We start from the raw sequence: 144,179 nt of genomic DNA, 5'->3' as shown, positions 1-144,179 counted from the left end.
AGGGGTAGGGGGAAGAAAGCCCACTTTTCTACTGATGTACAAATCAAGTGTAATTCTGGTTTAGACAACTGGTAGCTACTCGCACATGTGCAGGGGCTGCAGTGGAAGTGCCATGTGTGGTCTGCAGAAATGGATTTAGAAACATTGTTTCAAACATCCTCTACAAAATACAGTAGTATTTATTCAAAGTAGAACTTAACACTAAAAAAAACCCCAAGATTAGCGTGAAGCCTGTCATATACGTAACAACAGTTCAAGAAAAACAGAGACTCTTAAAGTAGTGTTAAAGAAGTCATTGAGATTCCAGGCTGTTTTCTAAGACAAGTTTTCCTTCTCTAAGTTTGCTTATAAAGGAATATGCATTTGCTGACCTCTGTCAAACAGAGAGAACTAGCAGAAAGGGGAACGGCAAACACTGCTGTGGCACTGTGAAACAGCAAGTTTCCTAGTTGCCTAGTATGCCCCTCTTCCATAGTCTCCATACAACAATGATGTGACAAAGGTGCTTTAGATTCAGCATAAAAACTGTGTTGTAGCATAAACTGCTGACAGAGTCGACTTAAAACCCAGACACCAGACTTTGTACTGTAATAGTTATTGATCCCCTTCTACAGTAGTAGACAGCAGCACTTGGCAGAGATTGTTCATCAGTACCAAGAGATTCAGATCAGAGTTACGCTGTAACTTGGCCAGCACATCACCAGTGTCAATAAATTTTGCATCTATACAAAATATAGTTTACAGCTCTGCAGACATTCTTTATGAACTGGGAATTCCTGAAACCACTGAGCAGAAATAACAAATTGTTGAGAAACTATTTGAAAAATCTGCTGAATTTACAAATAGTTAGTTAGGAGGTGGAGTTTCCCACCCTTGTGAGGAAACTATGGCACTAATGGAAAATTTTATAACCTGAACGTCTGAAACTCTGGGAGGGTTGAGGATCAGCACCTGCAGATATTACATCAGTCTACAGTGATCTTATCTTTCTCTGTCTATTCAGAATTCAAATTATCTATGGACAACAGGATTGACTGGAGCTTCATCTGCAACTGCAGTATGTCTCTCAACTGGATTCTCTGATCTGCAGTAAGAAGCAAAAAGCATGCCCTGGGGACAAGCTATCTAAAGACTCTCCCCTTACCAGTAACTTCCTTGGAACAAGGAATGAGCCTATACCATTTTGTCTTTTTCAGTGGGGGCACCAACAGAGCCTTTCCATAAGACTGTATTTTTCATGAAAGTTGTAGACCTTTCCCATTTTTGAAGTCTCTAACCCCAACCAGCTTTATGTGAAGTTCATTATGGCTACACAAGTTGTTAAAATGACATGGAGAGGCTGCATTTGTTATGTTTCACTTAGTAAATGAGTAATAATGAGGTTACTGTGCAAATACGTGAAATGTCTTCCAGACCTGCGGTAATTGCAAGTCTTGCCCCAGCAGCATTTGAAAAAGGCATATCTGACTTTTAAATGACATGAAGGAGAGCAGCCAATATTTTATTGCTTACTTTAAAAACAATAAGCACAAAGAGTAGGAAGTGCTTACTGCACAAACACAAGTCAAGCAGCTTCATTGTTCTTTATTGTTGTTTAAAAAGCAATTTGCCTTAAGTAGAAAGTGTGTAGTCATGTAATTTATAACAATGAATATAATTACAAGTAAAGCTATCTAACTTTTTTACTGCCTGTATTTGCTGGGGTTAGACAATAATAACAGAAGGCTGAATATTACACTGATGAAGTAACCCTTCCTTGGGTGGAAATGCAGATTAACTGGAACATCCATTACTCTTCCTCTGAAAGCCTCTTACTGGTATACACCTTGTCCGGAGAGCAAGCTCCACAAAACAGATGTGCTTAAGATCATTAACATCAGGTTTTTCTGAACTGTAAATCGTTTATAATAAAAATCTAGCAGACATGTAGATCTGCGAGTCTGAAACAAATGGCTGCTGAATTATTGCTCCCCTGTCTTTCCATCTGAAAATATTAGACCAAGTTAACAGAACAGAAGATTCGAGAAGATTCCAGATGCGTTTCAGTCACCCTCCTCTTCAGGAGATTGCCATAATCAGAGACACAGACATTTACCAGCCCCACCTCCCCACCCGCCAAAGTTTAAGGCAGCTAACCATGATGTTCAAGGTCTTACCTTGATTGGTAGTCTTGGGTTCTACATCTAGCGTTAATTCTGATTTTAGGGGCATGTTTTCTAAGGCTGTAGTTATAACTGAACAAGATTCTTAAACTGCAGTTAAAAAAATAGGTCTGTGCTGCAAATTGCAGGGCAGTTAAAGGAAGTTGCTCTTCTGCTGTATTTCTCCTTGTGGGTGAGGTGAACCACCTCAGCTGGATCATGATGCATTGTGCAAATTTAAGAATGTATTGCTTCAATAACCAACTCAAATTTCTCTCTTTCTGGCACTTTTAAGCATTTGTTAGCAGCCCCTCTTGCTTCAGATATACATTTCCCAAGTAGGTTAGAGTATTTTTGCACAGCATACTGCAGAAACTCAAAATCTTACTTTACTCTTTATAGTTTGCCTGTTATGGGAAACCGAACAGCACAGACAACCCTTCACACGCATCAGCTCTCTTGTTAAGCCCTGACCCCGTCACGATCCTCCTCTCCTATAATTATCTTCGTGCTTCTTCCGCCTTCATTCCTTTCTGTGCTGCCATAACAAGCCTTACTCAAACTCTGCCTTAAAACAAAATTCTCCCATAATCTCGGTGGACCCCAGAAATCACTAGATAGCAGGGATTTAAGCCAGAATTTAATAGCGGGCATTTCAACAGGAATTACCCACTTGTGTCACTGAAGAGACACGGAGCCAAGGGCAGGTATTGACAGGTGAATTAAGTAACCGGGCTGCAGGCCTGCTCCCCGCCGGCAGCGCTGAGGACAGAGCCCCGGCTCCCCTCAGGACGCAGGGCCCCGTTCCAGCTAACGCTCTCTGACACCGCCGCGCCCTCAGGATCGAGGGCATCTAACGGCGCGTGGCGGCCGTTACCCTGACAGGGGGCCCGAGCAGCAGCGGCGGCGGCGGGTGAGGCACCGGCCGCCGCGGGAGGATCGGGGCCCCGCGGCTCCATGGCAACGCGACGCCGCCTCAGACAGGGCGCGTCGCGGCGCTGCGCCGCCGGGGAAGCACCGCGGCCCGGCCCTCCCCCCCGGGATTCGCGGCCCCGCAGCGAGGCGGGAGCCCTGCTGGGCACGGCAGCTGCCCCCGGTGCCGCCTCTCGCCCCTCTCACCCGCGTCAGGCTGGGGCTCCTTCAGCAGCGGGGTGCGGTCCTCTCTCTCCTCGGTCTCCATCTCGCTGCCAGCCAGGCCGCGCAGTGCGCCCAGAGCCAAACCGCCGGCCGCCACCGCTGAGAGGACGGGGAGCCCGGCTGGCCGCCGCCCCACCGCCCGCCCCGCTCTGCCCCGCCGGCGCCGGGCAGCGGCAGCTGCGGCCCCCGGCGGTCATGTGACGAGCGCTAGCAGGCGGAAACAGCCTCAGCCGCAGCGCAGCGGCCCTGCCCTTCGCAGCCATCTTTAGTGAGGGCAGAGGCCCGCCCATCTACAGCGGCGAGGCGGCCGCTCCCGCTTTCCCTCCCACGGGGCGGGGCTAACTGACTGACTGGCTGACTGACGGACGGAGGCAGTGACAGGAGGCCGGGCTGCGGGTGTCGCTGTGCGGCCTGTGCGTTTCGAGCTTTGCTGTGGTACAGACGCTTGGCTTGCATGCCGCAGAGCAGGCCGAGCAAGGTTGCTCGTCGAGGGCTCCGTGGCAGGGCGGCGGGCAGCTGTGGTACCGCAGCCATGCATGGCTGCGCGGGAGTGGAGGGCGGCTTCTCGGTGCAGGTGAACTGTGGCAGCCATGTCCGAACTGGCAGTGCAGGTGTGGGGTTTCTCTAACCGCCAAAATGCCTAGCCAACTGAGCAGCATTATGACAATAAATTACAGTATCTGTGACACAGGACCTTTTTATTCTGCGTGCAGGTACAGTGCCCAATTCCTGGAGTGAGGCCTTAAAATGCACCAATAAAAATGAATAAGCATCATCGCATATGTAATAGAGCTTTTTCTCTCGTTATCGGTGGTTCTCAACCTCAGTCAAAGCTAACAAAGGCGTAGAGGTCTTTAAGTTTTGCAGGCTTTCATATAGGAGCCTACCTCTGCTCATCTGTGCCCTTGCCAGGGCTGAGTGCTGAGTCATTGCGATGATCCCGTGGTCATCTGCCAAAAACCTTGGCTTTGCTAGGTGCCTGTGCCATCACACCGATGTGTAACTGCCTGGAAAATTTTGCATATTGGAAAATAGAAGAATGTAAAAGATTCGTGGCAGCATATTCAGCTATGTCGTTTCACACATGGGAGATATACTGAGTTTACAAGTATCAACAGAATGACTGTGGCTACGTGCCCGCCATATTGCATTACATCTATGCAAACATGTGAAGCAAACCAGGTCTTCTGGCTCTGAAATTTAGCCTAAGACTGTCTTCTGTGAGTCAAACTTACCTGAAAGTCACTCTTACAGCCAAAATTACAGAAGGAAAACCAACCGCTTTATTCTGACAAAGCACACGCCAAACATTGCAACATTTAATGAGAAGCGGAGATTTGGTCTGCCAGCTCGACCAGGGAGCAATGGTATCCACCTGGCAGAAAGCCGTGGCCTCTGCTCTGGACCCATCACAACTGACACAGCTTCCCAGACAGAGCTCTGGTGGGAACACACTGCCGCCCAGGTGTCTGGATGCTCTTACACCAGTACCGGACGGCAGCAGTGAGCACACCTGTGGAAGGTGTGCCCAGGTAGGGGAACGCCTCTGCTTAGTGACAGAGCTCCAGGAGGAGGTGAGTAGGTTGAGGAATATCAGGGTGTGTGAGAGAGAGAGCGACTACTGGTATGGCACCCTACCTTCCCTGAGACAGGCCCAGCAGGCAGACAGGACGTGTGATATGAAGGCCTCCCTATCCTCTCTCCACCTGGCTGAACACAGTGACTTAATGGATAGGGGGCAGTGGTGACAAGTTCCTGCCCGGCACAGCAAGCGCATCCCTCTGTGACTACCCCATCCTCCCAGGTGCCCTTGCGTAATGGGTATGAGGCTCTGCAAGTGGAACCGAGCAATAACAAGGATGATGGTTCATTGAGCTCGGAGGTGTCCCTGAGGTTAAGTCAGCTTATGCCCTGCTTCCATGAATTAAAAAAATGGGTCATTGTCATAGGAGACTCCCTTCTGAAGGGAACAGAAGGCCCAATATGCAGACCGGATCCACTTCTTAAGGAAGTCTGCTGTCTCCCTGGGGACCAGGTTAAAGATGTGAAGAGAAAGCTTCCTACCCTATGTGGCCCTCATGTTATCCAAAACGTGGATTAGTCCCCTGGTGTGCAATGAGCCAATAATCACGCACTCAGGAGACACACTGCAAATTTCTTTCAGGGTTGCGCAAGCCGGGGTGCTCAGTGGTTTTCCATGAATCAAGCACACCGAAGCTGACTACCTGACCATATTTATACAATATGTCCATGCATGATCTACCTATTGAATACATATTCATTCTAATCTACATAAGTTATATAATTGGCACAGAGTCATTCTTGTCTCTGCTTTGGTATCTTCCATGCATGCTTTCCTTTCTTCAGGGGTCTTTAGTGATCTTGACGGATGGAGCATCCTAACTCCTGTTACATAGAAACAACTTAAAACTATTTTCTCTTAGCAAATCTCACTAATTTTTCTTCTGAAAAGAAACACTTGTCATTAATTAAATCAGTGAACTGATGGCCAAGACATCTCGGCCTTAGTCTTAGATTAACTCTTAACAGTGCTTAATCAAAAAGGAAAGAGTCTATATTCATGCTGACATAATCATATACAATATCCCTTAGATTCATGCTAACTAAATGTATACAAAAATCCTTAGATTCACGCTAACACTCCTTGTATCTAAGGAGGGGGTTGTCCACTACCACTCGTAATACTATCCATTATTGATTTTTCAGGTAGGAAGTGATGAAGTTGCAACAAGAAGTCCGAGGGCTTCTTATTAAAGAACCTTGTTAAAGAATCAGGAGCACAAGTAGTGCTCTCCTCTATCCTTCCAGTTGCAGGGAATGATGAGGGAAGAAACAGGCTACAAGCCTGGTGTCACTGGCAGAATTTTAGGTTTTTTGATCATGAGTCGGTCTCTATGATACCAGACCTCCTGGTGACAGATGGGGTACATCTGTCACAAAGGGGAAAACGAATCTTTGCACAGGAGTTAGTAGGGCTTATTGAAAGAGCTTTAAACTAGATTTGAAGGGGGAAAGGGATAAACCCAGGCTCAGTAGAGATAAGCCTGGGGGCGGCATGCCAACGTTTGAGTGACAGTGTACTTGTGAGGTACTTTGGCCTGCTGTCTCAGTGGAGGTAGGGGATGGAGATCCACGTGGCAACAGAGACGCAATGGTTATTGGTGTGTTAGAAACCATGCAAGTGCCTGAGAATGCTCATGCAGGAATTAGAGCTTCTCCCCGCAAAAAGGTGGCAGGATCAATAGCCCAACTGAAGTGCAGCCACACCAATGCATGCATCATGGGCAACAAACAGGAGGAGCTGGAAGACATCGTGCAGCAGGAAAACTATGATATAGTTGGCATCACAGAAACATGGTGGGATGACTCACACAACTGGAGTGCTTCAATGGATGGCTATAAACTGTTCAGAAGGGATAGGCAAGGAAGGAGAGGTGGTGGGGTAGTCCTGTGTGTTAGGGAGTGTTCTGATTGTCTGGAGCTTAATGATGGTGATGATAGTGTTGAGTGTTTATGGGTAGGAATCAGGGGGAAGGCCAACAAGGCAGCTATCATGGTGGGAGTCTGTTATAGACCACCCAACCAGGATGAAGAGGCAGACAAAATATTCTATAAGCAGCTGGGAGAAGTCTCACCGTCACTAGCCCTTGTTCTCATGGCGGACTTCAACTTACCAGATGTCTGCTGGAAATACAACACAGCAGAGAGGAAACAGTCTAGGAGGTTCCTGGAGAGTGTGGAAGATAACTTCCTGACACAGCTGGTGAGGGAGCCAACTAGGGAAGGCACCCCGCTGGACCTTTTGTTTGCAAACAGAGAAGACCTGTGGGTGATGTAATGGTTGGAGGCTGTCTTGGGCATTGCATTCACAAAATGATAGAGTTTTTGGTTCTTGGAGAAGTAAGGAAGGGGGTTGAGGAAAAGGCTGAGGTACTTAATGCTTTCTTTGCCTCAGTCTTTAATAGTAAGACCAGTTGTTCTCAGGGTACCCAGCCCCCTGAGCTGGAAGACAGGGACAGGGAGCACAATGAAGCCCCCGTAATCCAAGGGGAAATGGTTAGTGACCTGCTACACCTCTTAAACACACACAAGTCCATGGGGCTGTATGGGATGCACCCAAGCGTACTGAGGGAGCTGGCAGAAGTGCTCAGCAAGCCACTTTCAATCCTTTATCAGCAGTCCTGGCTAACAGGGGAGGTCCCAGTTGACTAGAAGTTAGCAAATGTGATGCCCATCCATAAGAAAGGCTGTAAGGAGGATCCGGGAAACTACGCCTGTCAGTCTGACCTTGGTGCTGAGAAAGGTTATTGAGCAGATCATCCTGAGTGCTACCATCCAGCACATACAGGATAACAAGGTGATCAGGCCTAGTCAGCACAGGTTTATGAAAGGCAGGTCCTGCTTGACTAACCTGATCTCCTTCTGTGACAAGGTGAACCAATTAGCGGATGAGGGAAAGGCTGTGTATGTTATCTACCTGGGCTTTAGTTAAGCCTTTGACACCATTACCCACAGCATTCTCCTGGAGAAACTGGCTGCTCATGGCTTGCGGGGGCGTATTCTTTGCTGGGTAAAAAACTGGCTGGATGGCCAAGCCCAGAAAGTTGTGATGAATGGAGCTAGATCTAGTTGGCAGTCACAAGTGATTTCACCCAGGGCTCAGTATAGGGGTCAGTTCTGTTTAATATCTTTATCAATGCTCTGGACAAGGGGTTTGAGTGCGTCCTCAGTAAGGTTGCAGGTGACACCAAGTAGGGCAGGAGTGTTGATCTGCCTGAGGGTAGGAAGGCTCTGCAGAGGGATCTGGACAGGCTGGATCGATGGGTCGAGGCCAGTTGTATGAGGTCCAACAAGGCCAAGTGCCAGGTCCTGCACTTGGGTCACAACAACCCCATGCAACGCTTCAGGTTTGGGGAAGAGTGGCTGGAAAGCTGCAGAGAAGCAAGAAGCTTCTAGGGGTGCTGGTCAACAGCTGGCTGAACATGAGCCAGCAGTGTGCCCAGGTGGCCAAGAAGGCCAAAAGCAGCATTCTGGCTTGTATCAGGAATAGTGTGGCCAGCAGGAGTAGGGCAGTGATTGTCCCCCCACACTCGGCACTGGTAAATCCACACCTTGAATACTGTGTTCAGTTTTGGGCCCCTCAGTACAAGAAAGACATTGAGTTGCTGAAGTGTGTCCAGAGAAGGGCAATGAAGCTGGTGAAGGTTCTGTAGAACAAGTCTTACGAGGAGTGGCTGAGGGAACTGGGGTTGTTTAATGAAGAGAAAAGGAGGCTGATCTTATCACTTGCTCTCTACAACTACCTGAAAGGAGGTTGTAGCAAGGTGGGTGTCAGTCTCTTCTCACAAGTAACAAATGACAGGGCAAGAGGAGATGGCCTCAGGTTGCACCAGGGGAGGTTTAGACTGGGTATTAGGAAAACTTTTTTCATCAAAAGGATTGTCAGGCATTGGAGCAGGCTTCCCAGGTAAGTGGTGGAGTCACCACCTCTGGAGGTATTTAAAATACGTGCTTAGGGACATGGTTTAGTGGTAGACTTGGAAGTGCTCGGTGAATGGTTGTTGGGGTTGGTGATCTTAAAGGTCTTTTCCACCCAAAACGATTCTATGATTCTATGACTTTAGCTTTGCATTTCACACATGCTGTACTATTCTTGGCCTTTCTGTACATACCACCAGAGGGAGACTGCAGCGCACTAGCACCTAGCCCATGAAGGATTTCTGGGGGAGTACAGGCCAAGGACTGATGTGCTGTGCAGGGTTATGAGTATGATCACTTCCACCCACAGGCTGAATCCCAAGTTCTCCCTAGACTCCTCTCATCATAACACAGGGAGGATGAAGGACTTCAGGGACTGGAGCAAGAGACAAAGCTTTTCCTAGGCTTCCCCCTTTTTTATCTCTCTTTTTTTACCTCTCTCACTAAGTCAAGTTGTATCTTAAATCTACCTGCAGTGTCATTATGGGATAATGCCAACAAACCTTGCAATAGCAAGGAATGTGGATTTCTCTGCCTGGCTGCCTCCTTCTTGGATCTTGCAGACCCTCACTGGTGAGTGAATCTTCCTCACTCAGCGACGAACTGCACCAAAAGCAGCTTGATTCCGAGGCTGCAGCCCCAGAGTCAAAAGGTGACATCCATAAATACAGACTTAGGAGCATGTGAGGAGGGTTGACCTATGTCACAGCACATAAGAACATCCTTCCTGGAGGCTGACTTTGTGTATAGCTGTATGTAAACCGGCGTGGTTTGCCTCTGGCCAGCCTACCAGGCAATACTGGTTGTTGCCTGCACTCTGCTCTGCCAGGCTCTGTGTCATAATTGTGATGCAGTCTTAATGTGAAGTATTTTAAGTATTTTCTGACTTTATGTATTTTTATTCCTAGAAAGGACTGTTGTTTGTATTCAACCACTTTTGCCCCGGTTACTTTCATTGCCAGATGCAGCTGTGCTCTGTGCTAGGATGGGGAGGTGGTGGACAGCACTGCTCAGCACACTGCTTCCCTTGTCATCTGGCTCCACAGCATGAGAGAGAACAGCAAAGGTGTGCACTTCCTTTGCTAAATCCCACACTGACATTTCACATAATCAAGCTAAAAAGACACGCTGTAGCATGTCTCATGTAGAGCAGCAGATAGTTCTCTTTCCTCTGAAGTCTGGTTGGGAAAAACCTCAGATGGTGCCTGGGTCTTTAGAGAATCTCCAGCCTTGTTCCCTCCAGTGCCATGGCTCCTTAGGCCAAGTTCTCATACTCATTCAGTGGTGCAGATGGGATACAGCTGTGATGATGTAGGAACACATTTTAAATTGTTTAACACTACCTATACTAATAGAAATGCTAGACCCTAAATGTTGAGGGTTGCTTAGAAGGTGAAGAAGGTGGCCTGGGACAATATATCAGTGATGTTAACGTAAGCCACAGCATTTCCTTGTGGAGCAAGATAATGTCTCTTCTGTCAGGTTATGAAGTTTTATAGGATATAATAAGAGAGTTGTCTGTTTCTGGGTTCCCACATCTTTTTTTCAGTCTTTTAAAATTAATATTACAATATTACAATATAACCTTATTTATTTATGCCCTTTTAAATAATCTGACTTTTGAAGTCTTCTTTCAAGATAAACAGAAGAAAGGAGCAGAGAAATACAGCTCATATTCACAATAGAAGAATCATCTGGTTATTCTTAAATAACTGGAAGTAACATAAGCAGAGTTCAATGAGTGAAGATTGAAATATCTACTTTTAAATTTGTCTAACTCTCCTTATACACAGCACAGTATACAGCATTTTTATGTTGTAAATGCTTAACGAGGATATTTATGTTTTAGACCGATAACTTACAAAATGGAAGTATATAAAGTTAAGGTATCAGATAATTTGGACAAGAAAAGATATGCACTTGCATCCAAGCAAAAAATTTCTCAGGTTTCCCACAAGAGAGCAAGTTATCAAAAGGGAAAAGAATTAGGATGCCTCGAGCTGTGCAGTCCTTCTACTGTAAAGCTGTATACAAAATCTTTCCTAAATCATGCATAAGATCATGCTGACCAAATCAGAAATGGCTTATGTGACTCTGGCAGTAAAATATGTTTTCATCTGTCTGGAAATATTCTGTCTGCTGCAAATGCCTCAAGGCTCCCTGTCGCCGCAGATATTCTTCCCTGGGCGTTTATGTTGGGAGGGGAGTTCATCATGCCCACTTTTCTTATAATTTGTCAGCAGAAGCACTCCATGCAGTTCAATTTTTGGCATTGGCCATGACAGCAGAAAGTCATGGGACTTTCCTCAGTTATCAGCATTGCTTTTACATGAGAAAAAGGAAGCACATGTTGCATCCTCTACAAAGTATTCCTCTGGGTTATATGGCAATGGTCAACTAGATTCAGAGAAGTGACTTAGGCTTTGTATTGCTTAAATTTTAGTGTTCTGGTAAGCAGTGGAAGTGTAGATTGGAAGTGCAGGCAATCTTAATGTCTAGACCCCCTTACTTAAAGGTATTCTTCCTAAAGAAAATGGGAGTAGCAATGATGCTGGACATTTCCTACTAAACAGATGGACTCTGTTCATGACACTCATCTGTATGTGGAAACATGGACTCATATTTCTTCTCCGTCAGTGGCATTTAGTTTTACCTCTGCAGTGAATGCTGAACCTCAGGCAAGACAATAACTGAAGCTTTGTGAAATCTTCTTTCTTTTTAACTATAATTGCTTCTTTGTGTACAGAAGCCATGAATGTCCTCAGGGAAAAAAAAAGTAGATTCCTCATCAGCGCTGCTGCCCCTCAGCGCTGTGGATGAGTTCTGTATTTGCTGGGTTAATGGCTTTAAATGCTTTGCTGTGGATACATGGACTACTAAGGGATGTTGGAGAGCTTGCTAAGAAATGCAGTTCTCTTTTCAGTGGGTTTATAAAAACATATGAATAGCTATAATGCGTCAGACCAATGGTCCGTTTCCCTCAGTTCCCTGTCTCCCACAGCAGTCAATAGCAAATGCTGAGGCAAGGACTTGTACAGACCAACCATCAGGTGATACATCCTCTGAATAGTCAACATGTTTGAATACACTGAATGGTGAGTCAGGCCCTTCCTAAGCTGGATGTGGTACCTCTGTACTTAGTAGTCCCTGACAGATATGTCTGTCAGGAATTTATGCCATCTGTTTTTGAACCCATGGAAAATTCAGTGTCCATGTTCCCTGTGGCAAGCAGTTCCACAGCTGAATTACATCCTACAGACACTGGTATGCCTTTATGGTCTTAGACTAAGCATGCTCTGAGAAGAAATACTTATTTTTTGAATCTCTGGTGAAGACTTACCTCGCCCTGTGCACGTGCCTAGCCATAGAAACATTGGCTTTTAAGGCATTTTACTAGTGGAGAGTCAGGTGCTGAAATATTAGGGATTTACAGGTTTGGGGGTATATTTTATGAATTTCAGTGGTGTGCATATATGCTGGATTTAGGCTTTCAGCTGTGTGGCTCAGTCTTATGAAACCATGTCTTTGTACCTGCCTGGTGGCAGGCCAGAATGATTCTTTCAAGAGTTTCCACCCCATGATGTGGTTCATTATAATACTGCAATATTGAGGCTGTTCAGATCTGTTGCAAAATAAAATTACTCTGAGTTATCCTGTCATGAAAGATGGTATGATGAGGATAAAAGATGCTGGTATCTCAAAGGTAATCTCAACAGAGTTTTGCCCTGGTCCTTCTGGGAAAGCCTGCTGGGAACTTGATTGGAAGCTGCATTTACCAAAGCCTGGAACTGCCCAAGAACATGCTGCAGCTGTCACTTAGGTGTTTTGTAACTTCCATTGGATGTGAAGTGTGTAGTGAAAGTAAATGATAAAACTTTTAAAAAAATATTTCAAGTGGCAAAGAAGCTTTACTTAATCTTAGAAGTGTTCATATGTGCAAATTTGCATTATGGGTGAGAGATCTGAAAAATATGTTTCTCTTGTCAATAACTAAGAAAATTATTTTTGCACAGATCTCAGTGTCCTGGTTTCAGCTGGGGTAGAGTTAAATGTCTTTGTAGTAGCTAGTATGAGACTATGTTTTGGATTTTTGCTGGAAACAGTAGTGATAATGTGGAGATGTTTTAGTTGTTGCTAAGTAGCACTTACACTGGTCAAGGACTTTTTCAGCTCCCCGTGCTCTGCAGGATGCACAAGAAACTGGGAGGGGGCACAGCCGGGACAGCTGACCCCAACTGATCAACGGGATATTCCATACCATGTGACGTCATGCTCAGTATATAAAGGTGGGGAAGAAGAAGGAAGGGGGGACGTTTGGAGTGATGGCGTTTGTCTTCCCAAGTAACCGTTACATGTGATGGAGCCCTGCTTTCCTGGAGATGGCTGAACCCCTGCCTGCCCATGGGAAGCAGTGAATGAATTCCTTGTTTTGCTTTGATTCCGTGTGCAGTTTCTACTTTACCTATTAAACTGTCTTTATCACAATCCATGAGTTTTCTCACTTTTACTCTTGCGATTCTCTCCCCCGTCCCACCAGGAGGGAGTGAGCGAGTGGCTGCATGGTGGCTGGTTGCTGACTGGGGCTAAACCACAACACCCAGAAAGCTGGATGGAACCTGTCATGCAGGACAGGATGATGTGCTTTTTTATGCTCAAGGAACACAATATGTCAGTTACGGTAAACCTGTGAATTAGGTACTCGATAACTAGTAGTCTCTTGCATAACAGTGAATCTAGGAGACTTGAAAATGTGCGTGATAGTGTGAGATCCCTTGGACTGGTTGGGGAAATGACTTTACTAGTTTTTACCAGCAGGTGTCTAAGGAAGACATAAGTCTGAAATTCTCAGATGTTTGGTATTTAGGTGTACCTAGCAAAAAGAAACAAAGCTTCTTGCAACAATAAAGACACTTCTCCTTTAGTGTTGATTGGAAAAATGTTGAATTTTGAAAGAGTAAATGTGGTGTCTTTTTATCAAAGCAATTTGTTACAATATTGCAAAAAATTATGCCTCTAATTTGTCACTCCGTACTCCAAATTTAAGCCTAAATTTATGGTAATTATAATACTTCCATAACAGAATCAATGTGCTTTTTCTTTTGCAATATTGGCAACTATCCCAAGCTACTTTACATAAAACTACAATAGGACTATTACAAAACAAATGAGAAATAAACAGGGAAAGGAAGAGAAAGAGAGAGAGGGAGGAGGGAGGGAGAGATGGAAAGCAAGATGGGTCCCATTCAGTTAACTTCTAAAAAGCTGAACCTAGTTGTACAGCAGTGCTCATACTGTCTCAGATGAGCCATTTGCAGCTGAGGAGCCTTTATGTAGCTTTTTCATGTGCTGCGTGGTGACTGGTGGGAGGGCGCAGAAGCTGCTGTGTAATCCAAGCCTCTGGCTGTGGAAGCCAGCTGTCCCTCAGAGGTGCCAACATCATGGGGGTCTCTGGCACCCTGCTGCAAGCCCAGCCTCACCCTGCTGTGGAGTGGGGGAGCCTCTGCAAAGCCCTTGACTTTTCCCTCCTACAAACTGGCTCCATGTCCGCGCCTGCTGCAGGACATCTTTCTGGGACCTCTCTCCAGGTTATCTTGCAGTTGTTAATCCCATGAAGATTTTGGTGGATGATTTACAGCTGCCACTCTCTCCACCTCAGGATTTGGAAAGTAATATAAATGTTTAAATTCAGACTTAAAAATTCTCAGCTAAGTAGGCCAATACACCCCTTATGAACTCTCAGTTTCTTCATTTGGTTTGTTTTTTTATCTTACCCTATACATCAGATAGCTGCAGCCAAACTGTTCTTTCTAGCTAGCATGGAACAGTTTCCTTCAGTCTTTCATAACTTTCATATATATTCTTTAAATACCCTACAAGTATTTTTCCTTCTATTTGCTGGGGAGCATCAAGCCTCAAGGGCTGGAATTTTTAAAGATAGACGTATACCTATACTTCCTTTGCAACCCACACTGGGGAGTAAACCCTGGCTTGACTCAGTTGGTACCAACAAATCCACATTGCTCAGGATCACTCTTGGGACAGCCTAGCCATGTACACATTGAATATCAGTTGGATCGAATCCTGGCCTGATGCCTATCACATAATCCTTTGTACCTGCTCACTCAGAGCTCTTTCCGGTGTGCAAGACATACCATACTGCCATACCTTGCTGAGAGAGCTGAAACAGCAGTATCACAGACTCTTTGCTTCCTTACCACCAATTCTCATTTTGATTGTGTTATGCAGTGTATAAAAGCTATTTGCCCTGTTGTCAAAATTTCTGTTTACTAGAGAAGGGGAAACAAGACAATAATAATTACTGCAGTCATTCAAATAGCAACCTGGTTGTGGTTTACATTATTTGAATTAAGATGAAAATGTACAAGCATTGCAGCTAAGCATAAGGAAAGTGCAGTTGGAAAATTTTAACAACTCTGTTTCAGACATAGAAAGGAACGTAGTTGCAAACTCCAGAGCTCTGTATCATCTAACCATCAGGTTTTGACATCTCAGTCCTTGGAGGTTTTCAAGATCTTTCTGGATAAAGCCTCGAGTAGCCTTATTTGACCTCATTGCTCACCCTGCTTTGAACAGAAAGCTGGGTTAGATCACCTTCTGCATCCTCTGCCCTGAATTCTCCTGTGGTCCTGTGATCCTGTGACCCCTCTCAGGAGTAAAAAACATCAGGTGTGATACGTGTTTTAAATATAGTTTATTTGGGTTTTTTTTAATATCTGAAGTAAATTACTGCTAAGGAGCAAAATGAGAGGAAAAAAAGACACTCCCAGAACTGCTGTTAGTGGTCAGAAAAATCACAGGGTGAATCTTTAGCCTGAAAACATGGCTAGGAGGCCTTAGAAAGTAGTCCAATATAGGACACATTTCAGATATATGACAGTAATTTCCAAACATTCGGTTGCTACAGTAAGGTTTGGAAAGATGTAGCTCTTGGGTCCACACCCTCTTCATTTAAATAAACATGACTGCTACTGTGGGTGGTTGGCGATGGAACACACAGTTGCTTTTTGAACAGTGTGAATGCATATCCTATTACTCAAGGGCTAAGTTTATTTAGACTTTGGCTTATTTGGTGACTTGAAACATGAAACCTTTACTCAGGTCCTTCTTAATCACTGAGATCGGACTCCTCATGCTCCCTCCTTTCCTGTAGGCAGTATGTGGTTAAAAGTTAGTCCTCAGGGAGAGAAAACTGGTATTTACCTGTGCCTAAACTAAACACAAAGCTTTGTGCAAGTTTTATAAATAGTTTGAATGTGTTTTTAAAAATAATTCTTAATCCCTTATGTCTATAGAAGCCATTTTAGCTGCTACAGAAGCTGATTCTGTAAGAGACAACTTCTGTAACATGAGGTTGACTCTCATGGGATTGTCAGATGGATGTCATCTAAAATAGAATGGAGGTTCTGAGAGGTTTTACCTACATAATTAATGTCTACCTACCTCTTTACTCTAAATAATTATTGCTTCTTGATACCACGGTGGAAAGTGAAGGATTTTTTTTCTCCTTTTTTTTTTTAGATAAAAAAACCAAACAAACTAAATTTAAACATGATCACAATTTTAGCTTTTGACCAATTTCCAAGCAGAAAGTTTGGTTTTCATTTTTAGAAAGAAAAAAAGCTGTCCTGCAAGAGATCACATCCTACAAAACCTTTTCATTTTAACAACTACTTCTAATTCTATCTTCTTTTTTCTGATGTTGACCTTTTGTTGACACACCAAGATGGAGGAAACCAGGACTGAGATAGTACAGTCTCCACCATTGTTAGGTGCTTTTCTTTCCCTCTTGTCAATTCTATTTCATTTCCTCAGGAGTAGATCTCTGCTCTGTCCTTTCTAGGATGCATTAATCTCTGTATGATTTTGGTCCCTCAGCTCAAAAGCTACCTCATGGATTTTCAACATGCTGTCTGGAGATCCCCCAGCCTGATCTTCTGTATGTCATGGAGTACAGAATTTCAGCAAGTTGCCCCTCTATTTAGGCTAATTGTTTAGGCTTTCGAGAAGGCATTTTTGTTTGATGGGAAGACATAGAAAGAAGCAGCAGCCCTGCTTTCCTTGGTAGTGTGCTCCAGAAGATAACATCAGTTGATAGTATGCACCTCATTTCTAATTTGCATTTGATTGACTTTAATGCCTGACCATTAGTTCTTTTTACACTTTTCTCCCATAGATCAGCACCTGTTATTTTCTTCCTATCAAAGTGTCATGGAGGACTCTCTCACTCCTCTCTCTGATGAGTTAAAATATGCATCTTTTTAGTCTTTTGGTTTAGGGCATTGTCTCCATATCTTGACTTACGTTTGTTTAAAATGTGGGAAATTAGGTTTGTCAACATACGAATTGCTCTCAGGTCAGCCTGCTTTTGAAAGGAAGCTGCCTCTGCCTAAAGGGATACACTGGTCTATAAAATAGACTGCTGTACTAACATCCCCTTTTTTATGGGTAGATGAATATTGTAGATAGCTATTACAGAAACATAGATTCATTAAGAAATCTGACAGTTTTCGTGTACTTAATTAAAAGTGAACTTGCAATGTATGAATGTGTGTATTCCAGAATGCTGTGATATACTACTCTATGGCATTATGTAAATACTGGTTTTAGAAATTCCTTTTTTAAAAGCTGTAATTTAAATGTACAGTTTAATTATAGGCTATAGTTTAAGATAATTGAATCCTCAGGGAAACTTCACCTTTACAGTGAAATACTGTTAATGCACACTAAATTGTTTAATAAAAATAAGGTTTTTCTTGGCCATTTCAGCAGTATTTGCAATGAGGAGGGGTTGCACTGACCTGTTGAAAACCCTCAGAGAGCAAAGGGAATAAGGACGGCTAAGAAAAAATGATTACTGAAGTTTGGTAAATGGAATTTCATCACATACAATTGCAAAAAATACTGCCCTAGGAAAATGTTGAGGTTTTGATTTTTGAGGGCAACCTCAAGTTATTACAAAATCATGTTTTAAAGTCTTTCTCTCACTTTCATAAAAACAGTATGTTTGTACATGTTTTAACATGCCCCTACTGTATAGTTGAACATTTTATAATCAGAGAAAAATGCTGAAACAAAATAAAATTACGGCATAACCTCTACTTCACAATAAAAAATGCATTACATGACCCTGCTTCCTAAATGTTCTGCTCATATATATCAGATAAGATACAGGATATCAATCAAAGTTAAGGGGCTAAATGCAGCAAATAATGCAAGAAAACTCAATTCTTCATATCAAAGTTACAGAGATTTGAGAAAGGTGGAGGATACAATTTTGAGCCCTGACCTCACTGAAGGCAGTTATTTCAGTGTCATTGATTTCTGTAAAGCCAAAAGTCTACTTTGAGGATGCCTGCAGAGGAAATCTGAAAATTCAGCTACACACAAAAACCTGTTATGGATACCACATTTACTTGCACCTTGGAGGACCTTCAGCATATCAGCAACAAGAACATAGGGTCATTTCACAGTAATTCATTATGGTTCTGTGAGATCCATCAACTCCCAAGAGCAATTGTTCTGGGAAAAACAGGGGGCAAGGTCCTCATTATGGTCCTGCACTGCTCAGTCAGTTCAAAAGGGATGTAAGGCCAGAGAACTTGGTAACTGAGGATTATCTTTGCTATAGGGGAACTCCTAGGTGTATCATTTGTAGATTTGCTCCTCAGACTCACATTTCCCAGAGTATCATTTTGTCATTCCTTCTTTAATTCTCTTCCTTTCTGAGTTTCATTTCTAAAAGTGAATCCCTCAGAGCCTCATGAAGTCTTAACCATGATGTCCTTCTACATTTGATGTGTTTCCTAAAAGACAGAGCTTTACTTTCTTGGCGTATTTCAAAGCACACATATAATATTGCATATTATGCAGTAATACAAGATTTACAGATTTGATCACATTAATTTTTTATGGATATGGTTAAAATGTGTACAGGTATTTTAATAATAAAAATTAAAATATTATGAAAATATAAGCATATAATTCCAAGATAATGAGCTCTTTCTATGCTATATTAACAATGAAGAAGCTTTTCTCCTGTTTGGACATTGTTTGCTTGTCTTATGCCAGCCTTTGAAGAAATAGAAACAAAATCTGATATCTTGAAACAGGCCCTGATACAATGCTTGTCAAAATTAATGTCTATCTTTAGGTTTGATTCACTGAATACTCAATGAGAACACTTAAGCTATAGTCATCCTACATGTACTTCTAGGATGGGATTTATTTGATTCGTTTAGAAGGCCACTTTTGAATGTCTGCTCATTCAAACATTGGTATCTTAATAAGCCGTATAAATCTGGTCCGAAAAGTGCCTACTCTGCTCCACTGTCTATCCAGCAAATGTAAATAACTAGTTGCAGACAATTGCACAGTCCCCATTTGACCAGGTGAATCCTACCCACTACGCCTGGAGTAACAGTTCAAGCGGAAGTGAATTTGCAAATAATGTTTATCAAGAGAGATGTCTTCAGGGAGTAGGTAAAAAGATCTTAATTGCAGTCCTCACCAGATTTTCATAAAACTCTACCCTGATAGCTCAGGGCAAGTTTCAGTGCGTGACACACCCTTCATCAGCGTAGTGTAAAACGTTTTGACACATTCCATCATCAGAACCAGCATCAGGAGTGTTATCGCTGAGCGCTTCTGGGAGAGCTTTATACCCTATGCTCCTGTCAGTACTTTCCAGCAAACACAAATTCTTCAGGCTTACATCCAAGCAAGGAATGTGCCCTCCTACTACCACAGAATGATGTTCCACCCACCTATTTTAAGTGTTCACTATAATTCTTGTCCACTCGCAATGAGTGATAAAACAGACTTTTTCTTCCTTCCTAGTTCCATGAACTGCTGAATCACAGTTTCTGCTAGGACCTCCTCCAAAGCCTATTGAGATTAATTAAAAGATTTATCCAGCCCCTAAATACGCTTTGTTGCAGGCCTTGAGTTCAGTGATGCATAAGGCAACCAGCTAAGCCTTTGAAAAGACAGAATATTGTGCAGGAAAAGACCATAGCGATCTTCTCGTTCAAATTTCCACACTACATAGCTCTTCAGATTTCCCTGAATTTGCCTCATTTCATGGCAACACACTTTGTTTGCACCACAGTGCCAACAAATTCAGCACACCTGCTGAATCCAGCTGAATGTCTGACTGGCTGAGTCTAGCATCTAATGCTAAAAGCAGGTCAGAGCATTGACCATTCAAGTCCTTGCTGTTATAATTTTTGTTAAGCTTTTCCCCAGTATTTTCAGGACTGTAGTGCTGAGGTTTTTACATTAACCAAACAGTACTATTTTCTACATGTGATATTAGAGAAAAGCAGACCTTGCTGTGCATGTGTTTATTTCCAGCCCGTCTTCATACAACTAGTAGTGCTTGCTAGGTGCTGCGATCCTTCTTACTTACGAAGGCAGAAGTTGCTTTCTGGACTCATTAAGGAACCATTCTGGTTCTCTGTATTTACTTAAAGACATTTTTACTTAGAGTATACCTAAGCTGCAACTCAAAGGTGGGATTTCATCTGATACTGATACATAAATTTGGGCTAGACTTAAACTAAGTGGGATAGGAACAGACAACAGTATGGTTGTTAGCTGCCTGAGACCAGAGCCAGTGCTATAGATGATTTTTGCAGCCTTTACAGGCTCTGTTTGCAAAAGACCATGAAGGATTAGCAAAAGTAAGTTCCTGAGGAGCAGTGAAGGTGGTAAAAGTGGAATTTTCATTATGGTGACATATCATAGATGGGTGTAAAACTTGAGTCTGGTAATGGTTGCTTAACTCCAAAACGTGAAAATTGAACAGAGATGGATTTTTCAGCTAGCTTCCCTGGTTGGCATGCCGAACACAGCGACAACCTGTTTTACCTCCCAAATTGTGTCTCCTGAGTATCCACTTCACTGGCTTGGGGCAGTTGAAGATTATTAAATCCTTTCATACTAGGCTATACTCCTTCAAAATTATTCCTAATATGCAGAAGTCAGATCCAAAACAAATTTCCCTCACATGGTGATCTCAGTAGGTTGCTGTGCAGTTTCCTGCTTCCAGTTCTGTGCATAAATTAGTCTCTCAGGTGTTTGTCAGAGCCAGGCATTTAAAAACCTACTTAGGCCTGAGACACTGCCAAATCCAAATTGTTGTTTCTATGGTCTTGGAAACCATGTGTATCCTGGTAAGGTCTTTTGTTTAGTTAAACACAGATCTCCTAGCAGTTTAACAGGCCTGTTCTAGGTTGACAGGTATTTTTTAGCTGAGGATGTTCTGTGCCCTATAACAGAAGCCGGTGGGTATGCAAAAACTTTTTAAATCTAGGCACCCCTAAGTTGAAATTTGACCAATTTACCACAAAGTGAAGTGCTGCTTGTTTTTGTTTGAGTTACCAGCCTAACCTAGATCAAGCTAAACAGTGACATGTAACTGCATAACGAAACCCTAGTGTAGACAACCGTAAACTGAAATGAGCAGATTAACAGAGCGGAGGGGAATGTAACAGCCCTGTAATCGGTAATGTTGCGTGATAAATTATGCTTACCTGACACACAAGTCAAGTCCAACAGAAAAAATAGATTAACACTTAGTGAGAATGAATAGGGTATCAGCTTAAACCAATTCTCTAGATGTATGCTTATTTTCCAGTTACTCCTGAGTAATTTTTATTCTCTGTGTGCAGAGGAGGCTTGAGACACATGGTGTAGTTGTAGCATACACTGGCTATAGCGCTGAAGCTGGCTTCAAATTTCTTCATTTCACCTCATATCTGCTCACACTCCACAGCTTCCTATCTATATACTGTGCTGATAGCCTCTTGTGGGGCTGTGTTGCAAATGGGGCCACTGAAACGAATTGTGTTAGAAATAAACCTCTCTCCAGGCACAGTCTGCAGAGTAGGGTTGGGAGGTGCTGAGTGGAGAATGGGAGAGGGAGCTCCTGGGGCTGACTTTCTCATGGGCACCATCACACAGTATAACTACTCCCTGTTTACGTACAGTATTTGGTGTCATTTGGGCACAAAGAAGGACCACATTTGATAAAAGAATGTAGGAGTTGAAGACATGTTACGGGGAAATCACAACTTATGTTACAATGAAACTTAGCAGCTGCAGAGCACTTCTGAAAATCAAGACCTTGTTTAGATGCTGGTAAGGTGTGGCTCTTAAAATTATGCCTGAAGTGGGCTATTATGTGTTTAAGTTTTCTGCTAACTGGGAACTTACTGAATCCTTACATACCACATTTGATTGCTAAATGGTATGTTTAACCATGAAAACCCTCTACAAGTAACTACAGCCTAGTATATCCTGTTTGGAAATGAAATTATGAGAAGGTGCTTTAAGTGTCTTCTGGCAAGGCAGAGGGAATCGAAGAGTGGTATAACTCCCGCAGAGGAAACTTCATGTTGGATTAGGATGGGAATGAAGGGGGTATGTTTAGAAGACTTGGGGATTCAGAGATCTCCAAGTAAAAGGATGGTCCTCCATTAATTTAACCTGTCTCTGAGTACATGGATATAACTGTAAGAAATGGAGCTTGCATGTTGTTATGGAATGGCATCTAACATTTAATGTCTGTTTATCCATTTCGTATCAGTGATAAATCTATTCAGGATAGATGAAATCACAATATTAATAATCCATTTCTTCTCTTTCTTCCTGCTGTGGATTCTTTTATTGGTATTTTTGTAGAAGAAGAGATCAAACACATACAAAAGTATCTTTGAACAACAAGCCCTTAGGAAAAAAAAAAGGGAAGATGGGAGTCCACAGTACTGTTGCACAGCTGGGCAAAAGCTGTGACATTTGCAAGCACTTTCACTAATGGACTTTTGGGCTCCATCCATGCTAATGAATTAAACAGTGCCAGCAAAAGTTCTTGGGACTGGAAGTTGATTGTCTCTACCCTCAAGTTGACCTTGGCATGGTTTTGCCCTGGCCAGCAAGTGCTGTCTTGAACAATTGGAAGTGCGGTTTGGGAGTTAGTGTGGACCATATACCCAGCAGGAAGTTTGGATGTGGACATACTGTTTTGGAGACTAAGAGAGCTGATGAGTATTGACAGGTATGGTGGTGTGCCAGCTGGGCTCAGTGCCAGACTGGAGAAATGTGTACTATGAGTAGCTTTACTGTTGAGGCTGGGGAATTGGGATGCAGCACTACTTGTAAGCACTTTTTCCCACCATCTCCAGAAAAAGGAGTGGCAGTGACTGTTCACCTTCCCTGCCTGTTTCTCACAAGCAATGAGCTAAGGACTTAAAAATAGCAACAGCAAACTTCTCCCAAACTTTGCCTCATCATGCACCTTTTGCAAGTGAGATGCCAAGACTGACCTCCCAGGCATCAGCTGTGGTGGCTGTAATATCACCCCTTCCCTAGTCTACAGAGGTGGCACCTTCTCTCCTGTCACTACAACTGGCGTTCCAAAAAGAATCAGTAGAGGTATGAAAATTTACAAAAGCAAATTTAAAAGATGTGAAGAGACTACATGACTGCTGAGGGTACTGTCAGAGCACAGTGTTTATGTGCATTTTCTGTTCATATCCAATTTTCCTAAGAACAAAACATGATGCTTCTCTTCGGGGCTACAACTGACTGTATTTTGTCTGCGTAACACAATGCAGAGGATGCCAGCCCTGCATTTCTCAAGAGGCAGACCTCAAGAACCGGGTGGAATTTCTAAATGTGCAGGACTTGTGCAGGGATGAAAGAATTCAGATGAATCAAAACGTCGCTAGGTGTGTCTAGCCGACACAGTTACAAGGAACACGCTAAAGGAGCAGAACCTCACCCAAGCTGCTTCAGTGCACTTGTTGGACCCTGAAAGTGGGTTACGCTGCATGTGCAGGCATGACCTTGTTTTGCAGATATTGGGCACAGAGGACAGTCCAGCCAGAGCTACATTACCAATCGGTTCACGTTTTAAGCAGCTACGAGGCTCCTTGAATTTCTGCCAGTATCGTTCTCCCCGTTCAGACCAAGACCCGTGCCCGGCTTGCCAGCGAGCCTGAGCCCCACGCCAGCGGCGCCCCGGCGGGCTCTCCACGTCTCGCCAAGTCCCTGCAGAGCAAAGCCTCATCGCCAGCCGGGCAGACCCCGCGAGCAGGCTCCCGCTCTGCTCGGTGCTACAGGCGGAAAACACGACCCTCCGTGTTTATGTTGTACGATGTCCTGTTCGCCCGAGAATCCCACCCGCTCCCCAGCGGCATCTGCCCGCAGACGTGGCGTGCGAGGGCTGCGGGGAGCAGAAGCGCACCCCTGGATATCGATGTGTAGGAGCAGCTATCCCGCTGCTCGGCCGCCCCCCCGCTCCGCTCCGCTCCGCTCCGCTCTCCCCGGGCGGGCCCCGGGAACGCCCCGGCGGCTGCTTGTGGGGCTGCGGCCGGCGGGCCGCGCCCGGCGCTGGGGCTGCGGCTGCGGCTGGGGCTGGGGCTGGGGCGGCCTCTCCCGGCCCTCCCCGCCCGCCGCGGCACCTCCCGCCCGCCCCCGGCCCTGCGCACAGCGGCGGAGCCACCGCGCTGCGGGCAGCGCCGAGCGCCATGGAGCCGACCCGCGGCGCTCTCCTCCTCCTCCTCCTCCTCCTCTGCAGCTCCGCGGCAGCCGGGTACGTGGGGCCGGAGGGGCGGGTGGGGGCGCGGGGTAGCGGGGGGCTCCCCCAGGTCCGCCCCGGCAGCCTGTCCGGCGAGCGGGCAGAGCCGCCCTGCCTCCTCCCCGTCCTGCAAACCCTGGGTGCGCTCGGCAGCGCCTGGGCAGCGAGCATCCCCTCCGGCTCCGCGGTGGAGCGCAACGGAGGAGCTTTGCAACGTGCATCGTACGTGATTATGTGGACGCTGTTACTTTTTGGGGGATTGAATTTCACTCCCTGCCCTTTCTCCCTCTGCCCGTTTGGATTTTCCAGACCTACGTTCCTGGTGGCAGTTCCCTGGAACATCAGGCCTGGAGCAAACGTGACTGTTGGGGTAGCTCTGCTGCGGGACAGCCCAGCACAGGTCACCGTAAGGGGAGAAGTGATCAGAGATAACGAGACCATCTTGAGCAGGGAAATGGTCTTTGAGAAAGGTAAGAGGATGGAGTTGTCTTGGGAGGATTTAGATTTGCCTTCTCCCACAATTATTTTGTTGCTCCCAAAATATCACAGCTTCTGAACGGTACTAAAATAGGAACTTTACCAAGTAGAGATCACTTATGGGAAAATAATCTCGTACTCTGCTGGCTCTGTGTGCACGTAGGTGACTGAACTGGATAGTGAGTGGTTGCATGGGTGTGCTAACTCACTTTAAACTCTGAAAATAATCAGATCGTAGCAAAGCCTGATGGATGTGGGGTTTCTGAGGAGCCAGGAAGTACTCTGGTTCATGTAGTTGGGCCACTGGAGAAGAAGTAGAAGAAGAGGTGCTTACTGGTGGGCTTGTTAAGGAGCAAAGTGGAAGCAAGCGGGATTATGGTAAGGGTGGAATGAACAAGGTGATAAAGCATCTGGAACTGGCTGCTTCTCATGCCCTAAGAAAAGGAGGACCTGAGGATGATAGGAAAGTGGAGGTGACCATGTCAGATACCGTTACTTGGAAGCTCTGTGCGTTTGTGGAAACAGAAATTTTTAAGGCTCAAGAACTGAATCGTGGGACATGTTGAGGACTGAAGATGAGTAAACCTTAGAGCAGGCTGACTTAATGTATGCCCCGCGGGCAGCAGTAGAGGATGTGGTGGCAGTTCTGAGTGGTTGGAGAACTGAGGTACGCTGGTCACTGCTCCCTTTCATAAAGGCCAGCTGGGAGCAGAAGCATAGAGGTGTCCTGCCTGAGATTTGCTCTCATTAGAAAGAAAACACCTTGCCTGGATAATCCAGCTTTCAAACTGCTCTTAGTATGAGGCAATGTAAATGACACCCAAACTCTAGCCTTTTTTTTGTCAAAAGTAGAGAGTCTGGGGGCAGTGTGAGGTCCTAGAAAAATCTACCCTGCTATAATGCACTTTCATCTTGTTGGTGTCAACTAATTTTTCTGTTAGTGTCTTATAGTTAATGTAGATGCCTTAACTGAAAGCATCACACCTTCGTTTCAAAGCCTTCATGAAAGCCCACCCCTCTTCACAACCTGTAGAGAAGGCTGAGGCCTTTGAGTGTGATGGAGAGCATTTGACCAGATCAAAAAATTCATGGCCCCATGATGCAGAAAAGCATATCTGATCAAAACTCTTCTTGCTATTTCAAACATTCTGAAAAAAATTTCCAGAACTATGCATTGGCGCGTTTTACTTCAGGTTGGGTATTGTTTATCCACTATGATTTTTTATTGTTATCAGGTGTATGTCTTCCAGCAGCCAGTGTCAAAGCATAAAGCTGAGGCAATTTTCCTGTAGTGCTATTGTTAATTAAAAAAAATTAATCTAAGTGTTCGTTCCTGATTTAAATCAAATTTATACACCTGAACTGTTAGTGTCCAAATCTAACACTTATAGTTGTGGTGATGTATGACTAAGGCAATTACTTTAGGAGGACGGATTTGCTAGGACCTAAAATCTGCATGCAAGTAAAACAGACTGGCTGCCATGCCTATGGTCCTTAATCTTAAGTCTCCAGGACACGCTACATGCCATATTTAGATTTTGCTTATTCCTCCCCTGCAGGGGAGGATTCAGCAGTGGATAAAGGAACATTCTCACTGTGTGGCGAAAATAACTTTGATGCATTTATTATGCTATTAGTAGTGAGTTTGTCTTTTTAAGTTCCCAGATCCTCTTCAAACCTTTCCTGGCAGTATTTTGATATGAAACCAAGGCAAACCCAGGCCAACTGAATTACTGTTTTCAAAAGAAAAACTGTCTTCTCCTTTTCTTCCTCTAACTATACTGGCTTTAATTTCCCGTTTCTGTTCTGCTTAACATCAAAGTCAGTGACACTTGCATGAGTTTCAACCTGTCTGCTATTGTCCTTTTCAACATTAAAAACCAGACAACCAGCTGATAATTCCAAGCATGTGAAAATATGTGGATGTCTCTGTCTGCAAGCACACAGAATGATGCTTGACACTGGGAGTTGCTGAAGTCAGAGGGAACGGTGGGTGATCAGGAACAGGCATGACACTGCATCAGACTGGGTACGGTGAGGAAAAAGGATGAATCTATACTTTATTACTTGAAGTACATGGATTTATTGTTAATTTTTAATCTTTTTCCTGTCTTTTAAATATATATTTGAAATTTCCATGCTTTTTTGTTTGATAAATAGAGCAGCAAAAACAAAAAAAAAGTGCTGAGCATGCAGTGTATTCCCTTTTGCAAAAATCTTAAAATTTAGTATGTGGCCATTGATTCTTTAAAGCCAAGTTGTATAATTTGTTAGTCGTTTGTTCTTTGTGAACAAATATGTACGCAAAGCTGTTACAGGCCAGCAGCAAGGGAACTGCCGTGTAACAGAGGACGTAGTGTTGAAGTCGTGTATCCGAAGGTGCTACAGGAGTGGATCAGTTGTGAATAGAGTTACTCAGAGAGAAAGCAGTTTATCAGAGAGAAAGCACTTTGTCCGAATAAGATTCTAAAGCTTTAAATTCTTCACTGAAGAACAAACCAAACTTAAGATAAGATATGTAGCAATGTTGTTGTAGCTGGGTTAGTCCAAGAATGTGACTGGGGGACATTTTATTAAGCCAGTTGTTGCAGCTGAAGGAAAAAAACCCAAACATATCTCCAGGTGCACAAAATCTTCTTTAAATTACACGATTGCTGCATATGTTAGTACCCAGAAAATGTTGCTTTCTCTGTCACTTGGGCCCATTAGATTACACAGAGTGGGTAATACAGTGGTATTACTGTTCCTGTGGTGCACATGAGTCTGATGAATTTTATTGCCATGTGTCAATGCAAAATAAGTATTAAGGGAGGCAGGGTGTAACTGAGGTTGTTGACTGTGCTGAATATCCAGAAAGCTGCAAGTGATTGGTTGCCTTGGCTAGGCTGCCAATTCAGTGTCCCCGTTGCCTAAACTGGCTCAATTATGCTCTGTATTTTCGTATTTTTCCCTGTCTGGTGACAGCAATAGCAGGGGATTAACTGCTTTGAGAAACTGGTCTGACTGAAAAAGAAAGTTTTTATTTTCTTGAATATTTTTTTTGGCAGACAGGTTTCCTGGTTCTGTGTGCAAACATTGGTGCTGATGGAACTGAGGTGGGCACGGAGTTGGGAACTGGATGCTGGGGACAAGGGACAGGCTGAGGACAGTGTTTTTATTAGTGCTTTTTAATCTTGCGGGCTGAGTTCAGCTGAGTACTTAAGCATAAGAGCTATTACATACCTGTCTGGCAAAGTGCATCATCTTCAGTTGCTTAAAGTTAAGAATGCGCTCTGGTCCTCCAGCAGCAGCTCAGTATGGTACATGTACTGGTCTAAATTTCTGACTTAACTCCCTAAAAGGATCTTGTTGAATTAGAGGCACAGGGTTTTTTTCTTTATATAACTCTTGCTTTATATAAGAAATAGAGTGTTTACCCTCTGATGGTTGATAAAACATTCACTGTTTTAATGGCAGTGGAAGTGGAATTTTGATATTTGAGTGATTCTTGGGAAATTGTCCATTAGAGTTTTAACTCCATTTAGCAGTGGAGGCTGGTTCATATCTTTATTGTGCTTTTCATATAACAAAGGGAAAATAAACACATTTATTAATAAGTGGCTAGTTTGTATTCTTTGGAGTGATGGAGAAAGAAGTGCTGATGTTTTGAGCTTGGCTCAATATTCCAGAATCCAAATGTACTGTAGCAAGGGAGGTAGTTTAAGACCAATGTTTTGGTACAGAAATTAAGTTAATTAGATTAAATGTAGTGAAAACAGACTAACTGAATGCCTGCGAGCAGGATGTTGGTGCTACAGGTAAACTTTGTGTGAGCAAGCACAACTAAAAAAAAAATAAGTCAGTGCATCACCAAGAGAGAATACCTTTCCATTGTCTGCAGCAGACTCCAGAAAAACACAAAGCAGTAACTAAAGCTGTTGCTGTGCACCATATCAAGCCTTGACACATTTTCTGTGGAGGAGCAGTATCAGAAAGATCCTCACCCTGATTGAAAATGACTGTAGAAGATAACAATGGCTTATGTGCAATTTGAGCTGTTGGATTTTCTGGGTCAACACCAACAACAAAATAAGATGGGAATAACAGGCAAGGTAAATTTTGTGCATGAATGGCTTGATTTTTCAGTGATTACAGTGAAGGGTAGCTCTTGCCATGCATATTTATCCAGACATTAATCAAAAAAGATAGAGTTTGAATTGGCAAGAAGTGTTGTCTTACAGGGTTTGCTACCCAGACATTGCAGTGCGTGTTAGTGTATGAGAAACCTTATACCTTAATTGTGAGAGCTTCTGAAAAGGCTGTTGTCCTTGTTGGTGCTAGAATGATTTGGAAAGAGTAAGTAGCATGTAAGTTGAAAAAACAAATTAGTTTTAAGAAAAGCTTTCATGTGTAATGAGTTGTCATCATTTACCCGACTGCATGAACATTTTTAATTCTTAATAAGATTTAGTTAGAGCTTCTGGTATTTAAGGTTCAACATAATGTATTTCAGGCACAATGAGTGAGAACTACTTCATGAACTGAAGAATCTGGTTTACAACAGTATGTGTAGTTTGAGTTCCCTGTAAATTATTTGTGCGTGTTAACTAATTTGCACTGCTTTTCTGTACTTCTAGAGAGGAGTAAATGTACTTGTTAACAGAAGTTACTGAGCTAGAGCGTGGCAAATACTCAGCTATGATTTACAAAACATGATAGAGTTTTTGAGAACATCTGTCAAGTTCAGACATGTAGTGATTATCCATATAGACAAAGGAAAATCTGCTTTTACCAGAAGGCATGCTTTGAATACTTATTAATATGGTTCTGACCACATTAGTATGTGAAACAGTGAAAAATGCTAGGAAAGTGTTTACACTTTACTACTTTACACTACTAAGTTGTAAAGTAGCAGCTAAATGGGAACGAATGGCCTAAGTAAGCCAGTCCCTTTTGTTGACTTTGAGTTGCCTCTGTACCTTATTTCAGAATAAAATGAATGACTCGTTGGTGACCACAAAATTTATGTTGAAAATCAGTGGGGTAAAGGGTTTTGCTGGCAGTTCAGTGGGACAGCTCCTTTCTGCCTGATTCTGTATCAATGCCTAAAAAGCCAAACAGCAAAAGAGCAGGAGTCCCATGATTTTGCATCCATAACCTCGACCTCCAAACATATATGTAACTGTGCCTCATGAAAAATAAGTTGTCAAATAGTCAGCACATGCAGATAACCTGTGCAAAATGAGAATAAAGGAAAAGTTTTGGGGAAGGAGGTGTTGGGGCTGGATCTAGAGACAAGGGAGCTAGTAGAGAAGAGGATGATCTCTTATGGGCTTTTGTATTGCTGGAGCACATATAAGTAAAAAAAAACCTGACAGATTTCTGTGCCTGTTGTTGAAGCCATCCTGCAAACAGGACCATTAAGTAGTTAGCAGGAAAATGGAAGTAGCAATCCCATCCAGTACCTGAGCTTTATCTTAGTGATTGGATGCGGTTTGATATTTGAGGGAGAGTCATCCTGTGGCTCAAGGCTTACGTGTTCGTATGCGAGGTTGTTCTGGTCACCATGTTCTTCAACGATATCCAGCGAAGGAGCGTGTGGCAGATTGAGCACTACAGGCTGTTTCACAGTACCTTGAGAAGGGTGGAATAAGTCACTTATAGCAGGAATGGTGGCAGTGGGGCAACTCTTACAGAGGAGGGAATATTGCATGCACCAGTGTGGGTTCCCTGTTGCTACTGTGAACTGTAGGGGCTTTACAGCTTTTAGGAAAGGGAGGAGAGAGAAAAACAAAGTAAAAGCTGTGAATTTTGGAAAAAAAAATGATGCCAATAAACAACAGGAACTGGGAGGTAAGATGCTATCAGCACCAAGAAGGAAGGGAAGCAAAGGGAGAAGGCTCTTGAGGGATTCATAGTGAAAGGATAAGTACATATTACCCTAACATAACAAAAGGCTAAGAAATAAAGTAACTAAACATGATCTTATCACTGGCCAAAAAAACAACAGGAAAAAAGGCAAACCATGTGTATAAACTGAAAATGAAATCAGATTACAAAGGTTGAGCTTAAAGGAGTAGCATGGGTAAGAAAGGACAAAACTGGAAAGGCCAAACCACAATAGGAAAGAATGTGAAGGGTAACAAGGCAGAATTTTTAAATATCATTTTGGTAGCAAGAAAGCTAGCAGAGGATGTGGCTTTCTACTCTGCTGAGAATGGCATTGGTCAGGGAGAGGCGGTAAGTGCTCAGTCTTCACTAAGATGATCAACTAACTGCCATGTAAAAGAGTTAAGAACTAAGGCAACAAAAGGGGAGGAACAGGTTAAAGAGTACTTTGGTAATGTTGATGTTTAGGCCTGATAAAATTGCTTGAAGGATATTTAGGGAATTGATTTAAGTAATTTTAAAACTGCTAGTGAGGTTTTGAGAGCATGAGTGAAGAGAGAGGTTCTGGGAGATTGAAAACCTGAAAATAAAATGTGTTCCACCATGGGCTGGCAGGGGTTGTAGGTGGATGAGAAATGGGATATTGTTATATTTTGACTTTAGTAAGGCTTTTGATACTCTGGTGTGACAAGCCAGCTGTGGGGAAGCAGGGACAGCATGGAACTCTTATTAAAGACGTTTGTGGCTGGATGGAAAAGTAATAGTTACAAAGTAGGTCTAAGCTGTTCACTCTCAAACTGGAAATGGGTTGCCCTGCAACTGTATTGTACAGTATGACTGACATGGATGAAAAAGGGAGAATGTTTATTAGATTAGTCAAGGAGTGGCAAGGGTGCTGGGAAGAAGGATTAGACTTTGAACTAATTTTGCCAATATGGGAAATGATTAGGGGAAGAATTGGGGTGTGATTCACTAGGGTGACGACATAGTTCTCCTCTTGTTGAGGAATTAAAGAGCGTGTGTTTACTGGATGGGGAACAAGGTGAGGCAGTTGTTCTGCTGAAAACGGGGTGTCTATGGGGGTGTGGGTGATGATTTAAAGGTGCCGAAAGGTGATATCTTACAAATAATACTGTGGTGCTCAAAAAAGAAGACAAAAGCTGTACTCAAATATATACACAGAAATATTTTCTGTAACATATGAGAAAGTATTCTAGTAATCTTTGCAGGTCTAATTAGGCATCCTGGGGAATGCTGTGCCTGATTTGAGGCACTCCTCACAGAGGCTGTGAACCAACTGGAGAAATTCCAGGAGGAGCAGACAGAAAGATTGGAGATGTCTCAAGAGGCAAGTTGAAACCAGACAAAAGGAGGTGGGCCTTCACATGAGATGGAAATAAATTGTGGATTGTCCCAGGTGTTATGGATGGAAAATGTGATTGCACAAATTTATGAGGTAGAAGTCCATCAAGGTCTGGTCCAGTATAAAGACACTAATTTTGGCTTTTCAAGCCCCAAGCCTCAGATTGCATAGGCTGGGAAGAGTACCCAAGGAAGGATCACTGTGTACTTGTTCTGTTTTTGCGCTGTTCAGTTTGTCCATGACCACTTCTGGAGATGGGACCTTGGGCTAAACAGACTTTTGGTTTGACCCTGGGAGCCTTTTCTACATTCTGGAAAGCATTTGAGGAGAGATGGAAGGAATTGGGGTGAATTGTCAGGAGAAGTGTGCTATGAACTTGGTTATTACCCTTCAGGTACATAAAAGGTAGCTTCAAAGAGAAAGGGGTGGGAGATAACAGTGGATCTCCAGATGGGTCTAGGATGGTGTCCTTAGTGGTGTCTAATTAGAAAGAGATCCAAGCTGAAGTGTTGAAGGTTATAGAAGTACCTGCAGACACAGGAAGCAATTGGGAAACTCATGGGTCTCCAGTCATACACAGGTGACTTCTCTTTTCATGAGACATGACTATCTGCACTGGCAGCATTGCTGGTTCCCATGCTCTGTATCTCTGAGTACCTGTTTGTGAAGGCAGAGTTGAGGTCCTATCTGCAGAGGTTGAATAGCAGATGGCAAGAGATGTTGCTGGTTCACCTGGATTCACTGCAGTCTGAATAAGAATATGCGTAGAAGACGTGGCCAGAGTGACAGACCCCTTCTCCCCCACTTCTCCAGCTTCCTGGAGGTGCAGCTCTGAAGTCCAGATACTTATTTTGTATGTTTAGGGATTTGTATTGCCTTTATTTACTGATGAACAAAGTATCAGGTAATAATTTTATATATCTAAATAATTTTGTGATCTCAGGAAAGTTATGTGGCTTTGTCAACACAGACTCTGAATGCATTCCAGAAAATGGAAGAAAATCAATATGAAAACAAACCTCCTTTCACTCCCTCTGAGAGGAAACTTAAGTAGTTCTGGAATGTTTTATTTGCAGTGGATAAGTTTGAGAGGTGACTTGACTTTGGAATTTTGCTCCCATAGCAGCAATTGATGCAATGGAGGTGGTATTAATACTGCTAGATCTCTGGCATAGACAGGCTTAGCCACATTTTGTACTAGTATGATTTCCCTATGTTTTAAGTCAGAATAAAAACTGCAGCTGCTTTAAATTGCAGTAATAGTGGCTTGTCCATGAAATAAACACAGACAATCAGAATGGATAATAACAATGGCCAACAGCGTCTTGAAAGCAGGATGTGCAGATGCCTGTGAGTTTGTGTGTATTCGCCAAGGGAAAACTAAGTGAATGAAATGAATTTCCCATTTAGTTGCATAAAATGCTTAAATCTGAGATTATTCTGAATTGTCTGCATAGTTTCATAGGCTTGATCTGGTGTAAAGAAAGTTTCCTCTGTAGTCAAAACTTGTCCTGTGAACAGCTGTAGATTTATAATTAATGGGAGTGTAGTTGTTTGGTTATGCTAGGCAGTGATCATGTCATATGCGTGACAAAAAGTCTATGGATGGCTCTTAGGATGCTGGTCTTGGGGAAAAGTTGAAAAGAGCCTGTACTTGCATTTAAGCCTCTGGGATGGTAGCTGCTGGATAGCTGTCAGAAAACCTCTGATTAAAGAGATGATTTAGTTTTAGAAATACGAAGTTGTTTTGTTTTCCTACCCAGCGTGCAGTGTCTCAGATAAACTACAGAGCATTTTAAGTATTGTATTCTTGCAACTGGCCACTCTCTGACTGCTCAGCTGAAAGTTCTAGTAATAGCGAGATCTACAGAGTTGGTTGTTTTACTTTAGAAGACTGAGTGGAGAATTAAATGTCTGAATTATGACCTAAGTCTAAAAAGAAATTAGAATGGCCAGTGTGCAGGAAACTTGGTGCTTGCTTGTGGAAGGGATCATGGGTGCAGCAGGGCAGGGGAAGGGCCACCTGGCATTGGCAGTGTCTGTCTGTCTGAGGGGGTGGGAGATGGTAGTTTTTCCTCGGGGGTAGATCTGGCAGTGCTGGTGAGAGAAGAAGGGCTGAACCGGTAAACGGGACAAGTGGGGAGGTACCACGACTCCTTTGCCATGTGAAGTAGAAAGACATGGGGAATGCCATGGTGAGGGGTAGAGGAGAGGAAGGACAGCATCCCCGCGCTTCATACTTCCTGGTAAATCTGTATGTATTCTGTACTGGCCATGAGTGTTTCTGGTTGTGCTTTCTGTGGCTGGGTTTCCACCACTCTTCTGATTGTGGAGTAAAAGCAGATTGGGGAAAAACCTTTGGATTTAGCTGAAGAAGGTTTTTTTGTCATGAATTGCCCTGGTTGTCAGGTAAATTCCCCTACACACTGCATTGCAGACTGAAGCTAGAACTTGCTAGTGACTGCAGAACTTCATAAAATGTGGCTTTACTTGCAGAAACATCTGCATGTTGCCTTTCTCCTGTCCTCTAGAGCTGTGGTGCCCTGTCTCTTAACCAGACCCTCAGGTGACAGATTCTGGTCCAGTTCAGATTATTCCTCCTGTCCCTTTACGCCTTTCTCCATAGGCAGTGCTGCTACCTTGCCTTTCTCTCTCCTCTTATAATTTCAGAGTGCTTTTAGCCCCCAAAATTGCAAAAAGGACCAAAAAGGATAAGGGGTGGTAGAAATAGAGAGTAGGCTAATGAGTGGCTGGGGCGGGAAGTGTATGTAGTGCGGTCAGGCCAGAAGGGTTTAGGAGGCTTTGTGAAGCAAGTATGTAATATCCTTTTGCTACAGGCCTGTTGGCTTAATTTGGCTTTGGATGTCAGCCTGTATGCTGATGTCCACGAGCAATCCCTACTGCATGCGTTTGAGTGCTGTATTGCCCCTCCTTCTATCGTCTGGCCCAAATTTAGCCATAACTTAACAGCAGTGGCTCACACTATGTATTTTGTGCTACTCGCGTAACTAACCAGTGCTAATTTGGGTGCTAATTTTAGGATAATAGATGAGGAGTATAACGCATTTAAAGAAAACTGTGAACTCGGAAGATTTGTAGGCCTTCTTTTATGAACAAAAAGTATTTTTCACTCCTTGGACAGTTTAGGCCTTGGTATTTATGCTTCCTTCTTTTTTTTCACCTCTTTTTTTTTTGAACACAAAAATAGTATATATTTTGGATAGGAAGAAAAATCTGGAAGGACATTGAAGAACATTATTTTTTATTTTTCTGATGTGCATTTCTGAAATAGACTCCACAGTAGAAAAAAAAAATAATCCATTTATCACTGCAAAGCAAATGCTTTTCTCTAAACATTTCCTAAGCATGGATATGTGAACACAGCTGCCAGAAGACATGGTGTCATTTGAGTAAATCAATCCGAGGAGCCTCCAGTTATGTTTTTCTGTTCTCACACAGGGCTAAGAAGGAATGAGAATGTAGGTAGGAAAGGTTAAGGTTAAGTGAGAAATCCTGTTTGTAGCGATACCTGCCACTAGCTAAAATATAGAGTCAAGACCCGAGTTTGTGTAAATTAGAGACTCAAGTGCTGCTGGACTGATTTATATTGGCACAAGCTCTAGTTCACTGTGCCAAGCCATACAGTCATTTTTCTGGAACCTCTGTCCTTTTTGGGGAGTGGAAGCTGAAACATTTATGTCTAGTTCTAGTGCTGCTGGTGTCCGCTTAAGAAGGAGTAGCGTAAGTTTCTGGGTTTGGGTCGGGCCCAGGCAGCAGGAAGAAGGTAAGATGCCATTGTTGTGCAGCTCTCCATGAGTCTAAAAAAAACATGCTTGCATTTGACTCTGTAGAGTTTTTTCCTATTTGCTTTGCTGATAAACAAGACTATTATTAGACCTCCACAAATGGCATGGCAGCGAGGTACATTAAAAAGATGACTTAATTTCCCACTGCTGTCTATACTGGTGGCATGTCACTACCACACTCCCTTTGGTTCCTCTTCTGCTGGTCTGTCTTAAATGCCAAAGACTCTGAGGAGAAGGAGGCAGGACAGTGTGGCGTTTTCTTCCGCAGCATTTCCGTGCGTTTCCTCAATGCAGTAGTTATTGAATGAATACAGTACAAGCTTCAGGAATTCTGTGAGAGAAATGGTTTTGCAAGTGACAGGGAAGGATATTTTTTCTTGAAAGATCATGTTATTTCTGTGGGCATTTTTTGGTTGTTTATCTCTCAGCTTTCCTCAAGATCGGTCTGGAACGGTCCACAGAATTTTTCCTGCCTCCCCCTGCAGCTAGGGCAGGGCTCCTAGCTGGGAGTTTTCTTTAGCTGATGCCTTGCAGTAGCAGGGACCTGTGCTTTCCCCTCCATGGCCTGCTGCAGCCATGCCAGTTAGTTTACTGCTGCGGAGAGCAGTGTTTTGTGGTCTGCGATGCTTGGTGCAGGTGGCATAGCTGTTGTGGGCTCCTTTCTAAACCTACTTCTACTGCCTGGAGTTAGTTACCTGTAATAGTTGGGAGCTATATTTAATAACTAAAGGGATCCCTTGCAGAGATAAGCCGAAGGAAGGTAACAACTGTTGCATTTCTGGGGACAGTGGACTCGACTGATGTCATGTGTAAATCTTGTGTAAGCATTACACACTGCACGTGGGTAAAAGTGTCCAGCTGCATGATAGCAGAGCTGTGCCATGTGCTAGCTGTTAGACCATGGTTAACTCCTTATAAACCTGAGATTGCTGTATGATTTAATATAACTTCAATTCATCAGTGGACAGAAAAATGTGGTGATTTTCAGCAATTCAGCCTTGACATAAAGGAAGTATTTTGCCTACGGCTCTCGCTTAAGCACATCTGAAGCCATCCCTGGGCGTAGCTGAGCAGAGCTCCAGGGGATTGATTGCAGCTTGGTAGTCTCTGAGAACATGGGAAAATCTTGCATGACAGGGAAATTTACTGCAACACTAAAGAGTTTCGGATCTGCCCAGGCTGCTCAGTTCCTGACAAAATAATTATGTAGTGACATGAATTGGAAGATTACCTCATGCCCTGGAGCCTCTTTTATGATTTTCACTGGCTGGGAATGAGACGGCGCTCTGGGCTTTGTCAAGGAAGCCAGGGAGGCTCTAGCTCTCTAACACTGCTTCGGAAGGTAAATGCTTTCTGAGCTGCACAAAGGAGAAGTGACTGTGATTTAAATCTCCCTCCTCCCCAACTGCTTCCCCCTCTGCATCACAGCTGTATCTGGCTCAGACCTGATGTTACATCTCCCATGGAAGAAACCCAGTATTTCTAACTCAAGATTTCTGTCTTTTGCAGGCTAGTTGCTCCCAAAATAGGTGGAGGCAAGCAGGCACTGCCCTGATGAGAAAGCTGCAAAGAACCTGCCCTGTTTCATGAAAGGTTGCTTTGAAAGTTGTTAGATGCTGCACAGAGTGATGTGTAGCAGTCCCCTTCAGCGTTCTGCCCTTGCAGTGTGTGTGTACTCTGTGTTTGCATTGGCATTGGTAAAGATGGAAATAGAAACCCCGTGGTGTGGGCTGTGGTATGGGTATCAGATTTGTGCTTGGTGTCTCCCAACATATTGAAGTCACTGCTCTAGCCATTGCTATAATTAGCTGTGTTGGATAGATGAAAGCTAGTTGTAGCAATACTTACCATGTGCGTATCCACTCAGGCGTGTGTGGTAAATAAAACAAAGTTCCTGTTCCTGTTAATAACTGATTATCAGCAGTGACAAGGGTTTTTCTGGTGATGCAATGTCATGGATTGTGGTCGTACAAAACCCAGCTTTAGCACAGTCTTATTTCACAGGGGGTTGGGAACTAGAGAAGGATTAGGCTTTTAGTATACAACTGAGAGAAATTTCAGGAGGTATCTTTATAGCATTTCTGTTGTTGCTAGTTACCCTACATCCAGCCTCCTTTACCAGTGAAATATCGTAATCCCTTAAAAAAAATTCTTCCTAGTTAACAGTGACTCCATCTCTCCTGAGTAAGGAAGGCATAAGTTTCCTTTAGATAAAATGATGTCTCTTTTAGCGCGATTGTTTGGGCATGGAGTTGTTTGGGTAGATGTTGGGAATAAATATATCAGCAAGTCAAGAGGGGTTTACATTGCCTTCAAATTGGGTACTCTGCAGGACTGTGTAATTCCTCTCCTGTAGCTGGCGATTGTCCTGTAGCCCTGTGTGCTAAGCAAGCTTGGCTGAGCGTGGGTCTCCCTGCCACCATGCAGTGGGGCAGGGTGCCCTCTCTGCCAGTTTTTGAGGAAAGAAGTGTGTATTTTGCCTGAGACTCCTGGCTGGAAAACCTCAAAGGCCGGTGGGGTTGCTCAGAGTCAATGACTGCATGGGCTGCTTCTCGAGTGAAGAGGAGAAGAGGGTGATAGGAAAATTGTGGCTTCAACAGTAGCATAAGATCTGTGTTGCTTAGGGCCTGATGCCACCCATCCCCATTAAGCTGTTGCATACCAGAATGAAGTAGCGGAGTGTGCTGCCCACAGACATCATTAGTGGGATGTGAGTCATTTGGTTTAACCCAGGTTATAATTCAAATAGATGGTATATGCTGCACAGGATTTTTCCTTTGGTGCTCTGGCGGCAGCCAGGACACCCTGTGTTCAGTCCGTCAAGACTTTCTTCTGTTTGCCACTGTCAAAGGAAATAATTCCTTGACATTTAAAACTAACATTTGTTGGAGTTCAAAGGTCAAGTTATTGGTTCATCTTGGAATGCTTTTATGTTCAAAATCAAGAAGGACATAAATTGATGAATTAATTTTTTTTGCCCACTCCATGAAACAAATGAGCCAAAGATGGGTATAAACCCTTGCTTTGCTTTTTAGGAGATAAAAAGGTCTAACTGAGTGGAATCAGCAAAAGAAATACGAGTCAGTATGAGTCAGCAGTGTGCCCTGGCAGCCAAGAGGCCAAACCACATCCTGGGGTGCATCAAACACAGCACAAACAGCCGGTCAAAAGAGGTGATTATCCCGCTGTGTGCAGCATTGGTGCGGCCTCACCTTGAGCACTGTGGGTAGTTCTGGGCCCCACAGTTTAAGGATGTGAAGGTCCTTGGATGTGTCCAGAGGAGGGCAACAAAGCTGGTGACAGAGCTGGAAGGAATGTCCTGTGAGGAGTGGCTGAGGACTTTGGGCTTGTCTAGTTTGGAGAAAAGGAGGCTCATTGCCCTCTGCAGCTTCCTGAGGAGGGCAAGTGGAAAGGGAGGTGCTGAGCTCATCTCCCTGGGATCCAGTGACAGGATGCATGGGAATGGTTCAAAGCTGCACCAGGGGACGTTTAGGCTGGACATTAGGAAGCATTTCTTTAGTAAGAGGCTCCCTAGAGAGGTGGTCAGTGCCCCAAGTCTGTCAGTGTTTAAGAGGCATTTGGACAATGCCTTTAATAACATGCTTTAACTTTTGGCGAGCCCTGAAGTGGTCAGGCAGTTGAACTAGATGGTCATTGTAGGTCCCTTCCACCTGAAGTATTCCTATTCTATTCTAATTCTAATTCTTGTTCTATTCTAATTCTGTTCTATTCTAATTCTGTTCTATTCTAATTCTGTTCTATTCTAATTCTGTTCTATTCTAATTCTGTTCTAATTCTAAAAATACATAATTCAAATAAAAGCTGTGGCACTAAAGGCTCTGTGATGTAATGATATCCAGGAGCTTCTAAAAATATATGAGGCCACATTATCTAAAATAGTTAAAATAATAAGTTATATTAACCCACATACCTCAGTATGTTGGTTACTTATTCACCTGGTGATGTAATGCAGTGAGGATGTTAATTCTGGGTCCTCCTTTGCTTAAGGGTGGTGAATCTTGTGCATAGTTTTGAAAATTTTAGCCTTTATCTGAGCTGCAGAATCAATGGAAAATAATAACTTGGCTGGAGTAGAGGACTGAATAAGTTGCAAAGGTGTTCCAGTCTGTGTGAGTGAAAGGAAGATGTTCAAGTGAAGAACATGGACATCAGCCCCCACCAAACAGAGAAGTAATGTTGCTGTAGACTGAAGTTCATACTTTTGCAGCCCTGCAAAAGGTGTTGTGCATCTTCCATCAACCATGGAAGGGAGGAAGGGGTGGAGTGGATATATCTGATGAAGAGGAGGCTGAGAACTGGTGCCCAGTGAAGAAGCATCTTTAGGTTGTTGCAGAGGTAATGGCTCGGCATAGACATACTGCCACGCTGCTGGCTTTGTTTCATAGCAGTGAAACCACCAGGTAGGAGGTTACCGCTAGAGGGAATGGCTTATCAAGGCATTTTTTTACCATTTTGCCTTTCTCTAATAATGTGCAGTTTAAAGTCTTTTCCTTTTTTATTCCTTCTAGAAAAGTTGCTAATCTTGATAAAAGTGACTACAAAAAGTAGTTGCCTACTAAACTACAGAGGAGATTAATACAAAATATCCTGGGTTTCTCTTACATGTGAAGGAGTCAGCAGAATCAACTTCTTTGCAGAAGCAGAGGGATACTTCGGTGTTAGGAAAGTGGTACGGGAGAGGGAAGTTGTTCTCAAACACAGCAGTGCCAAACCATACCCTCCTGTTTAGGTAGCTCCCAGCTGGGACACCGTTGGCACCCTCCGGTCATTATTTAAGTGGGCACTTAATTTCAGTTTTTCTGGGCTGTTCTGCTCTGGCTGGTTCTTTTAGCAGATTTCGGACGATAGTGAGTGTTAGGGAGTTGCTGAATCTGGTAGCCTGCTGGTGGGGGGATCGTGTCTCTGACTGGGGTACTGGGGTTCCCCCCTGCTGGTGTGCCTCTGGGCTTGTGGTGATGGGTGTGTGATGAGCTGAGTGCTCCCCTGCGATGGGGCTGGGTGTTCCTGGGGTTCCCCCACCTGCTGTCCTTCCTTTGTGTTTCTGTGGAGATGAGCTGCTTATACCATAATCTGACAGTGGCCTTGGAAGGACTTAGGAGGAATAAATGTGGGTAATGAGATATTGAATGAAGTATAAACACAGTATGTCAATACTGACTAATGCAGAAGTTGCTCCAGGCTGTATATTTTTAAGTTTCATGTTCAGATAATTTTTGGCGGCTGGCTGATAAACATATGTATGCTGGCCAACTGGTTGCAACCATTACATGTATGTTGGCTGGACAGTTCATGTGCCCTGAGCTCCAGAGTAGCTGCATCAAGTGAATTTGGTTGTCTGATGGGTATTATGGGTAGTGTGGGAATGGGGGAGGAGCACTGCTCTTCTAATTAACCTGATAATGTTGATGTTTGGTAAGTTTTTATAAGGTTTCTGACAGTGTGGTATTTCTTTTTTATTCAGATTCCTTCGGGACTCTTGTTTTTCCAGTAGTAAGTATTTATTTCCTTTCATCCTTCCTCGGAAAATGTTAATTCTCTGTAACTTTTCATTATTTGGTGTTGATGAGATGACGTGTTTTTTATGTGATCCTACCTATTTTCACATTCTTAGATGAGTGTATTTACTGACCAATAAGCCACAGAGTTTTCAGATCAAGTGCTCTGCAGCTTGTTACAAGCAATTACAGGATCTGGGAGCTGATTCCCAGCATCAGCACAAGCTATCATAAAACTTGAATGCAGAACTTTGCTTTGTGGTTGTTTTGACTGATACCTACATCTCTATTTCAGACACACCAAGAGGTCTAATCAGAGCTGAAAGAATTATGCAAAGCAATAACTGAGGAGTATTAAAATAAAAATGTATTTATACACAGTCATCTTAAGGATTTGAGAATGCACGTTCAGTGAAAGTACATAATAAGCTAATTTGGCAACAAAAACGTATAATATCTAATTGTGTGTTGAGTATGAATCCTGAATTTATAATCCTGGATGTTCATCTTGAAAACCCGATGTAAAGAATTAAGCATTTGTGTCAGGAAAAAGTTTTTCCAAAGTCTTTATTCTTTTTGAACACCTGTAAGTCTGAGTATCCCTAAATACAGTGGGTTTAAATTCTGATCTCAGATAAACTGTATCCAATGAAATAATCTGGAAATGTTTGATGGATGGGTAATCAGTGACAATGAGGAGCTCAACATTATGAAGACTATTAGGTTGAAATGCATCTGTAGAAACTGTAAATTAGCAAATGTAGAAAATTCATTTTTTTTTTAAAAATATTAAATGAACAAGTTCCTTAATATAATCTGGCCAGGTCTTAAAGTGTTCAGTCACCTAAAACTTGGTGAGGTGAATTCCTTCTTCTCTCGCCACTATCTGAAGTGATGAAAACTGACTCATTTTTTAACAGTAGATGTTTTTTTCATTCATGTAGCCATGGTAGACTTATGTTTTGCCCAAAGTGTAGTTGACTGGTAGCAGAAGGTGGGTAATGAGTTTCTGGTTTCAGCCATCATCTTTTCCAGAGGAGACAGTAGCTTCCTTGTCTGAGGTGCTCGTGACGGTGGCTGGTGTGGTCAAGAGAAGTATGTGAGATGGCCTTTTTCTCTCTTACGTTAGGAGTGCCAAAATAGGGATAGTAGTACCATTCACTTGTGGAGTGTATTGACTAAGATAAAATATTTTCACAGCAAGTTCCTACTACATACTGTTAAAAGCTGCCTTGCTCATATTTGGGTTGAGAAACAACCCTATAGATGAGGTGGTAAGGTTGAGATAAATAGTTACCATTACTGTAGCAGTGACCCTCTGGAAGTATTGAATTAGTGCAGCTTCTTTTAGCATAGATGTGTGAACCAGAAAGTGGGTTACTTTACACCTCAGGGGTCTTAATACACTGCCGTGGTAATGCAAACTTCATTACCCCTGGCTTTTACATCAAAAAGGTACAACAGGCAGTTTTGTTACCATGTTGCAGGAAGGAAAGATCTTTTGAAATATGAAAAGTATAAAAATCAAGGGAGCAACCCATGCTATCTATCATTATTCATGATAGGAAAAAGATACAGAAAAACATATGAGGTCTCTAAATGGCATTTACAGACTTTTAAAGAAGAAATCAAAGACAATTCTTGCAAGTATGTGAAAATAATGCTATAAGAGCACAATTCACTGCTATGATGAGACAAAACAAGCTTATTTTCTCCCCCGTTTTGATTTTGAAAGTTTATAATGTTTCCTGGACTTCTTGTAGGGAGTTCTGCCTGCTTTTTAGGGAATACAACTTCTTTAATAAATGGTAATATTCGTAAATGAATTCATTTTGAGGTAATATTTGACAGATGCAGTAACTAAGGCTGTTCCTCCTACCTAGTATATTCCAGAATACTTGGCATAGAAGTTGGAGAGTGTTGAAATATGTGAATCATATGTTCTTGGCGATGTGTATACAAAACCCTGCACTTGAAGAAAATGCAGAATCTATTTCAGTGTGGTGCTTTGCACCTAAAATTTAGTTATATAAGTCCAGATTTTAAAGTGGGAATCTCTTCTTCCTGTGTCATCATACCCTTGCTCATGGGTGAAAGAGAGACCCTGTTTATTTTTTCCCTTCCTGATTTTTTTTCCTGGCTTATTTTTAAAAACAAAGTCAAGAGAGAAGGATGAAATTGTAGTTGATTCCTCTTTATAGGTAAACACACAGAGAAGGAAACGTATTCAATACAGACATTTGCATCTACCTCATTTGTCACCCTGTGACATTTTTCCCTGTTTGGGAATTTCAGTTACATTGCTGTGTGCTCTTGAAATGAGTTTTGACAGCATGACAGCCTTTCATCATAGAGCTTGGTAGGATACTTTTGAAGTGCTGTGCCTAGTGAGTTAACAGTTGTAATTTTCATTACCAGTGCAAGAGTAGTGCTTCATTTCCATATGTTATGCTGAAAAATGCAAGTCTGTCTGTTTTAGTTGTCTTGACTTCAGAGGTTTTACTCCAGATTTACTGCTGTAACTGCAAACAGAAGCGTGTGACCCTTAAGCTTTTTAACAGGGCTACTTGTTGGAACCAGCTGTGTGTTGTGTTAAAACCCTTTTCCTTCTCCAAAGAGGCACTCCTATGCAGGTGGCGGTACAGAAGCCAGCCTCTGGGCTGTGATGTCCCTGGGGTTATTAGTTGTCTGTGTAGGCTCTGCTCAAGGTGAAATTCCTGTGTGCTGCAGCAGCCCTGGTTTGAGCCTTTTGACCCCTGTGGCTGGGTTTCCTCCCACCTAACTTCAGGAAATGAACTGACACATCTGAATTATAAGCTCTAGATTTCCTCTGTCCAGTGGAGAGACAGAGAGACCGACTTGTGCATGGTTATTCTGATCTTACGTAGTCTAAATTTCCTTGCCAGTGATGTCTGTCTGTGTTTACTGCCAGCACTGAAGGAGCCTTCAATGTCTATCCTAAAGTTGTTAACCGTATATAAAATGTCTTTCTCTTCATTCCTTAATATTTTGGAAAGAATAATAATTTCACTTTCTAGATGAGTTGCAATATGTGCTGTAATTAGGAATCAATGAACTGAAATGAGACAAAATCAAGGAGGTTTCTATTGAAAAACAGTACATCACCTCCTGAAATCTTCATTCTGAATTTGAGTTTTCTACCCCATAGGACATGAAGCTAAAGCTTGTAAAAAGGAGTTTTCTTATTGTCCTGCTCATCTTGCCTGCATATAGCTTATTCAGCTCTTTTATTTTTGGAAAATTCATTACCAAAAAGTGATGAAGTCAGAAAAGGATTAGCCCTCAAAATCAAACCCAAGAAATTTCTAAATACCTGTGAGAAGAAAAGAGGGAGCACAATATGTGTGTGTGTGTGAGCCTATGTATGGCGTATGAATACGTAGGTACTTATATTGTTGAAAACCTGATTACTACTGAAAATTAGATGAAAATATGTTGAAAAGTTGCTTCTGCTAATACAGTTTCAGGAAATTGCTGAAATTACACTTTGAAGCCCTGAAACCCCCTTTTTCTTTCTGAGAACTTACGTAAGTTGACAAATTCAGCAATATATCAGATCTTTACGTCAACTGGTTTTGGATTAATGATGTCTTAAAGAATATTTTGGATGGTTAACAGAGAGTCACTGTTTTCTTTTTAGCTGCCTTTGAACAGTGCTTCTGGGAATTATGAATTACTGGTGGAAGGCCATGCTGACGGCCGGCGCATCTTCTCTAACCGTACCAGCTTGACGTACATGTCAAAGAGCATCTCTGTATTAATCCAGACTGATAAATCTATGTATAAACCGGGACAAGATGTGATGTTTCGGATTGTCACTTTCTATCCTGATCTCAAACCTTACAAAGTATCTCTGAATATATATATCCGAGTAAGTATCCACAGGGACCTCGTTATACATTGGAATTTGTCATATGTTCCAACTTTATGTGACAAATAAAGATCCTAAGTATTGCTAGCTAAATCTCGCTAGCAAGACCACTTGCACTTAACATGCAGCCCGACTTTTTTCCTAGGACCCTCGGAAGAAGCTGATTCAGCAGTGGTTGATGGAGGAGGGTGATTTGGGAGTAGTTTCCAAAAAATTTCAGTTATCAATGAACCCTCCACTCGGAGACTGGTCCATAGAGGTGGAAGTGAACGTGAGTATTAACATTGCCAAATCACAGAGAGATTTAATTTCTCCTGATATATGTGCATAAAATTGTGTTTACTTAGGTGAAGCAAAATCAAAAATAAGCAGGGACCATGAGAAGAGAAAATCTTTCCCTCATGACAAACCCAATATATTAAGCAAACCTCACAAGGTTTTCAGTAGTATATGGTTTTGTAAAGAAAGATATGATATAATGTTTTTTTTTTAATAAGGTCTGGGTTCTGATTCTAAAACACGAATGTTATTTAAGAAGTGAGGGTTTTAAATATTGATATAAAAGAAAGATCGTATGGACTACTGTTTTTTTTTAAGTGAAAATCCCTTATGTTTATTTTGTAAGTGATTATACAGAAATTCATTGTGCCCTGCTGTGCAGCCAGTCACTGTCTCAAGGGGTGTGGAATCAAAGACTGTCATTTACAAATCTCTGCTTAGTTTTAGGGGTGTTCCAGCAATTCACCATGAATGAGGAGTTACTGAGGAAAAAATAACTATGCAAAATAGAAGGGATTAATAGTAAAGCAGACCTATTACATAACAGAACTGGTATGATCTAGTTTGCACCTTGCTATTGGTAATAGTTCTGTCAGTCCAATCCTTTAAGCTGTACACTCATACACAGTAGAACATGTTGCAAAAATAGCTGGAGGTTTACCTGTTCAAAACTCTGTGTGTCAGGTTTATTCAGCCTGCTTTAAATGCCTGTAATTTGGGAACTGCATTTCCGACTTGGCTTGCAGTGGCCGTTCAGAGACATTCAACAGGTACAGACAGGACTGCTTAATGTTCTGTAATAAGGGAGGTGATGGGGTTGAAGGCAGGAAAACTCATATGATCATATATTACTTGGAAGTAATATTTACCAGTACCAGTTACATGCTTGATAGATTTCTATAGGCTGAAGTAGGTGAGGGTGGTGCTCAAGTGAGTGTCAGGACTGGATTTTTCGAACCCGTTCTCATGTGGGTGTGGAGTTGTTACTATCATCTTTGACGGAAAAAATGTTTAAAGTTGTTCCTGCCCTTATCCCTGTGCTTGGCTGCTCCTTCACGTCCTTGTGCTGCTGTTCAACAGCTTCTCAGTCATGTTGAGGCAGCTGTAGTAAGGCTGAGATCTAAGGTGTGCTGGGGAAGTGACCCAGATTGAAAAGCGTCTCTGTTTTTCTTTGCCTAACCCAGACCAGCTCACTGATCTGGTTGACAGCACAGCCCCACTCACAGCTGTATACGTGCTTTTCAGGAGGTGGGGAAGTGTGGCTCAGACATGGGAACAAAGGCTGATGACAGCAGTGGGCTCCTTCAACAGCTCACTTGCCAGGTGAAAAAGTGTTTGTGAAACTTTGCTTGGGCTTTCTGCTAAGTCTTGAGTAATCCTTAAGTCAGGAGGACACTGCTGAAGGAATTGCAGCAGCCTTTTTCAGGATCTGAGTGCCACTCCCTTCTGAAACAAACCCAAAAAGAAAAGGAAAAAAAAAATTGTAAAATTGAAAGAAAAATGCCTTTGCTTCATCTGGGCTAATGAAACAGCTGTGAGAAAACAGACAAGTGAAGTGAAATGTTAGTAGACCAAATGAGATGGTATTCTAAATTTTATCTGTCTAGTGTGTACTACAGAAGGTTAATGAGCATGGAAAACACATGAAAGGGTGGGAATGTCTCCCAAGTCATGAGTAACAGGGAGAAGACAAACAGGGAACATTTTGTTCACTGTCTCTTCCGATGCATAGCTAGAGGGCACCAGGTGACGGAGGCAAAGAGCAATTTTAAAACCATTAAAACAGCATAACTGAACTGTAGAGCACAGCACTGGTGGGTGTTGTGAATACTGAAAACTCAGGTGGGATCAAAAAAGGTCTGGACAAATTCACAGAAGTACAGTCCATTGAGAACTGCTAACTGGAAAGCCCCGAGGCTCCGGCTGGCACAATGTTTCTGCTGGCTGCCCTGGTTGATGCCATTCTCTAGGTGTTGAACCTTGGCTACTGCCAAAGACTGGGTGTTAGCTGGCACGTTAGGTCTAGCAGGGCGCGCTCTTTCCTAGAATATCATCTTTTCCCTACTATTACTTTTTTAAAGCTTAGGGTTTTAACATTGAGTGTGACATTGAATGCAATGTTTGGGGTTCTTAATAGAGCTCTAAATTCTTCAGCAGCATGAAGGATATCCAGGGGCTGGGATAATGTCCTTCACTCTAAGGTATCTTTCTCTAGTCACACTGCATTTAATAAGTGAATAAAAGAGAAACGAGGAGATAGATAACAATATAAATGAAAGTCTGAACTCTTGCATATTTGTAGGAAATCTAAAGATTTCAAGGAAAAATTGATTGTTAATAAAACTATGAAAGAGTTTTTAAAGTTTGCTGGGAACAAAAGAAAATCAGTGGTGGCAGAGCCCAGTAATGTGAGGAAACAGTATGTGGCAGAGATGGAAGCATTTAATAGGGGTGATGGTGTGGTTAAGTGAATCTCAGTGGGGGGAGATTTGAGAAGACCAGCAGAAGATAAATGCCCTTAACAGAAAAGGGTAAGTGGGGTAACATGGGAAACTGTAGACCTGTCATCTGCCATGAGAAAAAAAAACAATGACAGAAGTGATTTGGGGTTCCACTGATAAAGAATTAAATTCTTTATGGCTATTATGGATTTGGTTAATAAGGTAGATTTGCTGATGTAATAGATTTCTGTGAAGGCTTGGTACATGGTACAAAATCCAAATGAAAAACAGCAACGTACATAAAGTCTGTCAAAGAAGGGTGGATTGATTTTGGGGCGATCGACTCTCACCCAGGGTGTTTCTAATATAAACTGATGACAGAGTTTCTGGATGGATCTGGGGAAGAAAGCTCCGTGGTAGGAGACTGCAGAAGTCCTGGCTGTTGACTGTATATCAAAGAATCAAATGAACCAATTTATTGATTACAGTCTCAGTGCTATTACAGGTTTTAAAAAGCTTTTTAATTTAGTGGAGAAAGGCATAGTGTGAACCAATTAATAGAAATTGAAGCCAAACAAATTCTTTTTGGCATGTATGTGTCTTTCATCAACGAGGCTCTTAATGACTGGAACAACAAAAAAAAAAAAGCAGGGAGTGAGGGCTTCTCTGTTAATGTTTTAGCATCAGGAATGGTTGCCTTTTTGAAGGATGTATTATAATAATGCAGGTTGCTGGAGTAGCTGAATACTTGAGTAACCGAACCTGGGATAAAAGCAAGTCAGGCTAAATGGTTCATTCTGTCATTAAACTCTTTGAATTGAAAATTAAAATAGAGGAGAAAATATATTAAAAAAAGAGTCGTAGGCTTTGGGGTCCAGAAAAACCTGGCTATTCTTACAGTTCTTATCCCATGGGAATAAAACAGCAACCCCAAGCCCCACACATAGAAGCTTATGTTGTTTACTTTCAGACTCCTTTTCCTTCATCATTCACACATGCTCTTCTTTAATTTTCAAATTCTATGTTAAAATAATATAATTACAAAGCAATATGCATTATTTCTGTTGAATGTGCCTACACAGCATCTTATATTGGATAAGGCTATCGTGCAGAATATATTAAATAACTATTGCACTATTCACACTATTAAACTAGGTCTGTCTAGTGGGTTGTCTCACAGACTGTTATTTTTCTGATAGCACGCCATACAGTTGAATTAATGAAAATTGTAAGAAACCTTGCAGAATAAAGGAAAAGAACTTTTCTGATGGGAAATTCTTTTTGATTCTCTTGGTTACAAGTGAGCTTATGCCCTGAAATACAAGGCCATATGGGATGGGATTCAGTTTGAGGTTTAAGATGAGTGGTTATCTATATGTAGGTGATGTGGTGGAGATTTAATTGGTGTTAGTGAAAGCTAGTGAGCGACCCGGATCAATCTGAGTAGATATTCCTATCTATTGCCTAGATATTCCTCACAGTTCTGCAGCTGTTCTGCTGCCCAAGGGAGGTACAGGTTTTTTCTGTCATATAAAAAGTTGTATGGATTCGCCAATCCCCTCCTGATTACAGAGGTCAGTGAGAACTTGGATTTAGTGCTAAGATGTTTATAGATATGCCTGCTTACCTAGTACTTCTAGTGCTGAGTCCACATGGGATCCAGCACAGCTTATAGATCTACTCAGGGTTTTAGGAATATCTTCAGATGGCAAACCCAGGCTGATCTCCTTAGCTATCCTGATGCCGCGACCTGAGCTTTCTGGTTAAATAGTCAGCTCTCCAGCCTTCCTACCTCGAGTTTCCCTCTTGTCTTCAAAGACTGTTGTTAAGTCAGTAAATAACATTTCCCTTCCAGTGGTTACAGATCAGTTTCCAAGTGTACCAAGTTTGGATTCCTGGAAGTATTGCCTCTGAATCTTGTTTTAAATCAGATTCTGGCTGCTTGCTGCTGTTAAACATCCTGAAGTACTTTTATTAAAAAGTTCAGGTGTTAGTACAGCTGTTTCAAGAAAACTCAAGACAGAGTAATTACAGTCTGGTTCCCAAGTCTCCACCTTGTATTTTAGTTGGATATCATGTATTTCCTGTTGTGGAGCCTGGTGCTGAAAGGCTTTTAGTTGCTGAATTTTAGTACTAGGCATCTCTGACCAGAAGTTGTTCCTAGTTATAAGGCATTTTGTAATCAAATTTATGGAGGTTGTTATTTGGAACTTTATGATCAAATATTGAAGAGTAGTGATGTTTCAGGTGTAGCGAGGACTTTTGAAAATATTTTTGAAGAGTCAGCTATAAAGCAACTTTCAAAGTCAGCTGGGGTTGATTTTATAGTTTACACTTTGAATTTTTTAACTGTTGAGGTTTTATGTATGTTACAGTATATCCACAGTGAATTCTGTAATGTTTTACTAATAGGTGAGCTACAGATTTCACATTTGATCCATTGAGTTTGAGGTTATATCATTACCTAAAAAAAAAAGTCACACTCCTTCACAATCAGACTGTACCTAAAACCTTTAGAACTGGCTGTGTATTCGGTAGTTTGCAAATGAGCACTGATATTTAATCAGGATCTGATAGTGTGAATACTGGTGACATTGGTGGGGCTCTGCTTAGTTTCTGCAGACCATGCTGGTGGATTTGAACAAAAGTTTGGGAAATCATAGAGAATCTTATTTTGGGGGTTATTTCCTGCGTGTGAAAAGAAAGCATGAAAGTGATCATGAAATGTTTCTGTTAATTCTGTCAACATAAAATATCTATTTTATTTAGCTACAAAGCAGAAGCGGAGGAGTGTTTCTGACACGGGCCGTGAGATGGCAGTGTAGCCACGAGAATACGGCCAGTGCCAACACTGTGCTTTTTCAGGGCAAAGCCCTGAGACCACACCAGAGTCTTTCCTGATATTATAACTTGTGATGCACGTAAATGTCAGAAACAAGAAAATGGACCCGGACCAGATTGTTTCGGGGACTTTTGATTGTCAAAGAAGAACAAAAAATTTGTGGGGAAAAATTCCTGTGATCTTACTTGTTGGATTAGACCCAAAGGACTTCAAACAGGACTGGTTCATTGCAGCAAAGAAAATCTGGACTGTAGTTCTTAGTGATTCTTAGAGGTCAGGTTCCACAGCATCTAAAGCTCAACTGCAGAATGGCTCCATCATCCGCATGATCTCAGAATACTTATATGGATCTCTTTTTGGGACCGTTTTCTTAATACTCTGGGCAGTGTCCCCAGAACGTAATAGATGTTTTGCAGTTTAAGAAATTATGATGTAGAGCAAAATGCTAATAGTCTGGAAGGGTGAGTGTCTTGAAGAAGCAGGAGAAGGCATGGAAGACAAAAACTGTACTAGAATAAAGCAGCCCTGGAAACAAGTGGAATACGCATGGTGTTATTTTCCTACCTTAAAAAATCCCCAACTATCTCTCTTGGGTTATATATATAACTAACAACTTGTTTCAAAAGCCACCACTCCTAGAAACTGGTTTAACAACTTCTACTCCGGAATATTTGAACAATATTTGCCAGAGAGACAGCCCTGCCCTGAGGAACTAAAATGATACGGAGTGGTCGAACTGCTGTTACTTGTCCTATTCCAAACTAGTCTGGCTGAAAAATGTGTTATGGGAAATTTGGCTTGGTGTTCAAATAATCAAGATGACCTGGTAGGGTCTTTTCCTTCCCCTGCACTGTGAAGCACGGCTTGCTTTCTGTCATAAAGGTGGTCATTTTAGAGAAGGTGCAGCCAAAACTGTAAGTCTCACTTCAATCTGTCTTCTACTGCTTACAGTTCTCTTAGCTTTTAATTAATTTTCATTTACTTCTTTTCTTTTTTTTTTTACTTCTAAGGTAATGTGAAACAAAATCTCGTTTTCAAGGGAGATGTATTTTCATCCTGCCAGCTGGCGTAGCATTCTGCTAATGGTTTTCTTAATGGCAAGGGTGACATATATATGCTTAAGATTGGAAATAAAAGATGTACAGAGAATCAGACATGACATAAATTCACTACAGGTCATTTTCCTAAGATATCTGTTCCTAAGATTACCTGATAGTAATCTGGTTGTGGACTGCATGTCAGTGTTGTAACATTTTGTGTTGTAAGGATGATGATCTGCACAAAAGTCGTGAAAATAGCAGATTCTGCGTGTATCTTTTCAAACCTAGGAATATAAATATGGCAATTATTTTGGTGATCAGTGACTGAATCATGAAATTGGTGGCAATCTGATTTTTACTTCGAAAAAAGTATTTTGCTAGGAGAAGTGTATAAGGGGCTTGGTCTGAGATGCCTAATTGCAAAGTTGTTGATCAGGTAAGAGAGATCAGTTTTCAGCTTGGATCCTGGTCCTAGAGTTTTTCCCACAGGAGTTCTCAGTTTATCCCCTCTTGCCACAGACACTCATTCGCATCTGACATATCTTGATGCTGCCTGGCAGTTGGTTATCCATGTTCAGTCTCCTTTGCCCCACATTTAAAACCATGTTCACTCAGGTACTCTGTGATATACTGTGACAACTTGTAGTGGTGTCACTGTTCCCAGGAATAATCAAAGTAATCAGACTTCTGAGCTCCACATCTGCATAACCTCATCATGCAATTGAACAGCAGCTGGTGATAGTAACCTTTCAAAACAGCCACCTCCTAGTGGAAAGACTGTCTTTCTTAATCTTTCCCTTTTCCCAGAAGACTCTTAAGCAAATAGGCTTTCAAAAGGAGCTTCTCCCTTCCTGTCCATTGGGAAGTTGAGTCTCCTCTGGTTTCTCAGCCCATTCTTCCAGACCAGCTCAGCTCAGATTTTCCGCTTGGAAAATCATTGCTCCACTGTAATCCCTGTGTCAAGCAGATCAGCTGAGATTCAGAGCTCCAGTTTTAGGTGCTGCTGGTAAATAACCTCATGCGTTTCCCTGCTGATGGCAACTTTCGGTATGATGCTGTAAAAAAATAATTGAATGAGCGTTATATGTTCGCAGATAAATTACATACATGCTTGGTCAGAATCATAGAATCATTTAGGTTGGAAATAGACCTTTTAAGATCAAGTCCAATCATTAACCTAGCACTGCCAGGTCCACCACTAAACCATGTCCCTAAGCACCACGTCTACATGTCTTTTAAATACCTCCAGGGATGGTGACTCAACCACTTCCCTGGGCAGCCTGTTCCAATGCTTGACAACCCTTTTGGTGAAGAAATTTTTCCTAATACCCAAATTAAATCTCCCTGGTGCAATTTTAATTACTTGCGCTTTAGCAAGGAAGGACAATCGAGTAAGACAATAAAAAGCAAAATTTATGTGGCTGACTACCATGACTTATTGGTCAACTGTCAGTACTGAAGAACAGAAATAGCTGCTGAAGTTTTAATGTTCAGAGAGTGAAAAAATCCTTTAAAATATTTCCCAACAATGTGTTGTGCATGGCCAGATGTACCACATCTCAAAGAAATGCCAGAATATGCTTTCAGATACCCTCAAGAGGAAAATCAGGTAATAAGTGAAAAAACTAGAAAAATAAGAAAATGGAAGAGAACACAAGTAGCAATATGTTGTGTAGCTGTTTATTTCTTCCATTGCTTTTTAACTAACAAATAAACAAAACAGGAGGATATAACCGAAGAGTATCTCTGCTGAAGTAAGTATGCACTGTAGACTCTAACAAAATTTTAGCTGCCTTTTGAGTAAATGAAGAACTGTGAGTTTATACAAGCTTTTGAAATGGTCTTGTCCTCTGCATAGCCACTGCAGGAACTTCTCTTTTGTACAGAGATACTTGAGTTAATTTAAAATGAGCTAGTAAAGGTACTGCTGATAGGTCAGTCATGGTTCATTGTGATGGCTGCGAGTACTTATGCTAGCTAGTTTTATGCTAGCTAGCTTGCATATTTGTTTTTTATACAGAAGCCAGCTGTATGTAAGTGTCTGCAGATTGGAAGTTCCACAAGGTCTTCATTATATATACTACAGTCTACTGCATGTGAGCTTCTGTGTCCTTCTTTAGTGCAAATACATACTACTGGTTCCTACAGGAGCCTCATTACAGGAGCTGATAATGGTTGAGCCATGATTTAAAATCACATCATGTCAGAAATTGTAATTTAACTTGAATATGGGTGGGATTTGGCCTAGATGGTATGTTAAACTTGCTAATCTAACCACAATTGTATGTATTTTCTCATATGATTTTTTTTTCCAATAGGGTCAAGTTCATTATCAAAGATTTAGAGTGATGGAATATGGTGAGTATTACTTAAGGGCATTTAGTAGTGACCAAAATTGATAGTTGACTCTCCACTAATTTAGACTCACTTCCCTTGGCTAGCACGAACCTTTTGAATACTCCTAGAAAGTCTAATTTCCAAATCTCTTACTTCTCTGAAACTGACTCTGTGTCCTGGGAAAAACATAAACGGGCTGCCCTGTTTACCTTTGGCAGTTGTAATGACCCACTACTGTAGTGTCTGGATGTCGTGCAGTCTTTAAAATACTTATCTTAAGCCTATGCAATGTGGTTATTGTCCCTGTTTTTCCAGAATTATGCAGGCAATGTGTTCATCCCAGCATATCTCTATAATGTCTGATCGTGAAGCTTGCTGAATAAGCTAAACATTTGATATTTCAGTCTTACAACTTGTGTGCAAGCTGCTCTTATGATGCTTGTTCTTCTTTCATCCTTTCTACAAAAAGTCTTAGGCTGGGGCATGCATAGGGTTGGGTTAAAAATATATCTTACCTTATGTTCCTTCAGAAACTCTATTAGTCTTTATCATGTTACATGTTCTACTGTTATTACTTAAAAAAAGCATTACTTTTTAATTTTTAAATAAAATTTTTAATATTTAAAGATTACTTAAAATGCCATAAGATATTATTTCTTGTATGAATTTAGTGCTTTCTGTAAATTTTTCTTTTAGTTTTACCAAAATTTGATGTTATGATAACAACACCATTATACTACTCTTTGAGAGAGGAAGACGTAACTGGTGTTGTCACTGCAAAGTAAGTAAATCATTGATACCATTGTCACCCTCGCTCTTAGGAAAATTATTGTGGGTGTTTAAGCATCAAAGTGAAAACTTGTATTTAGAATGCTAAAAAAATGCCTTCTAGTCAAAACTAGTTGGCTAGCATCCATTTCTAGTTACTGGATTTTCTTGTAACAATGTTAGATAGATCTTCAGACTTCTAGTTAGTTCATTTGGTCTGGTAAAGGTATTTCTAGACTATAGCCAAGACATCTTTAGCCACCTTATTCAGAAAATTTCTTGAGTCTTTTGCTTAGAATGTATATTTTGAGGCATTTTTTTGTTTTTATGGTGCTCTCCAACTTATCATGTCCGGGTCTGTAGGTAGAGTAACTATATTTTATTAGACCACTTGGAAAATTAGGCAAACTTCTATTCATGTCCTTCGTGATCCAATTTATCCACATTGTGGATTTGAAGTATAGGCTTCTCCTCCCTATCAAAATACCTATACCTGTAAATGGTGAAGAATGAAAAGCTCTTGAGAAGTTCAGAAGGGACTTCACTGTAGATTATCATATAAATAATATTTTTCAGCTGAACAAATACTGTGCATTAATCCCAAATAGAAATTAATTTTATTTTGGGAAGATGAGAGCCAGATAGAGCTACATGATAGATCCATTCCAGAAGACCTGAATTAAAAAGGTCTTGTGTGGGTTATTTAATGCCATAAAATACTTACCTTCTAAACAAGCACTCCATTTATAAGTGAAATGCAGAAATGATTGTTTAACAAGCTGTTTAAATTAAATGTTTGGACTTTTGAGAAAAAGCTTCCTTTCTGAGAGGCAATGCCACCTGATATTATAAAACATCTGGGTTCCTCATAAGGGACAATTTAAAAAAAAAATGTTCCTCAATTTTTTTCCGCGTTCTGCTGTGCTTTTCGAATTAATTTTGTGCCACTGTGAATTTGGTTTCCTAAGTTGTTTTGGTCTTCCACAGGGTACGTGGCTCTTTCATTAGGTATACTCATAAGGTATTTGAAAGTGTACCTGTCTGCTGTAATAAATCCAGACTTGGGTGACAGTGAATTGTCTGAGATTGAATCCCAGCAGTGCCCAAGTTTTACTGATACGTCGTAATTATTTATAGGGAAAGACTTTATTCCTGGTGACTGTTTTTATAGTCATAATGCCTCTATATTGAAGAGTTTATATGTCCCTTACACTTGTAATGTCATAAAACCCTTTTCCTTTCTCATGTCTGGAGTATTCTGAGATGAAGTTAAGTACAGGGATGCTGCCCAGTAACAGTATCATTTCAAGGTTAATGGCAGCTTATCACTGTGATTAGGTCTGCTTGGGAAGACTGAGTTCAGGTACAAGACAGCATTGTCAGAGTTCTTCCTGTAACTATGCTAATTGATTATTCTTTCCCTCTGCTTTTCAGCTTTGATATTTCTTATGTAGCTGCCAATCAAATCCATAATGATTTAAAGTACTTAAAGTTATCACATCTGAATGTATTACTACTCATGGGCTAGAATGATTTTGCCTTCCCACCCCTACCCTATCTCTGTCTGAATCTGATAATGCCATGGTTTCTTTTATGTATATCTTGGAAACATTTATACAAAATTTTTATTTTATTACTGCTCACTGACTGCAGGTTGCTAATGGCATTCTAAGAAGTGGATATGTTACAATTTTCAGATTTGCCACAGCTGCAGATTATGTTTGCTGTGTAAAAATGCCATGATTTCTTTGGACTGGGGATACTAAATAATTTGAGTACAAATACCTTGAGATCTCTCATTTTGTCTTAGCAGTGTTTGGGAAGCAAAACACTTGTACTTCCCACGTCACATTTTAACTCTATTGCATATTATTTATGATGCTACGTTGGTGTTCTATTCAATAACTTGCTTCCAGCTTACCTTAATAAAGTTAATTTTCCTACATTATACAGCCAACAATATTAGTAATAGTTTATAGAGCTCATGTGCAGGAAAAAGCAACACTGTGTATCTTTTCCAGGTTTTAGACTTCTGACTTTAGCGTCTATAAACTGGTCTCAGTATTGAAAACTTCATGTTTCAAAGTACAAACGTGTTCCAGCCATGCCTGAGGCCAGGGAAAAATATTTTAGTAGAATCTTTTGCCTTGAGAGCTCTTCAGGAGCCCAAGCCCTGGAGGTGGTGCATTGTTTGACTTTGACATGTTTCAGGTACACGTATGGAAAGCCTGTGAAGGGAACTGTAACGGTCACTTGCCTTTCTGTCTCTTACTGGACAAACAAGAAAAATATAACGACAACAATGGAGGTGAGTCTGCTGTTAGCAGTTTTTAGCATTGTAGACTTTAAGCCTGTGTCTCCTTTTGTAGGTTAAATATGCCTGGGACTGTTCTCGAGTGCTGAGTTCAGCTGGTATGGTCTATGGAGTGACTTGCATGGATAGTGTTAAACTCTCTTTGATTTCCAGACTAAAGTGTCTACATTCAGACTGCTTGTTGGGAGTGGTACTTGGCTGCTGTGGTCCCTTGAATTGTGCGTGGAAGTTACTTTGGAGAGTGCTAGCTGGCCAGGTCGAGAAACTTTCCCGGAGCTGCAGTGGTGGTGTTGGGGATGGACGACCCATGCCCAGGAACGCTCCCTGCCCTGTGTGTGCCCCTGCACGCTCAGCCCTGTGTTAAAGTCCATAGGAGATCACCGCAGTTGTCTAGGTGGGGTTCTAGCATGGTAGAGACCAAAGTATTTTGCCTGCTAATTGCTTAGTAATTACATTGGAGTTACCGTACTAGTTGTAACCTGGCGCATGAAATTTAAGAAGGCATGCAGTTTTGATCTGAAGACTTAAAAGTCACAATAGATTAATGGCATCCTTTTGCATTTTACTTTTGAGCTGTGGACTATGTTTAAAACAGGTTCTGTTTCTGCTAAATGGTGTCTGTGGTTTTCTGTTGACTGACTTCAGCAGCTGGCTGACTTCAGTGCCTTCAGCAGCACTTAGCCTACAGAAACCCTGAGCTCAGGGATGTTGGATAGGGTATACCCCCCTCCTCAGGCAGGGACCTGTTAATTGTATTTTTCAGTAAAGCATAGGCACCACTGCTCTGGCCATTTAGAAGTCGATAATTCTAGATATTAGTAAAAAACCCAACAACTGTCTCCATAATCCATTGTTGACTTTAAAAAGCAATGAACTTCTACTAGATTTAATAAAAATGGTTACTGAAAACAAAAAATAAAGGTCAGCATTCATAATTTTCTGGTGTTGACACTCCAGAACTTGTGTGTGGGGAGAGCTACAGGACTTAACCAGAAATAAGCTGTTGTAGATGGAAAGGTGTCCTTGGCTTTGCTGGCTCAAAAATCTTTTTTTTTTCTACATTGTAGATAAATGGATCTGTGAATGTAACCTGTAACAAGCTTATGTTGCAAAACTTGAACGCTGATCAGTTGTGGCACCAAGGTGGCAGTGATTACACAGAGCCAATAGAAATTATTGCGGTGGTCACCGAGTCGCTCACAGGTATGTGGCTGTGTGATGTCTTCTGAGAGAGATCCAAAGAGTAGGTGCTGGAAGGGCTCACCGCTACGTGAAAGGGCTTGGAGCGCTAGAAAAGCATCATGTGCTAATGGCAGTATGAACCTTCTATGTGCAAATGTATTATCTGAAAAAATATATTATCTGAATTGTTGCTTGCCTAGATATTAAATAGCTTAATGGGCTGTTAACTCAGTTGAATACAGTTCTATGATAAATGATTTGTTAAATAACCAGGAAATATGTTCAGATGGGGGCTTAAAGTCAATGACTGATCACTTTTGATGAGAACAGGCATAAAGAATTGTTAGCATTAGCCTGAGTCTTACAAACTTACGTTTAATCATAAACTTACCTCACCTGTTTGTTCATAAGCCACATCAATAGAAAGAGTTCTCTGGCCCCTTGTTGTCCACTGTCTGCCCTCTTCTAGACCAACTGATTTGCAAACTGAGCCTTTTTGTGAGTTCATGTTCCATTGCACCTTGCAGATTAGAAGAGAGTCATTTGTACAAAATTTCTGCCTGTCCCAGAAACTAGGTTTCATTACAGACCTTCTGTAGAAACCCCGGCAACCTGAAGTTGACAGATTTGGGATTCTTAAGTTCCTTCCTTGTGTCATTCTGACATAGTCTGGGTGGAGTGGAGCACTACGTGGTATGGCTTATTTGGCGTTGTGAAAGACAGTACCAGTATGCATACCACCTTTTTACTGATTCTTAGGTGGAAGGATGAAGAGCAATAGGAGTGGAAATGGTGAAAAATATGATAGAATTATTTAAAAATCTTGGACAGTAAATAGTATTGCTGCTAAAGGAATATGTATATTAAAAGCATATTGTCTAAACACATACAATTATTCAACAGGAATCTCCCAAAATTCAAGTACCATCATATTTCCAAAGCAAAGTGACTATTTTATTGAATTTATGGACTACTCTAGAGTTATAAAACCTTCTCTGAACTTCATAGCTACTGTAAGTTCTTTTGTATTATTATGAACTGTGCATGAGCAAATGTGACTTCTGTATTTTTGCTTAGATGCCAAATTTTGCCTCGGATTTTTAAGTGTAATTTACAGATTTGTTTTCAAATTATCTCTTTTTCATGAATCATGTTGGCAAATACTAAACCTAGAGGTGTTTGCTCTAGAAAAGGATAAAGTGGCATGGAATGCTGTAGTGTTGGCAGGATATATTTGAGTATATGCTGTCAGCATTCTTACAGAACAGAAATCTTTTCAGTTTCTAGCTGATTGTTTTCCATTAGGTGACTGTGCTTTAAAAAAATAGAGTAATTATTGAGTCCCAACCCTCCTAATAATATTTGTTTATGGAAGTGTGTGTGTGTATATAGATGCATGCAGATATATACTTTATATAATGCATATATATAAAAGTAAGCAGCTGTTAAAAAAAATCAGTAAAACTTATCAAACCACATTTCTCTCAAGTGAAAGTGTCTTTTCTGCCTTCTGTTCTGTCTTTCTCATACCAGCTGCAGTCCTGTCATAGAAGTATTTCATGTTCTTCATGCTGTCTGTAGTCTACATTCAGTATTTCTAAATTTAGCAGAGGTTGCATTTTGAATAACTGCATTTTGCTTGAAAAGGACAATTGACTTTACAAGTTTTGAGCCTTTACTGTGCAAAAATCAGACCTAAATACTAATAAAATAGGCTGAATATACACTTTCAGAGTAGACTGGCAGAAGCCATATCTTTGTGCTAGCCTGATCGTTTGGGTCTTTGGTGTTTGTCCTTTTCATTTTCCTTGCCAGCATCCTGGTTTGATTCCAGCTTTGATCTGCTTCTTTTTCCTCTTCCAAAGATGAGTTGAGTGAGAGGTAGCTGAGGCATTTAGCAATGCTTGCAGCTGGCAGAAAAGAAGGTATCAGTTATGGTCCCAGAGGAGTGTGAAGGAACAACTGCTGATGTTACTAATAAGTGGAGATCTGAATATGCTGTACAGAGAGAAGACAGGAAGATAATGGTGGAGGAGGAGAGGTAATGGAGTGACAGACCCCTGGACTGAAAAAGAAAAGGGAGATATTAGGTCACTGCTTTTAAATGTAGAAGTTGGATTTTTGGAGTGTGTGATGCAGAAGGAGAACGGGTTTACTATGGATGAGAATCTGCTTGAACGTGGGAATAAAGGTTGATGTAGGTTGTAGTGCTGATTGACGGATGCTGGAGTGAAGAAGTTACAGACTGCCAGTTTTGGGCCTGTTTTAAGTCTTGTCTTCAGTTCATTTGATGAATCCATAAAGACATCTGACTTGGCACCATCTCTGCTCATCTGACACATTTTCCTGCACATGAGGTAATGTTATGTTGTCCTTTGTGGTGGTGGTGAGATGCAAGTGATAGAATTAAATATTCAGGCTGTAGGTAGGATATGTATAATTTGAGTGAGAGACAAGCGTTTTCAACAAGAGTAATTGGGAGAGCTGACAGGCAGGTCACCTTTCAGTTCTGATTTACTTTTGCTCTTTCTTTACTCCCTGGACTTATGAATAATTTTGTTCGCGGCTGACTTGCCTACCTGCAGTGCTCACAGGGGTTTTAAAATAAAGTTAGTGATGTATAAGAAATCTCAGGATGCCCTTGTTTTTTTGATGTGATGCGAGTGCAATTGTTACATGTCACGAGTTGTGCATTTTAGCTTTACTCTGCTTGATGGGTGGTGTTGTTCTTTTTGTTTTTAGCTAAAGGTGACACGTTCTGATAGCAACCAGCTGACAGCTGAAGAGAGGCAGAATCTTGTCACGGTCACTGCGCAACAGTCAGACCTGCTTTTTCACCACTCTTCACTTTCTCACCTTGAGAATGAGGCAACGGAGGAGAGAAATCTGACAGTCCATGTCCTGAATTACACAGTCCCAGAAAATGGAATAATTGATATTGAGTTTCCAATCCTGTCTGATACAAAAACTCTGAGAGTTCAGGTATTGCTTTGTAATATGTTGCTCTGGAGCAGTGACACACCAAATTGAGCAGGCTGCGATCAATGATATGCAGTTCCTGCCACCTGCAACAGCTGATATTTAACCTACTGTTACTTTCCCTACCTCATATTCATGTTAGAGCTGGAAAGAAAGTGACAGATCCTGTCTAAATGTGATCTAATAATTGCACCAAGATAGCAAGGTTAAAAACCGAAACAGATAACCAAAGCAAGCAGTAAAGTGGTCCTGTGCCATTAAGGCTACCATGCTCTTGTAAACTACCATAAATGTGAACATCACACAGATTTCACTGTTTTGCCAAGACTTTTGTTTTGCATTGTCTCTCAGGCAGAGTTCATCAGCAGTAGGACTGACATAGGTGTTTATGATGTGTTCAGCTCCCCAAGCCAGACCTATCTCCAGATTAAAACAAAGAGCCAGGATATAAAGGTACAGTCTGAGACAAAACTTGCCAAGGTAAGAACCGTTCCAGTTACTCATCGTGTTTCCATACTCATCTGTATGAATCGTATGCTTTTCCTAGGCTGGGAAGCCTTTTGAGCTGAGCATTGCAAGCAACAAGCCAGTGAGAGAATTCCACTATCTGGTAAGTTACTGGTTTTACGTATGGGGCCAATCCAAGATGACTTTTAAAACTTTAGAAGTACTCCAGTGAGTGGAATGGGATTCAACATTAGAGAGATTCAGCATTTTTTATTGTGCTTTGTGAAGGAGGTGGCCCAAAAACTTCCTTTGCATTAGGATGGTCTTTTTTGTAAGAGAGCTCCATTTTCCTACGTAGCAGAAATGCCCCTGGCACTCTAAGGAGGTGCTCTCTAAGAGAAGCACATCTCTGATTTGGCTGTTGGGTTATCTTTGCTTGAAGATGTGTGAGACAAGGTGCAAGTGGAGAGCAATACTGCCTCTGACTCTGCAGAGCACCTGTGACGGGACAAGGGGCAAGGATGTCCCAGGAGCAGCCCAAACTGCTGCTTGTCGGCAGGTCACAGAATCATAGCATCGTAGCATTATTAAGGTTGGAAAAGACCTCTAGGATCACCAAGTCCAGCTGTCATCCCAACACTACCATGCTTCCTAAACCATGCAGTGATGTGACATGTCTACACTTTTTTTTTTAACACCTCCAGGGATGGTGACTCCCATCTCTCTGGGCAGCCTGTTCCAATGCCTGACCACTCTTCCAGTAAAGATATTTTTCCTAATATCCAATCTAAACCTTCCCTGATGCAGCTTGAGGCCATACCTTCTTGACCGATCACTAGTAACTTGGGAGAAGAGACCAACACCCACCTCGCTACAAACTGCTTTTGGGTAGTTGTCGAGAGCAATAAGGTCCCCCCTCAGCCTCCTCTTCTCCAGACTAAACACCCCCAGTTCTCTCCTCTGCTCCTCACAAGGCTCATTCTCCAGATCCTTCACCAGCTTCGTTGCCTTTCTCTGGACACACTCCAGCAACTCAATGTCTTTCTTGTACTGAGGAGCCCAAAACTGAGCTCAATATTTGAGGTGTGGCCTCACCAGTGCCAAGTGTGGGGGGACAATCACTGCCCTACTCCTGCTGGCCACACTACTCCTGGTACAAGTCAGGATGCTGTTGGCTTTCTTGGCCACCTGGGCAGACTGCTGGCTCATGTTAAGCCAGCTGTCAACCAACACCGCCAGGTCCTTCTCCACTGGGCAGCTTTGCAGCCACTCTTCCCCAAGCCTGTAGTGTTGGATGGGGTTGTTAAGGTCCTGCACTAAGGACCTGCAGACGCAGGTAGAAGCAGGGGGCTGGTGGAGTCTGAACACAGGTTCAGGACTATCAGGGCTAAGCGGCACAGTGTGAGGAGGAGACCTGCCTGCTGAGGAAACAGATGGTCCAGTGGGCAGGGTGGCACTGTTAATAAGGGAACTTTGTAGGAAGCATTTTAAAATAAATGGCTTGGGTAATGGCTTGTTTAATGGCTTGGATGCTGTATTGTATCTTACTGCATCTGGATTGAAGGATTTATGATATATACCATAATGAGTCTCCCATCCTGTCCTTAACACAGTCTTGTGCACAGTTTGATCATGATGTGTGATGTAGTGATCATGATCTAGTGCACATAATGACCATGATAACTATAGTTCTTTTTCTTTCAGAGACTTTATGTTGTCCTTATTTCCTTACTCAGTTAACTATTAAAGTGTGGGCATTAATGTGTATTTTCTAAAATAGAAACAATTTCTAGAAGATGTAAAAAAAATCAGGTCCATGCAGTCAGAGGCAGGGAACTGCCCTTCATGACTTTGTCTTCATTAGAAGTGGTATGGTCCGATAGAAACAGATTTAGAGTGAAAAAGTTGATGCTGTGAGCCTGAACTCCAGGTATTTTGAGGTATCTTCAGACAAACTCTAATCTGATTTGGTAAAATGAATGCCTGTTTTTAGCTGGAACATGTTAGTGGGACCCAGTTCACACTGTCCATGGTACAAACCAAAGTGTGGGAAGTAGGGGTGTTTGCAAAATTTGCTTTTAAAATTGTATTCCTGATCCAAACTTAAATGCTATTATAGATGACCCACATGACCCAGCACATTACTGTTGTGTTTTTATGTTCTCGTAGCATATGTTGTGCTGTGCACTCATTGTAGTACTTTTCTTGTCCATAGTGATACAGGAATTAAAGCATGGAAAAATTCTATCTCTAATATTTAAATGTTACATTACCCACCTGTCCCATACCCAGCCTCATAGAACTAGGCAGCCACTTAGTGAAAAAAAATAAAAATCAGCACACCTATATATCTCTTCTTTTAACAGCTATTTGTAGAAGGAATTGCAGAGCTTATACACAGTGTGTTTAATTTTTCCCTTTCAGGTGTTATCTAAGGAACAAATTATGGCTTTTGGCACAAAGGCTGCAAAAACATTCACTTTAACAGCAGAAAATTCCTGGGCTCCTTTGGCATCTATACTTGTGTTCTACGTTGATGAGCTTGGAGTGGTTGTAAATGATGCTCTCACTGTCCCCATTCAGCCTGTTTTGGATGATAAGGTAACGATACTGAACTTGAGTCTGAGACCATGTTTTTGTCTGTTTGTTGTGTGGTAAACAGTATTTTAGGTCATAGGACTGTAAATGTAAAAATTTCCTCACTGAGGATCTGATCTGAGGTTTATGTAAGTTCTTGGAAAGACTTTTGGTAATACCAGTGCAGTTAGGGTCCAGCAGTTGTGTATCTGAAAGAAATTTCTACTAGCCCTATATTTTCCACATAAACAGACACACAGCGTCTCCTTTTGTTTTTAATAGTTTGGCCAGAGCAATCTGTGGCTCAGTAATTGACCAATGTAGTGGAAAGGTACTCAGAAGTGCTCTAAGTGTGGAACTGTAAATGTTTATGAAGACCTTGTTCTAGCCAGGCAGTGTTCCCATTGTATATGGTGTGTCATCAGTGAAAAACCAGTGTTTGTGTTTCATGTGACTTCAACTCAAAAAACCTTGAAGAGGAGTGGGAAAACTACTATTGCAGCAATGAATTGATTTTTCCAGCCTACTCACCAAGATGAGATTTGGTCCTTTGTGCAAATAAAAGCCTCACTGTGACTTTTTACAGGTGAGACCACCCAAAGACTCTTGATGGGTTCAAATCCACCCTCCCCTATGGGAACTTTAACACTTAGAACCACACATCAGTAGGGAGGCTGTTTGTCTTACTCCTACGAGTAATTTCCCCATTTGCTTCATGATTTATCCAAGCTCACGATATGAGTGGTGGTGTCACAGGATAAGTCAGTGGAGAGGCAGAATGGTGAGAGAGCTGCAGGCACATGTTTGTTGATTATGGTTATTAGGTACCCGTGTCTGAAGAAGCAAAGTAAATAGAAAACAAGTAAGACAGTTGAAATTTGGGGGTTTTAGGATAGATATAGGAAGATATTTCTAATAAGGAAGGCATAACAGTTTGGTTCAGTCTTCTGGAAACAAATTGAAATGTTTCCACTGATTGCAGTGTCCACAAATAAGATTGCATTGTATTTTGTAGCAATGAGGTAAGGCCTGACCTTGAAGATACCAGTTAGATTAAATGTAGTTTATGGATGAAAGACATGATCCTAGTGTATATACAGAGAAGATGAAAAATTGAGATGATAAATTATGAGAATTTAATATCAACCTTACTGTATTTGCTATATTTCATTGGATAGTGAAATAAAGTAAGGAAAGAACTGATCTCAAAGGCTTCAAAATTTCAAGCTATTTCCATTTCGCCATTTAAACACTAGCCACTGAAATGTATTCAGTACTGTGGAAAGCTACTTTTCCTGTGATTTGTAGCCTTGCCAAACTTTTAATTTCTGTGAATGAGTTGGCAAATATACAGAGCTGCAGTGCCACAGTGTACTCATAAGGAAAATATTTTTCTGTGTGAATCAGCCTGATGCCCATTTACAGTGAAGCACGTGGTGCTAATCCCATTTTTACTGGCAGCATTAGTGAGTTTGCTGTTGCTCTCTGATTTTCATCCTGAATGTACTTGAAAGGTGCCGTTACACAAATTTATCAGAGAAAGGGTGTGATGGGGCTGTAGATTCAGACATCTAAATATATGTATTTACATGTAGGGTCGGGATTCAGTTGCTTAAGCACAGATATTTAGTGTCCTCCAAGAGGCCACAGGGTGTTCAAGATGTCATCATGGGATGGGTGGATGTTTCCGAGGTCCTATGGGAGACCTGTCCCTTTCTGGAATGGGAGCTGAGGGTTGGACAGCATGTTGTGGGACATCTCAAGGGGTTCCAGGTGCCTTCAGGTGACTGAGTCTCATCTCTGTATGTGAGTTATGTGTCTAAACTCAGTTTACGGAGAACCAGTTGGCCCAGAAGAGCGTGATTGTAAGTTACACTTTCTGGACTCCAGTGACTGTTCCAGAAGGGTAAGTTATGTGTCCCGTCTGGCAGCACAACTGGACATGTCTTGGATATCTTTGAATGCTTCAAATTGCACTAAGTGTCAGTGTTTATGTAGCTGAATCCCACCCACAGCCAGTGGAGCCTGACTGTACTGTTTTCTTCACCGCCACTTGAATTCATGCTTTGTGGTGAGCCAAACGGCTATCTAGTCTCCACTATTTGTTTTGACTCTGTATGTGGAGGGAGCTTAAACACTGAACTGAAATGTGGACGGCTAAATGTAGGTAACTTAATTGTACCACAACACTTGGTAGTAGTGGTGTTTTCATGAGGGAAAAGGGTAATATTTTTCATTTTAAACAGAAATTCTGCATTGTCATCTGATGCAGTGGAGACGGGATGCATTAGAAATTCCTTACAGCAGATGACCCTTCCTCTCTTCAGTACCCCAGGAAAGACATCCTGATGCTGTATTAGCCTATTTATTTCCTTCCCCCTTACCCATGCACCTTTCTGTATTGATCTCACTGTGGAACACGTAGTTGTAATTTTTGAAGGCTGAGTTTTTTCCCCAAATAATCTTTCCCTAAATACATTACATGCTGTGTTGTGCATTGATGAACAACAAATGCTGTCAGCTGTAGAAACTGGTGTATCCTTGTGGCTCAAGAGGTGGCTGTTCATATACTAAAAGCTGGTTGAAACAACAATGGATCCTGATGCTGAATTCCCACCAGTCCAAGGAAACGATGAGCTAGCAGAGCAACAGAGCAAAATGAATGTCATAGTATTTTCCTAAAGGTCCTAGGAAAAGTAAATCCAGAATCTTAATTATAGCCGATTCAGCTAGGAAGATGCTTCCTCAGAGTTCTTAGTGGCTGTAAATATCACAGTATCCTTTAAAGCAGTGCTGTTTTTTACTTTTTTTCTAGATTAAAATCTCTTGGAGCAAAGATAAGGTCAAGCCATCTGAGAAAGTCTCCCTTAAAATCAGTACAACAGAACCAGAATCAGTAATTGGACTTGCAGTTGTTGATAAAAGTGCAAAGCTTCTAGGAGAAAGTAGTGACATAACACAAGATTCTGTAAGTAAATGTGAAAAAGGTTTTCATTATTGTGTGCGTGAAAGTTGTATGTTTATGGAAATGTTACAGAGTATATGCTGAATGACTAATATTCTTTGGGCAGGGTTTCTAGTCCTTAATTATGCAAATGTTTTTTACTTCTGAAGTAGTTTATCAACAGGAGTGGAGAAGACTGTAAGGCTTACAAGGTAATAGGCCCAGCGTTTCTAATTCCAATTATAATTTATTGTTGTTCCATTTGATAAACTGCTCAGTCAACAATTGGCAATTTCTTCTTTCAGGAGAGACAAAAAAGTCAGAAAAACTCCCTGATGATTTGTGCTTTGTGCTCTTTAAAATTAGCAACATAAAGTAATGTATTTTTTGAAGAGCAGAATAAATTATTACTCTTTTTGAATTCCCTTTACTTGCAGAAGCTTTAGTACGTCAACAGTTTGAAAGAGCTGATAATATACCTCATTTCTAAAGTGCTCAAATGACATAGCATAAGTGCCATAGTATATCAGTGGGCTGCAGGCCCCTCTTTTAGGCTTATACGGTCTTGGTCACTCTTCCGTTAATCATGAAACCATTGCAACCTAATCGCCTTAATCCTGTCATGGATTCTTTTCTCTTTCACATGAGAGCTAAGTGAGCCGCAGCTTGAGGTACAGGTCTATGAAAAAGTATCTACAACAGTGAAAGATTTGAAAAATGTGAGTTTGCATACACTCTTCGGATGATTTTGGTTTTCTTGTCTTAGGTCTTCCATGAGCTCAATTTGTACAGCACAATGCAGTATTTCCCCCTGGTCAGAGGTTCTTTTGGTGTCTTTCAGGTACTATTTTTTTTTTTTTTTTTAATTCTAAGCTGGGGTTTTTTACTGCTTAGTGATTTGCACTTTTTAAAGTTTGGGACTGTAGACAGTGTACTGCTTTCATGGCTTATGTGGGTTCTGAATTATGAAATGTCTCAATATGTAAATATTCTGAATGCAAAGAAATATGTTTACACTTTCATAAATATGGATTGCTTTATTCTTGATATTGTCTTTGAAAAGTTTTCAGTCATTAAGGCAACACTCAGATTCAGATGATCTCAGTTTTGTTGGTTCCTGTATATTACTTGCTTTAGTTCTATGATTGCTTTATTATGATGACTTTATTTTCTCAAAAAGAAAATAGATAAGCACTCTTAATGTCCTGAATGTCCTGTATTGAGATATACTGTATAAATTTTATCCAGAAATGCAGCCTTTGGGTATCAACTGATGCAGTTCTTGAGGAGGATAAGGAACATTTTCTTTGTAAGTAATAAAAATAAATGTAGCCAAATCTAATTTACTGAGTGGGGAAGGAGGTCCATGGGTTAGGGCCACTATTATGTCTTCTTACTGTACTACATAGAGGCTACATCCAGCCTTGCAAACCATTACCATTTCCAAGGTTCAAGACGTACAAAATGCATATGACTAGAATTTTAAAAAAATCATTTTTGCTGCTGTCCTGAGTGACACTACTCCTTAAAGGTGTGACTGTGAATGGAGTTTTATTTGCATTGATATATGTTGCAGTGGTTTGTCATGTGTAGTCATATTACACCAGTTCCATAAGCGCTGCAGAGAGGCTGTGTAGAAATTTAAGTTTGTGTGAAACTTTTTTTTATTCTTAAAAATAAGCAAGAAAAAAAAAATAGTTCCTAATGTCATGGAGTAGTGTTACCATATGTAACAAAGCTATAGTTTATATTCCAAACACTGTATTCATTTGACTTGTCTTAACTGTATTAATTTTATTTTTCTTAGATAATTGTAGGTAGGACAATATTTTTTATCTTGTAGATGGTGGAATGATACCCATAGAAGATGGTTTCGGTGATGATATGCCAGTATCTAGAAACGCACCTCCTGATTTCAGCAATCTCTACGTGAGGACACATTTTCCAGAGACTTGGCTTTGGATCGACACTAAGACTAGGTATAAGATAGCAGCAAATGGAAACTGATTTACACTTGTTATTTTGTAGGTTTTAGTAGCATTCTGCACTGGTGCTGAAGAACGCTGCTTAAAAGTGTAGTATTATTTATATTCTGCTACCACCTAGAGGCCACGAGTGACATTGGAGATCCACCAAATGAGGTGTGGTATAACTGCACAAAATAGGACAATGCCTGACTGAAGGCCTTGTGGTTTCAATAGAAACTAGATGGAAATTCTGGAGACAAAGAAACTCTCTTCCTTTTACAGATGGGGAGATAACAGAGAGGGAGACCCAGTCTTTTTCTCTGTAGTACATGAGAAGATGGCGATTAGCCCAGAAAGGGAAGTCTGTTCCGGTCTGCACCTAATTCAATGAGCAGTTCAAACTGTCAAATGATGGTGAAATCTGGCCTGTGTCATGAAGCACAAATCCTGTATTCTTTCAGAGCTGAGTAGTTCGGGAAGCAATTGTCATCTGGGATTGTTTTAAAGGATCTGTAAAAATTCATTACATGTAATGTGATTCAATGTAATTACCTACAATTAATGTAATTTAAAATAATTTAAAGTCTTTTTAATAATTTTGATCCCATCAGAAATATTTCTAAATGATTAGGTAAAGAAAAACAGCTAATCAGCAGCTTTTCCTTCTAAGAGTTTGGACTTAAGTTTTGATGCATTTTAAACATTTGTGTCCACTTACTGATGTCTGTAAATGGATGCTTTTTAAAGTCTGTTCTCCCCTTCTGCCATCAGATCTGACACAGACACCTCAATGGAAGTCATTGTACCTGATACCATCACATCCTGGGTAGCCAGTGCTTTTGTGATGTCTGAAAACAGCGGGCTTGGAGTGACGACTGTTCCAGTGGAGGTACCATGGCACTAGACAGTTCTTAAAACGCTGGTAACACTGTAGGTTATTACTGGAAGCTGTATTTTAATTCTAAGAGCAGCCATCTTCTTATACTAATGAAGTGATTGAGAGGCTATGTGTATACAAACTGTAAAGAAAACATCATCACTGAAGACATATGTGATGCTGTATCTGCCTCCCCTTCCTGCTTATATAAATACCTCAGACATTACACAGATACTTGGGTGCCTATTTCAGTTGGAGCAGTTGTTTTTTGAGCACTTTCAGATGTGCCCACTTCAGAATCTTCATACGCAGAAAGGGAGAATGACTGCCTGAAGATAGCGTATTTCCATGTTTTCTTGGCTTTGCCAAGAGGGCTTTCCATGAGTTGATGGTGCATGCAGGGAGGTTTGTACAGACCAGCTGGGAGGAGGTGGCTGGGACAGGAAAGGCACGTTGTCTGCTGGAAAGATCATGCCCCTGTACTGCTCCGCTAACACTTCCCCCAGAAGCAAGGATGGAAGAATTGCTTAAAGACTAAATTCTGGCCTTGCTTTCACTTATCTGTCAAAACCAGTCTTGGAGTAAACATACGTGCTACTTTTTGGGTGGCTTAGCTTGAGGACCAATATGGACACTGAGAGCCAGCAGTGGGATGAGATCCTTCTTGCTGCCAAATTCCTGTCTCCTGAGGCTATTTTTGTACTTCCAAGTGTTCAAAGAGTTTAGCAATTTAAGCTAAATTCAGCACTCCTCAGGTTAGATCTCTAACTTGAAATTCCCATCATACAAGTGCAGTTGTCCTTGGGTCACTCTGTGTTCATGGAAACAGCTACTTTGAGTGATTTAGCTGGTTTAAAATATAAATTACTTTTTGAAGTCTCATTTAGCTAGTATTTAATGTACGTTGAATAATACTCTGAAGGTAGTTGTCTACTTCCATTCATTATGTAAAGATCCTAAAGGAACTATGTTACTAATTGAGACAACTCCATTTAAGTGACTAAGGTTAGAAAGGTTGAAACTGTGCGGTACTGGGTCATAGATTTCCAACTTGATGCCAGGACTAGTGCAACCATAGCTTGGAGACAGCCATTTACCCATTTAAGTTCTCAAGCCCTCAAATTATTAAGAAGTGGCAACTTTTGGGATCAAAACCAAGATCTAGGTCCAGATTCTATAGTTGGCTGCTACACCAGACACAGAACATGTGCTTTGAACATCCTGATCATAACTCCACCACAGAATTTGGAGCCCAATCTGGATTTTGCGGCTAAGGCTCCTTTGAGACTGGAGTCATGATTCTTGTTGCTTTCACTCAGCTTGGCAGAGATGGGACAGAAAGAGGAATAATTTTCTGATTCAAACTATGAAAATATATACTTGGCCTCTCATCCTCAAATTTGAGAAGGCTGCAAGTAGAACAGATGTTGAGATTATTATTTAACTATAATCACCCACATGTACTGTTGTTCAGTACTTCAACCTCGTTGGGATGTTTAGATTGCACTTAGGGTTCCATATGGCTGCAACATGTTAATCATTACCATATAGAGAGGCAAATAAAAGAAATGCATGGAGACTGTAATGGGAAAATAAATAAGTGACATCTGTGTGCTTAATGTCATTTACGGCTTTGCATCTTGTTTTTATTTGACTTCTGCTATACAGGGTGTTGATAATTTTACCCTATTGTATTTTATTGTTATATACCAGAATACTCCTGAGTGTAAAAGTTTAGTATTGCAAGAGTTTTAGAGAAAAGCAAAACAAAAAAGACAAAGTAGGTGCATAGGGAAAACCTTGCCTAAGAACTAACCAAAAATTCTCCATCAAAACTTCTCTGATATGTAATACCTAAACAAGTTTTTGATACTGAAAGCTTTGGCAAACAACTTTTCAAAGTTTTTAAAAGAAATCATTGGATTATTAGCTAGCTAGAAAGCAAGCTGAGGGTTTTTTGGCAGTGAAACTGAAAACACTTGGAAGAATTTTTAAAATGAAAACCAAATTAAAACCATTTTTAGTTGACATTAGGGTATCACGCTTCAGCCATTCTTATTGTACAGATGTCCATAAACAGTGGAATTTTGATTCCATTCAGCTTGATGAGAGCTTACCATTGACTTTTAAAAGCCAAGACTTCATCCAAAAACCTCTCTTCACAGATAAAAGTGACTGCTTGCTGGTATATTTCTGCAGTTTTTCATTTAGTTAAGAAAAGATGCATTTTTAGAAATATAACTAAAGAACTTATGCCAAGATTAACCTTACAAAATAACACATCATTCTAAGGTGCTGGTGAATTACAGAATTAGGAAGAGTTAGTTATTTTGTATTCCAACATACGTTTCTCTCTTGACATGGAGATAGGGCAACTGACAGATTTTTAATCATCCATTACTTGTGCACTCAAAACAGTTCACAGTTACCTTAATGAGATTTCAGGACGGATCACAGCTTCCAAACTTGCCAGATGATAGGCTCTTAGTCCCAATTCAGGTGCCTCTGTTGGAATTTGCCCTGTCAAAGCTGTCAGCAGCTCTCACCTGAATGGTGCTGCTGAGTTCCCACAAAGGTGCTAATGACCAGGAGCATCTTCAGCTTCTGCTTCAGCCCTGCAGTAATACATCTTGGTAACTGCAGAGTACAAGCAAACATACTTTGTCACCTGAATTTAAAAGTGACCGGGAGACAAGTGGGCTGGTACCTGATTGTAGGGTTTCACTGCTGATTTTGTTTTGCAGCTAGAAGCTTTTCAACCTTTCTTCATTTTCCTGAACATTCCATACTCTGTCATCAGAGGAGAGCAGTTCCTTTTGGAAGTGAACATCTTTAATTATTTGAAAGAAGAAGCTGAGGTAAAATAACAGTCTCTTTGTACTTGAATATTACTAGACGCTGCAGAGTTTTCATCACCAGTGGGAGACCATGTCTTTCTCTTGTGAGAACTTTAATATTTTCTTTAGTGGGTGAACCATAAACCTATTTCTCTATACACAAAAAAGGTGGCAGCTTATGAAAATTAACACTTTGTATTGCGAATGTTACTGTATTTACAGGTCACTGTGATCCTGGATATGAATGATGCTTTTGAAATTATTCCAACATCCAATGAAATAAATGGTACAGAAAATCAACAGTCTATATCTGTACCAAGTGAAGATGGGAAAACTGTTCAATTCCCAATCAAGCCAAAGCAGCTGGGAGAGCTTCCCATCAAAGTGACAGCAATATCATCTGCTGCTTCTGATGCTATCATGCAGAAAGTTTTAGTAAAGGTAAACAGTCTGCAGCTCGGCTTGTTCCTGAAATAAATGGTTACCTAAAATAGACAACAGATTGCATCAAAAAGTCAAACCAATTTACTTGTCTGCCTCTTGCTCTGTAAGGTCGGTTTCGGGTCAGGTGGCTTTAAGTAGAAAACATTCCTTTTAAAATAATTTATCTTTTAAAATTCTTTAAATCCCCTTCCAGGAATGAACACATAGATCTGTTCTACAACACATAGTGCATCAAATGCTTCTGAAAGCGAGGTGAAACCTATTTGGGCATCAGTGAACACCTGGTGCTACAGCTAGCTTAATAATCTGTGGAGAGTGGACCAAATAACTGTGTTATGGATAAGAGCAATCAGTTTTGCTACACACCTGGCTTTAGTTCAAAGCCTATTTTATATGAACGTTTCTGTATTTTGCTATTAATGGAAATTTAGCCCCCAGACTTTCTGATAAACCAGAAACTGATAAGACTTGCCTAACTTTGGACATCTAAGTCTGCCATGTACATTTCAGTGGAAGGTGGTAGACATTTGTACATCTCATGCTTAAGATCATAGAATCAGAGAATGGTTGAGGTTGGAAGGGAGTAGTCCATCCTTCCTGCTCAGACCCATGTACAGTCAGGTTTTAAATATCTCCATGGACAGGGACCTCACAGCCTCTCTGGGCAGCTTATTGCAGTGCTTGAACACCCTCGCAGTTAAAAAAAGTATGTTTTTATGTTTAAAAGGAAGTACCTTTATTTCAGCTTGTGTTCATTGCCTCCCATTCTACTATTGGGCACCACTGAGAAGAGCTTAGCTCCATCTTCTCTATACCCTCCCTTCAGGTATTTATACACATTGGTGAGGTCACCCTGGGCCTTCTCCAGGCTGAACAGAGCCAGCTCTCTCAGCCTCTCCTTAAACTGCTTAAAACCACTGTCTTGCAGGGTTGTGAGCTGTTTTCAGGTGGAGCCACTTAATGCCCTTTCTGTTGAAGGTCAGTTGTGCAGAAGAGAATTAAAGCTTGTGAGACTAAGGTGTGCGCTGAGGAAAGAAACCCATTTACTTTCTCTGCTTCAAGGGCAGTTTTTCTCAAGGGATTTTGCATGCGTGAGGAAATGAAACCTTTATGGCCACATATCTTACTTCAGTTTAAGTCCTCCTTGTCTGACAGGCTGTAGGATTGCGGACAGCATGAAAGGTGCCACCTCTGGCCTTGGCACATGCTCAGCCGCGGAGCTCCGTGCCTGGCGTGGAGCCCACTGGAATCAGAGGTGCTCTCACTGACGTTGCAGGTGTATTTTTGTAATTGACACGTGGTCTCAAGAAGCAAATAGTGGACATGGGTCTTTATAAGAAAAACGTGTCAGTTGGATGGACCGATAGCTCAGGTTCTTGGTGTGTTAGCAAGCAGCACAGAATACCTGACAGTGTTTTAGATCCCTCAGTACAGTAAGCACATAACTCCTGTCCTAAAAGCGATGAACTGTTGGAGATTACAATAATCCTGTCGTTATTTTGATAGGCTGAAGGATTGGAACACACATATTCTCAGACAGTTGTTTTGGATTTGACTGGGAATAAACCACAAGCAGTGTCAAAAACTTTGGATTTCACTTTTCCTTCTGATGTTGTAAGTGGCAGTGAGAGAGTTCAAGTCACTGCTGTTGGTAAGGACTATCTTATTCTGTTTCCGTCTTTATTATTTATTATTTTCTGTTTGTTTTTTTTTTTAAATTTTTTTTTTGCCTGCTGGGCTTTTGTTGAACTCAGTATCTAAGATATATCTGTGCCCATAATCCAGCTGCTGGCATTTTCTGCACTGCAGGGAGCAGTGGTTTTAAAGAACAGAGCAGTGTCCAGTAGTAAACTCTGTCAAGTACAATAATTGCTATATAATAGGTTGAATCATTAATTCAAAAGAATTTACCATCAGGCATTAGACTAAGCATAGGGAGACCTTATGGATGGAGTGTGCTATTCCTTTAATTTATTTAGTTTATGATATTATGGTATTGACTATCTATCTTCAGAGTTACAGATGGAGTTGGATTTTAATAAGGAAGGTCCTGCAAAGTTTGCTAGTGTCCCATTTTAATTCTGCTTATCTGAAGAATAAAACCTAAAACCTGACTGATTGTTGTTTCTTGTGACACCTGGGCTTTGATAACTGTGGGTGAGAGAAAAAATAGAGGAAGTTTCAAATACCTACCATTACTGAAACATTTTCCTGGATTGAATATCTTTTGTAATTTTTTTTTAAATGGTGGCTGTTTGAAATTACTCTGTAGTTGGAAAGATCTATGGGGAAATGGGTCAGTGGGCACAAAGTTGATCAGAAGATGTATCTTTTCTGCCTAGTTAGTGGAGTTTAGTGCAAACTTTCCTAATGTATCATGTTTTCTCCCAGTTCAGGTGATACCACCCTTTATGTGTGAGGTATGCATTTACTCACAATAAGCTTTAATTTATTTTAATTAAATTTTATCTTTCAGGTGATATACTTGGGCCTTCTATCAATGGTTTGTCATCATTGATTAAGATGCCTTATGGCTGCGGTGAACAGAATATGATAAATTTTGCTCCAAATGTTTATGTTTTGCAATACCTGACTAAAACCAGGCAGCTGAGAGAGGATATTAAATCAAAAGCTGTATCATTTATGAGAAAAGGTCTGTATGCTTAAAAGAAAGATGTTAGATTTTTAAGAACTCTTACTAGTAAAAAGATATCTGTGACTCTGCCTTTGGTATTTCAAGTACTGTTGTGTTGGGGTCATGAGAGCTGGGAAAAAAGCCGATCTTTCTTTTCCTCAGATGAAAAATGCGTTTTAGAAGGTAATTCATATCGAGTTCCCAGGTGGTTGTTATTTCTCCATTGATAAAACCATGTGTGAGCAAACATTTCTGACCTCTGCTTGACGCACAGAGGTTGAAAATTAGTCAGTAAGCAGAGTGAACCGTATTCATCCCACGTGTTTATCTGTCTTCAGTGACACCATCCCCATCCTGCCACGTCCTTGTAGAGCTCGAGGAGTGGCGTTTCCTCTGGTGGCAGGCTTTCACCCACCCAAGTTTTAGACTTTGTCAGAAGTGAACTCTGTGATGGAAATCAAAAGGAAAATTTCAGTTGGAAATTGTTGTATATTTTAATCGGGAAATACTCCAGGGCATCACAAAGTATGGAGAACATAGCTGCATTATGCTTCTCTGTGCCTTTTGGATCAGCGTCTAACTGCAGTGTACCATGCTCGCCACATGTCAGTCTGCATGTTGAGAACCTGGTTCACAGACAGGAATGAGTCCATCCTCATGTGGGCTACACCCCTACTAAGGCACCATGATGACATTTTCAAACTTTGTTTACACCCTGTAAGTCTTCAATATTTTTTTTTTTGTATTAGATTTTTTTTAAAGTTGTTGACATTTCCCTTGGAAAAGACACAGCTCAAAATAAATTTCCCTTTCATCAGGATCCCAATTTTCTGTCAAAAGCAGTTAAATGCTTTTTTTTAAACCCTTCCTACTGCATGGTTAGTTGGAAAGTAAGATGGGGGGGAAGAGATGTGTTATGTAAGCAGCTACGCTGAAGTTTGTAAGCAATCTACTATTTGAACCCTGAGTTTGCTACCGTAATATTCTGAAGTTTTCCAGTAACAGATTTATTAAAGTGATTTCAAAGCAAGTGAAAATTATAGCATTAAATGTCACATATATAGAAAGCATTGTGTTACGTTACTTGTTCCTGGGGCTTTGAATTTAGGTACATGTTTTTAACACTGTGCTAGCCAAAACAGTAAGTATGCTGAAATATTTGTAACCTTAAGATAGAAAAGAACCACAATATAAAAAATATTCTGGTATTTTCCTTTATTAACAATTGATTTCAGTTGTTGCACTGATTTTTAAAAAAATGTAATCTTAAAGTTGAAATTTATCTTTAGTTTGGGATGTAACTTTTATAAGTTCAGTTTTTGACAGGATTGTAATGAAATTTAATTTATAACAGGCTTTATTTCACGTGTCAGAATTCACTAAATATTTGGAAAAATGACCTCATAATCTGAAGTAGATATAATTAATTTTAAGGCTAAATGCTTGTGAGAAGGGGTCATATAGCTAGCAGAGACTACTGCTATATGATCTTTCTTATAGCAGTTTTTATTTACCTAGAACAAAGGCAAAGCAAGAGAAAAGTTGCCTTCTAAAAAAAATTCCTTTAGTTGTGGGAATGACAGATCCCATCTTGAAATCACTTCTTCAGAAATAAAAAAAAAAAAAATCCTGGTTGGTCTGAAAACTTTGGTGCTAGACCCAAAGCGAGCAACGAGTTTGAGCAGTATTTCCAAGCTGTTTGAAGTGTGAGACACTTTAGTCTTTCACATATTTCTGAAGGCCTTTCCATCCTGATTGCACTCCTCTTTCAGCCTTGCTCAGTGAGCCTCCTACATCTCTTGGGTTCCAGCCAGTCCTCTGGGAGTACTAGTGTACATCTTCATAATAGGATCCTTCTTTTCCTTGCCTTTCCACTTGCATGTGTTGACATTTGAAGTATCGTTTTTCATGTCTGATTGAGTGTCCGTTGGAACGAACGCTGTGGTTCACAGCCCCCAGGTCTCCTGTTCCAGCATTTCTGCAGGCTTTCCCATGTTAGATACGCTCGTGTTAGGAGAATTTTGCGTGACTGCAACGGGGTTGGCATTGAGAAGAAAGCAAGCAGACTGGAGGAAATAGCTGAGTGATCACTCTGTCCTCTCTCTGGTTCTGCTCATCTTTCTGTTCCCTCCCAACCTGAACAAATTCTGAGATAAACTTATCCCTGTGTAAGGGCTGCTGAGCGGTCTTTGGTAAGTAGGCTGTTGGTCTTAGCTTAGTGCTTTTACACTACCAGCGGGGTGGTGTTTATAATACTTATGGCTGTATATTGCCTATTCTGCAAAGAAGCGGACCTCAGTTTTCAGGACTTGCAGTCAGATACTTTTGAAGAGGAAGCAATCTATTTGTATATTTGCATATATTTGTGTTCTTGTTAGTACATTATTTTGAGGCTTAACCTTTGACAGTGACTTCTGCTTTCCTTGGTGAGAAATGCCACTCATTCCTTCTTTTTTCCTCCCACTCAAGAGTGCTTGACTCCTCAAGATTGTTAACTGAGATGACAGATTTGTCTGTATGGGAAAGATTCCCCAGTTTTAATCATGTAATTAACCACTGTAGATGTGCTAAATATATTATAAACCCCCTATATTTAAGTGGAAATTGTAATTTCAAACTCTTCTAAAGAAGAGACAAAACCTAAACCTGATGCTACTGGGGTAAGAGTTTATATGGCAAGGTGCACTGGTATACTGTAGCAGTTTAGATTCACATCTTTATATCTGTTCTATTATAGATAGACCCCGACTAGGATTTCATCTTACACTGTGACTTAGATTGAGGGACCAGACTTTTTGTTCCTTGTAATTTTGTTCCTAGGTAATTGGTCAATATGTATCTATATTCAGGATAATATGTAAGCAGGTGATAAATCCTGTATTGGTGAAAGCACAGAACATTTTGTAGGGTGTTGTGGTTTAACCCCAACGAGCAACTAAGTCCCACACAGCCACTTGCTCACTCCTCCCTGGTGGGATAAGGGAGAGTATTGGAAGACCAAAAGTGAGAAAACTCATGGGTTGAGATAAAGGCAGTTTAACAGGCAAAGAAAAAGCCGCTCACACAAGCAAAGCAAGACAGTGAATTCATTCGCTACTTCCCACTGGCAGCCAGGTGCTCAGCCATCTCCAGGAAAGCAGGGCTCCATCACGCGTAATGGTTACTTGGGAAGACAAACACTATCACCCCCAACATCCCCCTCTTCCTTCTTCCACCAGCTTTTATTGCTGAGCATGATGTCATATGGTGTGGAATATCCCTTTGGTCAGTTGGGCTCAGCTGTCCTGGCTGTGTCCCCTCCAAACTCCTTGTGCACCCCCAGCCTCCTCGCTGGTGGGGTGGGGTGAGAAGCAGAAAAGGCCTTGACTCAGTGTAAGCGCTGCTCAGCTGTAACGAAAACATCCCTGTATTATCAACACTGTTTTCAGCACAAATCCAAAACACAGCCCCGTAACAGCTACTGTGGAGAAAATTAACTCTATCCCAGCCAAAACCAGCACGCAATGGAATGGTTGTAGTTGGATGGACCTGACGGGATGCATTTGTAAATTCATTCATTTGTGTAGGACTTAATGATGGTTGCCTGAAGGTTTTCCTGCTGCCTGGCTGATTCAGTATTGTGTCTGTATCTGTCAGGTGTTAAACAAATGAATATACTTTCTTAATTATAATAGCCAAAAGAGTAAAGCCAAAGAAAAAGACAAGGTGGGGGAAAAGAATAAAAGAGATCTTGTGAAATGCTATAAATAGATATCATTATTGTTCTTGATACACAAATGGCAAGCAAAATGTAAGAGAAGGAAGGCTTTAGGTATCGATATGCTACTTACTGTAGTTTCCATAGCAAGCTCTTAATTTCTAACATTAATGAACATTGGTTCTGCACCAAAGTAACTATTCAATAAGGATGCTGCTGGTGGTCGTGAGCAACTAGTGAGCTCTTGGGGCCCTTTATTATAGGTATTCAGACATTAGGAGAAAGCTGCACTTGTTCTGGATACTGAAAAATCCTGGGATACATTTTACTTGGATCCTTCTCAGGAATGCAGCACCTTCAGGTCTTTTGAAATTTTTCACTCACTTCAGGACAGCCTCTTCCAGCACACTTTTTCTGATAGCTAGTTCTTTGATTTGGCAAAAGCAAGCTGCTGAAAGGGTCTTTTTTCAGTGGCATTTGTAACTGCTGTACCCTCGCCCTTACAGTTGGAAAATACTTCATTTTGCTTGTCCTTTCTTCTGCTGGAAAGATAAGAGTGTTTCTGTAGGTGCACAACTCCAGCTCCCCCAAAGCACTGAGCTATAGCTGCTACTCTGCTCTGTGCTCGCTGGTGTGCTTCTGGAGCCACTGAGTTACGTGGGAGCGTGTCTCTCTGCACCGCGCTGTTGTGTGTCGGTGGCAGATGAGCTGCTGGTTCTGCTTTTGTAGATGGATCCTTTGTGTTACTGCTGCCGCTTTCTCATCATCTTCTGCATGCGTTGCTACATATTTGGGAGATTTATTATGAAATATGAGCTCAAGTTATGCCCTCCTCGGCCTTAGAAAGTGCCTTGTGTCACATCAGCAGACAGTTTGTGCAGGAACCCGCATGAGAGGAAAGTGTTCAATACTTTCCTCTGCTTTTCCACTTTAGGCTACCAGAGAGAGCTGCTTTTCCAGAGGGATGATGGCTCTTTCAGTGCCTTTGGAAATGAAGATCCCTCTGGGAGCACATGGTAAGTAGTTCTGCCAGATTCACTGTGGAATTTGAGTATTTTAGATATTTTCCCTGCGACTAAAACTTTTTTGTGAAGCTGGTAAAAATTTCCAGCTGTATTAGCCTTCTGCCTGGTTTTCATTAAGTGTTTAGGCCAGCTTTAAGGTCATTCCGCTGGATAACTTGCTGTCAAAGCCATTATCAGGGCAAGGCTTTTTAATTTTGCAGAAGATGAATGATGAATTATTCTAGCCAGGGGAATAGGTTGGTCTGAAATTTTTTCTGATGCTTTCCTCATAGGAATGAAGAATAATAATTAAATGACTTATTCTTCCAGTTGACTGAAACCATTTAGGGCTATGTGATCATCACTGCTTCAAAAAGATTTGCAGTTCTCTCCATACTGGAGGCAGAGGACCGACTGAGGCATTTCCTGGGGGGTGAAGAGAGTTACTGGTGGTAAAAATTTGTCCTGCTTAGCTCTCTTACACCTCCTTTTTGAGAAGCTGTAAATACAGCTGAGAAGGCCTTTTCAGTGCTGAATTTCCCCCTGAGAAGTATATTGATCATAGTAGTGGAAGCTAGATAGATAATGGAGACAAGTTCCAGCACTCAGTTAGTTTAAATATGCATATGTATTTCAGTACATGCTACTGATTTTAAATAGAACCTTCCCAGTTACTGTGCCAGTGACTGAGTCACTCCTTCTGGAGTCAGTGAGCATCTTTCAATGACACCAACGGGATTTGCCTTAGACTCAGTACTGATGGATTGGAAAGTGAAGATAATTATATAGGCAACTCTGGTACTTAAATAGTGCAGTGACAGGCTATATGAATGCATGTTTGGCAAACAAGGGGGTCAAAGCAGAACTTGGCATTATCAATGAATAAAGCAACAAAGGTTGTTTCGATGATATAATTACAAGAATGATCGTGATAATTAACATCACTCTCATAACTGCATTACTTTGTAAACTATGATTTTTGCCACGTTAGCCTAGCAGCAGAGGCAGGAGAGCAACATTTGAATAAACGTGCTGGCAGACTTGGAGTCTATACTCTGTTTATTTTTGAAGCACAACAGCTGCAAAAGGGGTGGTCTTTAGGAAGAAGTGGATTAAGCTTAATCTGCTTGCTTGTCTGGGTGAGGCATGCATTTTCCTCTATGCTTGGGAGGTGTGGGTAGAACACCTTATGCGTCACAGTATTCTTACATCATCTTAAACAGAAGAAACTGTAATATGTTGCTAATTTTGTCATATTTGATTAACCTTTTCCCCAAGGTTATCGGCTTTTGTATTAAGATGTTTCCTCCAAGCTCGTCAATTCATAGATATTGATCAAGATGTACTCATGGATACAGCTGAATGGATTGTCCGGCATCAGAAATTAAATGGAGAATTTCATGAGCCTGGGAAAGTGTTACACAGTGATCTGCAAGGAGGCACCAATAATCCAGTCACTCTCACAGCTTACATCATGTCATCCCTCCTAGGGTTCCCAGATAAACGGGTACTGGAATTTGTAAATAGAATTCATAGTTACTGGAACACTTCATAAATGGTCATACTACCTGCTAAACACTTGGTGGTTTAAGGAAGTAGAGGGACATCTGAACAGCGACAAAATTTAATCTGATTTTGTTAATTTTCCCTGTACTTTAGCTCATCTACCTGAAACAATACAAAGTTGTGCTATTAGGCCCTTCAATTTTATGTGCCTTTGCAAAATCTAAAGGCAGTTGCTTTTAGCAAGAATATTGTCGTGGCTTTAGTCCAGGAACTTGCAACAAAATTTATGGGGGAACTATCCTTAGAGATATTAAGTCATTCCCATTGATTTCACTGAGATTACTCACGTTCCTAAAAGACGGTGCCAGATCAAAAGGCTTGCCTTTGAGGTTCGTGCCTGCGACTCTGAATGAGATTTTCAGTATTTCTTGGTTGTTGTTTGGTGATAGTAATGTTTCTGTTTCTGTACAAATTTTTCTTTTAAATTACAATATTTCAATATATATTTTATTCACGGTACATTCTTCAATATGATCTTCATTTCCAGCATGTTTATGTCATCAAGAGTGCTACAAACTTTCTAGAAGATAAATTAGAAGGCATTTCAGATAATTACACTTTGGCACTTGTGACATATGCATTGTCCTGGGCAAAAAGTACAAAAGCAAAGGAAGCACTGAATATACTGAACCAGAGGGCAGAACACCAAGGTATTGCACAACTATCTTATACAATTGTATAGATGGATTTTTGTCAAATTTTAAAATACCTATTATATATCTACAGCTGCATATAGAATTAGAGATGAAGAGAACCTTTCTTCTGAACTAAAATGTTTTGAGTATGATATAGAGAATAAGAACTTCCAAGACAGCCTTAATGAAAAGTGTCCATAAATGAATGACAATTCACAACAAAGCTAGGTCTTTCAGTCTCAGTTACTGTGTTTCTGATGGGAGTACCATGGTGCTATTGAAGGACAATACTTGACAGTTTTTCCATGTTATTACATGCACTTTTAAGATCAGCCTGGTTAAAGAGAGATGGATGGGGTTAGCTATTCCGAAGTAATTTGGATAGGTCAGGAGTGGGTGAGGGGTCAATTACTTAAAATCAGTATCGGAATGAAGAGTTGAAGGATTGGACTTTCTGTAAGACAATACAGAGGTGTGTTCCATTTTCAGTAGGGACCCATCTTCTCATCTTGTTTAACCTGAGTTCAGCATGACTGAATTTTGTTCCCTATTTTGGGGGAAGAATAGACCATACAGAGTATAAGAAATGGAAGTTTTTGAAATAGTTTTGAAATAGTTTTGAAATAGTAACTGTCTGCTTGAAAAATCCAAATGAATTGTTTGATGAAACAGCTTCTTGGGTGTCGCTCTGTGTTTACTGAGTTAGGCCTTTCAAACAGTCACTTTTGGGAAGGGAGGGAGTCACTGTTTTGGAAGGCATCACTCAAGAACGAGCCTGGTGAGCAACGGTGCTACCTGAGGTGCCTTCTCTAGTCCCAAAGAGAAAGAAGCACCCCAGCGAAAAGGTGGCCATTTCACAAAGGCTCCTTTTACGCGAGCACTTCAGGCTGAGAGCGAAAGGATCAACACAAAGTTCACTGAAATCAATGGGAGTGATTATTTGGACTCCCAACTTTTTTTGTATCTAGATTCAGCCATGGCTGAGTAAGTGCTTAAGTCAGTCCTTTATGGGACATATGTCTAAACATTAAGACAATTTTAAAGAACCTTGCTAGATCCCATATGTAAGCATTAATTAGGATGTTTCCCTTAATTCTTTCCCAGAAGTCCAAAGACTTCAGTCTGTGGATCTGAGGTTATTATTGGTTCCTTTTGCAGGAGAATTTCGTTTCTGGATAACACCTGCTTCTGAAATTTCTGATTCATGGCAGCCACGATCCATCGATATTGAACTTGCAGCGTATGCTCTGCTCTCACACTTTCATCAAGACAGATTAGCAGAGGGGATCCCTATTATGAAATGGTTAAGTCAGCAAAGAAACCACCTTGGGGGATTTTCATCTACTCAGGTAATAGCTTGTCTCAAGGGTCTTTGTTACGCTTTCTAAATAAGCACTGTGTATTTAAAAAAAAAAAAGAATAAAGAAAAAAAGGGACCATTTGGTTTTTACAAAACAATTACTGAATTTTGTTTTGCTGTAACAGCCTTGGTTACGTGCAGGTTTGCATCCTTTGTGATATTGGCGTCTGAAACCTGGACTACCAGTTTTAGCATTTTGGCAAGTATAATTAAAAAAACCAAATTAGTGGGTCACCTTGATTATATAAAATATTAATAACAAAAGATCTTAAATTAAGAAGAAGTAGTGATGCCCATGGAAAAATAATTAATCAGATTTTCCAAGCAAGTGTGATAAATATCTGTGCTTACTTTCTTTCCAAGGAAAGAAACCTCTTTCTATTCTTTCCATATGTGGACCCTCAAACTCCTGAAAGTCTATTAAGTAAGATAAGAAAAGGGAGTAGGTTTTAGAGAAGCAGCTTGACCTAGTGCCTTTGTTGGCAGTTGGTCTTAATAATGCACTTTGTCCTCATTATTACATAAATTTTTGATGGGCCATGAAATTTGGAAGATCTACATTATCTCCAGGAGGTTTCCATGTTATTGAAACCACATCTTGTAAGCTGTGCTGGCATCCAGGAAATTTATATAGTACTTCGGGTTTCGTTAATTTAAACTAGCTTTTAAATTGGCTACAAATGCTGGTCACAATAAAATGTCACATTTCATCATCCTGCTTGGTACCAAGCTGGACAGGCTATCCTTCATTATTTTCAAATGTTTGTTGTTATTAATCTAAGAGAAATTAGTTCTACTAAATAAAATGCAGTTTAAGAACCAGCCTGGTTCCCCTGAGGTTCTAGTACTTTTCTAATATGTTAATACTTGCGTATTATTTGAAGAGGCTGATGGAAGCACTAAATGAGTTGGAAAAGCTTTTCTCTATTCTCCATAAAACATTTTTACTTGAAAGTTTGAAAATCCAACAGTGTACCATTTCCCCTGAGGGTGAAGTTAAGAAATGAATTTAATCCTTTTGTTCTCCCATAGTCTAAACTACTTTGATTTCAAAATTGTTCCAATGTCTCCCTAGATGCCTTTTTAAATTTGTGGAAATGACCCCATACTTTTTTTTAACTTCTAAGATTGCTTAAAAAAAATGTTTGGAGTGTTTCCTTCCATGAATTTATTACATTAGAAACTTAATATATTGTTAAACAGTAAGGAGGAAAGTAATCAGTTGCACGTGTGATGTTTTGTAAGTTAGGGCGTGGTAACTCACTGCAATTTGTATATGTGATATAGCTTACTATGTATTTGCAATCAGTACATTTTGCTTTGTGATGCTTTTAATGTTTGAGCATAAACTGTACATATCTCATATACACAGGAAAACAATCCATACAAAAAATTGCATATATATGAATGTAGATTTAAAGGGTAGGGAAGAGTAGCAAATTCTGAATAGCCTGTGTTGCTGGGCAAGAGGGGCCTATGAGTCTGGGTTGAGACCATACTCCCTAACTCTTTAGGTTGTGAGGTTGTGTATTGGACCCAGCATTGTGATGCTGGGCCATGCACCTCATGTTTCGGCTGTGACCGTTTCCTGGTGACTTTGGCACTGTTGGTAATCAGCTGATCTTCCTGGATTTTAACCAGTGAAGCAGGTCATCTCAGACGAAGATGTGGCATGGGAAGGAGAGTGGTTTCTAATCATTTAGAGTCAATAGGCAGCACATGCTGGTACCTTAAGGTATGGCACAATCACCATGTCATAGTAAATGAGCTTCTGTTATGTTAGAATTTTGTTACCAGAATTTTGTTACCTAAGAATGAATAAAACAGCCCTGTATGCTGAGCCTGCTGGTTAAAAATAGGTGCAAAATGAGATACGTGAACACCAAAAATCCCTGAGAAACATTAGAGGCATAATCGATTACTGTATTTTTTTGAAATTCTCACTCACTAGACTGTGCTGGACCCAATGTTCAAAAACTGCCTCTTGTGTTCAAAACCTGGAGAGCTAAGCCTGCAATCATACACAAAGATAAACAAAAGAGAATTTTAGATATATATATGATAATAAGCATATATATGTCCATAAGCATATTCTGCAGTGGTTAAACAATTGCACAAAACCTTTTGATCAAATGTACAGTATAAAAACCGGGCAGAACCCCTTTGAAATTGCTGCCGGGGGCTGATAAAAACTCATTTCTGGCTTTTTTTTTTTAATAAATGTTAATAGTTTTTCAGGCCTATAGCTTTTGCTTTGGTGATCAAGGTACCCTGAATAACTCCTGTGCAGTACTGGAAATTTAATGCATAGTCACTAAATAAATCTAGAAAGTAACAGAATCATTACTGTCCTCGTTGGCTTTCTCTTTCCTGTCTGTGTGGTGTGTGATTCTGACTGTTGTTTCTACTGGGGTGTCAGGTCTTCCACATACCTTGCACAAGAGGAAAACTTACTTAGCTGACTCCCACCTTGTTCTCCATGGCATGTCACAGTAGCTACCTTGTCCTGTGTTGCTATCCCTCTTCTGTGCTGGGATTCTTTGTGCCAGTGCAATCCCAACAGAGATGTGGAGGCAGCTGCATGAAGACTCCAACGTAATCAACAAATGGGACAATGCAGGGACCGTGAGCTCCCCAAGGCATGGCCTATACACAGTTCATTGTGCAGGCTTCTTCTATTTAATACAGGATTTCTTTCTCTCAACAGGACACGGTGGTGGCTTTGCAAGCCTTGAGTCTATTTGCAACTCTCACTACTGCAAGCAAAACAGAAATGGATGTAACAGTGACAGCAACTTCTTTGAAAATGCCAGAAATCTTTTCAATTGATATGCAAAACCGTTTTCTGCTTCAGACCAAGGAGGTACTGTAGAAAGCGAGGAATATTTTCACAAAGTCTGCTGACTCTGAAAGTGCTATGAAAATACTGTTCTACTCATCTTTCTTTCAGATTGCCCCTGCACAACCGATAACAATTACAGTGACGGCAGAGGGAACAGGATTTGCTGTCTTTCAGGTACACAAATCAGTTATTCTTGCTAAAGATATGGTCTCTATAAGGAGGGTATATTTTGGAAGCTTAATAAAATATGTGTTGTGGTTTAGTCCCAGTCAACAACTAAATACCACACAGCTGCTTGCTCACTCCCCCCTCCCCTGTGGGATGGGGAAGAGAATCAGAAGAGTCAAAGTAAGAAAACTTGCGGATTGAGATAAGAACAGTTTAATAATTAAAATACGACAGTAATAATAATAATCATAGTAATATAATGAAAAAAAAAATAACGAGAGAGAGAGAGGTATGAACCCTCAGGAGGAGGAAAAACAAAAATCCAAACAACAAGCAATGCAGCTGCTCACCACCCACCGACTGACGCTGTTGGTCTCCGAGCCATGATTGCTACCCACCCTGGCCAGCTCCCCCCAGTTAATGTACTGGGCATGATGTTACATGATATGAAATATCCATTTGGCCAGTTTGGATCTGCTCTCTTAGCTGTGCCGCCTCCCTTCCTGGCTTGTTGTGCACCCGGCAGAGCACGGGAAGCTAGAAAAGTCCTTGACTAGTGTAAGCACTACCCAGCAACAACCAAAACATCTGTGTGCCACCAGCACACTAAGTCCAAAGCACAACACTATACCAGCTACAGTGCAGAAAATTAACTCTATCCCAGCTGAAACCATGACAATATGTTAATAAGAACAGTCTTCTGAAATGTCTTAAATCAGTACCAAAGCACTTTACTAATTGAAGAACGTGGTCAACTAGATACTATGTGAATGGACATATTAATGTGATTGTTTTATGTCTGATGGCCTGGCCTTTTAAGTACTGCTGGATGATTGACAGTTCTGGGACACTTTCATGGGCCAGAGCTATATCAAAGCAGCCCTGTCCGCCTGCAGAAATGCAGTGTCCATTTGCAAGACAAAGGACTCCAGTGGTACATTGGCAAGCAGAAAAGGTCAGAGTAAAAAAGGTGCGTGGACCAGAAATGCCTCATCAGGAGCCTGTGGTAGACCATGGTAAGGCACAGATCAGTACAGGACAAGATTACACTGCTAGTTATTACAGTTATTTTCCTTTTATTGAAGTAGAATACAACAATAGTGCAAAAGCAAAAAATAAGAATATTATGGCTAGGTTCTCCAGCAATTTTTACACTGTTCTGAAATAGCATGAAAGGCAGAGTCAAAGGATCCTGCAAACTGGCAACAGTAATAGATGCTTCATCAGCCAAAAGTGTGGGCACGGCAGAGTGGATCCCATCTCTGCCTGTCCTGCGAAAGACTGTGCTTCAGTACTATAAATTCAAACATATTTACTTATATTTAAACAAATTAAGCTGGGATTGGCACATACTGTATTTAGAACTAGCAAACCGTAAATAGCCTTTTTATGCTTTTCAGCTGCTTGCTCTTCCCCGATAACAGAGATTATGTTATGAAGAAATTCCACCTCCAAGATCTTTCCTAACCCTATGAGAAATATCATATGAGAAGACAGTATTGGATCTGATTTGATAGGGCCACTAATGGATCTCTTTTCCCTGCTGTCCTGTCCATGATATTGGCTTAGAAACACACAGACGAAAGAGAAGACCTCTGAAAAGCTGCGGATAATACAGGTGTATTAGTCTCTGAGCATGAGACACTCATTTAGTGGAAGTATATACTATGGATGACCTAAGACACTGACTCCACAAGGGGAAAGAGAGATTGTAGGGTTAGGGTATATGAAAGGTACTCTCTAGAGAAAGGAGTTGAAGAAGCAGTTCCCTCAGTGGTCTGCTGAAAGTCTTGAAGAAACACCTCTGCTGTCTGGAACCACTCTGAACTGGGCTTGGCAAACACCTCAGAAATTTGGTGTGGCCCATGCCTTCTGGATGGAAGTAGAATGCCACTGAAATCCAGGATCAGCAATGAGGGGAGGGTAGGCAGGCTCAAGGAGGATGGGTATGGGCAAAGTGGATAGATGAAAAAGAACTCGGTGATCTCCTGCTCATGTATAGAAAGGGAGTGAGAAAAACAAGACTCACCTGTTACTTGTTACTGAAATGCACTGACCATTTTTTCCACTCAGTGTATTTTTACTAGACTTAGGCAAGGGACTGAATGTTATTCAGTGTGATGGCACTGACAAAGGTACACTGTGAAATGCGCATGTTTCTCCATTACAGTTTGAGTGGATACTAAGTAGTCAAAAAATAGTAGTCAAAAGTAGTCGAAAAGGGACAGAAAAATACTGGAGATTATTTCTTTGAATTAATGCCCTCAATCAACTGCATTTGTGCTGCTAGTTGAAGAGTTGAAGAACAAAAAGGATAGGGAAGGAGACATTGATTAGGGCATTATAAACGCATCATAATTTTTTGGAAGGTAGTTCTTGTGATTGGGTCAGTTACTGTTACAAGCATCTCCCTTGCAGAAGATGAGCTTTCAGTTTTCTCTTCTTGGGCCTCTCACTGGAACTGGTTGCAGTATGACAAGACTGGACCAGTTCTGCCTTTGGCTTTGGCAGCAACTTCTTAAAAGGGTTAAGAAGAAATGCAGTTGCTCGTTTTGTTGATTTAATGCTAGTTTCTCTATAATAGCCTTCTGTCCCCAAAGTAAGGGTGTATAAAGAAGGAGGCTTTAATTAAACCCTGTGTTGTAAAAAAGATTTTTCCTTCATTGTCATGAGAAATCAGGAAAGGAAAGTCAGACCGTAACAACAATAACTTATTCCATGAAAATACTAGCTGATTGACCTGTTCAGTATGTGGTTTCAGACATCCTGCACTGGCAGTAAATTCCCATTCATTAGCTTTTTCTGGCAAAAGTTAAAACAGCATAGTTTCTGTGATGACAGACTGTTGAGGCACTGCCAGCTTGTCTTTACCAAACTTTCTGCATGCCTTGAACTGGCAGGCTTTCTAGATTGGCTTCATCCTTGGCACTGCCTTCTCCTGCAGAGCAGTTGTACAGGATAAATCTTCACTGTTGCACCACGGTTGTCCCGAGCGCCTGTACAGAATTGGCTCTGTACTCATACAGCATGCGAAATTCAGCAGTGCAGGGCAGGGCAACAGCAATCGTGTGTGTGTCGGTTGAAAGAAAGATCATAACTTTCGTATTGAGGAGTGAGACTTAGCGGCAAAAGCAAAAATCAGAACTTAAACTCTGTTTGCACAGCCTTGCTAGCCTATAACTGACTTGCTAGCCTATATCTTGGAAACCCCCCTGTCATACCCTTAAATTTGGACTGACAGTTTTCCGTTTGCTGCCAGACACTGTTGTAAAGGGACTATGATTTTTCAGAAGCACTCTTCATTCCCTTTTCATTAGCTAAGTAAAGTGCATGTTGGGGTCTTGCATGGGGAGTTATTTGAGCCACTTTCTGATTACTTTTCTAGAAAAATCGAAGGAGAACCCTGCCTGCCCTGCCATGTGTTTTATCTTCATGACTAAGGGAACAGATAATGATTATTGATTTGTATGTGAAAACTGTATGCAAACTTAGTGTTCTGTTGTTGATGAAAATCACCATTTTGCCAAATAACGTCAACTATTATTTGATAGTAAATATTTTCTTAGTTTCTTGTATTTGGTTTTGTCATTCTAGGGTTTTAAAAGCTGATCTTTCTGATTCACCACACTGAAGTGCTGAGTCAGCAACCAATTCTCTTGTCCTCTGTTAGAGAAGGTGTCCCATTTGTGCCACAGCAAAGGGATGCTGCATTTACTATCAACACCGTATCGGGTGTTAACCAGTCTGAAGCACCTTAGAATGTTTTGTCAAAGTAAATTTCAATTTTGGTGTGTTTTATTGGGTATAAGTACATGAGTGTGCTAGAGCAGATGTGCTAGGAAAACTGATATAGTTCATTATCCTGTATCCCATAGTGCAGTAGGGAGAGGATGGCCAATGAAGGTTACTGGAACAGGGCAAGCATGAAGTGATATCTCACTAGTATACCTTCTTGCCCTTCATCAATTTGCAACACAGGGCCTTCCCAATCCACAGGTCATCTCTGTGCTCTCTCTCTCTCAGTTGATATTTCCTTGATGGATTTTTTTTTTTCTTCCATGAATATGTAACTTTTTAAATATTTCTAAGCTTTTAACAACCACAGCTTTTTGTGGCAAGTAGTTCTGCAGCTAATGGTGTATTGCATGAAGAAGCACGACCCTTCTCTCCTCTTGAATCTGCTCCCCTAGTTCCTGTATTTAGAGAGAAGGCACAAGAGGGATAGTTTTGGGTGAGAGCAAAGCTCAGTCTAGCCCCATATTCTGTTTTCCACAACAGCCGGAGGTGGATGCTCAGGAAGGAGTATAAGAAGATAAATAAATGTAACATATTACCTGACTGTCTTCTACCTCTTACCATGTATTATTTTAGAGCTTCAGGTGGAGGTAGTTTCTGTGGGTTTAGAAAATTTTGATTCCATGAAGGTGTCTATTTAGAGGTCATCTAGTCCAACCTCCCTGCAATAAGCAGGGGCATCTTCAGCTAGATCAGGTTGCTCAGAGCCCCGTCCAACCTGACCTTGAATGTTTCCAGGGATGGGGCCTCTACAACCTCTCTGGGCAATGTCTTCCAGTGTTTCACCACCCCCATTCTAAAAACCTTTTTCCTTATATCCAGTCTAAATCTACCCTCCTTTAGTTTAAAACCATTACCCCTTGTTCTGTTACAACAGGCCTTGCTAAAGAGATTGTCCCCATCCTTCCTATAGTCTCCCTTTACGTACTGAATGGCCACAATAAGGTCTCCTCGCAGCCTTCTCTTCTCCAGGCTGAACAACCCCAACTCTCTCAGCCTGTCGTCATAGGAGAGGTGCTCCCACCCTTCGATCATTTTTGTGGCCCTCCTCTGGACCCACTCCAACAGTTCCATGTTCCATGTCCTTCTTGTGTTCTGGTACCTTTAGCTGGTAATATGCCTAACCAGCTACATGCCAATGCAACATCCAGGTAGCTTTTACTAGGCAGAGCTCTGTTGTCCACGTTTTTTCATTTGATTCAGGTAGCTGGTGGGTTTATAACAACAATGTATTATCCAACATGTCATATTTACTTATTTATCCAATAATTTGACCCTTTATTATAGTTTTGACCGTTTTTTCTGGTACAGATACCAAGTTTACTTGATACCTACAGTTCTCTAGACCCCCAGTTCTCTTAAAACTTGCTGTCACATTTGTCATCTTCCAGTCTGTTTTTAAAACTTTCTGTTTTAAAACAGCAAGGCAGTTTTAAAGAAACACTGCAGGTAATGATTCAGCTGTTTCTTTACCTCATCAAGTTCAACTCTGTAGGCAGTATAGCCTGGTTTTTTATTACTGCATAATTTTCTGTCATGGCTGATAATGTGAGAGTACTCATTGGTTGCTCAACTTCAGCTCCAGCATTTCTGCTTTGGTTGTTGGCACTGGTAATTTTATAGGATATTGAGATAATCAGGCTATCTCCTAATTATTCAGACCTCTTTTAAGGGCTTCTGGTTTTACCACTCTCCTACCAGTGTTTCAAGTGTCTTATACACACCTAGACTAGAAGAATTGCAAACTCTTCGAACAGTACCTAACAGATGAGCTTAATTTGTATTCATGTTACTGTCCTGCATTACTTCCTTACTTGGCTCACTTAGCAGAGCTTGGCAGTTGTTGAGCAGAAGGGGCGAGAGCTCTGTCCTTGAGGCAGACTGAAGACTGCAGCTTTGTCTTTGCACAGATGAACCAGATAATGAAACTACTGAACGGCAAGAAAACTGTGTTGTTCTGAGCTTGGAGTAACATGCTATTCCTCATCTGTTTTGAGTGTATGTATGTTATGTTATGAAGACTGAAGATAAATTCTGTACATATACTATGTATTTGCTCTTGCTCTGCTTTCATATACAGCCTGTCTTTTTTTAACCCAGTGGGTGTCAGTCTCTGAAGTTTGCCTTTATTCTTCCCATTTCATGCTGTCGGGAAGCAGCTGCACACATAAACCAGCAGACAGCAGCTAGGGAGAAAATTGCTGGTTGTCCTAGAGCTCCCTTGTGTTTGCCTCAGTTGTGCCCTGCTAATTGTGCTGGTTCTGCTGCATTACAAAGTGTTCAGAAAGGATATTTCTTTCAGAGAATTCATATGAATCTCATGTGTAACTGTCAGATCAGGGCCATGTATCCTGTCTCATGTGAGCACTCCTCTGGTGTTATGCTGTTAAAAATATAGTGTTTTAACCACACAGATTTGCTTTACATATGTCATCTTGCAATCCACAGCTCAATGTTATTTACAATACAAAACACTCCGACCAGAGGCTCAGATCTGTCCGAAAACAAGAAGCCTTTGATTTGAATGTTGATGTAAAGGATGACAAAGACGATAAAAACCATTTGACTTTGAATGTGTGCACAAGGTAGGTAATTCAATTGGAGCATTTCATACACCTCTTTGTCTGTACAGCTTTAAAATTATTTAAAATGAGCTAAATTATCTGTTTGTATGGATTTACTAATGTATGGGATATAAACATATAACTAAAGAAAATCAAAGAATTACTTGTGAAAACAGCAGTAGTTAAACTAAGAAGCAATTCATAAGTCAATAAATAGAGTGATAGATCTTTTGTGCAAAATTGTTGCTGGCCACGTCATATTTTCTTACTTGTATGCATAAAGATAGTGGTACCCTAAATGTTAGAGGAGTATGGAAGAGTTTGTGTGAAATACAAGAAAAAGCTCAAAGGCTTCTTTGGTGCAAGTGCTTCTTAGCTATGTGGAGAACTGTGGACAGACTTGAGAATTGAACCAGTGTCTTCCACATTCACAATTCTAGTAACAGACTGTGACAACTCCCCATTACTCTTACCTTTCATGAACAGAATGCTTTGCTTTTGATCTAGAAGTAGATACCTTTTTTTTTTTTTTAAAAAAAAAAAAAAGAGAAGGAAGTTCTGAAGTGCTGAAGACACTGTGAAATACATGAAACAGAAGTAATCATTCTTTGGTCATCTCTTCTAATAAACTTTGCTAGGAACAATTTTAGCAGGACTCAAAATCCGCGTTAACATAATGATAAATTCAACTGGGGTTTTGTCTTATTGTGAAAATATCTTTGTGGTCTTTCATTTACCAGTAAGTCTTATAGTTATGATTTTGGTAATATAATATAAGCATCATTCTAGAGTTGAAAGAAGTGGTGAGGTTTCTGGCCAGTTTAATTCTATTCTTTCTGCTGAATAAGGCGGGGGCGTGGGGTGGTGCATCTGGGAAGATGTTTCTTGTTCAGTAAACACCTACTATGAACTGAGCTGAGACTGCTGAAGCATCATCTCAGAGACTGTAGAACAGCCACCAGCTGTTACCTGGACAGAATTTGGATCAGATGAGACCAGGTGACATTGAACAGTCATATTCCATATTCCTAGGTTAGTCATTAAACCAAGTTGTTTCTTTGACTGCTTTGCTGCCTCATTTTTACTTGCTGTGAAAGTGTTTATACATGTATTTAAAAGAAATATATGAAGACAGTTGTTCTCTCGCTGTTTCTTCAGTATGTGCTTCATATTGTAGTTAAAGAGCACTGTATATTTCACAGAAAACCCTATAGGACATTGTATCTCTATATATATTTATGATTTTTATCTTCTATCTTTTATTATCTACAAGGATGTTGAGATGACTACATTCTTTGTACTTTAGAATTTCATCTGTTTGTGAATACTTCCTCTAGAAATACTGTTTTCTTCTCGTGACATTATAATGGGTTCCTTGTAAATGCAAGACTTGCAAAGTACCACCTGATCCACTGTTATTACTCTTGCATTCCTTTCCTCCACATCCTCTTTTGGTTATTTATTTAAACTTTAAACACCATATGCCTAGAACTGTTTTTATGCTCTGCCTACCACAAGGGAGCTGTGACTGGAGACGGAGCCTCTAGGTGACACCATCACACAAATAATCAGCTATAGCGAATATGATTTCAGTACACAGAGGATTGATTTAATTTGGGAAATAACCAGAAGGCACAAAGCCAGGGCCCTGTTTTTATGTGTTTTCTGGTAACCAATTCAGTGATACAGATGGTGGGCAGGGACACTAGAATACATGAGAGCTCTTGAAATAGAATGTTTTTTTTCTCTTTTAAAGTTTTCTAAGAAGTGTCAACAGCTTTCTGAAGTCTAGCACAAACTCCTGACATATAAAGGGCTTACATGATGGGTCTGGGATAAGTCTTGGCTAAGCATTCTGATTTTCTAGCTAAGGCCTTTGGCTCAGCAATACAGACAGGAAGGGCTCCATCTTTCTGGGAAGGCTCTAGGGTGATGATGTTTTAATTGCAAAGTGTTCAAAGGACAGGGGAAAAATCTAGTGGCATTATAAATCTGCCCCAGGAGAATATTTGGCACATCAAGATCCATCAACTCTTACAATGGAAAGTGGACTGATACAAGTTCTAGTAAGTCTGTGTTTCTGCTCTTTAGGCTGAGACTTCATCTCTGGTTGCTTGGCTTGATAGACTAGTCATCCTCTTCTTTACTTTTCCCTATGTATTTTATATAATATATGTATTATCTATTTAAATTTCAGAATTAGTTTAAAGTTGGTCTACTTATAATCTTTACAGCATGATGTGGCTTTTTGGTAGAGAAACCAAAGTAAGCAAATACAGAAAGACTGCTGAAATCTCAACCAGTTTAGCTAGCTCTGGATATGCAGTTAGGTAATGGAGGCTGCAGCTTTGCAATTATTTTCTTTCTCTAATCTGCAGAATATTCTGCCTTCTTTTAACCAACTTGATAGTGATTGGCCATGGTTATCTCAACTGGCTATAATTTATGACACTGGAGCAGATAATGTCTTATTCAATTTAAACTGATTCTTGGTTAGAGGAGCTAACTCACTGTTTGGAAGGCAAATACCCAGGGCTGCCAGTTTCTTCTCTGGTCAGTCTTGTTGCGTGCATACCATTTCCAGGCATAGGAAACTGATTGCTGATGGTTCTATTCACTCTTTTGTCTATGCTTTCTGCCTACACTAGCTTGGTGTTGTTTTCTCCTCTTTGCGTCATCTATAAGAGGGTCTCACACAGATCTCATTTTGCTGAAGAGCTGAAACATAAAATTCAACTCAAAACATTCTCAGTGCTCTTCAGGTACAAGTTTCAAGTCTTCTTTCTCTCTGTAACTGGTCATTCTTGCATGGTGGTTGTGGTTCGGTGGTTTGTTTCTTTTTTGCTTTTTTTTTTTGTTTGTTTGTGTGTTTTAAGGAGACCATGGAGTTGAAGAGATAATACCGGGAGCTACCCACTAAGGCTGTCTCTCTTCTTTGTTAAGAGAGCTAGATCCTCATAACTTCTAGGGATGTATCTCACTTCTTATGAATACCAAGCTGGTTTGGTTACCTGTTGTTATTTTGGTAGTATCCCAGCCTGGCTAGACAGCTTGGGTATTTTCCTCCCCTCTTATTGGTAATTATGCAGAAATAATTACATCCAGTTCCAATTCAGTTATTTGTTTTCAATGGCAGCTACTTTGGCACAGCGCATCATCCAACAGATGGTTTCATTTGTTTCTAATCTCACGAGCCAACTGGAGTCAGCAGTTGTGCTGTATTTCTTTCAAAGTCATATCTGGGTTCAATCAGCCATTCTACCATGCTTAACAGCATTGCTTTGAAAGCAAGTCTTCCCTTTTTTAAACTCTCCTGGTCTACAAAGAAATAGTTTTATCCAATTACTTTCAACTACTGTCAGGCCTTCAAAATGAGGTTTGGAGACACTTCTATTCTAACAATAATAATTGTTAGATGATGCCAAGGGGTGGGGGGGAACGTCTTCTGCCACCTGCTTTATTTAAAGCAATATAATCTTTTGCAGGTCATTTAGGTATCACTTGTAGCACAGAACACCATAAATATATTTTGATAGTTCTGTTGTGCACCATAGTATGTAAGGCTTGCTCAACAGAGCATCACTTTTTAGTCCAGCATCTGATTCTCATCTTGGAAGAAGATGTAATAATAAGCATTATTTAGGAAAAAAGAAGGAACATAACTTATTAAATCTTCTTTTTCCAAAACTGGATGAATAACGTAGCCATGCATTTTAAAACTGGAGCTTTGAGAAATAATCTGATGGTGACTTTGTTAATGCAACTATCAATCTCTATGAAGGAAATATGAAAAGATTTGGGAGACTTTTTTTGTCATATATCTTTAGCTCACCCTCCAAAAATGAGTAAAAGCAAACAAATGCATCCATAAGAGGAAATATGTGTATTTCAGTTCAAGAGTTCCTAATTACTTATTTTGAAACATGGCTTTAGTTGCAGTATTTCCTGCATGTTTGTGATGTAAACCTGCACTTATAGATTCCAATGGAAAGCTCCTAGTGGTGTCAGAGTAGTCTTTCATATGATTTATGTACTATAGTTTTCTCAGTGCTAAACCTGCTTTTGTATATGTGGCTGAAATTATCAGGCAGAATAATAGAGAAATCAATTATTATCTCTTTATCACTAGAAATTTTCTTGTTGGCATTTTGTTCCATCTGTTTCTTAAGTATTCTTAAGCATTATTACTTCCATAGTTGGGATTTAATGATCAGATAGTTTCTTTGGAGAGCGGACTACTGTATTTCTGCTAAAAGTTTCTTTGTCTCTGTGTTTTGAAAAGGTACTTGGGTTCTGGCGCAGCTCCCAGTAGTGGTATGGTCCTCATGGAGGTTGGCTTACTCAGTGGTTTCTCCGTGTCACCAGATTTCATTCCATTAGACAATACAGTTAAGAAGATGGAAAAGTACAATGGGAAAGTCAACCTATACTTAGACTCTGTAAGTTGAAAATTAGAAAGAAATGTGTTTCTAGTGATGTTAATCTTGACTCTGCCATTGTTTGGTTTAAATTTGGAAAGACATTATGATTCTTTGGGGAAATCAACATCTGCTATTGGCATTGAATTAATAGTTCCACTGTTTTTTTAGTGAGACCGATTGGGTAGGTACAACTCCGTTATATTTATAAGGGGTTTCTAGATTAAGCCTCTTAAAAATCATATATAAGAAGGCAGGCATTTCAAGAAGTCTGTAGTTTGGCCAAAATGACTATGAATGAGATAAGCATCTTTATATGCATCCTTACTCCAAGTCTTTAGAAACAGAAGGGGCTACTGCTGACCTAGAATTCCTTACCTCTTCCATGAAACCATCATCACCAGGGTTCTCAGGATGTTTCTCTTCTGTTTTTCTAGCTAAATGAAACACAGGTTTGTGTGGATATTCCGGCTGTGAGAGACTTCAAAGTGGCAAACATCCAAGATGCTTCAGTGACTATAGTGGATTACTATGAACCTAGTAAGTGTCAGTCATTCCAAATAGATCTTAGTGATTCAGAAGTTTAAAAGAAAATTTCTTTTCACAGAAACAGGACAAATTTTGTTGAAGATAAAACCACATTGCACTGAAGTTTGCTTTTTTCATTGAGCTGCAGCCTTTTTGGACACCGACATGACAAATTTTCTAACAAATAGTAGTGTTTTTCCATGTACATGTTTACTGTCCTGAGGTTGGTTCCTCAGCTGGTGTGAATTGTCATAACTTAATTGTCAGCTGGTATAAATTGGCTTCAATATGGCCTAATGTGTTTCCAACACTACCAAAATGAAGCAGGAACTTCACTGTGGTTCACTTACCAAGTTAATGATTATCTTTCAAGTAGGTTTTTCAGCTGTTTCGTGTTTAAACTAAGAGTCTTTCACAGGAGAAAATCCCAGTGGTTTGATTTCTATAGTTACGTAAAAAAGATCTACCTGGGAAAAATAGTTTCATAGTTTTTTGGTTTGGGGTTTTGTGGTGGTTTTGTTTTGTTTTGTTTTAATAGAGCGTGTTTTAGAGAAAGGCAGCAATGTACAAAGCTTTTGGGCAGAATGAAAAGCATATAAAGATTACAAGCTGCTGGAGAAGATATTAGAGAGGTTTTCATTACACCAGCCAGCTGAAACATTATTAAGGATTTGGGCTTGGTTTGAGATAAGGCATAAAAATGTTGTACAGGCAATATTCTTCTCTTTGGTTTGTTTTAGCACAAGACAAAAGACAACCAAATACACTATGATGTGTACTGCTGTAGCTAGGTGAAGATCATATTTATTATATGTAGGCTGAAATGCTTGTTCAATAACAGAAATTTAAACTAAAATAGGGAATAAGCAGATGTAATGAAACTGTCCATTAAGGCCTAGTGGCTTAACAAATTAGAGTAATTTTTACATGAGACAAACACATCACACTTAGATTCTATGGCCAAAAGGAATTTCTGTATGCTTCAATGACTAGGAGAAGAGCTCAGGACCTAGTCTTTGGTAAGAACACTGTTAGATAGGCTAATGAATAGGTGTACAAAAAAAGTCACATATAAATGCACGTGTATAAATACTTTTATTCTGTTTAAATACATATAGTGCCTATAAATTATCAATTAACAAATTAATATTAAATTAAAGATACAAATCAATATCCTTAAGGACTCAACTTTGTATGATGTAATCAGTGCTGCAAATAGGCAGCCTTAACTTAAAAGGTTGCTTCAGATATTATTTTACAGGATTCCATTCCTATTACTATGTAGCATAGACATATATCATTGGTCGACATATATACTTATGCCATGATTCTGAGTTATTCTGAGAGAACTCTTTCCTATCTAATACAGGAATGTGCTTTTATTTTAATCTATTGTTTTCCATCATTCTCATAGTTGGTGACCCAAGCTGCAGGTGTGTATTTTATGTGATGGTGACAGTCAGGTTCATGTCATATTCAGTGCTAAGAGATGTCTAAGGATTCCTCATGCGCTGGCATTTATCAAAAATTACATCTGTGTGGCAGATATTACAAGTGGTATAGGTATAAGAAGTGGGTTGGGTGCCAATATAGCAGTGCCAGCAAGATATGCCAGGGTTAATATACACAGCTACTTAGCATGTTCAAATGACTCTGCTGCTTCTCTTACCTGACTTTGTTCAGAGCTAGTTGGGTGTCACTGCTGGGTAAGCATTGGGCCCCATAATGGTACATCTTTTACTTTTATTTTTTAGTATCTTGAGACTTGAAAAGAAACTGAATATAATTTCAGTTAAATACTATTAAGAAAAAACAAATTGCAGTGTCCCTAGTTGGAATGAAAACCTTCAAACCACAAAACCCACTAAGGGAATGAAACTTTGCAAAAGCCTGTTCTGTGAGCAATTACCATGCGTTAAAGTTTTTGAAATCAATATGGCTTTCCAGGCTTATAGTCTGTTCAGCTCTGGAGCAACCCTTCAGGAAACTGAGGAGCAAAATACAGGAGCAGGAGCTAGGTGAGGTGGGCAGTCCCACATTCAGGAAGCTGAAGCTCCTGCACATAATAGTGGGAGAGAAAGTGTCAGTTATGAGAGACCTAGCTCTTAAATGTCATAGCCAGTAACCTGCCAGGTAAAGTATCCCAGTTCCTTTGTCATGGGGTGAACTGCGTAGGTAGGGGCAAAATTCCTTTTAAGATGTCTGACCGAAGTTTCTGAACAGATTGGGTCTAACAGTTGAGATTGAGTCTATGAAAGCGTGCCTTTTACCAAGCATTTGCCTGAATATATTGAGAATGTTTTGATGTTTTGGGAAAAGAATGAACATTAATGCCTAGGCTTAAACACCCACTCAGGGGAGTATTCTGCAGTGCATGACAAGGTCTGCATCAGAGTTTAGTGCATCCTTTAAAAATGCTTTCTTTGTGAAGCTGATTGGTTGGTCAGTTCTCAGAAGTTCATTAACTAATGTTAACTAACCTTTTTCTGAACAGGGAGAAGAGCAGTGAGAAGCTACAATTCAGAAGTAATGCAAAGTATAACCCCTTGTGACTTCTGTGACAGTGATTGCAGTCTTTGCCACCGAGATGGTTCTACAGCCTTGCTTCAGCACTCTTCGTTGGCCTCCTTGTTCTGCGTGCTATTTGTCCTTCATGTAAACTTGCTGTGCAGTTGGGCGCTGTAAAAGGAAACAGATTATGTTTCACATCTAAGGTTTCCATAAATTATCCAAAGAAAATTTTATGTTCAGATACCAGCCCGTCTTCAGTGATTACAGTGACCAAACTCCTGCTGCGTTCAGGGAGAGCTGGGCTGGCCCATATGGTAAATTTCTGGCTGTGCCAGAAAACTTCTTTAAGCGTCTGCTGGAAAAACTTTCCAAGTGTTAGTTTCATACTGAAGTTATTTTGTGAAGAAGCACAGAGTTAACCAAGAAAGCAGTCTGAGAAATTACAAACCTAGCCCCATGTTCCCGCTCCCTTTTCACCCCAGCTTTCAACTGTGCTTGTTTTTTAGGGTCATATGTTAGTTTACCGTGCTTTTCTGAAACGCTGCTTCTCTGTTGGGTGTTGGTAAGCAGAGCGCTGGGAGCTTGGTATCAGAGCTCGCTTTGTTCTGTTCTGCAGACATGACACTTGACACTAATATTGAATTTTGCTGTATGCTCTCATGGGGGATAACATGAAAAATAAAAGGAGCTGGCTTCAGAGCAGATCCAAGAGCCAAAAAGTGCTGCATTCACAAACTGATGAACACTCCAGAAAATTGTCAGTCTTTTTTTATCATTACAGAGCAGCTAGGTGGATTTTTTGCCAATTCATAAGCTTATTTTCATGTTTGAAAATAAGGCCTCAGGATGTTCTCATGCATTTTACCCTGAAAGGCTGTAAATGTATCAAAAATGGAGTCTACATTTGAGACTTCATTTTTCCAGGGTTATTCAGAAACAAACCTAATTCTCTTTCCATGTGAGAATGCTGGTGTCCCCTGGCATATTTATGGTCAGCAGCATGCAGATTGCCTTGATCCTGTTCTGGTTTTCGAAAGCCTTCTAGAAATGTCACTCTGGGGCATCATTTATGTCTTGCATTTGCGGTGTCGTCAACGATTTAAGTAGTATAACCCTAAACAGCTGTTTACTGCGCTCTGTGCCATGTCAGCTGGTTGGCCCTGAATACCATCTGTGCATGCAGCTCCTGTTGTTGGTTGGTGGGAGAGGCTTTTAGGAGGTGTGGGCTGGACATGCATTCAGTGCAGCAGAACAATTTACATGCTTGCTTGACTTTAAGCACACCCTTGTATACTTAAGTGCTTTGCTGAAGTGGGATGGAGGAGACGGATGGTGAAGAGCAGCAGGCACTTTTACACCCAAACCTGCTCTTTGCACATGGGGGCAGCTTCAGGTCTGTATGAGTGTGGAAACATGTGAGCATGGGAGCTCTTTCCTCCTGAGTGAGTGTATGAACGCCTTCTCTGTCTAGCAGCCTATGTATGCTCTTGAACACTGCCTGTGATTTCTAATGCTTACTTCTTTTTGATAAGGAAGCCAAGCTGATAACATTCCTAGTGACTAAAATGAAGTTAGTAGTTATCATGCCAGCTAACAGAGTTAGAAGTTTTAAGGCTATTGATTCCCTTTCTTTCATACCCTTTTGAGACGGAGTGTGTACATGTACACATGCAATAATACGGCAGTCACTTTCCTTGAGCAATTTCTAATTTCCATTCAAATTTTGCTACTGCTTGAAATGTATATTTTTGTATTATATGCTCATCTATACTTTTGTTCAAAAAGGAAATTAGTGCATGGTAGCATGGGAAGAGGCCTGAACTTCCTGAACTGGGTGCCTTCTAATACTGAGGTATAGGTTTTTAACTGTAAAACTGGTTTAGGTGGAGTTATTTGTTTTACTTTAGCTGTATTTAGAATTTACGAAGTTTTTCACAAACTTGGGTTTCTGTTCTGTCTCTGGCAGAGCTTAGGCCTGGTTCTTTGTAGCCAGTTCATGCTTTTCATTTGCCTTTGGTGCACTTTGGATCTAGCCCCTTGAATAGTTGATTAGTGCTTTAACATGAGTGCCCGTGCTCCTCTCTGACCCACGTGAAGTAATATTATATTTATTGAAATCCAAAGCACTACTTAGTCAGTAGGACGCAGGATCTGACCCTCTGTAAGTCATGCCCTTGGTTACATGGCTCCAGAGCTAATAGAAACCAAGATACAAACTGAAATATATCTTTGTGTCTCAGATCCTTTACCCATGTATGAAAGCATAGATTGAATTGTGCCAAGTGTAAGATCTGGAGTACGTTCACACTCTGAACTGGGATGTGTTTTGCTGTGGGAGAACTGTGAAAGCAGGCCTTCTTTTACCTTTGGGGACAACAGCCTTGACATGTCATTTGCCTCCATTTACTATAATTTCAAGAACCCAAAGCTCACAATACTTCCAGTTTTTAGTGTATGTAGAGTTTCTGAGAGGGTCATTGATACCTGATTAATGTTAGGATAAAGAGGCTTATTTTCTAGAAAAGATGTGCCAGAGATAAACTACTCCTTTACATTAGATAGTAGGAATAAATTAGTTTTATTTTTCAGGCAGTCCCAGCTTACTGAATATCCCTAAGAAAAATGGATTTAAACTGCTCAGCCTAATTGCAGACAGGGCAGCTTTTATTACTCTTTCCTTACGTTTGTTTTTGAGACAAACAACACATGTTTTTAAATGACTCTTGGCTGTCTTGCACGCCCTACTAAGAAGCATCAGTCATAATGCTCCATGTCGTGGAAATTGTCGGAGTCAGTGAACAAACATCCTCCATTTTACTTTTTTCTATACAGCAGGCATATCATTACAGACATGCAGATCCGCCTCTGTACCAAGCTGTTTTAAAGGAACAGTGTACGTCATATGACTTCAAAGGAATGTTTACACTAGGTGGCCTTGAACTTTCCTACACAGATGCCTTTGGTCACTTTGCAGTTGCAGCTATTATTGCTTTGAATGAGTTGCAGAGGATAAATTTTGTATTGTGTGTTGGCAGTGAGTGGAACAGAGGAAAGGGAATGTTAGGTGGCACAGCGACTTTTTTGTTTTCCTCATTGTTATGTAGGAACCTTTACAAAAATGCTCAGCATGTATCAGGTTTTGATGTTAGAGGGGACATGCTCCCACTCGGTTACTAGGAAATCTTTTAGCAAAAGAACTCTTTAAGAGCAAGGCCTTTTAGGAGCTTTAAGGCATGGTGCTAAAAGCAGTCAGGAAAAGGTATTTTGTGATGGAGCCTTCATGTTGCATTGCCTGAACATTTTTGTGTGGTTGCTCTTTGTTTGAAATTTGAGTATTCTCTGGTACTTCCCGTGCCCTTTTCAGCCACATGCTGTCAATGGACATGGTCTATGCAGAGCCATTAATACACCATTAAATCAATAAGAAACAATGATTTATTTAGGATTAGATTTAAAACAAAACCATAATGCATTTTAAAGGATCTCCCTCCCCAAATCCTACCTTTGCTGTTATCCATGATCTTATCTGAAGTTTTCTCTACAGGTTTCTCTGTGTGTGTCATCTAGAAACCTTCTATACTGAATGCTGTTGTACAGGACAGGGAACGAGTGCTGCCTAATGGGTTTACAGCACCTCAGAGCCCGCTTGCTGGGCCGGCTTGGTGGCTGGTTTGGTTCCCAGCATGGCACCACTGTGCTCCCGTTTACTTCACAAGCAGGAGCTTGTGGCTTGTGCACATCAATGGCATGTGATAAAGGGTGCAGACTGGTGCGGGACAAACAGGAGGGCTGAGGTCCAACGTTACGCGCCCCTCTTTTGCCTTGAAAAGTACTGTTGAAAATCGAACCTAAGATTCAAAAATTGGTTTTATTCCGTTTTCAAAATATTATCCTAGCAATATTTCTCCAAACGTGTTGTTGAGGTTGGTGAATATTGGCAATATTTGGTTTAAGCAGATTCCTGTAGAAAGCATATGTATATACATAGCCATTATATAGGCTCCAGTGTACTACAGTGTACAATGTATGTGCAATTAAAAACACACAAGATCTTCACAAAGTGCCCAAACCAACAACATTTTGTTATGTTCTGTTTTTCAAAACATACAGTTAGGTTTTAGAAAAGATAATATTTGGAAAGCAACTGGTGCCTAATGGCACAATTTTTCTATCTCAAACACTAAGAAAGAGTATTCAAATTTAATGGCCAACAATATTTATGTTATAGCCTTTCTTCTTCTACCATAAAATCTTTATGCAGAGAACCATCTTTATGTGTTTAGTCCTCTAAAAACATAGAAGATTTTGAAATTGGATGTTCTCACTGGTAATTTATCCATAAAATATAAGAACAGTTACTTGATCAGGTCTTTTGAGTTTTCCCCATGTCAAAATATGTGACTTCAGTCTTGTTTCTTACTCAGTTCATTATATTTTTCTGTGCCACTTGCAAATATCATTGCACTAATGCCATTCTATGTAATAAAGTCTGACAGTGTGCTGTATTAGATCAATCCAGTGATTATTTTTCCTAATGGATAGCTTGTTATTTTCAGATGTGTATAAGCATTAATGGCTTGTGTGCTACATTTGAACCACCAGAATTCCAGTGTCAAGATTTTCTTTAACTTCAAATAATACATTTTATTTCTGTATTCCTTAATGCTTACCCAAAATCTGAGCCTTGCTCAGACCTTATCATGTTATATTATGACTTGATTTTTTTGTTGTGGTTTTTAGTATTGTTAGCTTGGGTGGGATACTAATATCAGGGAGAAAATATTAAAAAAATGCTGGCTCAGAGGAAGCATCATATAAACAGATGTAATGTACCATACATTAGCTGTCCTACTGGTTATTGCATCTCTTCTTTTTCCATATCAGGCCTTAAGTGATTTGAACTAAAATTCTTGGCTGCCTTGAGACCTAGTCAGATACCTACTTTGATCTAGTTTAGGTCCATCATATGCATTTCCACTTTTGATCAAATCAGAAATGGTAGAAAAAGAATGCTTTTATGAGCTGTTTAGAGCAAACAGAGGTGAACTAACGTGCCAGCTATGCAAATTGCTTCTCTCTTTTCAAATAATAAAACAAGTGTTAAGGAACTAGACTTTTTCACAGGATTTTGGAAAATTGTCATTGTTTTATTTTTCTTCAAATAAAGTTTGCAATAGCTATTTTTAAATTCTATTAAAGATGACTTTTAATAACAAATATCTAGTGTTTCCTTGTTTAACAATACAGCCACCTGTATTAGATCGCAGTTTCTGTACTGTGTTGGCCGCTGCCCATCCTCAGCATGTCTTTGAGGCTGCCTCACCTGTGTTTTAAAGCTTATAATCTGAAGTGGTGCAATGGTGACTTCCATGGTCCGGCCGCTAACCATGACTGTATAGATCTTTGTGTGGGCCTTTTCCAGGTAGGGGACACCACGTTTTAGAAGTATATTATTTTAGTCAACATGAACTTATTGCAAGCTTTGCTGTTAACGTCAACAGAAGTAGTATATCTAAGATTATGTGATGAACTCAAGGCAGGCCCTTTGTGCTCATGGAGAACCTCAGGAACTGTACTGTTTCTGTGAACAGGAGCAGCCCTTTCAGATAAGGAGCTTATTGCTGTATGGGGCCTGTAGTGGCAGTAAAAGACTTCCAAGTAATCTTTATACCAAAGTATTTTATAAAAAAAAAATTCATGTGCAAATTAGGGTTTTTTGAGGTGAACTGCTATTTTAACTGTTAGTTTTCATGCTTTAGAAGTTTGGCCTTCATGACACTACCTTTCCCTAATTGTCCTCACAATTCTCTCACGGTTCCTCCTGCCTGCCCTTGGAAGAGCTTCCTGGGCCATTTCAGCTTCGAGATCAGGTTCTGCTCAGCCTTGCTCATCTTTTTACCCTGATGTGTCAGTGATCTCACCCATGAGCTCAGCAACCATCCCTGTGCTGATGTCTCACAAATCTACTCTTTACTTCAGAGCTTTTGTTGCCTAACGAGACCAAAATCCTTTTGGGTCTTACTTACAGATAAATAGCTATCAGCTCAAACTCAGGATGGATAAAGGACACTTGGGACTTGTCAGCACAGATTTATGAAGCTGAAATCATGTTTAACCAACCTGATAGCTTTCTATGATGAGAGGATGGGCTGTGTGGCTGAGGAGAAACAGTGGATGTTTATATAGACTTTAGCAAGGCTTTCTCTCATAACATCCTCATAGATAACTGGTGGGTTGGCACTGAGGTAGACTGAAAACTGGCCGAACAGCTGGACTGAAAGGATTGTGATCAGCAGCACAAAGCCCACTGGTGGCATACCCCAGGGGCTGATACGTGCATGGCTCTGCATGCTTTTATATGCACTTATAAAGCTGGATCACTGCTTTCCTGCTCTGGTGGGTTGACACTGACCAGCAACTAAGCACTCATGGGCCACTCACTTGCTTCCCAGTGGGATGGGGGAGAGAATTGGGAGGGCAAGGAGAGAGAAACTCATGGGTGCAGATAAAGACAGTTTAATAGTGGAAGGGAAAAGGGGGGGGGGGGGGGGGATAAAAGAAAAATCAAGGGATGAAAAGGCCATCACTGACCACCTCCCACCAGCACGCTGATGCCCAGCCAGCCTCTCAGCAGCAGCTACTTTGGAAAGTACCTCCAGTTTTATTGCTGAGCATGACACTGTATGGTATGGGGCATCCCTTTGGTCAGTTTGGGTCAGCTGTCCTGGCTGTGTCTCCTACCACCCTCTTGCCCACCCCTAGCCTACTTGCTAGGAGAGCCCCATGTGAAAGGAGAAGGCCTTGACGCAGCTAAAACATCAGTGTATTATCAACACTGTTTTGGTCACGAATCTGAAACAGCACAGTTAGGGCTGCTGTGAAGAAAATGAGCTCCATCCCAGCCTGATCAGTACTCCTGCAAACCCCTCCAGCAGGTCTCCATTGCTGTGATTTTTCACGCGATGGTGTGTGTGAGTGCTGACAAGCCGTTTGCTCCCATGGAGCTGAGAGCTATTGCGATGACCAGCATGTCCTCACTGTTTCTTGTGCCCTCTGCCTGTACGTAGGTGCTGCTGTCTCTTCCCTACTAGTGAGATTGCAAGCCTCATACCATCTAGGTAGAGCCTGCCTTTTCCTGCACCGGTACAAGTTTGTTGCAGTAGGGTGTCTCACTATGTGTTCCAATAATATCTTTTTACAGGGAAATACAGTAAAGTGTAGGAGTATAAGTTTTGAAATAATTTATTTTGATGAATTTTAAATACCTCAGTCATACAAATCAAGAATCCACTGAAGAAAAAGTACTATATTAATTTGCTTTGAAAAAAATCCCATTCTATAATTTGTTTTGCTCACTTAGCATGTTCCCTGCAATCCTCAGGCCTTGTAGAAAATAGACCTGTTTCCAGAGGGCAGCAGAAGATAAAAGATACAGAATGTCTCAGTCTTGTTTCTTACTTTTTTCCTCCCATATGTGTAACTGCTTTAAGAGCTGCAGGTTTGTGGGTTTATATTTTTTTTTGCCCAGTATGAGAAGATAAAGCAGCAATAAAACCACTGTGCTTAATCTTATTGCCATATGTGTTCTTATCCTTAACACATAACTTATGCTGATGTTCCTTTAATAGAAAAGCACTTCCCAAAGTGGAAGATGGTTTCATGGTTTTTCTGTTGTCAGAAAATATTTTCCCTTACGCTCAAGACAACGTTTGCCCGATGTCTTCCATTTGTTCTTACTCCCTTTCTGCCTCCTTTCTCCCTGTTATTAGCACATTAGGGACTGAGGAGCGGTAATCTTTAATGGGAATGAGAACTGCGGCAGGCTGTGACTGCTGAATGTGGAGAATATACGTTTCTAATAATATAAAATGGTGGATGCTGTTTGCAGGCTTTCTATGATCTGCAAATAATCCTTTTCTTGTTTTCCCTTTGATTCCTGTCATCTGAGTTTACTTCTTGTCACTAACGTATTACTGCAGTCCCTGTGAACACAGCGCAGTCCTGAGGGGTGACAGGACTGCGACCTTAGGGGAGTAAGTGAGGAGGCAAATCTTCCCATAGTGTCTGAAAAATTGATGAAAGGAGATGGGTTTCTGAAAAAGGTAAGTCAGAGCACCTAAATGATCTCCTGTTTGATTTATGTATTTATTTATTTTATTGTGCTTCTGCTATAGAGGAGCCTAAGGAGCCTGATATCCTAGTGAAAGTATCTTAAGATCCAGCAAGCTCAATAAGTTAGAGGGAAAGATGAGATATAGGTAAGGGTAAGAAAGGGTTAGCTATGAACCACCAGTGCACCCTTTGGCTGCTCTTGGGAATGACCCAAGTCCCAGTATGATACAGAAAGTCCTGGGACACCATCAGAGGTAGGGCAGCCCCTGAGCAAGACATGCCCCATGAGACGTGGAGCTGCTTCATACAGTGGCCACCTTTGTGGTAACGTATTTTCCATGTGGAAAAAAATGCAATCTAACACAGCCATGACTTCCAGGGTTGATTTACCTCTGAGCGTACTGTGACCGAGTACCGCTGTACTTACCTGGGCAAAGGAGAAGTGAAAACCTCATGCATTAGAGTTTAAACTAACCTCGAACTGTGAGAGATTAGGAATAGAGTGGATGTAATATAGAGTATTGTGCAGCTAAATTTTCATACCTTTCTTTGGAAGCATCCTCATCCTCTCTACTGGGCTGGATGTGTTTCTGCTGTTACCCGCTATAAAGCAAACCCTAAGTCCTTCTGGTGCAAGGACCCCTGGAAGGATGTAACTGCCACTTGCTTATCATCCTCTTCCAGGCTTTGAAAGCCTTAAGACAACTGACAGTTGCAGTGGAGGAAGGATTATGCAGGTCTGGCAGATCTTTTGAAGCCCCAGAAGGGAAAGTTACGTTAAGTTTCACAGGGGTGTGTTGGGCTCCTATCTGGAAAGCTAGAAAAGAGCCTTATTAATTTTGCAGGCAGCAATAGACTGGGGGGACTTCCAGCGCTGCAGAGACCAGAATTCAAGTTGACCTTGCCAAAATGCAGAAATGCTCTAAAAGCATTGGTTCCACATTAACAGAGAGAGCAGCAAAGCTCTGTGCTCAGGAAAGACAGTGATCAGTGGCACAGATGCAGACTGGGGAATGATGAACAAGGTGAAAATTCTGCAGAAAAGCCAGAATACAAATGGATCATTCACTGACTGCTGGCCAAGCTATTGCATCTGACAACATTTGTCAAGCTATTGCAAAAGAAGTAAATGTACTGGGTTGTGTAAACAGGAGTGCTGTCTGAAAAGCAATGCTTTCTCCAGCCAACATTGCCGTAGTCTCCGCCGGCGTAGCTGCTCTGACGTGGGCACAGCACTCCGGTGACAAGGGGCTCCAAATGGAAACAGCAGCCAAAATGATCAGGGACCTCGCAGGCGAGATGTATGAGGAAGGGGTTAAAGAAAGCAGTGTCTTATTCTGCAGAACAGACAGTTAATGTGATAACAGTTTTTCATAGAGGTTATTATGATAATAAAAATAATAAGATTTAAATAGCCACGAGGCGCATTTAGCGTAGATATTAATCAAAAGAGTCAAAGGATCTTAATACTAAGGTTTCTGAAAATAGTTTGTAGGCTAAAGAGTATCATGGAAGCCTAAGATATTTAGGCTTTATAATTTTTTATCCTGCTGGATAACAGAATCCAACTGTTGTAGCTGGACAACTGAAAGACTGAATCCTGACAGTGGGGTTTTTAAGCAGTTAGGTACGAATGAGCTGGGAATGGCAGTACTGGACAGGGAGACTAACAAAAGCCAATGTAGGACACTGGCAGTTCACGGAGGAGCTGTTATAAATCCTGCCTGCGGCACAGACATGATTTTGTACTGTCCCTGACACTCTTATTTATCTGGGTCTAGAAACCTATCATTGACTCTGCTTCCATAAGGCCATAGCAAGCACTTGAATAAACAGTGGCATATCAGAATAAGCTTATTTAGCCACAAAACTTGCTTTCTGTTTATATTCCCACTGGCAATTTACATGCACGTTTTGTCTTGTATTTTAGGTACTGTTTGTTGCATTTGCTATCCTGTTTTATTTTCTTCATTTGCCTTCCATTTTAAGTGTTTTATGAAATCCATACTGCGGATTCCTTCCAAGCTGTCTACAAGGATTGCTTTTTAGTTTTACCTTAAAATATGTTTTATGTAGTTTTATGCACTATTGTCTGCCATAATCTCCCAGCTGATGTATGAATAGGTTAATAAACCTGGAAGCCTATCTTCTAGGCCAACACTTTTATTACGGTCACTGAGAAGGCAATAAAATTGATTCACTGTTCATGAAAGCCTGTAAGAAATGGGAAACACAGAGTTTATTACAATGCCACTCAATATATTTTATTATTAAAAGAAATTAATGTACAGTTACATTTTCAGACAGTTTAAAATTTGTAGGGTGGTAGATGACAGGAAGCTAATTCTGCAGTCTGATTGGCAATACTTGGTACTGTGGTCTCCAGACTGAGTCACTTACGTGGACATTTGAATTTCAGTTTTGTCAATAATTGTTTAATTTCAAAATATTTTTGTATTAAATATGAACAAAGCCAAGACTGTATAAATGTAAGCTGAAACAACATCTTAAATCAACTTTGGCTGTCAAAGTATTAGATTTAAAATTTTTGGTGTCAATATTGATATTACCCCTAAATAAAGCAAATTGGGAAGATAAGACATGTAGAATACAGACGAGTTCCTAGAAAGGTGCAGGCTACAAGACGAAACATAGAAGCACCCAGAGCTGAGTTTAAGTGTAAATATTGGTGTAAACATGCTGTCTTTTCCTACACAAGCAGTACTGGAAGTGTCAGGCAGATGCACGTGTAAGTGGCAAAGAAGTGTTGAGTCCTTTCTTTTTTTTTCTGACCCATGGACACCTTTAAAATACCTGTTACCACTTGTAGAGGAGGTGCCAGCTGGTGGTGCTGGCTTTCAGACCTCAGCATCCTGTTCCCTTTGCTGTGGTAGCACACGTCTGTCTGGCACTAGCAGGGCGTTCGTGTCTTGAAACCAGCCGAGACCTTAGGCACTGCTACTTAGGCAAGAGAGGATTTTAGTATGTCTGGAGCAAAGAATGAGAAATCATATCCCTAATAAAGAGGAATAAAATTGTATAAATAAGAGCCTCTTGATCTGATTCACAACAGCTGACTACCAGAGAGAATCTATGGATTTCCCTGGGGATTCTTCTGGCTCATGCTGATGGAAAGGGACGACTGGGCTGAGGGATACTTTAGGTAAGTGGATAGACATTTCTTTATATTTTTAAAGAGATGAATGCTTATTAAAATGCTGGATCAAGGGGCAGGGATAGTAATATAAACACATGTGGAAATAATGTACTGAGAAAACTCTGTGGTTTATTATGGAGAAAAAAGATAGCAGCCAACTCTAGCTCAGTGGGCAACTAATTAAGCCAGAGATCTTTCTGTACATTGTATTCTAAGTTCAGTACAAAAGCTTGTATCAGCAAGGTGCCATATGATTTTCTCTTTACAGTGTGCAATTTGATTTCAGGAATGACCTATGCATCATCACCATAGTGATCATTTAAAGATGAATGGCTTGGCTGGATGTTAGATGAGAGTCAGTATGATTTATGTGTCTTGTTCCCGTGCATGATCATTTTCCTTGGTCAGTTGTTCACATGCAGCTTAGGTCTGTTGTTTCTCCCTTCTTGGTTTTAATTGGATCTTAGAACAATAAAAATATGAACACTTTTAATGTTTAACAATGTTAAATTATATTGAGATGGCTGTAAGGGGTGGGTTTGTCATTGCTTCATATTCTGCTTGTTCCATTTAAAATGGGATGCTACAGTGTCCATGGTTCCTTCCCTGACTCCATCCACCATGTTTGTGATGCACAGAAACCAACTACAGTCTAGAAGACTTCTATTACAGGAATCAGGAGAAGCAAAGCCAAAAATAAATGGTGTGAATCCTTCATGAGGAAGCACAGTGTGTGGTCTCAAAATGGTACCTCTCACCAAAGGAGTATGAGAGGTTTAACAGTGCATTATATAGAAAACAAAGCCTAGTGTGACCTACCCAGATCTGCCTCAGCTGTTTCCCTAGTTTCATTCTTTTCCCACTTATTCATAATGATGTTATTTGCCTACATTTACAATAAGTAGGGTTGGGATAATGTGGCACAAGGTCTAATACAGGAACACTCTCAAACACAAACCTAAACCCCAGGTCCCTCTAGATTAGCACATTTCACCTGGCGACTGGTGGGGTTGGATCTGGCTTGTGTTTGTACCTGGCCCTTTTTACCAGAGGTGATTGAAAAGAAGTTGTGTGAACTGCAAGCTAAGCCAAGAACCACCTTGTGCTGCTCAGGTCCGGGCAGCTGCATGATGGATGCGGGGTGATGAGGAGAGGGACAGTGAGCAAAGGTGGCTGCTTGGAGCAAGAGCAGCCTGGCAGGCAGCGCTTGCTATCTGCACTGTCCTGCCCCAACGACCAGGCATGAGAGAGGCCATCTCCCACCCGGGGCAGCAGCCAGCCTCTGTGCCTGCTCACCAGCCAAAAAATACCTTTGGCAATGGGACGTGAGTCTGTCTGAGCGACGTAGGGAAAGCTGGCTGTGGCGAAGAAGGCAAGCGAGAGAGGCAGGAGGAGCAAAGCTTTAATGAAGCTGATGTTAGCCTGTTGGTACTAGATTAATGTATAGATCAGTATTTATTCTGTGCTAGCGGCAACAAAACTGACTCTTCAGACTGACATTACGTGACCTGTTTTACAGGTCGCAAAACACATTCCTACACATATTCGAGATGTATTTTATTGGACTGAACATGAATCTCTTCCTCTGCATCACGTGCAGTGTACGTGTAGTGTAGATGCCTCTGTGAAGGATGTCAAGGAACAGGACACGCTAACGTAAACAGGCTGAGCAAGATTCAGCAATGTTAAGCTGCAGTGGAAAAAGACAAACAACAAGCTCTGATGTATAAACAAGAGTACAGCTTGGGAGATGCGTGATACCCTTCCACTTCTCAGCTACTGGGAATGTCACAGCCATGTCTTAGCGAGGTCTGCGAGAGGAAACCAGTGGTCTGGCTGTGGAGTTCTCAGGGGCAATCAACAAGGGTTGTCTAGAAAGCCACCATGGGAAGGTTAAATGAATTAGGATTGCTTGAAGCCCCTGGAGGTAGGGGTGTGAGATAAGAAGTTTCTCTGTCAACTGTGTCTAGCTATATCAAAAACTCTTGAAGAGTTGAGGAGAATAATTTGTTTGCTGTGACCATGAGAAGTAAGATTAGAAGCAGGTGATTAAATAGCATAAAGAAAGTTTCAGTTTAAATACCAGGGAGAACCTTCCTAATGGGACAAACAAACTGTGGGATAGGCTGCTGTGGGAGACAGCCTGCTTCTTCAGCAAGACACTCTTTAAAAGGAAGTTAGACAAACATCTGCTAATAATGATCTGGGTCTGTACTAGTCTGTCTAGGTGGTGGAGATGGAATAAGTAATCTCTTGATGTCCTTTCCAGTGCTGTTTTGTTATGAACTGACGTCTGCAAGCTCTGCTGCAATGACACAGCATTGGATGGCTTTTATAAGAGACCTACTGACATGTGCAAGGCGTAACTTTCTGCTGATGCTAAGGTAAGTGCTGAAAAACTGCTTTAAAGTCACTGGAGTTACAGTGGGGTTATGTGGTGTAAATGAATATCTAGCCCTTAATTCCTTCCATAAGTCAATGCTGATTCTTAAAAGCACAGTGGGATTGCTGGGACATTGGACTTCTAATTTGTAACAGGGTTCTCAGTATTTGCAGAATGAAACTGTCGCTATTGAAAATGCCTCATTGGAAAGTGTAGGATCAGGCATCCTGTAAGAAGGTGTATCAGATACAGTGATCTGAATTTCTGAGTCTTTCAGGGGTTGTCTATGCTTAATAAATGTGAGCAGGCAACATAACTACAGATCTGAGTTGCACAAACATAACCCAGGTACCTTTTTCCCAGGCTGTTCCTAAGGTAAGGCTGAATCATGCCATAGGTTTTATAGGTTTCAAAGCCCAGCTCCTCATTATTATAAAGAGATTTAAATGTCTTTGTGATTGTGCTGGTTACAGCTGTGTTGTTAGATTACAGTGTGCAGATTCAGCTTTACAGAGTACAAGCAAGCTACCCGGGGAGTGTTTTCATTAGTGGCTACGATTCTGCGCCAAGCTTTGTCTTCCATATCATATTTCTGCTGCACTTTCCTACTTCTTCACCGTTTCCTTCCCTAAGCATAAAACCAAAGTGCTAGAGGCTACAAAACCAGAAAAATGATACTGAATATACCTCGGGCACATAATAACACTCACAGAAAGCAAGATTATGATAACCAAGGTAACAAGAACAATTTTGATTTTTAGTTACATTTTTCTATGAAACCAGAACTAATGTTTGCGTGTCCAAACAGATGTTGTACAAATTAACTATTTATCACTGAATTAAGTGTGTGCTGAAGGCAGGCTGTTAGACAGAAGTGCAGCTCTACACCCAGTACCTTTAAAATACATCTATAGGTGAGTCTGGCATGGTCCTAATCTTCCCTATTATCATATTTCTTGCTGTACTTACAGTTTTGCCACATTTTAAGTGCTGTGGCTGGCCCTGCAAGGGTCTTAAGACGTCCAGGACTACACAAGACCCCAAGAGTCAGGGCCCTTCTAGGGTGTCTTAGGCTTAGGAGTCCTTATGAACTTTCTTAGTGAGTAGCCCTGCTCTTGCTGTACCCTGGCACCCAGGTGGTGGGGGAAAAAGGCCCCTTATTTAAGTGACTAAATATTTATCTCATGTAATACATTCACTGGTGTGCTGGAAAGCGCAGTATAATGGGTAGTTTTTTCATATTTATCAACAAACTGCTTCTCCAGGAAAGATTGTGTTGAGGATTGAACCTTGAGTGGATCAACCATGCAACAGACTACCGTAGGGCATCAGTCTAGGTAGGAGACACTGGCTGCTGGACATGGCTGTTGGCAATGACATCTGATAACTGTTGGCCTCATTATTCAAAACAGAAATCAGGCCTGCTCCTTGGGAGGCTAGAATTGCAAGATGGAGACTGATGACATGGGTAATAAATGGGGAATTTCTCTTTTCCTGGTGAGAATACTCACTACCTCCATAAAGGCAACTCAGAGAGAGAATGAGCAAGGATATAGAGATGTCCTGACATCTTTAACCTTTTAGCTCTTGAAAAATTCTTTGGCACTGCTCTGCCTCTTTTCAAATACCCCATTAACATTTACAGAAGGAAGTCTATCCTGGTCGTTCAGCAACATGCTTGCTAGAGCTGCTAGTCGCCATTTCACATGACTGACAGAATGACAGAGCTGGTAGAACACACTTGTCAAGCAGAAATCAACCAAACACAACCTGCAGGGTTACATGGGAGCAGTGATAACAGGGAGAGATTTTTGACCCCTGCAAGTTACCCCTTTTGCGTGTGTATGGCTTGAATAGAAGCACAGCAGTTTGTTATTTTCTGTTCTACAGCTTGCAGCTGCATACATAAACACTTTAAATTTGAAATCCTCCCAAATCTGTGAAATCCCCAATGATGTAGGTCTTATATCCTGGCAGGAGTTCAGCTCAGCATCTCCAAATTAGTACTGATGAGGTATGCACACTCATCAGATACTTCCTGCATTTCCATTCCTTTGGGGTGCAGATGCCCATGAAAGAAGCCTCAACTCTGGGCCAGAGCAAATACCAGAATTGCTGCCCTTGAGCCACTGTAGTTTTGCCGTCTGGGAAACAATTGATTGCGTCCATTTTAAAAATCAACTGCTGTGTTATTAACTGTTTTTGAAATTATTATTTCTTAATGAGAGCAGTGAGCTAAACATTTGCACACATTGGTGCACGTCCTGCAGCACTTAGAGCACAGAGTCAGGCATGGAATTTTCTTTGGAGGCCACCAATGAGTCTCAGCTGAGGCACCTTGTCAAAGTGCGGATGTAATGCTCAACCACCAGCTGCACATATTTTGATTTTTTAGGCCATCTTCAAGTACTTATATTGAATATTTCAGAATCAGAAATGGAGATGGATTTCAGTTCTTGGTTTCTGAAAATCCCAGGGAGCTGTAAGTGATCTGCTCTTTGAAAACGATCTCATTGCTGTCCGGTGACCTAAGTACAATTATAAGAGCTTACTGGTAGGATCACATTAGAAAAAATATTGCCAATACTCAAAATGAAAAAAATCTGCACATACAGTATCAACATATCTTGGGTAATGCCTAGTGAGTAAGCCTGGCAGAGTCTGAGAACCAGGTGACAAAAGTTTTTTTTAATCCTCTTTCTCCTGATGCCAACAAACAGCCCAGTGTAATTCTAGTTCTACTTCTCAGCATGCTGTACTGGATTTTATCTGGGTTTATTAGACTAGTCAGTTTTTGTGCAAGTCTTTCCATACATGAAGTTGAGCAGAGAAAATAAAGGAGGTAGAAAGATCAAATGGCTATGCTGTTAGATTTTTTCCCTTTATTACTTACAGCAGAGCATATGTACCATCATGTTTTATGAAAGAGGCTGATGCTCAGGCAGAAGAGGTTCACATAGAATTTGGCGTTGAAAATCTGACCTTTTTAGCTTACTTGGGAAATGCCACTAGTTTAGAGAAATCATACATTCAGCCACAGACCGTTTTCACTGGATCCTATGCCCAAACCATCCTATTACAGAGTCCCAAAGCCACAGGAACTTACCAAGTTTCCTTTCAAGTTTCTGGATGATCTACAAGTATTTCAGTAAGTCTTGTGTAGACTTCTGATACAAAATCAGATCACTTAATTAAAGAAAGAATATGCAGTTCAGTACCCAAAGATTTTTTAAACAGGATTTTGTTTTAAAAGTAATTATAGAAAGAATTTATAGCTGGTTTTATAAAAGTATATCAGGTAAAGTATTTCAAATATATTCACTAAAAGATTTTGCAAACAAAGAGATTTTTAAAAGCTCAAGAAGCAGTTTAGGCCCCAGCTGCTATGAGCAACAAATTCCCATTTTGAAAAATCTCCTGTAAGTGATTGTAAATGATGCACTGATTTCCTGAACAGATTTTCTGAAACCAGATTCTACTTCAGATCAACCTCCTGGACAGGCTTTCAGGTACTTAGCTAATGGAAATTGATGTCCAGCCTCAGCTGTGTAACCTCACTGAAAACATGTCAATCAAAAATGTTCTAGTCAGATTATTAAACAGCCGCTTCATGTTCTTTTTCCTGGGGAATGTGAAACTTCAGGCACGCACACACAATATCCAATTCTAAAAGGTGTGGTGGAGGGAGGAGCAGTTGTCACTTCAGCATGCTCAGGTAGGTCAGGACTTGGTGCACCTGTGGTTGTCACTGGCTGTATCGTTACTTTTAGCTGGGACAGATAAAGAGTCCTCCTCAGTGGCCATGACCCACCTGTGCCAGGCATCGTACAATCATGGAGCAAAAATATGGTCCCTACTCCAGAAGACTCACTATCCACACATGAAACAGGGAGGACACAAGAAGATGCGGACAGATGAAGGAACAGGAAGAAATAGCGAGACAGCTAGAAAGCAGAGGGTAGATCAATCTTGAATCATAGTATGTATGTGTCTGGTAGAGGCCAGGTGTAGGTAACACTGTGGACCAGATCCTCTCATCTTCTTTTTGAATCTCATTAAAGCTACAGAGCATTGACAACTATAAACTTACTTAACTGTGTAATTAAATGGGACTTGTGCTGCTTTGCATGATTGTTGCTTTAAGGGCACGTTACGATCAGTAAGATTGCTTTGAGTAGGACCCTCAGTGGTGTCATGATCAACTTTAAGAGTCAGAGGAGGAACCATGGTGGGATTTGAGTTCAGCTATAAACTTTTGAAGTGACTGCAAATTTGGGGTTGAGAGATTGCTTCTTGGTTTAGATATTAAAAAAATGCCTTCTTTTGTTTTTATTACTCCTCCATGTAACTAAATAGTTATTCTGGAAATATCATTAAAATGGATTAAAAAGAAATGTTACCCATAAGAGGAGTTTCATAATTTAATTCAATTTTCTCCATGGAAAACAGTAGGTTTTTAATGTAATTGAATGTCAAAGTTCTGCAGATGTAATTGTGCTTTTTAAAAGAAAAAGTTAATTACATAGAAGTGACACTCCCCTGATTAGCTTTTCTCCCTTTTGGATGACTGTTGCTCCACCTCTGTGTGCAGAACTGGTGAGTGGAAAAATCACAAAAGAAACCAAGAAATGAAAAAAATTAAAAGCACCCTAAAATTGCTGGCTCCGTCTCCTGTTCAGCAAATACTGTCTTCATAAATAGAAAGGATGACCACGGTATTCTGGAACTGCCTTGCTATGCAGAAGGTGATTCAGAAACGGAGGAAGTCCAGAAGAACAATGGGGGTGGTGAGGAGAGGGGGAGGATTACAGATTTAATAACATTGGAAAATTTGAATCAAACCTGAACTTCATTAAAGTTTCCAAGTTTCTGTCTTGAAATTTGGAAATATCAGAACCGTACAATTTCTCCAGTGGTTTAATACTTGACTTTTTGCAGCTTGGGGAGAGATGATAAAGCAGCTCAGTTCAGAGTAAGCTCCAGAGAGCTCCTGCATCTTAGGCACACATGCTGCCGAGTACTGTAATAAAGCCAACAGTTCTACGCCTCCAAGAGATTGACCTCATTGCAAGGGCTTAGGAAGCAAAGTACTTTAGGACTGGGAAAATCTTCATCAGCCAACTATACTGGGAAATATTTGCGTCTGAGGGAAGGGTAACATACATTCTTGTATAGGTAAAAAAGATATGTTCTCATCTGGCTGTACTTCAGAACGCTGTATGTACTGCTCTGTATGTGATATTTGGTGTGTATGAACATCTGGAAATAACAGATAGTATTTTTGATAAACAGTTGGTGCTACGATCATTTTATACTTTCTCACAAGGCCAGAGGTCTATTAGAAGGTGTTACAAAAGCTGAGCATTTGTCTGCAATTGTTGAATTTTGAAACAACAAGAAAATAAGCAAGAAGTGCATGTAGATCCCCAGACGTACATACTGAGAAGGCATGTTTTACCTGCCAAACAGAGGTCTAAGCACAAGGGCTTCCTGAGTGCCCAGTTTCGAGAGTTCAAGATGGCTCATGTGGCTGATTTGGCCTGAGGTTTATTATTTCCAGTGCATCTGGATAAAAGAAGTATTGATCATGTTGATATAATTCCAGGCGATACCTGCAGAAATGTCTCAGAATTGCATGGTTTTCTCTTTCTCTTCATTTTTGTGGCCAATGTGAATTTTCAAACCAGAATATTCTTGGGAGATTTGTATTTTGAGAGTGTTTCATGATAAGTGCATTACATATCTTTGCAATGTCATCATTCAACACTTTATGGCAATGATTTCATTCTGTAAAAGCTGTAATTCACTGTAAAGTTAGGGGAAAGACCATACAACATTGCTGGAATTGTAGAAAAATTGTGAAGACTAACTCACCTAGCAGAAGCTCTGAAATTTCAGTAAACTGAGGTTCAGATTTGATTCAAATATTCCAGGCTGACTGAGCTGTGATGGCTTTCTTTAAATGATCTTCTTGACCTCATTCAATAAAATACCTTAAACTCAAGACTGATTTGTTCTTTGATGTTTCAGAAACTCGGCAGGAGGTGGAGGGGTATTTGCACTCCCCTGAACCCTTTTGATAATATTGAAAAAGATACTGTTTTTCTCACAGTATCATCTAGAAGAGACCAGTTAAGGTAGGACCTATTTCTCCTGTTTAGATTGGATTAGATAATGTATGGTATAATGGAGCCCTAAACGCACCTGTTACGTGAAAGGCTGTGTTTTAAGACCTACATGCATGAAACCTGCATCTCCGTATAAATACCTAAATATTTGGCTGTTTCCTTGAACCAGAAATTCTAACTGAGGATTAAAGAAACTCTTCCCCCCCCCTCAAATTCTTTAAACTTCTGAACTCTGGGTTAAAAACTATTAAGCTAAAAGTCATACCTTATGGTAACACTTTTATTTTTTTTGTGTGTCCTTAAAAACCTCACAGAAATTACAACTGCACCAAAATCATAGGAAGACTGGAAGAAGTGGCATTCAAATTAAAATAAAGCTTTGGATTCTGGTGAGAAGCAATATTGAGATAGTTGCTACAGAAGAAGCAGCTACTGAAAAACAAAACCCCAAGCCCTAAAACTCCCAAAGAGAAACAGATGTTTTTGTCCTAGTATGTGTTTATCAGTTCTTAAAATTCCAGTTTAATGCCTCCAAACTCATAAAACAATGAAGAACATCTTTAATATTAGCATATGAATACACTGCTATCAATAGGCAGCTCCAGTCAGACTATTGATGAACTGTACTTTAGAAACCACATAACGTCATGATCTGACTTCTCAAGAGCATGAATGAGGTAGTGTTAAATTAAAGCTTCTAACTCAAGGTAGTCCCTGCACAACAAAATGTTTCCATACATGCTAGGAATCATGTAGATCACATTTCAGGTCTGACCCCATGGATTAAGCTAAAGCAATGGAGGTCCAAACCGTATTTCCTTGCACAGATAAGATTTTCTCACCGATTCCCACAATATTAATATGCTTAAAATGTGCTGAAAATGGGCTTGGCATTATGTACACTGTCTGGTAGAATAGTCCCTCCCTTCAGCTCTCTATAGACTGAAAAAGAGACTGAGAGAAGGTTAACTATTGAGAAGGCAGACAGCAAAAGAAACTTGAACATGTTAGAAAAACTTAGCTGCGAGTCTTACAATGAATGGCAACTACTTTTTTTCAGGAGTCTCTCTGTCTATTGATTATAGCAATGACCCGTTACTTAGAACTGATAAACTGAATTTAAAGACTAACAGGATAACAGGATTTCTTTCCTCCTTCCTGAACTCATAATGAAGTGTCACCACTTACCTTGAAAAACAGCATCCTTACCTCATAGCATATCAAATGACTGAGGCTATTAATTTTTTTTCCAAGTTTAAAGAATGCCTAGCAATAAAACTTGTTTAACACATTAAGTGGTCCCAGCGAGCCAAGTATCAGCCTTTGCCATTCAGTGAGAAGAGTGGTGTGTTCCCCAGATGACAATGGATTAAATTGTCATGGTACTTAGAGATTCATCCAGGGATGCTGGGCAGTCTAAACTCCCAAGCATGTCAGAGGGGCTTAAGAGCACTCAGAAACTTGTAACTTTGAAGGCTTCTAGATGAGGTGCTGACATAGTGCTTATTCAGACTGATGAGCGCCAGTCACAGGCTTATTCCCTTTCAGAGATGGATAAGACCTGCCATTTAGCTCATGAACCATGCTTTCCTTTGTCTCCTGGACAATCTGCTGCCACTTACAATTCAAGAGCAATAAACCCCAGATTTTTAGTAAATTACAATATGAAAAAAATGGTGTTTTCAACTTGCTAAGTCAGCAGTGTTTTCTTCACTGAACTGGTCAGGCTCCAGTGCAACTTGAGGCTGCCTGGAGAAAATGCTGGCCTGGGAGTCTCATATGGAACCAGAGGGGATGACTCTTTTGTCTCCATAACAGCCCTTAGTTCATTAAGTGTTACTAGAGATACCCTGAGAATTTTTCAAAACTGAAAATTCACAAATTCTGTATTGTGGGCCACACGGTAGGTGACAGCATTTTGGCTTGCCTTATTCACTGCTATGAAAATCTCATACAGTTCAAATTAAGCAAAGCTAAACTAAACGAGAGTGAGTCAGCCTTCTCTACTGCCATCTAACCTGAGGCAATCTCTAGGAAGCACATACCTGTTTTCTACTCCCTTTCCTTGTAGATGTTTTCCCATCCAGATATTTACCCACTCAAAAGCTACTCTCTGCCAGGTTTTTCCATATCGCTTTCCTTCTGGTAGCAGGTCACCCTTGGGGTTGCCCTGAGGACTCTTGTGCAGATTTCCTCCTCCTCTTCCTCTGCCTAGCTTATGTTGACTTCATTGCTGGGGCTTCTGCTTCTATTGAGAGAGTTTATGACCATCCAGAAATTACCTCTGCTAGGAAATTATTCTTTTCCTTAAAGGAATGTGTTCTTAAAAATAACACTAACCTTTCAGGGTAGACTCAAGGGATGACTAATATTTTGGCATACTCTAAGCAATTCATATTCTCTCCTTCTCTCTTCTCTCTTTTTCCTTTCAGTTCCATTGTGTGGATTTTCTAACTGTCTTCAGAACATAATTGGAAAGCATATCTTTGTTTATCTCTTTCACCGCACTATTTTTTTCCTTCTGTAACTCATCTTGCTACTCTGGAAATATGAAGGACTCTGAACAAATAAAAATGGGTAACTGGTGCTTTGATGATCATTGTCCTTATTTTCTCTAGGTTCTTTCAGATACGGCTTTTGTCTTCCTCATTTTTTGACATCTGTGGTGAAGATAATGCAAGTCTTAGCGTTTTGCAGGAGACATCTGTAATAATTCTCCACTTCCCTTCCTTTATAGCAATTAGGCTCAATCTATCCTCTTCAGATTGAAAGGTTTTAGAAAGTATAGACAGTATATATCTCAGTTCCTTTTCCCTCATCCAGCTGAAATGGTGTGGGTTTTTTCCCCTGTTTTTACAAAGAGGACCAGATGATTACTATGCTGTCACCAGCATCCTCTGCTAAGTTGCATAATTGCCAACTTGAAAATCCTCCTGGATGCTTCTCTTTCCCAGCACATGCTGCTCTACTGTTCACACCATTTATTCTAACACTTGCCAGCTAAGCAGTGCTTTTTTTTAAAAAATATTGATCAGCCTGAAGACCCCATGAGGATAAGCATTAGTCCCTTTGGAAGGAAGACATAATCAGAACAATTACTTTCTGAAGGAGAAAGGGGTGAAAGCCATTGCACCTACTGGCTTCCAGAGCAGTTAAAGTCACAGAGGTGACTTCAAGGCCAGGTTTCCAGGAATGCTGAACCGCTCCAGCTGCCTTCGGCTGGGGTGGGAGGAGGAGATGGCCCAGTCCATGTCTGCTTTGGGAGGGGTGTGTGGAAGCTTGCAGCAGCGGGAGGCCTCCTTGTGATCCTGCTGAGACCAAGAGGATGGTGGGGACACAGCTCTGGAGGAGACTTTCCAGGTCATTGACCTGAGGCCAACTGCATTAGATAATCCCTTCCGGTAGCAGACTGGACTCCAAGAACATTCTGGGAGCTCACTTCATTTCTCATCCCCCACTCCATTTAGTCCTTGTGCTGGGAATCTCATTTTCATCTGCATTATTTTGCTTGTTAGAAACCTTCTCCTAATATCCAGCCTAAATTTATCATTTTTGCTTACGGGCTGGGCCACAGAAAGCAGCCAAGAAGAAACAACTCCAAGAAGAGGTGATCACCAATGGTGTGTCTTACTGGCTTTTTTTTTTATGTGTCTTGGATGCTTAGGTTTTTTTTTTTAAACAATTAAACAATGATGCCTGTCAGGATCACTTTTTTCCTTTAGATTTCCAGCCAGAAGTGAGTCTTCTCTTAGGGTGCCACATTATCGCATCTCATCAGCTCAGTGCCCTCACAGGATGAATGCAGTGCAACACACTTTCTGTGGGACAGCTGCCCTGGGAAACACGGGAGCATGCCTGCTAGTGAAAGCAGCTCAGAGGCAGAGACACACTTGTAACACGGAGACTCCTTCAGTTGCACTTTAGAGACACAGTGGGGTAACAAATGAGCTCCAGAATAGTTCAGGTAGCTTGGAGTCATCCATGCCATTGCCCCGTTTGCCCTATGCTTTTGGAGATTTAAACAATGAAGGCAGGTGGATAGGAGTCCCATGGAAATAAAAAGGAGAGGCATTTTCCATCAGGACCCTCTGACAGTGCCATTCCCCTCTGTGGCTTAAGATCAGTAAGGACAGACCTTCCGGGGACACTGCAGTGTGTCCTGTAACTGAGAGAGGGGATCAGTAGTGTGCTGCCCTGTTTGTTCTTCACCTATTGTGCATGCCTTTCTGTTTGGCTCGTTTTCCTTTTCCTCGGTCTGATGTAATTTTTACAGATGAGGCATAAATGGAAAGATTCCAACAAACCTCTAATAGCTTTTTCCATTGACATAATGCTTTATGCTTTTAAAACTGTTTCAAATAAATATGATAATTAATAGAGGTAGTCAACAAATTAGGAACATAAGGCATTTCTGGAGGATGAGCAAAGACCACCCGGCATGTCACATATTTCCCTTACACACATATCTTCCCAGCCCTACTCTAGCCAACTGCTACACAAACAGCTCTAGTATTGCAACCCTAGCTGTTTTATTGGTTATGTCTAGATTTGCCACAGTCATAATTAAAGTGTGCTATATGCTTGACCAAAGAATCACAGAGCATCCCAGAAATTATAGAAAACAGGGCTGCTAGGAACTTTAGCTGATCATTATTTCCATTGTTTCCATGACCACTTGTCATGCTTGACAGATATTTGTCTAACCTGTTTTTAAAAGTTCCACTTCAGCCATCGTATTGTTTTGGTCTCTCAGCTAAACCAATGTTACACTTCAATAACCACCCCACTACCACTCCTGGTCCCTAAAAACAGGAGTTCTTACTCCCAAAAATTCCCATCCTGTGCCCCTAATGAAATTGGTGTTGGGATGGCAGTTCAAACTGGGGATATGTTTTACTGTTCCTGAGTAAAGCAAACCTCCCTAGACTTTCATTCCATAAAGCCCACTGGCACAAATGAGAGCTGCAGTTTCTCACCTGGCCATTCAGAAGCAGGTTGTTTTTGCCAATCACAGTAGCAGCAAGGGTAGAAACCTATTTTTCAAAAGTCTTGAGAACTTGCCTCTCCTTTCTTTTCATATATGACTTTTATTTATACAGATGCTCATAAGAGAAGGCACTCCCAATGCTTTGGCACCTTTGGCAGACTTTGAAGTGTATTAAAATGATCACTTTGCATTTTCTTGAGTGTAGCCCCAAAACATGGCTCAATCAGAAGGAAGGAAATGAGTTCATCCCTCTGCCATCTGCACAGTTTTATGTCCCTTGGTTCCCCACCCACTTCCTCGCAGGCGAGGAATATGATTCTCTCTCAGAGACTAATGACTGCATGTGGCTTGGTGTGGGGGGGAATAATTTCCAAGACATTGAGCCCTAATAGAGAATTTCCTGCTGCGGTCCTGCTCCTACAACAGTGGGGCTCAGCAATAGCACATTGCTCTGATGAGCTGCCATGGGGAAAAGAGGACATCTCTTAGGAAAGTTCTGGCTTCCTAAGATTGGTTTTAAACACCCTGTCTGACAGACAGCCCATTGCCAGTGCACGTCTGTGGAGAGCCCACGTTTGGTATCTTCATGAAGGGAAATGCCTTATCAGAAGTGGGAGGCTGACCTGATTAGCTGCAGCGTCCACGCAGAGCTGAACCATTGCCCTGTGCAGAGCACAGCACTGTCATCTCATCTCCAGCTGACACAGGCTCAGAAGACAGTTGCAAGGTTCATACCCCACCCCCTGGCCCACCCACCCCCCTGAAAGAGGACGCAATCCTTTAGCCATCTGGTAAGTGGAAAAAAGCAAACTTTGCTATAGCAGTTGCTAATCTTCGCCTGGCGGCTGGGATGCTGACCAGACACCCCGATTGCAAAAACAAAGAGCAGAAGGCAGGCACACACCTGTAAGGAAACGAGCAGAAAGTGTGGCTCTTCCGATTGCTCAGCACAAGCAGCCAGTATCACCTAGCCAGAGCCAACCCTGCATTGTCCCAGAATGCTACGTAATGCAACTGACAGCTCCGGTCAGTGGAGACAGCGATTTTAAAGCAGACTGTCAGTGGTATATTGCCTTTGCCACATCCCATGGTTGTTCATTAATGCAGTCTGGAGGCCTTCAGAGTTCCAGATGATCCATGTATCTGAGAACAATACTGGCAGGGCAACACCTCCGTCCCTCTTTATGAGCGTCCTATCATCAGCAAAAGGACAGTGTGGTGGGAGGGGAGCAGAGGAGGCAACTGGGTTTCATTTCTGCCACCTCTGCAGAGGGTTAGGAATGAGGCGTAGAGGTAAAGGGAACAAGCAAGTGACCTGTTGCTTCTTTTTTAAAAACAAGCATGTAGGCTCCTGTCTTCAGGAGTGGATGGGGAAAAATCTTAAAAATCAAGATGCAGTACCAGGAGCAATGGGGGAAGAGCAGAAGCAATGGGGGAAGAGCAGAAGCCCCTGTTCTGAAAGCACTGGTGAGGTCTGTTGGTTTTGCACTCAGTACTGGGTTTTTCTTGGAGCTCTTGTCCTGAGGTGCCGAGCTCACCTCATGCATGGCATAGTGAACTGAAGCCAGACACCTAAAACTTAGATTTTGTGAGGCTCAGAGCAACCAAGACCCTCTCTGGACTTGATTCTCATTATTATCCAGTTTTATGATAATAATAATAATGATATATTAATTGTTATTAGAATCATAGCATGGTTTAGATTGGAAGGGACCCTTAAAAGCCATCTAGTCCAACCTCCCTGCAATAAGCAGGGGCATCTTCAGCTAGATCAGGTTGCTCAGAGCCCCGTCCAACCTGACCTTGAATGTTTCCAGGGATGGGGCCTCTACAACCTCTCTGGGCAATGTCTTCCAGTGTTTCACCACCCCCATTCTAAAAACTTGTTTCCTTATATCCAGTCTAAATCTACCCTCCTTTAGTTTAAAACCATTACCCCTTGTTCTGTTACAACAGGCCTTGCTAAAGAGATTGTCCCCATCCTTCCTATAGTCTCCCTTTACATACTGAATGGCCACAATAAGGTCTCCTCGCAGCCTTCTCTTCTCCAGGCTGAACAACCCCAACTCTCTCAGCCTGTCCTTGTATGAGAGGTGCTCCCACCCTTCGATCATTTTTGTGGCCCTCCTCTGGACCTGCTCTGACAATTCCATGTCCTTCTTGTGTTGAGGGCTCCAGACCTGGACACAGTACTCCAGGTGGGGTCTCACCAGAGTGGAGTAGAGGGACAGAATCACCTCCCTCAACCTGGTGGTCATGCTTCTTTTGATGTAGCCAAGAAAACCATTGGCCTTCTGGGCTGCAAGTGCACATTGTCAGCTCATGTCCAGCTTTTTGTTCACCAGTACCCCCAGGTCCTTCTCTGCAGGGCTGCTCTCAATCCCTTAATTCCCCAGCCTGTATTGATACCAGGGGTTGCCCTGACCCAGGTGCAGGACCTTGCACTTGGCCTTGTTGAACCTCATGAGGTACTCACAGGCCCACCTCTCCGGCTTGTCTAGGGCTCTTTGGTTGACATCCTATCTTTCTGTCTGTCAGTTGCACTGCTCAGCTTGGTGTCATCTGCAAACTTGCTGAGGGTAGACAAAATCCCACTGTCAAAGCCATTGATGAAAATGTTAAACAACACTGGTTCCAGTACGGACGCCTGAGGGACATCACCGGTCTCCATCTGGACATCGAACCATTGATCACTGCCCTCTGGATGCGACCATCCAACCAATTCCTTATCCACTGAACAGTCCACCCATCAGATCTGTATCTCCCCAATTTAGAGAGAAGGATGCTGTGGGGGAACATGTCAAAGGCCTCACAGAAGTCCAGATAGATGACATTCTTTGCTCTTCCCTTGTCCACTGATGTAGTCACTCCATCATAGAAGGTCATTAGGTTGGTCAGGCAGGACTTGCCCTTGGTGAAGCCATGCTGGCTGTCTCAAATCACCTCCCTGTCCTCCATGTGCCTTAGCCTATCCTTCTAGGAGGCTCTGTTCCATGATCTTCCCAGGCACAAAGGTGAGGCTGACAGGTTGGTAGTTCCCCTAGTCCTCCTTTCTATCCTTTTTAAGGATGGGCACAACATATTGTGGACATATATAACTGGACAACATATTGTCCGGTTATTACCTGATGAGGGGTGGATAGACTGGCCTGCCTGAGAGCCAGTGCCATCTGCAGTCTGTGCCACTGATAAGAAACCAGTGCTAGGCTGGTTCCAGTCAACGGTAACAAAACCCGAGCCCATTTCAAAGCCCTCTGAGTGACAAGTATGCCTTTTGAGCAGGGCTGGCAGATGGGAGCTCTGGGCTTTCTTTGGCTTTCTTTGCAACTTAGGCTGGAGCTCAAGATGATAGTAGAGCTCTGTTAAGCCCCCTGAGGCTGGGTCTAGGCAGACCCTGCAAGTGCCACTGCCTGTGAGGCAGGCAGGGTTGGAGCTGGCTGTCCCAGAGCTGCGTCAGGGGCTGGTGCTGTCCTTGGCTGGGGGCTCTGCCCTCTGGAGTGGCATCCTGCTGGAAGCATGGCCCAGGGAAGAGCTCTGCAGGAGACAAGACTCATCTGGTTAGCTTGGATATTTCATCAGGATGGGATCGTTTTCTTTGGAGGGCCATGTGTCCACAGACAAAGATGTCAGACTAGGTTGCCAGAATTAGGTACCTGAGGTAAACCTAGCTCGGATGGGGATGTTTTTTAATATCAGTAGTTAAGTGCATTGGAGGCAAAAAAAATTGAAATAAATCCTCATATAGACTTTCACTTTGACAAAGAAAAACAAACTTTGCTTTCCTGCTTTTTATATATCTGTCTAAATGGGGATCCTATCTGTAGCATTTTACAGTTATGGAAGATGGAGTAACAGTGCAAAAACTAGCATTACATTCCCCTGATTTCCCATCCTATTCGCATGGGGATTTAGGGAGGAACTGTACCAGACACAGCATTTGGCAGGGCTTTGGTCTTTATTTTTTTCTGAGCCCAGAGAGCTCTGTTTCTGTTTGATCCTGATGAGACTGGTGTTGAGGAATTTGCCACCAGTGAAAGGGCTACTGAACTTTCAGGGAGGATGAGACTGAAAACATTCACTAGATTCTCATACTCCTGGATTAAAAAGGAAAAGGCATGCACAGTAGCCTTATTTAACCTGTGCACTGCCCCTCAGACAGCCTGACATCAGGCCTGCTGCGATGGCAAAATAACGCTGCTCTGAGTCTGCAAAAATAATTAGGATATTCTGCTGTTGCAGGGACTGGGGCCAAGCAGCAAAGACAATCTGCCTTTGAATGCAATCAAATACAAGTTTCTGCTCTGAAGGCTGGGGGGAGATGCCAGGAGGACAATTTGAGCGCTAGCTGGATGTCTGGCCCTGGGGCCAAGCAGCATGTCAGCCGTCCGGCCTGCTCAGCCACCGCCACCTGCCTTTGTCTGAGAAAATGCTGGGACATTTTAAGAAGGTTTGCCAACCAAGACATTTGGTCTTTTGGTATTTAAAAGATACCTGAACTATCATCATGGCTACTACTGCTAATAGTATTAATCACAGAGAATGCTAATGAATATAATGGTTTACCTTGATTTATCAGGATCAATGAGTAACGGGAAAATGGCAATGATTCATTATCACATTTGTTTATGGTTTAAAATACATTCAGGACAGATTCAATTTCTTTTTCAGGCGGAAGAAAGGAAGGTTTACTGTGGCTGAACACCTGTTAGACCTTTTGCTGGTCTCTGTCCAAGCTCGGATACAAACACTTTTCACTGTTAAGGTGAAATTCCCAGCTGCAACAATGCTGGAAATCTGCTCCTCATTCTTTTTTCCTCTGGTTCCAGGAATGAAATAACACTATAAAAAAATGCATCGAAACAATCATGGAAAAATATTTGCTGTAGTACAGAAAGCAGGAGATAAGAAGGCTTGCAAACCACAGCAATTTCTGTGTGTATGTACTCAAATCAAATAAAATTTGATTGGCAAAGTATGTATTATTTCTTCCAGGCCAATTCTTCTGCAACAGTTGAAGTACAACGTCATTTGGTGTAATGTCTGTTTGGTTTTTTCTAAGACAGGTCTTGTTTGTACTCTCCTTTAGAGCAGGGAACAGTAACTCTTATACATTATGTGATTTATTGTCCCAGCTGCTCTTAAACAGCACAGACTTATAGTCAAATCAGTCTGCTGAATAAAATTATTAGTTGAATAAATCTGAGGAGTGAAAGAAACTCGGTGAACCTTCTTACCAATATTTCATGGTCTCCTATCTGAATAAAGCTCTTTTGCTGAGACTTTCTGAACAGGTGAGTCCATAAAGTATATATATTACAATCACAGCATTAAATATATAATTTCTTCCAAGCAGAGATACTGATGAAGTATAGGCAATTGAACACTGGATTGCTGGCATTTACAGTGGGAAAAGGGTAAAGCAGCTGGTAAGAGCCATCGATGAGTTTGTTTCTCAACAAGCAGTGCAGCCCTCGCTGCAGCTGTGCCCGGATCTCACTGCCTGCAGCTCTGATGCAAGGGATGGCAGGGATGCAAGAGATGTCAGGCAGCTCTCAGTCCAACCAGCCTTTCTCCAATTTTATACCCAGGCACTCTGGTCTGGGTATAACTGTCGATTCATGGGCTGTACTGTCAGAAATTGGGTTGCTGAGCCACCACCACAGCCAGATGTTACTGACAGTGTTATTTCCCTGGTATGGAGAGGGACTTGCTGCCTTTTCAATTGTTCAGGGTGACCATTACTAGTCTGTTCTGTCAGGCACAAAGTTATCTCATCAACCCAGCAGATCAAACCAACAGGCAGCTGGCAGCCAGTTATAGCCCCCATTTTAGAGTTGAGGATGGAGACAAGGAGGGCTTTCCTGCCATCCCACGCTGAATACCCTCCCGTGGCCAGCTGAAGACCTCCCAGCCCCTTATCTTGCAGCCCTGCTGACTCCTCTGCCTTTCCCTTGCCTAGTCTCTCATGGTTTAACACAGCAAAATGCTCACTGGAAAACAAGAAACCCCAAACTATTCCTGTTCACAGATGCCAGGGAAGCCAGGCTTCACCCCCATGGTGCATGTTGGGCTCCTCTCCAGAGGTGGCCACAGGGGGGAGTCCTGCTTGCTGCAGCAGGGTGGCTGGGGTGCTCATCCAAGCCTCCCACCAGGCCACAGGAAAGGCTTCAGTAAGCAAAGGGATAATCACATGTAGGGGTGGGAATCACAGATCAGAAGCACAGAACAAAGGGAAAAGATGACTTTGATTATAAGAGAACTCATAAAATAATCACTCAGAGACAAACCCAGCACCTGCGGAAGGGACACGTGGCTGGGAGAGAGTAACAGAAGCTTTAATGTTCATGTGTTTTTCTTGGGCCACAAAGGAGAGATCATGCAAGAGATGCTGTGCCCTGGCACTGCTCTGCCACGTGCTGGCTGCTAAGAAATGAGCTTCATAGTCCTGCTCTGCCTGTGAACCTCTCCCCAGGGGATAAATCCTCACCCTTTTCACAGGCACCCAAGATGGGACTTGTGTCCTTGGTCTAAACCCAAAGTATATTAACCAAGATTGCTTGTGAGTGTAAGCAAAGGCAAACAACTATGCAGCCAAAGGCAAACAAAGTGTACAACCGTGATGCCTCCACAAGGAGCAGACCTTTGCTCTGTTTCCCCAAATCATCAAAGCAGTGAGGAGGATTTACACAGTAAAGCAGCAATGGATATCTCACAGGGACAGAGATGGGGAACATAGCTTCTTGGAAAATTTCAATGTGGAATGGAAAAAAATTAAAATTTCATTTAAAAAAAAGCAAAAACTGCAGGATAGGTTTCAACCAAAAATGCCAAATGTTGGGAGGAATGGCTTCAAAAAGGCAAATGATGACAGAATTGTGGTTTCCTATGAAAAAGCAAGAGAAAAACTTCCAGGAAAGTTTTTGCCTAGTCAAATTGTTCTTTTCCATTAAAAAACAAAAAAGGATTGGATCAGACAATTTAGCCCCAGTCCTGGTTAGGCCCAGAATTCCTGAGAGGACCATATCCACTAGATGTCAGTCTATTGCCATGCAATAAAAACAAATGAGCCAGAAATGTCATCAGGAGTTTTTCAGGATGAGAGTATTTCCACTGAACTGTCTTCTGTCAGAAATTTTGCCAATAACTCCTTAATTTCTATAAAATTCCTCAGCTTTAGATTTCCAGAGTTTTTCAAAGTGATTGCAACACATTCCATGGACTATGCCAGCCAGCTATTTTTCCACTATCACATCTAACCCCCCACTGACCTTTGATTCACTGGATCTTGAAAAACTTTTAAGCAACATCTGAATAGCATATAAAAAGAGTTTAACCCCCCCCTAACTCCTCTACCCCTCATGCCTCCCCCTTCAGTTCATGGTGTTACTGTTTACCTAGAGACAGAGAAACAAGCATCTTATTAACAGCAAAAAATTTCTTTCTGCAGTATTGTACATAGCTGAAGTCAATGCCTTTCTCCCTGATACCAACATTTGAAGACAAATGGGGTGTATTCCAGGAAACATGGTGTTTAAAAAAGATTTTTGTGATTGTCCTGCTCTGAGTAATCATTCATTTTGGGCTGCAGGTGTTCCAAAGGCCAAAAAAGCCACTAAAGATAATGACTACAGGAAAGATATTCCTCCCACCACACGTAACAAATGCTGTGATACTGTAAATTGCTTGCACTGACTTTCATTCCCGAATTGACTTCTGTGGAATTTGTGGCAGCTGTATCACAAGAAAATGTGGCCATCAGTTTCTAAAAGTTGAGGCTGGGTGGTAGGCTGCTTCAGTATATCCTGCTGCTTGTGTCTTCATAAGTATCATTTGCTCCTTCTTCAACATTGATTCTGCTCCAGGAAAAATACATAGGATTTACCTCTGGCATGGAATGCAATAGGAGAAATTATTTAGACCCTAAATCAGAACGGTACTTTCTTTCTCACTGCAAAACTATTATTTTAGAAGGCTTGTTCACATACTTCCCCTGCTGAATTAGAACCTGAGCTTTCAGAAGATTGAGGCTCCCCTTCACATACACATATGACTATAACAACAAGAGCAGTTTAGATTTGGAGAGTTTTGTATACGACAAGGCAGCTTTTCTGAATAGCATACAGAGGCAACTGGGAAATACTCTAAGCACAAAATCTGCTAGGTCATCTGGGTTCGAGCCTTTTCTTGATGATCAGTTGCAATTTCTTCATGCTCAGATGAAACGCTGTGTCTTAAGAGAAGTTATAAAAAAGTTTCTTAAGAACGCTTTTTTTTCCCCTACAATTAATTTATACCCAGTACTTCCAGCTGAATTTTATGTGCTTGCATAGCTCGTACACTTTTTAATACTGGATTACTGGGAGACAGATGATCAGTTGGTGAAAGTAATAATGTGTGCATCAGATTTGTGTTTGCAGACTGGACAAAATAGGAAAGAAGAAAAGATCCCAGTCAGTCATAAAACTTCAAAGCTTCACCTTCCTTACAGAATACACTTGTGAAAACTGAGAAATGTACGCTCCTGTTCTGTTAGGTGGCAGACATCAAGCCATGCTTCATAGTAATGGTCTCAGGAGAGACCAAGGGACAGTTTTGGGCAACCACTGGCCTTCGGCTGGTAATGAGAGGAGCACATTTGATAGCACATACTGAAGCCTTATCTTCCCCTAAGAAGCTGCTGTGACTGAGCTGTATGAATTAAACAACTTTTTTTTTTTTCCTTTCTAAGGGAAGTGGTTGGCATAACAAAGAAGTGTAAATAGGTAGTTAATAAACTGAGTCTCTTGGTGTTGATTGGAACTTAGTGACAAGATAATTGACATTAACAAGACCTAAGAATCCAAACACACATAGCTCGCCCAAAAGGAGCCTAAAGAAATCATCAGCAAAAAGTTTGGGAGAAAGCACTAGCTAAATACATGTTCTGACTTGCAAGCACTATTTCCAGCCACATTTGGCTTTCATTTACAAGTTGTGCTTTGCACATGGGGTCTGTCTCACAGGTGTAGTATGTTCCAGACAGCAGAGATCAAACAAAATTGGATAAATCTGCCTGTTGAGACTTAACACATGATGTATGCTGGAAGATATGATACAACACCTTTGGTCCTCTGTAGTTATTCGTAAGTTGGAACATACTTGTAGTTAAAAAGGTTGACTGGAAAACTATTGTTTAATTTATTCTAGCCTAACACTTACTGTCAAACCATCAGTGGGATTTTCTCTGTAACTACAACAGTTTATATGATCTGTGACCTCTCAGGTGGGTCTTCTTTGTTTTTCAGCTGGTCCAGGATCATTAGACAGCATGCTGGTGACAATTATTTCTCCCAGATCTGTGGGAACACAGAGTAATTAAGCAGTTAAAACAACAAGGGAGACAACCTGACCCCACTCTATCCCTGTGCAGTTTCACTCTTGCACGAGCCCTAGTTCAGAGCGTCACCAGCTTTAGATCTTCTCACATAATAATCCAGGTCCCTCTAGCAGATGGGAAATAATAGTGCTTTTGGCTTCAACGTTTGTTCAATGCACTGCAGAGCCCCATTTCCTTTTCAGCTAGTCAGCAAGGTTAGGCTTTGCATGTAAATCATCTGGGAGTAGGCTTTCTCTAGACAGTACACTGGGCTCTTCCTTTGACCAAAAATGTATAGCATTCTATTACATAATTTTCCTTTAGATTTGGCTCTGGGGCTAGGAAGTACAAAGAAGTTTACCTTATTCTGAAAACCCTTCTTAATGACAACAACAGAAAAAAATCCAAAGCTTTTTTTTTTTTGACCGCTCACATGGAAAGAATCTGCTAGAAAATGTGCTGCTGATAATCTCTCTATGTAAACTATCTTTAGGATTTATTGTGATACCTCTCCTCGAAGAGTGTCCTTGGGATAATAGGAAGGCTTATGTGTTCCCACAGTCCTAGAAACTATGTGGTATGGGTTTTTCTTATATGTTATAAGGCCATCTCAACTTAGTTGAAAGAATAAGGATCAGGTAAAGGTCCTTCTTTGAAGGTCCCACTGGTCCTTTAAACTGTGAATAGAAAGATGAGCCAGTGTTCATCTTTCATCAGGTGTTTTAGCCCAGGGATGTAGTCTCCCCAGGTAACAATTTATTTAACAATGACTGTGTTGTGGAAAGATTCTTTGGGACAAGCATCAGGAAGCAGAAGAAAGAATGAGAAGTCTAAGACAAAACAAACTGCTGCAAATGATAGGAACAGGTCTCCAAAATGTTAGTACAAAGTCTGCAGTGAAGGTGGTCTGGAAACGAAAACCAATATATAGTACTGCCCTTGCACTGAGGAAAAGTGGCTGGTTGGCAGGTGTTAAAAAGGTACTAAAAAAAAGGAAGAAGTTTCACTCAATCTAGGGAGGCATCCATGAAAGTGAACATTAATGATGTCTCCTGAAAGAGAAATGCCACTTTTACAGTGGAAGCCAATTATCAGCTAATTGTTTCTCTCCATTCTTGAAAATGACAATTAGGAAGTGTTACGCACCAGCAGACAATGTGAATGAAGAGACTAGATCAGCAGTTAAAATGCTGATTTATGAAAGCCCAGGAATGGTATCTGCTCCACAAGGGAACATGAGGAGAAACTCCGCTGCCCAGAGATGCTCCATCTTGACTTGGTGAGATAAACAGGGAGACCAAGAGGAGTCAAGAGGTCTCTTAAGGGAGAAACTGCTGGCCGTCAGACCACCTTTTTGAGGCCAGGAAAGTCTGAGTCAGAGCTATGCCTGAAGCACACACAGATGACTGGGTCCCATCCTGAACTGGGACACATAATCTTCACCTTGATGCATTGTATATTTTTGAGGAGCTGTGAAACTTTTTTTGGGAGTCTAGAAGATCCTGCCATGGTGTCAGGGCCCCACCTCAAGGCTTTCTGAAACATCATGATAGGCCGCCTGGGGACAGTAGATAAAATGGCCAGACCCTTAAGGACTGGATGGATGTTATTATACTGCCACAGTAAATGTTGCCAGTCCCCAGATGATCAAATCTAGAGTCTGAATAAGCAAAGTAATACATAGGTGTGTGAGAGAGGAAAGCAGCCAAAACAAGTAGCAGTTCCTCAGATCAACTCCAGAAAGAAAAGCAGTAAGAAGTTTGCATGAAATAAAGGACATAGCAAAATGGTGAGGGATGGTTGGAAACACAGAGATGGTATCGTTGGAGAGCTGAAGCAGCTGCTGAAAGAGAGGATAGTAAAACACTTGATCAGCTCAAGTAGGTCTTAAGTGCCATGCTTGCACTGCTCGGCTTGTTCATGGTAACAGAAGGAGCGCAGAAAACAGAGAAGATGGGGGAGTGTGATGGCAGAGCACTCTTCAGAGGTGCTGGACAGACTAATAGGACAAATTGCTGCTGCCAGAGGTTGGGGATATGCCGTGTACCTGCAGGCAGATACTGCAGACTGTGGAGATGGAAAGAAGTGGGGGAGTGGAATGGAACATTTTATGCAAAAGCTGCAATAGGTATTAAAAGCTGCTAAGGTCTTAACTACAAAAACCTTTTGAATCAATTTACCAAGAAAAGGAGGTAGAAATACCTGCATGGATGTTTAAAAATGTTGCTCTGCCAGGACAATCTGCCTTTAGACAGGTGGAAGGAAACATGAAAGGGGCTGACTAGCAGTAACCTTCTGTTGAAGTCAGGTGGAGAGGGAAAGCTTTTTTGTCTGAACATTAAAGATGCATAAGAGATGTAAGACAAAGTTGAGAGATTTTTTTCAAACACTGTTCTTGCCCTAAGCAGTGTCTGGCAGACTAAACACTATTCTTGTTCAAGGTGTGAATTTAAGTTAACATTCAGATCCAAGATATGGCCTGAAATGAGAAGTGTAGTATCCATATTACTGATTCTCCATATTAACTATCTTTAATAAGAATATGTTAGAACTTGATAATAGTAGTTCAGGGCAATAAAGGGTTTGAGGACGAGTTTTCCAGTGCCAGGGCAATGTTTAGCAAGGTTATCTTTTACAAACAATACTCCAGGAATTCTGAGATTTTTCAGAATGGGAGACTGTGACACAAGTTCTAAGAAGGTCAAAAAAAGAAATGAATGGGATTGTTTGCCCATATAAAAATAACAGGGGAATGCTAAAATTCATCATTATTGGCAGCCTCGGGGCACATTTGTGCAAGTCAGTGTGGCTGGGACAGTGTAGGGAAGTTTGGACAATGTCTGCTTGCACTTTGCCGAGTTCTCATCGCTGCTTATTCATTTCTTACTTTCCAACATACTAAAGCCAACATTTTTCATATTTGGATGGCAAAGCCCAGATGAGTTAATTAAATCAGAAGTGAGCAGGATACCAAGTGATTTCATAGAGTATGTCTGTTGTGTTTTCCATGCAGAGGATTTTCTCAGTATGCTCTATTGGGAACATGGAAGAAAAATCAAAACGTTGTTGTTTTTTCCCTCCACTTTTAGCGTGAGTGTTGAGTAGTACCCTTCTGACTGTGCCATCTTTGTCAGGAGAGGTGTGGCAGCTCCTCATAAGCTCTGTGCCTGATTAGGTAAATCACAGCAAAGCAGCCTCAGGGTTTGGACAAGCCACCAAATTGGTGGATTTCCGACAAGTTATTACAAGTCAGCTGAGCCACAGTAATTCCGTGGATGTGCTTTAAGCATGTAGCAAATCTAAATTACTGTAGTAAAGCTTCAATGTCTTTCATTGGAGACTAAGAGATCTGCAGCATCCAAATTAGGAGTTTCCTTCTGTACTTTGCTGGGAGAATTACAATACAAAGAGAATCAGGGCAAAATGATATGGCTGTGCAATGGTTATGAAATATGCCTTCTACTGTTCAAGACTAAATAGTAAGTCAAGCTTCATCATTGGCATGTTTTGACCTTTGTTTGCCCAGAGAGCTGAATAACCCAGTTTTACCAGTCCTCCTTTCCACTTCCACTTGTTGTGGCTGCTTTCATCTCTCACACCTGTGTACAACCCTCCTTAGTCAGACTTCAGATTTCATTATGTGATAACTAAGGTAAAGTTTTTTGTAATAAGGACATTGCCTCTCCAGGAACAGCTGCAAAGGTGATGTGTTTCAAAAAGGCTATTAGCAGAACTAAGAAAGGATAAGTTTGTTTGCTTCATACAAGGATAGCAGATTTTGAACCCTACAAACTTAAATTTGCTCACTTTTTTTTTTTGTTTTTGTTAACAACTTTCTCTTTCAGGTGTCTATGTTTTTCAACTGACATTATTTAGTGAATCTTATGAAAAATACTTCAGACTTTTATCTGAGATAGTGAGATGCACAACTTTTTTCTTTCCTTTAGAGATATAATGTGGTTATTTTATAGCTCTGTGATCTCATTAGTTTTTGCATGTATTTATTCGTCAACAAACTTATAGTACAAGCCATTCCCGTTAAGAACAGCAATGTTGAAGTTTCAGGCTCTTACGGCACAGCTGCATGAGAATCCAATGAGGAAATATAGTAAGCAGCTATCTGATTCCCTCAGGTAGCATTAACAGAGAGGAAACCAAGCTGCCCACATACATAAGACAGCTTTCCATGATTTTCCATTAAATGTTCTGTCAGTTTGCTGAAGTTTTCTTTACTTGTTGAAAGCAGCCAAACTAATGTTACAGAAAAGAATTAGTTAGAGGTGAGATAATAATGGTCTGGGAGTTTCTTTCAGGTTTGGGAGTTTCTCCTTGATTTTTTTCCAGTTTTCCAGCCAACTGCAAGATAAACTGATACCTGCCTCAGTGCTTCATGCAGTGCTGGAATGTCTTGTAGTACTGGGAGAAACGCTTTTGTGAGATGCTGAAAAACTCTTCTGGTACTCTCTCTTTTTGTCTTAAATCTGTGTTGTAAATATTGCCAGAGGAATGAAGTCAGAATAGGATCAGTTTAGAGGATGGTTCCTACTGGTGTGAGTACAAAGCACCAAAAAGACAGTGAGAATGGGTAGGGATGTCTGTAAATACTCAGAGAGAAGAGTTTGAATATACGCTGCAGTTATGTTTAAAATACACTTTTAACCTGCGGTCACTTGGTGATGCTCTTGAGTTGAATTTCAGCTTTGGAACAGATAATTGGCAGAAGGGAACATATTACTTAATTGTTCTTCCATTTTCACTCCTCTCCCTCAGCTGAATCCTGAATTTAGGATAGGGTTCCACTGTACACTCCTGAGCCCTCTCTTAGATCTCTCCTGCATAGACTCAGTGAACGAGGCTACATTCATTGCATGTTCTTCTGTGCCAGAAATGATCAGCCCAGGAGGTGGGATTGATCTCACTATTTCCAGCCATCTAAAAATATCCAGTGAATATTAGTTGTTCAGACTACCCTCATTGCTGCTAGAGTGACATAGGCCCTTCTGGAGAGTACTTCATCTCAACTCACCATAAGACAGGTAGCCAGTTCTCCTTTGACCACAGAAATAGCCTACATGAGTATCATATACTGGATTACCAATTTTTTGTGCCCCTTTCTAAATTCCTTTTGTCTTTTTTGGCCCCATGGGCTAATCCAGTCCCATGTTGCATTCAGGGTACAGCACAGCTGGAATCTACTTGAGATACAGCAGACAGCATGTCATGCTACAGAAACCAACATAAGGCATACGACCAAATGTTCAGAGATTTCTGCAGTATCTCCACTGTAACAGAAATCTAAGGAGCCAAACTGTATCTGGAAATGATGCTAAAAATAGCTGCATCAGATCTGTTCTGGTATTTCCAAGACTTCTGTTCATGCCAGCCTCTGGCGGCACTGGGGAGCTAAGTCTTCTGAAATTGTAGCTGCTGAAGATCTGGTGCTGGGACTATTCCGACACAGTGCTGCTCATCTGAAACACTTAAAATAAGTCGTTAGAATGATAAAAAGATCTAGTTAATTCTGACTTGCATACAAGGCCAGAGAATCCAGCCACATTTTATTTTTCAGCGCATTTATCTTTGCATAGTGCCTTTTCCCTCAGATGAGGGAAGCATCATTCCCTCAGGTATGATCTTTTAGTATGTGGACTCCTTGGATAAAAAAATTGTTGTAAAGCATAAATACTTGTGCACCTTATGCTTTGTGTTTTAACAGTGTGCAACAAAGCAGAAGCTACCTTTGTGATGCCAGAAAATATGCCTGAGGTGACTGGTGTTTATAAGAAGATAGCTGTAAGTAATACAGCTGATAATTTTGCATTTATGGAAACTCAATGGGAAGTGAGTGACTTTTAAACCAGGCTCAAATACGGAGGTCTTTTTAAAGGCAATGTTCTGTCTTTGCAAAGTGTATGCTTGAAAGCTGTGAGTTAGATATTGTTTCTTTGGCCTCATGGTCTGACTAATCAGACAGCCTCAGAATTTGTGGATGTTGAATCAGCACCAGTTTTCCTTAAATTCTGGGTACATTCATGTGCTGTTTGTCTAGGCATGATTTTTCAGAGTTTGTTCTTGATTGACAACAATTTGAGTGTGATGCAGCAGACTGTCTGGGCTGAACGCTAGGACATCTCAAGTAAATGCTATTGGAAAGTTTTATTATCTGCTGTAAACAGTGGAAATACCAACAAGGAAAGTCAATTAATGTAAAAAATTGTTTTCATACTGTCCCATCTTGAGGGTTGCTTAAACCTGATCAGCTCTACGGGGATGTAATGGAAATAGGGTACAGTAACAAAGTCAAAAAACTACTGAAGAACTGCTGATGCTCCATCACTTGTATCCAAGGGATTTTGTTCTTACAGGCAAAAAGGTGCTCTAAGGGCAGCTTGCAAGCCAAAAGCAGCCTCCTGTGACTCAGGGAGTTGATGGCTGAGCCTCTCCTACTGTTGAGCTGCCAGTAAGTCTGACCTGAACTTGGACTTCTTTCTTCTTTTTTTCTTTTTTTTTTTTTTTTTTGTTTTCAGTCTGCAGTGCATTGATCAATGTTGCTGGCAGATTTACCACTGCAGTATTTTCCGATCCCAGAGCCTAGAGCCCCGCCTCTGCTCGTGTAGAACAGATTGTCCTGTCACTGCTATGCAAGGGCTGTGGCAGTTTTATCCCTCACTCTAGGAACAAAAAGCAAAATGAAGAATCCAACTAGAAATGTTCCTAAGCTTTCAAAAACAAAATGCCCATGGGTCAGACTCCTTGGCCTGTGTGCTCCATCTATGGAAAGAAATAATTAACTGCTGAATCAGTGAATTCCTCTCCAGCAGATTTCTCAAGCACTATAAAAGAGCCTGATACATTGAATGAGACATCTGTGTTGAAAAGTTGAAGAAATGCTTATTCTTATTTTGTCTCAATCTGTTTTTTTCTTTCTATTTATTTTTCAAGAAAAGAAAACATCAGTAGTCGTCCGCCTGATATCTGTAAAATAGTCTGGTTTTTCTGAATGACCACATGAAAAAGTCTGAAGTTGTACGTTTACTAGAAATTGTATGAACTAGATGAATTAGTCATACAAAAAATATTTTATAAAATGAGGAATAACATATGTTTCCTATCTGATGCAAAATGCAGTCATCATATGAAGAGACAGAAAACACTGAATTCCATACAACAGAAGAAATAATAATACAGAATATTTTTCAAGTATATTGCCACAGAGTATGCCAGTCACTGAAGATGTTTTCCACTCCTTCCTCCACTTGTTATTTTTTTTTCATACAAAACCAGGTTTTTCAAGAAAAGAGATTTTATATCAGGACTTGACTGGTAACTGAATGTAAATGGTGTTTTTCAACTAACATGTTTGAATAATCAGTATTAGCCATTTCAGGCAGAATGGATGCCTTTAAAATTTAAATGGTTGTTCTTGCAACAGTTACTCATTTTATTAACAGGATTCTCCATTTTAAATATAGATTATGCTGCAAAGGACATAGTGAAATCAATTATTTTAGTAACCTCAGAATATAAGATTATTTGTAGATCTTATATTGTTTCTAGGCTAAATCCTACCATTTTTTACTGCATTCTAAACCGTATCTATGTGACGTCTCAATATAATTTAACTGATATATCCAGGTAGGATAGAGCTTGTTGAAAGATGGTTGAGTGATACTTCTGAGATTGGACTTTCCTAAATTTAAGTAGTTACCAGTGAATACCATGGAAGGTTCTGCAAATTTCTGCTGCAGAACACATAATTGTTTGAGTCAAGTCTGGGATTGATAGGATAGGAATGAATTGGCAATATAATTTTTTACAATGACTTCTAGATTATCACTCTCTTCTACTGGAGATTCATACGCCACATAAAAGCATTGATTGATGCTCAATCTGAATAGTATGAACTGAGCCTAGATACAGTTACATGCAATTTACGGAGTTCTTTAGTGGTCTGGGAATCAAACTGTGTGGATTTCATTCCCAGCTCGCATACTGAGTCTAAGCATATTCCCCATGTGCAAAAACAGAGGATCACTGGGGCTACGGCTAAACTGTAGAGCTCAGGATACTTTATAGCTCCCAGCAAAGGGTAGACATCACTTGTGGGCCAACCCGATTTAGGACAAGATCCACATGAATGCTACCACTCCTTCATCTTGCTTTTCATGGGAATTGGTGGTTTGGTAGGGAGCTATGGGTGACTGGGGACCGGGACTATAAGGCACTGAGATGTGCTAAATATATTATGACTGGAGCCCAGACAATGCAATTCTCTGCACAAATGAATCAATAAAACTACAAGCTAATGGAGCTACTATTTAATAATTGTTAATGACAAATATGCTAAATAGCTTGGAATATACTGTGTAGTCACTAAGATGTGTAATTTTGTAGCAAGCCAGGAGCTAATGGTGCCCCTGCCAGCAGCTATTGGTGCAGGAGACCAGATATAGTCTGTAGTTACCTATGCTTCAGTTTCCATCTTTTTCTTTCATATACTATGGTCTCTTAGAGCCAGCTGGGTCTAGCGGAACCACAGAGCAGCTGCGCGGTGAGGGGATGGCCTAGGAAAGAGGCATGAGATACCGGCTCAAAAGCAGAGATGCCTGAAAGGTATTAAAGGGACCAAAGAACAGTGGGTAGGCAGTAGGGAAAGAAGTGCCTTGAAAAGGTAACTGTGTTGAGAGCAAAGGTGACACAGCATGTATCTTTCCAGCAGATGGAGATCTGGTCTGAGTGCCTCAGCCAACCTGGCAGTA

General features: G+C 41.1%; 2 protein-coding genes across 4 annotated transcripts in view; one reads left to right on the top strand and one right to left on the bottom strand.

The window, feature by feature from the left end:
* Nucleotides 1–3,540, bottom strand: part of SLC17A5 (solute carrier family 17 member 5) — a 24,614-nt gene extending 21,074 nt beyond the window's left edge. The window contains exon 1 of one of the 3 annotated variants that reach the window (XM_064447808.1): nt 3,261–3,540. In XM_064447808.1, the coding sequence (XP_064303878.1) occupies nt 3,261–3,321 (61 nt within the window). In that variant the 5' untranslated portion in view covers nt 3,322–3,540. Of the gene's footprint in view, nt 1–2,156; nt 2,909–3,260 lie in introns of those variants that run through there. The other 2 variants (XM_064447807.1, XM_009507774.2) reach the window with 2 other exon arrangements.
* A 20,601-nt stretch (nt 3,541–24,141) lies between these two features.
* Nucleotides 24,142–106,509, top strand: CD109 (CD109 molecule). Its single transcript, XM_064447799.1, has 33 exons — nt 24,142–24,393; nt 24,688–24,848; nt 41,375–41,403; nt 45,070–45,300; nt 45,446–45,571; nt 54,221–54,260; nt 54,936–55,020; nt 57,219–57,315; nt 58,389–58,524; nt 59,407–59,516; nt 61,246–61,485; nt 61,834–61,935; nt 62,030–62,092; nt 64,354–64,530; nt 67,322–67,474; nt 68,217–68,291; nt 68,699–68,759; nt 69,294–69,429; nt 70,189–70,306; nt 73,039–73,152; nt 73,354–73,572; nt 75,082–75,226; nt 76,052–76,228; nt 80,842–80,923; nt 82,190–82,418; nt 82,965–83,127; nt 84,271–84,461; nt 87,180–87,335; nt 87,423–87,488; nt 93,726–93,862; nt 98,124–98,280; nt 98,697–98,799; nt 101,282–106,509. The coding sequence occupies exons 1-33, from the start codon at nt 24,329–24,331 to the stop codon at nt 101,470–101,472; spliced, it is 4,335 nt and encodes a 1,444-aa protein (XP_064303869.1). The 5' UTR covers nt 24,142–24,328; the 3' UTR covers nt 101,473–106,509.
* Nucleotides 106,510–144,179: the final 37,670 nt, after the last annotated feature.

The sequence above is a fragment of the Phalacrocorax carbo genome, chromosome 3 (assembly GCF_963921805.1).
Source record: "Phalacrocorax carbo chromosome 3, bPhaCar2.1, whole genome shotgun sequence".
NCBI classification, from domain to species: domain Eukaryota; kingdom Metazoa; phylum Chordata; class Aves; order Suliformes; family Phalacrocoracidae; genus Phalacrocorax; species Phalacrocorax carbo.
This window is presented reverse-complemented; position numbering and strand designations above follow the sequence as displayed.

Bases quoted from the DNA above. Each gene is read 5' to 3' on its own strand.
- CD109 (XM_064447799.1), top strand. From the start codon at position 24,329: ATGGAGCCGACCCGCGGCGCTCTCCTCCTCCTCCTCCTCCTCCTCTGC. The intron at 87,336-87,422 runs GTACTGTAGAAA...TCTTTCTTTCAG, and splicing joins TTCTGCTTCAGACCAAGGAG to ATTGCCCCTGCACAACCGAT. The intron at 98,281-98,696 runs GTAAGTTGAAAA...CTGTTTTTCTAG, and splicing joins TCAACCTATACTTAGACTCT to CTAAATGAAACACAGGTTTG.